The sequence below is a fragment of the Dermacentor andersoni genome, chromosome 10, assembly GCF_023375885.2.
Source record: "Dermacentor andersoni chromosome 10, qqDerAnde1_hic_scaffold, whole genome shotgun sequence".
Lineage (NCBI taxonomy): Eukaryota > Metazoa > Arthropoda > Arachnida > Ixodida > Ixodidae > Dermacentor > Dermacentor andersoni.
Genome location: NC_092823.1, coordinates 19,540,707 through 19,684,885, shown reverse-complemented (window position 1 = coordinate 19,684,885; position 144,179 = coordinate 19,540,707). Strand labels below are relative to the sequence as shown.

Below are 144,179 nucleotides of genomic sequence, written 5' to 3'. Positions count from 1 at the left end.
GTTCTTATCAACAAGGGACTGAGGCAGGGGTGCCCTGGTGAGGATAGAGAGGGCGCTAGGAGGAAGTAATATCGGCTTTAATCTCTCATACAGACAGGCGGGTATGATAGCAGAGCAGCAGCCTCAAGGTTTATTTTATGCGGACGACATTGTGTTGCTAGCTAACAAGCAAAGTGATTTGCAACGTCTGGCTGATATTTTTGGACAGGAAGGCAACAATTTAGGTTTGAAATTGAATGTTAGAAAATCTGGTGTTAGGGTATCCAATGAAAACAGTGGACAGACAGTGGCGATACAGGGCCAGGAAATACCTCGGGTAACAGAATATAAATACTTTGGTATATCGATAAACGAAGGCAATAGATATATGGAAATAAGAAAAAAGCAATAACAGTGAAGGGGAAGAAAAATGAAGCCATAATGAAACATAGAGTGCTATGGGGATACAATAGGTAGGAGGGGCTTTGTGGTATGTGGAAAGGTGTAATCGCTCCAAGACTTACTTCTGGAAATGCGGTTGTTAGCTTTAAATCAGGGGTACAATCAGGACTCGATGGGAACCAAAGGTCAGTGGTTCGCCTCGCATTGGGAGCTCACGGGAAGACTACAAATGAAGCTGTGCAGGGTGATATGGGCTGGACTAGTCTTGAAGTGAGGGAAGCTCGCAGTAAAATTGAGTGTGAAGGAAAAAAAATTAAATTATGGGGTTTTACGTGCCAAAACCACTTTCTGATTATGAGGCACGCCGTAGTGGAGGACTCCGGAAATTTCGACCACCTGGGGTTCTTTAACGTGCACCTAAATCTAAGTACACGGGTGTTTTCGCATTTCGCCTCCATCGAAATGCGGCCGCCGTGGCCGGGATTCGATCTCGCGACCTCGTGCTCAGCAGCCTAACACCATAGCCACTGAGCAACCACAGTGTGAAGGACGACTGAGGAATATGGAAGAAAGCAAATGGGCTGGGAGAGTGTTGAGGTATCTATATAGGAAAAACGTTGATTTATAGTGGAGGAAAAGAACTAGGAAGCTTACCAGCAAGTATGCGGCCTGTAGGGCGGGCCAAACGGCAACAAAGTACGTCTAGCGGAGAGTCAGAGAAGCTGAAATAATCTCATGGGTGGCGGGAATGGAAAAGAAACTTGCCATAAGTAACTAAAGCGGAAAAAACGAAATCAGGAAACAAACAATTTATGACAACTCAAAGGGAAGCTCCTTACTTTACGAAGCGAGAGCGGGATGCCTTAGAACACGCACCTATAAAGCAAGATATAAGAAGGAAGAAGAAGCATGCGCTTGCTGCGGTAAAGCAGGGGAAACTATGGAACATGTTTTATGAGGATGTGAAGACGTCTACCCAGCGGTCGATTTAGGCCCCACTGGCCTCTTTGAAGCCATTGGGTTCAGCGAGAGCAGTGGAAAAGTTAACATGTCCGCCGTAGGGATCAGTAAGAGGCGATTGGAGCATTGGCGGAAGAAAAGTAGGGAAACCACAAATTAACGGAGGCGTAAAGAAAGCGCAGATCGCAATAGGGGATCATAAAATTTGGTTGTGGGTGTTTACAGGGTTTTTTTCTTTTTTATTGTTTAACCTAGTTAGGACATTAGGCAGTATAATAGCAAGAGCTTGGTGGCGCAACCCACCGCCCTGTTCCAAAGGGGACGCTCATAACATCCATCCATCCATCCATCCATCCATCCCTCCATCCATCCATCCATCCATCCATCCGTCCGTCCATCCGTCCGTCCGTCCGTCCGTCCGTCCGTCCGTCCGTCCGTCGTCCGTCCATACATACATACATACATACATACATACATACATACATACATACATACATACATACATACATACATACATACATACATACATACATACATACATACATACATACATACATACATACACGAAGCTGGCCCTGACCGGCCGCGCACAGCATGGAGTTAATATAACCAGCTTTAGAGGAAAAGCTGGCCCGAAAAGGGGGAACCGCTAGGGCGACGCCCTGATGCTACTTGTCAATGTGGCCAGCGCAGTTACTCTTGAAAGGGCTGAAAAAAAGTACAGGTCGCCTTATGTATTATCATTAAAAAACGCATACCTGATCTCTCTGTGAAGATGATGTGGGAATGTTAAGTTCACAGAAAGAACTTGCTAAGTGCGTAATTTACGCAAATCACATGTACGCATTAATTGAATAAAGCATGGCACAAATTTCGGTTTCGGATATCTATGTTTTCGCATGCGCAGTAGTTTCGTACAGTTTAGGTATGACATGTGATCGCGCGACGATATCGGGCGCTATGACATATTCGTGCCTTTTGTGCCACCCAAGCCCCGAAGTGCTCTGGCATATACCTGCACATGTAAGTAAACGAATGTGTCCCCTTGTCCAGAACATCACGCGAGTAGACAACTCTTGTGATGCATCACAATCGCTTCAGAAGCTTCACAGTAGAGCAATTTTTACATGCGGAGCGATTTTTTTTTTATTTGCAGGTTTCCCTTCAGTAGGGAATCGCTGGAAAGGTGGAACAGCGTACCGGAATTGTACTGGTGAATATACAAGCAAGTCATAGAATCTGTTTAAGCATTGCACTTTGAACAATCATGCTTCTACAAAGGCCACAGCTGAAAAACAGCCTGATGCAGAGGATTTCTGTGCCAGGAAGCAATCAAACCCGAGTGCCTAATACCGATGAAATCGAGTGCATGAACCCGCATAATAATAGCGTAGGTGTTGTATTAACTGTGCAATATTTTCAACACTTCCTTGCATGCCATTTCATGTGGCATATCTTTTCTGGTCACAAATGTGTGCAGAGAATCTACTTGCATGATCGACTACGGGTCTGTGCGACCGTTCACTTGCACTTGATGCTGAATCTTCTACACGTATCGATAAACTGCAGATATGCACATCAGATCCCTACGAGAATTTTCACAATTCAATTATGTTAGACAACACGCACATATGCAATATTGACATAATGTCAAATACCACTAAGCAATCAAGGCAGAAAGCTGGGCTAGTTGGTGTGTCATCATTAATCATTAATTATCATTAATCATTAGTTATCATTATCATGAATTATCATTATCATTAATTATCATTAATGATGAATCATTAACCACTAAGCAGCTTGGACACTTTTGTTGAGTATACTCGCAGCTAAAATAAGTAGATCATGTGAACAGCTTCAGCTCCTTTTCTTTAAATCAGTGTCTACAAGGAGCATGCAAAAATAATTTTTTTTTCTCGCGCGCCGATTATTTTGCTGTATAAGCAAGAGAACCCACCACATTAGTGTAACATATGTTGTGTACGTTATAAAGTACGAGTTAAAATACACTCGTTTATTTACAGGTATCCATCTTGATCACTTCTTTCTCTTCCTCTTCCCCTCCTGTTCTTGTCTCTTCTGTCTTCTTTTTCTTCGCCTGAACATCATGTCCTCCCGGACTTCGGTTTTCATCCTTCCTGGGATGATAGGGTATGACATTTCCCACACGTGACAAGAAAAAGATCACACGGCCACCTTAATTAGTAAAAAACTAGCCGCCATAGCACACGATGAAATTCCGGACACGTGGATAGAACACATCGTGACAGAGATAATTGCAAAAAAAAGGGGAGACAAAAAAGCACTTTTACCATAAACATATACAGTCCACCGCGATAAAATGACGCGGATTTTCAGAAACATTTCATAGGAGTCAGCAAGCTAGAGAAATCCAGCACCCTGTTTATAATGGGCGACTTTAATGCCAGGGGATATGAAAAAGACACTAAGAAGGGAACGTAAGTTAGCGACGCAGCAGAAATCACAAGATGCACCCTCTAGGCAACAGCGTTAGTCCGGACACATGCCCAGGCCTGACATACGTCAGGGGAGCTAGGCAAGCCACGTGGGAGAACCTGCTGGAGAACCTGGGTAGCGACCATTACATTATAAGAGCGCAAGTGTCAGCAGAGAACATCAAGCGCAAGATAGGAACAGCCAAAATAACGGACTGGAACGCTTTTCGCAAACAATGCAAGCACACGGAGGGGGCGATAACCTCCATAGAGGAATGGTGCAAACAACTTAAGGAAATACAACAATACACCCAGGAGGTCGAAAGGTCAGAGCAAACACTGGAGGTGGACTCGCGACTCCTCAGGCTATGGGAGGCAAGGCGTGGACTAACAAAAAGGTGGAAGAAACAACGACTAAATAAGAAGCAAAAGAAGAAGATAGCAGAGGTTACCAAGGAGGCAGAGGAATACGCAGCCCAACTCACACGAGAAAGTTGGCAAAAGTTTAGTGGCTCGCTGAATAGAACCCTCAGCACCGCAAGGACCTGGCGTATCCTCAAGGCTCTAATGGACCCAACCAAGACCAAGTCAGAAAGTAACAAGGCCATCCAAAGACTGGTACACCAATTTGAAGGGACAGAAGAAGAGCTACTGGAAAAAGTCCGTGTAAAGTGCTACGGGCAAGATAAACCCTAAGCGTAAACGGAGAGATACTGAAGCGAAGAAAACCCCGACCTAGACAGACCCACCACCAGGGAGGAAATTTTCGCAGCAGTTAAGGCATCTACCCGGAACACAGCAGGAGGTGCGGACAAGATTAGGAACGCACTAATCCGCAACCTAAGTGATGAGGCGGTCACACAGCTGACGAACTTCCTCAACACACATTGGGAAGCGGGGACACTGCCAGAGGAATGGAAACATGCGGAAGTAGTTATGATCCCCAAGCCAGGGAAAAAGCTGCTAGTAGAAAACCTACGGCCGATATCACTCACTTCGTGGCTTGGCAAGTTGTACGCGCGAATCGTGACAAGGAGGCTACAACAATACGTGGAAGGCGAAGACCTGTATGCCCACAGTATGTTCGGCTTTCGCACCAAATTATCAACCCAGGACGTCCTACTACAAATTAAAGAGGGGGTTCTAAGCAACATCCCATACAACGGAGAAAACATAATAATGGCACTCGATGTCAAAGGAGCATTCGACAACGTCAGCCACGCGGCCATCCTCAAGGGACTGGACGATCTCAACAGCGGACGAAGAATCCACGGCTACGTGACAGCGTTCCTATCAAACAGAACAGCCACGGTGGGGTTAGGAGACCGGCGGACGGACAAGTTCCGCACGCCTAACAAAGGAACCCCGCAGGGATCCGTAATCTCACTGATCCTTTTCAACATTGCAATGATTGGGATAGCCCGGAAGCTGGAGGAGATCGACGGCATACATCACGCCATTTATGCCGACGATATCACCGTCTGGGCTAACCAAGGCTCGCTCAGCCAAAAAGAAGGACTACAAGCCGCAGCAACATGCGTGGAAGAATGTGTTAGGGAAAGAGGCCTCGCCTGCTCGACGGAGAAGTCAGAGCTCCTGCGAGTCAGAAGAGGAAAGCGCTCGGAAGAACAAATCAGCGTCACCCTAGGAGGACAAAAGATACCAGAAAGAGAAGCCGTCAGGATTCTGGGAATGTGGGTGCAGAGCAATCAACGCTGCACACACACCATGAACCTACTCAAGCAAGCGACGGCATAGGTGGCACGTATGATCACCCGCGTCTCGCACAAAAGAAGCGGCATGAAGGAGGAAGATACAGTCAAGTTCGTTAAGAGCCTTATAATCAGCCGGATTACGTACGCCCTCCCATATTACAACACAAACAAAGGCGAACGGGACCAGGCCGACGCCATCATAAGGAAAGCATTCAAAACAGCGCTTCACCTGCCGGCCAACACCTCGACAGAGAAGCTACTGGCTCTGGGAGTCCACAACACGTTCGAGGAGCTCAAAGAAGCACAATTAGGATCGCAGCTTCTCAGACTCCAGCAGACTACCACAGGCAGAAAGCTCCTAAAAAAACAGGGGCGCAAAGAAATTAAAAGGGAAGAACAAAGAATGGCAAACCTACCCGATGAGTATCGCAGTACCATCAAGGTAGGGTCCCTGCCACGAAACATGGACCCGAATTTACACACAGCCAGGCGGAACGCTAGGGCAAAATATGTAGAAAAATACCTAGAAACCAAGCCGAACACGGTATGCACGGACGCCGCGGTATATCCTCGAGAACGAAGGGAAACAGAACAAAGAGTCGTCGCGGCAGTAATAGACTCGGACTATAGGGAAATCGCTTGCGCGTCGGCACGGGATTGTACGGTAACCGAGGGAGAGGAAATGGTTGTTGCTCTAGCAGCTGTGGAGGGCTACCGCACAAATAGATCCCTTATAATTCTAACAGACTCCAAGGAAGCATGCCGAAACTACATTAACGGCAGAATCGGTCAAAAAGCGCTCCAAATCTTCCTCCGCGCTGGCCAACAGAATAAACGCATTAGACACACCATCTTTTGGGTACCGAGGCACACTGAGATTGAGGGCAATCAAAGGGTCGATAGGATCGCTCGCGAGCATACAAACCGAGCGGACCTAAACAGAGATCCTGAGGACTTCATGACAGTGATCTCAACGTACTCTGACATACTAAATTACCTTAGAGGGACGAGGATCAGATATCCCCCGCCTCACAAAACACTCACTCAAGAACAGGCAGTTTACTGGCGAAAGCTGCAGACAGGAACTTTCCCAAATTTAGATATACTATGCAAAATTCTCCTAAGTCAATACAGGGACACATGCCCGTGGTGTGGCGCAGTACCCACACTTTATCACATCACATGGGAGTGCAGTACGAATAAGGCATTCCACAAAACAGAAAATCCGAGTGCGGAGCAGTGGGAGAGCATGCTCTCCAGCGGCGACCCTAGCCTCCAACGGAGACTGGTGGATCATGCCCGACGAGCAGCCACGCTCAGTGGTGCCCTGGAATAGGGGCGCCAACCATGCAGGCCGGAGATCGTCATCAACCAATAGAAGATGAAGACATCCGGCCCGACCGCTGAATTACTCTTTCTAGAACAATAAAGTTTACTTCCTCATCCTCCTCCCACTGTTGCTATTTCAGTTTTTCTTTCCGGTCCCAAATGTAGCGATTTCAAGATTCCTTGTTGCTTGATGGTTTTTATCACTGTGTAGAGCCCAGAAAATCTGGACTTCGGTCCATCTAAACTCCTCCGGACCAAAACTGTATCTGCAGGCTCTACTACAGGCATCTTCGAGCTATGTCGCAGATCGAACCGTCTCTTCATGGTTGATCTGTAGCGTGCAAGCTCCTCTTCTGTCTTGCGCCTTTCCTGCAGATCTACTTTCCCAACGATTCCAAGGTCGTAGCCTGCCGGTAGCCAAGTTGCATCGCCTGATGCAGCAAAGTTAGGCGTGCATCCTAATCCCATGGTATGAGAATGATTGTGGTGCCTGGCTGCTGCTTCCAAGGCACACCATCCTCCACGGAAATCATGGTAAATTGCGATGAATGTTTTCAAGTCCCGAATGAGCCTCTCAGCTAGGCCGTTTCCTTCTGGATGGTAGGGTGTGGCAAATCTCGGCAATTCCTCTATCACGGGCCCATTCTTGAAGCTTCTTATTGCGGAAAACTGGCCCGTTGTCGGAGACCACTAATTTGGTGTTCTTGAACATATTCCGCTTCAGTAACGTCAAAACAGAATTTGCGTCTTCCTTTCCTGGCTTTGCAGCTGCCATGCGTGTGCATTCATCTATTGCGACAAGGAATGCTTGAGTCTTACTGACTCCCTCTCCTCGCTTTTTTATTTCGGCAAAATCTAGATAAATTGCTTCAAGTGGTACTTGGGAATGATTAGCGATGACCATTTGATTCCCTCTTGGACGATACTTGGCCTTGTTAATTTGGCACTGGTGACAGGTTTGCACGTAGTTCTAGGTATCTTCCTTCATATTTTTCCAGATGAATCGACTTTTTAGCTTCAAATAAGTTTTCCAGAATCCATCATGCCCTCCTGACTTTGGGCTGTCATGGTACAGCTTGAAAACCTTTTTCACGAAAGTTCCTGGCACGCAAAATTTGCCATTATTGCAAGTCAGGTCTTCGGTGCCTTCCCACAAGCTGTAAACGTGTTCTTGATCAGATGTTCTCAATTCTGTGATGTGAAGCCTGGAAAGAGCATGTGCGTCAGGAAGCTTATCACCAGGTCGATGGCTTACATCGAAAGTGAACTGTTGTATTTCCCTGATCCAACGCGCCACCCTGCCCTTAGGCTGGGTTAATCCCAAGAGGTAGGTTAACGCTCGCTTGTCAGTGAAAAGCCGGAAATGACGACCCTCTATGTAGCTTCTGGAATGCCGGAGTGCCTTCAGAACAGCCACAGCCTCTTTTTCTGTGGCCGTATAATGTTCTTGAGCTTTTGAGAACGTAGAAGAATAGTAGCCAATCACCTTTAGTTGGCGTCCTTGCTGTTCCTTTGTGTCTCGTTGATATAGAACGGCCCCTGTACCATATTGTGACGCATCCGTGCACGACTCGAAAGGCTTGTTGAAGTCAGGTAGCACAAGCACAGGATCCGACGATATAGATTCAACAAGGCACTCGTACGCTTTCTCGCACTCTTCACTCCACATAAATGGCACATCCTTTTGCGTCAGCTTGTGAGGCATCGTGTCTTTGCAGCGTAATCCTTACTGAACGCACGAAAATGACCGGCGAGTCCGAGGAAAACACGGAGTGAGTGTAGGTCATATGGCTTGACGAGCTTCTTCATCCTTTGTATAGACTCCTCTTTTGTTGTTTTTGTTTTGGCGTCAAAAACTCTTCCTAGAAAGACAATATTCACCTGAAAAAATTCACTCTTGTTCTTGTTAATCTTTAACTTTGACTTGCTGAGGGCTTCTAACACGCACGAAAGGTGTTTTTCATGTTCTTCTCTTGTACATGAGTATATGATGATGTCGTCAATGTATACGTTACAAAACTTTCCCAGGAATTCATCAAGAATGCCATTCATCATTTTCTGAAACCAGGCTCCAGAATTCTTCCAACCGAACGGTAAGCGGTTGTACTCGTACACATCGAAAGGTGTTACAAAAGCAGTGTACTGCTTGTAATCTTCTTGTAGTGGCACCTGCCAATATCCTTTACAGAGGTCGATCCGAGGGAAAAAATTTGATCCACCAGTTTCATTGATGATCTCGTCTATTCGGGGCATGGGAAAAGCAAACAAATCAGTCTGGCCGTTTATCTGCCAGTAAACTGTGCAAAGGCGAAATGAGCCATCGTCTTTCGGTACTATGGTGATTGGTGACGTGAAAGTGGATGTTGATGGCCTTATAATACCGGCATTTAGCATTTGCTGCAGTTCGGCCTTGAGCCAGGCCTTTTTCGCGTGGGAGAGACTGTACGGCTTTTTAGGCACTACTGTGACGTCACAAAGCTTAAACGGTACCTCGAAGACATCTGCTGCTGGCGGGTACGTCTCAACACAAATAAGTTCGGGAAAATTTGTCAGTATCTCATCAGCATTTCTAGCTCTTCGATGTGAATTTTCAATTCCACACAAATTAGGTTTAATGATCCGTCAATAGTCACTTCGTCTCTCCAAGAAATATTCATCTTCAATCGCTTCATATCAGGTCTAGATAAAATAAACAGGAAGTCAACACCCTGCATGACAAGGGCATCTATTTTCAGGTGATGTCCACCAAATTCAACTTCTACTTCTGCCCAGTGTTTCAACATTCTAGTTTTTCCATCATAGCTTTGAACACTAACTATTCTTCCTTCATACACCTTGCTCGTTTGGACAATTTCCTGATTTACCAGGCTTACGGATGCTCCAGTATCAACCAGGGAGTCCAGACTTTTTCCATTTACCATCATTTTAACAAATAAGAGATTTGACTTCAGAAGGTATACATTTTCCATCGTTTCAGATTGGTCGGACACGGTATTAAAATATTATACCGTTTCGCCATGTGCGTCGATGCTCAGTGGTAGAGTACTATGCCTTCTGATGGGACCATCAATCAGGAAATCGCTGGACACATACTTAAAGCAAGCAAGTAAGTCATCCGTGGAGGTAGGACGGTGTACACACACCTCTCTTTGCTATTGGTTAGTCATGCCTTGAATTATCAGGGGAAAGATTGCAGAGTCCGGTAGATTAGGGTCGGCTATGTAGAGTAAACGCCTCTCCTCGAAAAAATAATCCATGACAGTCCCTTCTTTGTGTCTGAAAGCTATTGCGTCGTCCCATCTGTCAACCAGATATCGCTCAAAAGCAGAAAGAAAACTATCTTTCCACTTGTGCCATGAATCACTATATTGACTTGCGATTCGCATGTTTCACCATTTTCTGGCATTGGCAGATAAAAAACGGCGCATGTTACACACTTTGTCGTCCAATGACGTCCAATGGTTTTGCGCACATGCGTATTCATAAAATCTGAGCCACAAGTTGGCGGCATTGGACACCCCATCAAAACTATCGCGCTTGAGCTCTTCTTTATGTGGTTTCTGTGCTCTTAGTGAGTCGCTAACTGCTTCGAAAATCAGTCGCTGTTGCTCATACTGCGTGGTCTGCTGCTGAAACAGCGCTTGCAACAAGGCGTTATTCGTGTGCTCAGTCTCGTTCTTGGAATCTATCCTTGAATGTCCCGGAAACATAACCTCAAATTCAGACATAGAAGCATCGATTCTTACCACACCTTTCTCGACGAGGGCCGCTTCGTTCAGTTGACTCTTCTCAGTGATGATGCGAAGCAGTTCCGATGAAGTCGCTGATTCCTGAAGACGCGCTGGATCTTCGCCATCAAGCTGGTAGGTCTTCACGGTCGTCTGTCCATCTGTTCTTCTTGCCAACGTCACTTCAAGCCACATGGTCGGCTGCACCAAATATAAAGTAAGAGTTAAAATACACTCATTTATTTACAGGTATCCATCTTGATCACTTCTTTCTCTTCCTCTTCCCCTCCTGTTCTTGTCTCTTCTGTCTTCTTCTTCTTGGCCGGAACATCATATATGTGCTTTAATTTACTAGGTAAGATGAGTTACTCTTATGGCTCATTCAGTTAAATCACACTGCAAGTTGCATTCATGAACCTTCTAATAGATATTGCAAATGTTCAATGAAACATGACTCCCTGCTAAGCAGATATGCAATGAGAAGTCTTTCCGCGTGTTACAAAGGTAACATTTAAGCTCTAAATTAAAGAATACATTTCCAGCGAGAAACAACAAGCAAAAATGGTGAATGCATAATATCAGAAGCCCACGGTACAGAAATTGAGAAGTGTCAAATAATTTTAAGGAAATAATGGTATTTGAAAATGCAAGACATTTTAGTGGAGGTCAAGTAAGTCAACATAGTTTGACTACTCGGCGAAATTATGCGAGTAATGGGATAGCAAACAATGAGTCAGGAAATGTGTTGTTTTTCTGCAAAACGAAAGCTGATGATAGTCATTACATGAGTCACCCTAGCATCACGAAACTGTTGCTGGATAAATACAGAAACAAATAAAAAAAAACAAGCCACAAAAATAAATAAAGAAACGATTTAATGATGCTGTTTCCACACTCGGGTCAATAAAAAAAGGATCACATCTAATGTGTAAATATCAGACACCTTGTGGAACAATAAAGGCAAAATTCAATTTAGAGCTATGGCACTCGCCGTATTGATGTGGGGGCCTTGCACCAATAGTGACAGTTACCACTGCATTTACAAATTGGAAGCACCCACGCAGACGAGCATGGTTGGTAATATTTTTGGCTACCACTTCAAATGCCTCCACCAAGTGTTAACAATGGTGCAAGCGGCCATACCAAGAATCTCACAGCGACACCTTTTACACAGGATCTCACAGCAAAATTTTAGGCAAGAACAGTGCAAGAAGCAGACATAAGAACTGCATTTATTTCCATAATTCCCTATTTGAATGGCCTTTTCTTCTCTCTTAGACAATGCCTACGCTTAGCCACAGCAGCTCCCTTAAGCAGACTCTACAAGTCAAGACGCCTTGGAGGCACATGCTGGCAAGAGGCAAGAAGCAATGGCACAGGCACTGATGTACTCCTCCTCTAGTTTTCTGCGTCTGGGAAAACGAGAGGAGAACAAAGGGAGCCGGCCAACGCCTCTAGTACGGCTTTTCACCGCCACGCGCCCCCGCCCTAGTAGGATCATCGTCGCTCATGGAAACGCAGGGCGCGACCGTATTCGCGTTGTTTCAAGTACAATCAAAACTTTTGTAAACGTGAACCCTAAAGCACTTGTGGCTCTGGGCAACCAGTCCATTCTAGATGCATGTGTCGTTCTCGGCTAGTGCTGTTCGATGCGCTCGCGCGTCGTCGGCTGCACCGATACGAGAGCGCGTGTCAGTTGGAAGCCAATGCGTGGAAATTTGTTCTGTCACCGTTGCACTCGCTTCAAATTTTGAAAGCAGTGTTTGCCAGCATATAACGGGGAAGCGCCTACTCGTGTAGCAGACTACATGCAAGCCAGAAATGCATGCGCTAAATTGCACGTAATGTCGTTGGACTGCCTCCAAACCGGTACGCGACGCCGCGTTCCCTTCGTAAAGGAAGTCACAGCTGGCGCCAGAAAATGCGGAGCTGTGCCATGTCGTTCCATCATTTAGGAATTCAAAGCAGATAAATCGTGATGGCGCAAAAACAAACAAAAACAGCGCGTTCTTCCGTGCGCTTCCTGCAACACATGAAGCTCTGCAGAACCTGCATGCCGCTTTTTCTCTTCTATTAAGTCTTCTGTTCCGAAATGGCAGCCGCAAACTCTAGTGTACTTCAAAGCTGTATTAGCCGACCAATTGCCCCGCCTAATCACTGCAAGCCACCTCTGTCGTACACCAGCGGCATCTGGTATTTCACGGAACGACAGCCTCGCAGTCTCTTTTCTTTACGTTCGATTTGCACGATGGTACACAACAATGCGACATACTGAGGCACGCGCAACAGGTGCTTGCAAGAGCCTGAAAAAAGAACAATATGAATTTAACGCTTCGCACTGTCAGCACGACCGGACAGACTGCATGAGCAACACGTCTGTGCTAAAGCCTGAGAAAAAAAAAAACGAGAACTAATAAATACAAATGCAAGTTTCGCACTGTCGGCGCGGTCGGACAGACTGCATGCGGAATGCGCACCTGCAAAAGCCTGAGAAAAATAGAAATGTCATCGAACACTGATGCAAACAAGAATTCGCGAGCTTCGTACAGCGCGCCATGGAGTTGCTATACTGACTCTATAGGACAAGCTACCCATAGGGCCCATGCATCATTGAAATCGGGAACCGCAAGAGCGCCGCCCTGTTGCTACCGCTGAGGTTGCCAGCTCCTCAGACGCTTGCTAGACTTGGCGACAACAGTCAGTTTTAACCTGGCAACCGTAGCAGCGTAGCAGCATGGCGTCTCGCTTGTAGTGATGCGATGCGGTGTGCGTGCAGCCGTGTATGTGGGCTTTATAAGTTCGTTTTTTATTCTATGGCTTTATTCTATGGTGTGGGTGTGGTCGATGTTGGCATGGATGTTGGCCGTGCAGGTGTCAGTTATGGAACCGATGGATGATCCTGTTAAATTTTCCGCCAGTCTGCGATTTTCAGCGGTCACACACTGTTTGCTGTTGCAAGTGTCACCCGACGAGGGGATGAGTTGAGAGCTCGAAGCTGCGGTCCTCAAATTCCTCGTTGGCGTCCCGTAATTTTTCTCGCACGGGCGAGGTATGTTGCAGAAACCGCGGGGCACTTTTTTTAGTTGCGGGGTGCTTTCCTCGTCGCGAAGATAGATTTTATTTACAAGTACTGATTTAGCCAGAGGGCACATGTTATCGAGAAACGGAGGTTTCAGGAGGGCACGTGACATTATTATAAAGCAGGCGGCGCAGGACCTCCAGGGTACCCAAGGGGCAGATCACAGCTCGAAGCAGGACGGTCTGTAAGTTGGGGCCACCGAGGCAGGTGTGTGCCAGGGAGTGTTCGCACAGACAGCTCCCTTGGCAGGCGCAGCGGTGTCTCACAAGGTCTAGATATTTTAAAGGAATCTGCGCCCATGATCTTTCTTGTCTCGCTGCAGTGAGCACGATTAACCAGAAGAATATGGAGGCCATCCGGTGCAGTCGCGAATGCGAGTGATGGCATATATAGCTCGCGTCGCCGGGGGCATGTAGTAATGCCAGAGTTTGTTGTATGAAGTGTGTGCATAATACCTTTGGTACGCTATGTTAAAGGAATTGGTGTAGAGGACGTTGTAGGTATGTACATTTGTTCACACCGCGTCTAATTTAGCGCCGGGAAAGTGACGTCATGACTTGGTCAGGTGTATTTTCTTGCCATCGGATGTTAACACCCGCCGCTCGCCGAATTTTGCGTTTCATGGGGCATATAAGGCTTTCGCCTTAATAAAAGTAACTACAGGCTGGACATTGCCTCAAAATGACAGAATGCCACAGGTAAGGAAGACAAAGGATTTATGTAAAATAAAAAATAGTGAAGAGAGCTTTACCTATGGAACATCAGAAAAAGAGCTGCCGCTTGACAAAAGGCTGCAGCTGCGACCAGGATACTGTGCTTCTAGAGAAGCGAAATTAACAAAATTGCAGCAACAGCTGCAATTGAGTCAGTCTATCAAGCCGAATAAATTTGAAATGGCAATAAATGTAATCAAGCATTGAAGCCGACATAAACAATGTAGATATTTGCGCAACTTTTGTTGCGCAAGTAATAAAGCAATGAAGCAAGCATAAGCAATGTACATAATTTCCAGTATTGTTGCGCACATATAGTCACCCATAAAATAAATTATGGTGGTCCGCGTTAAGCGCAAGATCCAACAGTTTATATTTTGCATGACGCTAGAGACAATATCACATTTCTATTGAAGTGGCTGCGCTGCCAGTGAAATCAACCAGAGGAATCGGGCCACCAACAAGTACGACGCAAAGGTAACGTCCTAAAAACAAGCGGAGTGTCTGTTAACCCTTTCAGCCCTGAATTATTTTTATGGCGCGGAAATTTTTTTTTTTTTTGCCTTAAGTACTCTAATCACCCAACAAAAAGCATGTTACAATCAAATATTACCTTTTGGACTCATTGGTGTTCGAGATTGGATCATGTCCTATATATAGGACATCAGGGCTTGGAGGTTGTCAGAAATCAAAACACAAAGTTGCAATCTGAAGTTTATTTTCAAACAGAAACAGTCTCGAGCGCTCTCTTTATCCGGCTCTTCCTCGTCAGACGAGTCAGATAGCTCCTGCTGGTTGTCCCAGTCGCCGTCCACTGCATCGTCTAGCTCACCTGCTTCGTCTACCTCTTCTTAGTCATCGTCGATGTCCAATATATTGCCGTTGCCCATTGCAGCAAAGATAATATCCGGATCTTCGAGACGTGGCCTTCTTGAGCGAGGCAATCTCCTTGCCGAGTAGAACAACGCAGTAGGTATTGTCGCACCTAGATAAAAAACAACGCGAAATTATTGCTCCCGTAAAAGTAAACACCGAACGCCCCGCAGTGAAACCTCCCGCTGATCGCTAACCCTTGAGCCCTGGTGTCCTTTATGTAGGACACGACATTCATGGCCTCTTGTGACCGACATACAGCCCAATGTAGAAGCTGCTCTATGATTTTAGCATCTCGAAGGTCTTAAAAAGAACGTATATAATTCTCAGGGGCAGCATGCAAATTAGTCGTTGAGTAAACCAATTGCAAAATCTCGCTTACCTTCACTGCCGTCGCCCGCGCCGTCCGCCATTTTCGTCGTCGTCTCCCGCCGTTGCAAACGCCACAACAACATCGGCATTGATGCCCATGTCAACAGCGATGTCCCAAGTTCTGTTTCGGTAGTTTTGGTTGGTTTCTAGCCTCATGTCGCGTGTTTTGCTATGTGTCCTATATTTAGGACACCAGGGCCGAAAGGGTTAAATCAGTTATGCGCAAATATCTGGAGAAGCATCTGGAGAGGAAAAAATTGTCCTCAACGCGAGACTAGAAGAGAGGTAAAAAGGAGTTAAGCAGAAAAGTCAGCCTCGTAACCGGCCCTGTTGTGGGGCGGTTGGTCTACATTTTGAGGTAACAGGAAGGTTGTTGAAGGCTAGCAGCCTGTTGCTGACTGAATACGACCTAAAATAAGTGGCTCACCATCCCGGCCTTGCAAAAGTGGATGTCCAGAGAGACTATTGCAAAACCGTCATTACAAGTGCTGAAGGGGGCATACACAGGTTTATGATGGTTCGGAATGCTTGTTTTGAGGTTCTCCTTTATCCTTTATTGAAACGTGTGCTGTTATATGTGTTGCATGGGTTACTTCAATTATTCTATGCACTGTTCGCTTCACTTTGCTGAGCGCTTGTAGCCTCTGGCTTAAGGGGATATGAGCCGTTGCATTTTTGATTGCTTACGGGGTATGAACCACTGCTGATGAATACAGATGCTTGTTTTGAGCTTGTTCTTCATTGGAGCGTACGCTCTTCTGTACGTTGCATGCGTGATTCTAATGAATGTATGCACTGTTTCTTTCACTTTGCTGAGTGCTTATGGCCTGTGAATTACGAGGGGGATGAGCCATCGCATTTTTGATTTCTTATAGCGGTAAGATCAAATGCTGCTGATGATAATTTTTTTCACGGTCGGACACGATAAATGCCGACCACCGCGTGGCTAAGAGCTTCGGTATAAAAACTCACAACCAGGGCACTAAAATACGTTTAGCACCACATTACCCTGAAGCTGCAACGTGGGCTGGAAGCTACGCTTTACTCTGAACACGTTTTTTTTTTTTTTACAGAGACACCACGTGAATACTGCTTGGTAGTATAGATGCTTATAGACTTATGCCAAAATTAATTACTGTTCGTCAAACTTACGCTGCAGAGAGTGCAGTGCTGCTTCTAGAAAAATGCTGTTTTACACAACGATTGCTTCAAGGCGTCTTTGGCCCATGCTGGGCTACAATTTTTTTGTGGATTACTCTTACGTACCTGACAGATACTGACTGGCTACCAGTATGCTGTCTGGCCACGACGCTGCTCCGTGGTCGACGTTGAACTTCTCCATGTAGAGGACGTACAGGTACCCCCTGCTGGACTCAACCAATGAGGCCGCAAATGTTACGCAAGCCGCTACAGCCGGTATGATCCAGCATCGATCTGTCAAGCAGCTTGAAGCTCGGCAGCCTGAAGACTCCATTGGTTCTCAACACGAGCCAGTGAGTTCCTGCGAATGTTGCTGTGGACAAATCACAAAGCTCTGAACCTTAATTTAAACGCAACTACTGAAAAGAATCGCGTTTACGCTACACTTCAAAAATATTTTATCTAGCCCTTTGACTATAGCTGCCACGTTGTTTCTATAGCGGTACAATGAAATGGACGATGAGAGAAAATGTGCCTATGCTTGCTGTGTTGAGCGTGGTAAAAAACATCCATAAAGAGAAGACTGTAAGAGCTGTGAACCTTGTCAATACAGGGCAGGAAACTTTTGCGTGCCGGTCCAGCTGTTGCTATCGGCGTCCGGTTTCCGTTTGACTGGCATTCTACTATGCCGGCACTGAGCCTCGCATGCCTAGTCTGAAGGCGAGCTTCATCCGGCACGCACCATTACGTTGAAGAGCCTCGGGCAACGAGAGTTCATCGGGAACGGATTTTGTGGTTGCAGAGATTACTGTGCATCCCGATACAAGCAGGTTTGTAATAAAATATATTTTGAGTGAGCATCTTTAAACCAACAATTTTCGAACAAACATAAACGTTCGCTGTCTTTATTTCCGTCCAAATGGTCACGCGATGCAGCAACAACCAGATAGCGTGATATGCATCTCTCTCTTCGATAGATAATAAAATCATTTCAGGTAGCAGATCAAAAGATTATTACGACAGCACTCATGTGGAAACACGGCGGGAATTTTCTTAATCGGAGCCATCGTCGCTTTGATATGTAACCTACATATGAATGTATATGTAAGCTATAGTTAGTGGATGCCTTATACGCAAGGTAGATTTATTATTCAACCACCAAAATTACTCCAACCAGTCCTTACCCTCTCGACTAAGCAATTCCTGAGAAATTTTGAGAATTGCTGCACGCAAACAAAACTAGCGAAACGCCTCATTCACAGCGCATGCCTTTTATATTAAATATCATCAGACTATTAAAAAATGCATGATGAAGTTTTACTGGCACCGCTCGTTACGTGTTGCGCAGGGGTGCCTGTGTGGAAAAGTATTGCCGGAAATTGCCAGACACTTTAATGCCATCTGTGCGTGTGTCAGCTCCGAGTATAGTCGCGCATGGCTATGTTTAGAAACAGCCTTCGAAGAGTACAAACGCAACGGTGAACCTTGCTATCTCTTGTCAGTGCTTCAGCGTTCCGGCGGAACTGCACATTTCTGCATGTGACACCCCAATTTAAATTACGCTCTGACAATGTCAAGCGGTCCATTTGATTTCAAGTGTAATTTATCCTTCTACAACATAAAAAAAATGCACGGCAAGTTAGAAATTTCTTCTTCAAAAAAAAAAAAAAGAAAAAGAAAAAAGGCTGTACTAGCTTGCTGCGCAAACCCTTCAGCTATACCTGCGCCACGGCACCAGGCAAGTGCCGCGGCGGTGTTCAAAAAAAGAGTGTTTCGCAGCTTTACGAAGAACAATAAGCAGTTCTTTTCCCGAGGTTACATTGACAGGGGGCGCAGCACCCGTTGCTAAGCTTACAGCTACAATTAGGAACATCAGCAACACTCAAAAATAGGAGAGGTAAACGGGCGCATATTGGCACAGCTGCTTGCACCCTAGTGCGCAGAACGGTGACTGTTAAGTCACGAAAGTAACGATGTCGCTTTGAAACAATGTCTACCAAGAAAAATCTGCTTCGTTTAAAGCATATGCATATTTGTGTATACGACAGGAAATTTATGTTTTACTGAGATTCTTTATACATGCCTCTAAGACAAGGCTCTTCCTCAATATTCTAGCAGAACGTTCTGGAACGTTCGCTCGATGATACAGCACTACAACTCGAGAAAGTAGACGGCAGCGTTGTCCCATCGACTGAAGCCATTACTGGGCCTAGATACGATTGACTCGTGAACGCAGCTGTTGTAACTAGTGGCGAAGAGAATGCGACTCTCGGTTGCGTTACTGCCTGAGCCAATTCTAAAGGCGGCGTATTGTCGCGCAGCCCCTGCGTAGTATTAGTTGCCACTAGGAAATGACGGCAGTACATGGCCAAGTCGCAAAAGCGATGAAGTGCCTCAAAGAGCTGTTGCAAAAGAAGAATGAGCGTAACTTACGTGTTGTGACTTTTTTAAAGAGATTCGTTGGTATTTGACATGACACACGTGAAAGTCAGCAGTAAGGTGGACCATTATATGCGCGTTTCATTTTTGCGTTGCCGCCACCGCCAGTGGCGCAAAAGAAAGTTGGTCGTGCTACAGTCGTAACGAGAGAACTGTGCCTAAAATGGGAAATTATACAGCCCACGCTCTTTTTGTTGGGCTGCTAACTAACGCCACTGGAAACTACCCAACGACTGAACGCTCTGTATATATTCTGCATTAAATGCAAAAACGGGTAATAGAAAAGATATTCTATTGGTTTGAACATCGGTATGCTGTGCAGGGATGCCAAGTTTCATCGTACACGTACATTTTTTATTCAAGATTACCTGCCGCACAATGCCTGGTTTAAGGGAAAGGTCACTTCGCTTTAGGAAGGCACAAAGAACAAATAGCATTTCGCGCGCGATCATTACAACCAACAGCAGCATTATTTACAATTACCTCTTGTGAGATCGGGCCTGTGCAGTCTTGGCCGATGGGATACGGAGTAAGAAAAACAAGAATAAAAGTCAGAAGGAAGGGAATGTTCTGGGGCCCACTAGTACGCTGTCAGATTTGTTGCGTTGTCTATCGCAAATCATGGATGATTTATTGACCATTTCGTTTTTAATAATACGGAGAAGGTGGCTACATCGTTCATTGACTGACAGCTCGTAATCTCAGCTTAAGGGTGCAAAAAAGAAAACATAGATGAGTTGATACACGTGTGAAAAGCTGCCATCATCTTATTAGTCTTTTTTCTGCTTTCTTTATGACAACATATGTTTAAATGTACGCCTTGTTCAGAAATTGTAGAATTCGTAGGACTCGCCACGGTTTAGGCTGTAGCTTTCGGTATACCTCCTGTATGGAGAAAGGGTAAATAACCACGGGCCATATTTAGCTTCTCTAACAGTGGATCGCAAGTTTTGTGTTCGTCGAGCCTGCGCGTCAATGCAAAAAAAAAAAAATGCCCTTTCACTCACATTAATTGGCGGGCAACCGATCGCTATTATTCGTCTATATAACCTTAGAACTACAAGACCTGCGACGAGTGTCTCGTTAGGTGTGCCACAGCGAAATGGGCCTGACTAACAACACTAGGAAGGAAAACGTTCTTTCTAAGCAATACACAGTATAGGAGGGAATGAAAAGTTATTGAGAAACCTCTGGCGTCGGTACAAGTACAATGTGCGCTAATGTGTAGCCCAGCAATCCAATATGAGCTGCCGTGTTTTTTTGCATTTAAGGCGCCGTCCTACGGTGAGCACCGTAGCCGAGAGCCTTGCAGGAACAACTCACGCAAGGGGGGCGTCGTCAGTGGATCTCGTGTTGTCTCCGAGCAGCTGTCTCATGTGGCGGAGAAGTGTGCTTGGGTGGCGCTCTCAGAGTTGTTCAGCTGACAACAGCTGCTAGATGCGACAACGCTGGGAAGCTTTTGTGCGCTACAGCAGAGTTTCTTTGATGTCGTCATAGACGATGGCGGAAAAGGCTGTGTTCAACAAATTCGCCACTTTATCTATGGCAATGGGTAGAGCGCTGAAACAGCGTTGTGAAACTTTTTTGGCATCAGAACGGACGCCAGCGGCCTAAGGACCCACGCTGACAGATGCTGGTCCTAGTACTGCGGGAGGCGGAAGGCAATAACCGAACATGAGTGCTTACTACGTTATTCGAGAGGGTTCTAGCTTGGAGAAATTGTAGCGTCTGTCAAATCCATGGTCGTTGGTGCCGTGGAAACGTATGGTCTGGATCACGTCCGGCTTCACTAAACTGTCGTGACAGACGACAATGTGCGCCCGTAGGCCTCGGCAGGCCTCCGAAGAGTGCTGACAGGACACGTCAGTGATTTTAAAGACTTGGTTTAATCTTTCTAACTCTATCCGCTGCTCGTGCGCGCCGAGCGCAGCAAGCGCGCTTGTCAAGATGCGAGCGTCTCCTTTTATGCGTTGCATATTGCAATCACTCAGTTCAGCCCTTGGGCGCGACCAGGCAGCCACCTTTGACCTTTAGCGCAACCACGTGACGTGACGTCCCGACAGCCGGAGGAAAAGCTGGGCCCCAACTCGCGCGGTCGCGCGCGGCCGCAGTCACCACCTGACTCCCGCTCCTCCCGCTAGGGGCGCTGCGCCGGCGCGTGACGTCACGGAGGAAAATCGGGGCCCCAACTCGCGCGGTCGCGCGCGGCTGCAGCCACCACCTGACTCCCGCTCCTCCCAACTCCCAAATATGCAGAGGAAAGCGGAATAGGATGGTTTAGCGGACCCATGAGGCGGAAAGCAGGAGGAGGAGGGTATGGCGAAAGCGCGAGAAGGAAAAAATCCGTGGGGCCGCAAGATATATAGGGGGACGGATTACCAGTGAAGCTGCTTAGGCTAAATACATGGGCTGCATACATTAAGAAATCATACATCATTCCGGCTATCGCTGGTTGTATTCGCGTTCCTGCTGTCGACGCCTCTCCGCTTGTTCCTTCGGCGTGAGCGCGCTGCGCCATCGCGCCGTCTTCAGCTTGTCGCAATGCTCTAACCCGCGCATCCCAATTTTATACATACCATGTATGACGTCACACTACAGCATCGCCGCCACACTGCGCCTACACAAACACCGCCACGCTCACCGTAAAGACCATAGATTTTTTTAAAAGGCAAAAATTATCTAGGGACTTTAGGTCCCCGCACCTCCCACGTATGTGGCGCAACCGCTGCTGCAGCAACGCCGGCACCTCCGACGCGGTTGACGTCATAACCACAGAAGCGCAGGCCCCTCGTACAGGCACAGTCGCCACACTTTTCCCCTCTCCTCCTACCCGTCCTAATTGCTGCAGCGCTGTCGCCACATTTTTCCCTCTCCCCCTACTGGTCTCGATTGCTGTCCAGGTGCCGTGTCCACGATACGGGCGCAAGCCGCCCAGGGTACCCTCGCTGGGAACGCATGCGGGGGATGCATACGGAGGCTAGAGGTAAACAGCTTCGCGGTAACAGTGTAATGCCGCGCAAGACGGGCTTTGTGGCGACGACTGCTACGTAATGGGGCGAAATAGTGCGGCGTCGTCTGTTTTTCGATGGCAAGCTGCGAGAGCGCCCACCGATACCATATATGGAAACAAAGCGCCGCATAAGCTGAGGTCTGTCTGCTGTGCATCGCACCAACGCATCACTCACACGCTGCCTTTCGCGATCTCCTCATTGGCGAGGCAGTCATGCCACACCTCCCTCCGTTTGCGATGTGCCGCACGAGAGAGATTGTCCGCGCCAGCGAATATATCGCGAAATGAAAATGCATATAGTGATTCGCTCAAAGTTTGCATTAAAGAAGTCTCGTAATCGGCAGTGAATTTTTTCCCTTTGACGCCAATGCTAAGGCGGCTACGAGAGTATGGACCACGGTGGAAGAAAGACAGGTGTCTGAACAGCGCCGTCTGTCTGCAGAGCGAGCTGACTACAACTCTGTTCGGGCTGCAACCCTTTGGCGACAGCAACGCTGAAGTGTTGAGGGCTCTAGTGTCCCTGTATGTGCTCCCGCAGGGAGCAGAGTTGCGCGTAGGGTCGGCCATTATGTTCCAACTATGCAGTGAAGCCACTCATCGCACACGCAGGAGGCAAATGCCGTGCGGTGTTTCATTTGCTTTTTTTCTGTTCTTGTGGTAAGCTACATGCGGCAATTGTTCGCAAGCGCCGACAAGATGACACTCTTTAATGCAGGCTACGCTCGAACCATTGGCGTAGACGGAGAGGGGTAGGGTCCCTATCCCTCCTCAATTTTTAGTTTCTTTGTACACGTATACACGCCGATATACAAACACACGCGCGAACGTTCTTATAGCGGTGTAGGACTCCCCTCCTCCGAAATCAAATCCTGATTACGCCCGTGGCTCGAACAGCTCAAAAGTTCGCGCGCAAAAGCGCAGAACCTTGCAACAAAAAGTGGTGCAATCTTTTTCAGCATGCATATGAGGTTGTCTCGCCGAAGTCGGAAGGCAGGAAATGCTTTTAAGAGTACGTGTTTAAAGAAAACTTGCCACACGTAAGGTGGACAATTATGTGAGGGCATTTTTGCTGCCGAAGCCATCCGATTAATGCTCGTCGCCAAGAGAACTATCATGCCGGCAGTTATGTCAGTGACCGTTAACAGAACGTCATTTATCAGTAACTGTGGCTCACAGCAGTTGCAGGTTATCGAGGTATGCGGTGCAGACACGTACATTTAAACGCATTTCAAATGTTCACATGGGGATGATTCATTTATACCGCAGACTATTCTGATCGTAGCAGCAAATCTGCAAGTAGAAAAATGCTCAACATGGAGCTTCAAGATCAAATTTATTTTGTTCAAGGGCATAGATGACCAATGACAGCTGGCAGCAGGGTAAGAGTGCTGGTTCTTGGAGTCTTGGGGGGGGGAAGCAGAATTCAAAGCAAGTGGAGAGGCCCAAGCTATGAATAGTTACGACATCTTATTTTTATTGCACTAATCACATGAACATGGTAAACTTCTAAACTAATTATTCACACATTGATGACTGTAATACGAGAACACATTTTTCTTGATCTCTTCATACTACTCAAAGCAGAAGAACCAGTAGTGGAAATACCGTATCAATCAATAAAATCATGAAAGCAGCCTTTGGCAACACAGCTAGGTTACAAAGATTTGCGACCTATTGCATGAGAGGCAAGGGACATTTACACCATTCAACAGCGCATCCAGCCCACTCTCGCGCGCCCACAGAAAACAACATTTAGGAAAGGATTACGCACATTTTGAGCTAGTTTAAGTGATCGACAAGTTTTTGTTCCACTAGCTGATACCTGAAGCTCACATGCTAGCATACGTACAGTTCATGCTTATCTTCTATGCGAGCAATTAGTCAACAAAATAAATAAACTGATGCAGTTCAATACAATAAATTAAGACTAGAATGAATTTTACACTTTTACGCGTGATTTACTTATAACACGTACAGCGCTTATTAAACATACAGGCAGAATTTTTACGCTCCTCATTTCGACTAAGGCATGTTAGATACGGACCATCAAATAGCATCGGTCAAGTTCTACGAAGGTAACCGCTCGATGTCGCATTCCAGTTATGGAGAGCAAGCGCCTGTCAACCATGCTCTCTGACCCGTCAGGCAGGTTGACTTGTCCAGCCCTCGTGTGCCGCACGTGGAGCTTTTGTCTCCCCCTGCGCGACGTTTCCCGAAATAGCAACTAGAAGCCGGCACGGTTCGAGGTCTTGCACGGCACTCGAATGCCGTTCAAGACGACGCGTCTCCTACAGCTTAGCGCCCTCCAGGCAGGGAGCCAACACCTGTCGGAGGCAGCCATCGGAGAATAGAGCCCACGGAGTGTCCCCATTGGCCCAACATAAGGTACCTTGAACCGGCACGACAATTGGCTGAAAATGACGTGACCCTGACGGACTGAAGGGGCTATAAGGTCGATAAATATTCGGAAGAGAGACACGTTCATCTTGCTTGCAGGCCGCAGAGTACGATTATTTTCTGCCGGCCTTCGATTACATTTTACTTTTATTTTGCTTTCAGGTATGGTTCCCTAAATCCCCCTCAAGGTTGACCAACTCCCGCACTCTGCGATCCTTCGATCAAAGGTGTCCGGAGAAACTTGCGATAGGCATGAGCGTTCGATCAATAGAGTCCGGAGAAGCTAGCGGCAGGGATGAACCTTGGATCAAAGGGGTGCGGAGAAATTGGGAACAGGGAAGGAGAATGAGTCTTCAACCCAAAGAAGCCTGAGTAACTGGGAACAGCGACAGGGATGAGCCTTCGGTCAAAGGCGTCCTGATTAACTGGAAACAGCGAAGAATGAGCCTTCGACCCAACGAGTCCTGAGCAGCCTAGAACAGTGGACATATGAACCAGATGACGTGGTGCGGCGTTCATGGGTAAGCGCGTGGCTTTTTCTTTTTATTCGCCAGATTTACAATATTGTGCGTTTATTTTGATGCTACTGGGAATCGGGCATTTGTAGCACGCTCTGCGTTTGCACAAATAATTTAAGGAACTGTTCTAACGGCCGGTCGGGGCAGCTGCAATGGATCTTAGAAGGTTTAAAGTTCAGACTTTTGTGGTGCGATGATTTGAGACTTGAGGCGGACGAAAAAATGAAAAGGTCAGCTATCGAAAAGGAAATAAAAGATAGTGACAATGACAAGGAGAGAATTGAGACTGCATGTGAGGTGGCTCAGGAAACAACTGAAGCGCGAGCGAGAATGTCAAGCGTGCCAGCAAGAACGTCAAGGTCATGAACGAGAAGGTGAAGTGCGCGACAGTAAAGGTCTGCGAGAACGGCAAAACCAAAAAAAAAAGGTAATGGCAGCATTGAACTGGAATGGAAGACTGTATTATGGTCCTGCAGGACGCGCTTAGCGCCTAGCGGGCGGCTGAAGAAACAGATTGCACATTTCAACAAACAAGCAGCCTGAAAAAATCTGTAGGTAGTGTGCAGCGAAAGTGGGAGCAAATCGCTGGCAGATTTTCGCCGACAGGCGAAGAGGCTAGTACCTGCGTTTGGCAACACATTTAAAGGTAAAATCAAAGTATTATCTGCTAATGATGCAGCAGAACTGATAGTTGGGCGAGTTGGTACGAATTCATAGTAAAATATTTAGCGCGCACAATTGATCCGGTATATTTTAGCACTGACATTTTGTTTTCAGATAAAAACAAACTAACAAGTGAAGTCACAGAAGCATTTCATATCAAAAAGTGCGCTGAAGAATGGATAAGCCAACCATCGGTTGCAATCACTGAAAATGAATTTGATTATTTAAATACTGGATGACCCTTCTTAATCTGTTTTTAATCTGTTTCTGTCTTACTAACCACCCTTGTTGCACATGCTCAGCGCTGATAGCTGGGGTATATATGTTCTGTATCTTTCCGAAAATAACATAGTTGTGAGTACTTCCCTGTGTCCTTGTTAATTGTGCGCGCTAAATATTTTACTATGAATGCTAATGATGTCCTAGTGGTCACAGAGGCCGTTGAAGACCATAGTAAGCGTGACGAGGTGCTTGCTACGGCGATAGTAGTCGTAGGAAACATATAGTCATGCATTACCCACTCATTAAGCGCAAAACTACTAATCGCAGTAACATCGCCAATGACCGCCAAATGAATGGGCTAATTTTTTACCGTGAGACTGTTATGGGCTAGTTTCCCCACTATCGTGTCCGCGTGTATAAAGTAATCCCGAAGATAGTGCAATGCTGCGCCGACCCACGGCAGAAGTGAAGCAGGCTCTAAGCACTCCCCATACGTGAGCCTATCCCTAAGATAGTGCAATGCTGCGCCGACCCATGGCGGAGGTGAAGCAGGCGTTAAGCATTCCCCATACGTCTGCCGATCCCGAAGGTAGTGCAATGCCGGGCAGACCCACATCGGAAGTGAAGCAGCCTCTAAGCACTCCCCATACGTGTGTCGATCCCGAAGATAGTGCAATGCCAGGCCGACGCGCGGCGGAAGTGAAGCAGGCGTCAAACATTCCTCATACATGAGCTGATTCCGAAGATAGTGCAATGCTGGGCCGACCCACGGCGGAGGTGAAGCAGGCGTTAAGCACTCCCCATACGTCTGCCGATCCCGAAGATAGTGCAATGCCGGGCAGACCCACAGCGGAAGTGAAGTAGCCTCTAAGCACTCCCCATACGTGTGTCGATTCCGAAGTTAGTGCAATGCCAGGCCGACACGCGGCAGAAGTGAAGCAGGCGTCAAACATTCCCCATACATGAGCTGATTCCGAAGATAGTGCAATGCTGGGCCGACCCACGGCGGAGGTGAAGCAGGCTCTAAGCACTCCCCATACGTCTGCCGATCCTGAAGATAGTGCAATGCCGGGCAGACCCACAGCGGAAGTGAAGTAGCCTCTAAGCACTCCCCATACGTGTGTCGATACCGAAGATAGTGCAATGCCAGGCCGACGCGCGGCGGAAGTGAAGCAGGCGTTAAACACTCCCCATGCATGAGCTGATCCCGAACATAGTGCAACGCCAGGCCGACCAGCGGCGGAGGTGCAGTTTGCCATTAAGCGCCCCTTAATGACAAACTGCATCACCGTCGCAGATAGACAGCTTCGCTGGTCATCCTTCTCCCCAGTGGGGAAGGGCACTGAGTAATTTTTTTTTGCGTACCGTTATCGCGCAGGCCTTCTCATTACAGACAAGATTCTTTCGCTACAGGAACGACGACAACATTCGAGAAAGTTTTGACACTGGAAGCGCGCCCTGCGTCGAGGGATAATATAAACAGTTAATAGCAGGTGGAAAAACGGCCTGAGGAAAAGAATAGCTCACGACCCGGCCCTGCGAAAGTGTACGTCCAGCGAAGCTGTTTAAATCCACCCCTACAACTGCTGAGGAGTGTATGAAATGAATTATAGATACTTACGGTAGTAGTTCTATTTTAGAGTAATGTTTAGGAATGGGAGTAATGGTAATATTTAGAGCACGCCGCCGCTCATAGCGGTGAGTGGTTAGATTCCCACCAGACATAAATATACCAAATTTTCTTCTCAGAGCCCATTATTTAGTTTCTTTGCAAGAACCTAGCTGAGAAATGTGGCTTTTCCTTTTTTTTTTTGCCGTCGACATTTTTTTTTGGTACCATCTTTAGGTGAACCCGACGGATTTTCGCGTAATGCTTTCGCATAAAAATCCGTTTCTACCTATTCGATCTGATTCACACAAAGGATAGCGGTGTTTGTGTGGTTCGTTCCGCAATCTTGCGTCGATGGCCGAAAGAAAAGTGTCGCGCGCGCGCACGTTATCTCGGTCGTGTGATGGCGCGCGTGACGCATGTGCCAACCGTGTGTGGCCGGCGTTGGCACAATGAAAGTATGCACAACTTTTAAGATATTTCCATATTGTGAGCACAGGCAGATAAGGAAGACAAAAGGAAAGTATGACCTATTGATTGGTGTATCATACTGCGGAGATATAATACAGACGCTTGATCGTCCACGAATGTCGGGGCTAATTGTCTCGTTTGGTTACTGCGCCGCTTTTTGCCAGTCTGTTTGACTTTCACAGCAGATACGATTGCGGTGATGCAAAGGATACATGCTCTCGCATGGACGAGTTGAAAGACAATTCGTTCACGTGTAGGATGCCCGTACAACTGTATAGTACGTATCAGCCCAAGTGCAGGCAATTACTACAATGTATGCTGCGTGCAGTGCTCCATATAATGCAGCTAAGCAGACTAAATAAGCAGAACTGTGACGATTTTGTTCAGCAACGCGCGTTCGTTGCTAACTACTAGCACTGTTTCAGACGCGCGTTGAGTCAGCTTATAGTAAAGCTACAGGTATGCTAGTTAACGGGTGTGTTCTCCACGAAATTACGCAATGAAGCGTTAAAGTCGTATAAATGTTCTCCAACAATAAAGTGAACGTCTTTCAAACGTCTGCCTATTGGAGTGCATTCACGATCATTGTCGATGGTTTATGCCTGGTGTTTCTTTTATTATTATTATTGAAGTTTGACGAAACGGGACCAAGGCAGAAACCTGCCTATCTTCCACAAGGTGCATGGTGTGAGGCAAAGAATGCATCGGACTAAAAACGCGCAATAAATGAAATTTATTTATAAGGCGATTAGGACAACCACGCACATTCCGTGTGCTCATACCTCTCGACAGTGTGCGCCGGTGTACTCTTGGCAGAAGAAGAAGCAGAAGAAGAAGGACGCTGCGGTGCCCGCTGTTACATTGTCAGCTCTGTGGTACCCAGGAGTCATGGGTGAGTTATTAACTTTGTTTTGTTGCTGATGATGCACATAAAATGGATACTTCGCGCGGTGACTGAGAACGCAGAAGCTTTCGAGCATGAGGGCACAAAAGGGGCGCTTAAGAAGGTGGCGCAAGGACACGGAACGGCCGCTGCCAAAGTGGCCATTAGACTCGAAGGGCGAACGGATCCTGCTGTTTTTCTTCTTCTTCCTGTTTTTTTTTTTTTATTTTGCTGTCCCCGAGTTCAGCGTTGGTGTTTCGACGAGTAGACGTTTTCATAAGCCGCGTTTGCATGAATGCGACAGAATGCAACAGCAGCGTATCACATTTCCTTGCACATCAAGAGTGATGCGCTGCCCCAGCGTTTTACCCGTGGTGCGCGATGGTGGCGGCGTACGGCGTCGCGCATCGTAGCCATAGCAGCGCCTCCGGCGTCGCCTTCGGGGCCGCCGTTTTCTCGGCGACCTTGCTGTGCCGCAGCTGGGCGAGCGCGCTGCAGAATGGCAGCAAGTTCCCTTCCCATAATTCATAATGCGATGCGATCTCGTTTACACGAATCCCAAAAGTCGACTTGCTCGTCTGAATCCATCCCTGTCCGGCGCATTAATGTGACGTGCTTTCATAGCGCATCAGCCCCGTTTACGTGGATGCGATGCGCTAGAAAGTTGATGTGATGCGATGCGCCAGTTGTACGCTATACGCAGCTATACCAGTTGGTTCGGAGCCGAGTGCCGAGACACACTTGCATCGCTGCGAGCTCTGAGAGAGTGGTTGAGTAGAGTTCAATATATCTTGAGCATTTTTCGGTGTTTCATGAGACATTTTTATACTTTCACAACACTCAATGAATTTGCGTATACGACAGCTTTGATAAGTTTTGATGCATTAATATGCCTACCGGTCCAGGGGCCTGATACGCTACAGTTTTGAAAAGGATGTCTCAATGTGAGCGCCGCCTCAAGCGTGGTATCGAGGCACTCTAGTTTTGAACACACCGTTCTGCGACCTGGCGGCAAGCAATGAAATTAGCTGGGTAGTACAAGGCGCATACCTCCGCACTGTGTTACGCTGTCACCGGTGTGTGCAGCCGATCCGGCTTGTTTTGTTTGTGTGTTCATGCTTTAATTCTTCCTTAATCTGAGCGTTCAGTTACCGTTTAGGGAATCGGAGTTCGCTCAGGGTAGCCTTAGTAGATTCATGTCATCGAGAGTGTGCCTGGTTCTTAGCTTAGCCATTGAGAAATACCTGAGTGAAAACCCAACTGCGCCTCTAGAACACCGCGTGGTGAGGCTCTTCTTTTTCTCTGAAAACTTCCATGCAGAGGAATTTACAGGACTTAAGGAAATTTCTGACGGTGAAGTGGCACGGGTAATTTGAAGAAAAGTCAAAGAACGGAACAAAGCGGAGAAGAGCATCTAAATGAAAGGAAAAGCAAAACAAAACGACTGACGTACTACAGAGTCGGTTGCAGAATGAAGTTAGGAGAATTGACATAAACAGTGCTATATAAACATTCGTTGTCTCCTTATACAATGATATTAAACAAACTTACTGCAAACAAACGAAAGAATTGCAGCCTGGACATTCTCTCTCCATGAGCGAAATACCCGCGAGCGAAATACCTGCATGCGAACGCAAAAGCTGGGGAGACACAATCGCGCCTTCTACTGATGACCATTATCGGGGAATGTGTATTCGCCGCCATATCTCGCTCGTGGCCGGCAGTGCGATGGCAGCCGGCGTCAACACACACCAGAACCGGTCAGAATCAGTCACGGTGCTAACGCTAGAAGCCTATCCATTACTTTGTTAGATTTATTAGTTGATTAGATGATTGTTCAGAGTCTACGTTTCTGACTTGATGCGCATTAAGCCGAGTATGGAGACATTGCAACAGCTTGTCATTGCAGGTTGACCTCGTGTGACTCCGGCGGTAGACATTCGTAGGCGCTAGCGCAGGGAAACTGCGTTTACGACTTCTTGCACGCACGGTACGCATTTGACGCAGCACTTTACGTCTTTCGCGACATCCTACAGAGCCTGCGATGTACGAAACTTTCCAAACTTTTTGCCGCAGCACAACACAGACGACCAGATATACAGAGGCGCTGTGCACCCAACAGCAGGGCATCGCATTTTGTACTACGCGAAACCGATAAATACGGCACACAGAGCGTTGTTGGACGGCATTTCCAGTCTCAACTGAGCGGCGCGTCAGGCCCACAGGGATGCATACGCGTCTGCACTGAAGACAAGAGCGCAACATTGACGCTATTCTTTTGAAACGTCGAATGCCTTACTTTGTTTAATCGCGTTTATTTCTAGTGCAGGTAACTACTAGTTGTTTATGCAGTGGAGTCGCTGCTTGTGGTCCAATGCACCACTATGTCTTGAAAGCACCCCTCAAGGTCCAACAGACCAGAAAAACAGGTCTTCTCCGATGTTACTAACAAGTATACACTTTGCTGGATCCATATCAGCGATACGGCTTAAGTTGTGGCTACAGGTATACCTTATACGAGGGAGTGGCAATAGGCAACCAACATTTATTCACTTCTAAAGCATTGGAACACAAGTTTTCCGTTCGCCTAGACTGCTTGCCCGAGCATTAGATATTAGGCCATTCATCCCCATTCAAAGACAGACTGCTGACAGAGACAAGCGTTTACCTTCAGGTCTGATGTTGCAACGACCTTCTTGGTAGACGTGTATCCCTGACCTCTACGAGACAAACGGCCCAAGAAAAAAACTACTGCTCTCTGCATACTTAAAATAGGCGAGGACTGAAGACCAATTGGAAAAGACGCGGCACTTTTACGAACAGAATTTGCCCTCACGCGTGGCACAGTGATTCAGCATAGATGCCAAATTTTTTTCAAGGTTAGACGCTGTTCCGTAGCAGGCTCGGCTGGCGCAGCCATTCCCGCTAAAACAATACAACCATGTGCTTTCACAAGAGTGTCCCACTTTTTAAAGGAAGTTGGGAAAAGGCTCAACTCGCGCCGATTGTACTTAATGCTTATTAGAGGCGCTATACGGTGACATGCGGGCATTTTTTCAAACTTTCTCTAAAGAACTCCGCTATCCCGACCATGTGTGCCTGTTATATTTTTTTGATGCAGGCGAGTCTACGTTTTCAAGCATGGACATCGGTTACTCTACCCTTTCAAGCACGGACATAGGTGAGTGCATTCATTTCTGGCTTTTAATTGCGTCATGCTACGCGAACCGGGGACTTTCAACGAAATGGTAATTAATTTCAGTCCTGTAAAAACTTTTCGCTTGGAAGCTGCGCGAGAGTGCGTATCTGTAAAAGAAGTCAGCAATATGCCGACATATACTATGCAGAGTAATTTAAGATTTAAGCAGACACCACTGAACAAGAAAATCAAGCAGGTTTACATTGGAGTAATTGACGCAGACGTTGTAGAAGGCGTTGCTGCGCACGTACACCCTATGGCACATGCGTAAAAAAAATAAACTTTTTTTGTTCAGATTGATGCTGCTCAGCCATTTAGGAGGGCGTCTTTCAACGTTGCTATTGGCTATTGGCAGTAATAGTGGTCCAAGGGCTCTTTTTCGCTTTTCAATAGCAATGGAATAATTTGTGTACAGCGATAAATGTAACAATCATTTCAGTCAATTATATTCTTCAACATAAGTTTGGTGCAAACTACTTAACGGCACGATATTCGTGTCTACTAAATGTAGAGCTGATGAAGCTTTTGAATTCATTACTTTGTGCCTGCGTCGCCACATTTGTGTTGCCTCGGACGGCCAGTGCCCACGTAAAAACTAATTAGTTGGAATCCTAAGTGTGGCACCAATATCGACGTATTCAACCGAAAAAAACACTTACGGAATATACTGATCTTCTGCGTAAATTGGACACTACAGCGTAATGTTGTTTCATTGCGAATTTATTTGATTCTCCTAACGTCAAATTTACGTACACCCCACCACCGCATGCATGAGCCGTCTTGTTTCAAGACTTAATTCAACCCTAAGTAAAAGGAGCCCAAGTATTACTTAGAGGTAAATTCACTTTGCTCACACGACAAACAAACAAGCAAGCAAGCAAGCAAGCAAACAAACAAACAAACAAAGAGGCAGCCCAATCAAACAATCTCGAGCTGCTTTGTTGCAGAGCACGTAGGGTAGTTTTGTTGAGGGAACAGGGTTGAAAACCAACAATTAAACCAACTTGGGTCATTACGTATGGGTTATGTGTACATACGTGTCGCCGGTTGCATAGGAACTGGTTTCAGGTCACCTTGCATCACTGTAGATGCAGGATTGGGTAGGTACCACTGTTCGAAGAAACTCTTTCACGTGAATTTAGAGTAATAGATATGTACCTCTCGGTCTGTGTTGGTCTTCAACGAAACTCTTTGGCTCGCTGGATATGTGCCAGTAGTTAGTAGGTGTCTACCACTCTTCAGTGAACGTCTTTGGCACCCACATGAAAGATAGGTATTTGCCAACCTACAATGGCAAAAGAGATGCTTTAAATTTATTCTGTGCGTAGCGGTATTCAACCCACGTCACAAGCTTCCTCAAAGAGAGCAACCCGACGCATTAGCAGGCTGCGCCACAAATGCAGTCGGCATGTGCCGCCTTTCAGCGAACTACTTCGACGCCAACGCTTTAGCGAGCTGCGCTATGAATTCACTGGGTATACGGACGGGCGGGCGGGCGGGCGGACGGACGGACGGGCGGACGGCAGACGGACATTGGCCTACGGAAAGTGCTTGAAGGACCGCAAAGATGCTAACGCATTAATATGTATCTCGCTCTCACCAAGAATATTAGTGCCCCTACAATGTTGTGGACGTGTAGCTGGCTAAGGCTGTGGCACATGACACTAATAGCACGCACATCAGTCATGTTGTTCAGCCATTGCATTCATATTAGTTGAGGCCTTTCAGACTGCGGCGGACGCACTTGGCCACGGATCGAAGTGGTCACACATCGAAAAAAAAAATGCAAAAGGGGGATCAATAAACAAACAATAGATATCTCACCTTTGCATGCGCTTGTCGAGCTTTTCTTTATCGAGCAGCGAGCTAAGATTGTCCAAAGGCTGTGCTGAAATACCTGTAAGTGTGAAGGTGCTTCTTTCTGATAGCCTGCTCGCTCACGTGGTTGAAGAATCATGTGTTCGCCATGTCGTTTAAGTAAAACGCAATGCTGTGTATCTCGCGGGCATTATATCCTCTTGAACGGAACAGCTGAAAAGCTTGCAACCCCAGAGGCAATATTTCACGCATGTAAACCACAGCGGTGGCTTACAATCTATGCGAAGCTCTATGTTGTGCACACCGGGCGTGCACGAATTTGTTAACCGGCAGCAGTGGCACAGTCTATGGCGTCCTGCTACTGTGTGCGAGACGATGCATGGTTTCGATTACGATTCGCGGCGGGTTTATTCTGAGGAAGACGTGGAACAAACCCTCCCGAGAGACTGGATTATCGCGCTGCAAGGAGCCTGCCTGCACCCCCTCCAATAATTGTGCTCGTTCCTTAAGAAGTCATTGATACACCGGCCAGTTTGACCGATGTAGCAGTGACCACAAAATGCGAATAAGCGTTCACCAGGTTGCGGCAGCACGAGGACATTTTAGCTGGTGTTTCTTGCTCTATTTGCAATGGGAGCTGTCCCCGCCAATTCCGCTGCGGCACAGGTTTGATTATTGGGGAACTCTTGGCGAATATGCTATGACTAATTATTGACAGTAAAAGCAGTGCTTTTTGTGTCAATCTAGCGTAAGTATACGAACTTTATTAGAGTGAAGCATATTGATTCCTTGTCCCCCCGCCCCTTTGTTTTACTTCACCAGGGACAACAACCGAGCTGTAAGTGCATGAACTGGTATCTCCCAAATTTTTTCTTGTCTGTTATTAGCCGAATTTTTCATTTCTCTACCGGCCAGACATATTTATATATAAATAAAAGGCACTAACTCCCGTGTTTTCAGCATTTATTGTACAAATAGATACATCATGCTTATGGAGCTGCCCTGTGCTCTTTACTCGCTCGTCCTGCGTTGCACTGTTCCTGTTTTTATTGTTAAAGCATAGATACAGATCACCAAGCAGTTCTCGTTTCAACTGAGTGTTCTCTGAGGGCGTAATTGAAGGCGAGCTGCTCGTGGAGATGTGTCCCCTTTGAATAGCCCACGCTCTGCAGTAGTAGTTCAGCCACGGATTTCAGTTGGTTTTCCTGCAACGATAACATATGCTGCCTAGTGTTCTCATACAGACGTCTCTAGGCCACAACAGACGCGGGAAATTTGAAAGCGAGTCATTCACTCTACTCGCATCTTTGCGTGGTGCAGGCAAGAAAGGGACGATGACAACTGGAGGTTCACTCTCTTCATCTGTTCCTTAGGCATTTTTGGCTTCCTTGCCACCATCCTTATCATTTCTCTGTTCCTTGTCCTGAGTAAGTTGACGAGCTTTTTCATACGTCTTGCGTTGTAAGTTCAGATTACGAAATTGGGTCGAACGTGGCAGATGTAGTGCATGCCGGATATCTCAAGGGCATTTTTGGAGACGACAGTCAAGTTTCTCACGCATTCATTTCTTGATGTATAAGTGTAAAAATTAGTTAAGGGGCCCCAACGGCAACTCACCCATAGTAGCGAAGCCAGAAGGTTAAGGAGACTAGAGCTCGAGGGGATGGGTTTTTTTAATTAGTCACAACCTTACGAAGAAACAGACAATGATGCAAGATAAAGCATAGGGGAAAAGCAACTGTTTACCTGAAGCGATAAAAAATATTACTTGCAGCAGTCTTGAGCGGAGTACACATTGTCCAACTGCAGGCGGGTGGTGGGTGCTTTACCAAAAAAGATATCGCAGCTGCCTATTTCCCGTCAAGCTTTTTACTTATGTCAGTAGACGATTTGCATGCTAGTGTTAGCCAGTGTCATTTGCCACCAGGGCGGCCGAATGTGCAACATTCTTTTAGAGTTATTTGGTTCTACCTTTCCACATGCATAGCCAGTGAGCGGTAGGATGGTAGCAGCGTTAACCTGTATGCTGAAGAACGAAGCATGACGAATAAATAATCATGCATTGAAAAGTAAAAAAAAATAATGAGTGCTAACAAGGCATTCAGCCGGATTCCATAGAAAATTAATTTTTTTTTAGCTTCACCTTCCTCTAACTTGTTACTTTTATCTCAACATAAAAGCTAAAGTCGTTATGCCTCCATTGTCTAATTATGCGCAAAATAGCGGATTGATGCTCGCGGTCCTCGTCAAGCCTGCACTCGCAATCTTCCGCAGTAATAAGTAAAAGTATTTTGACTTGAAAGTGCCATAACATTTACTTGCCGTGAAAGAGAACTGAAATTTCTAAAGTCGTTTTCTTTAACATGAGATTGAGCAAGCTGAATGTCCCGGAAAGTAGCGCACGCTTTCCGTGATAAATTGAGTGCTGGAGACCCCTTCTTTAACATGCGCAAGTTATGGCATATCCCGCCCGGATATAGTGAAGCGGTCCCTGATGTCGCGTTCTTTGTGTAAGTAGTCAGGCCACCTGATTAAAGCCCAGTTGGTACGCTTAGAGTTCTGCATCAAAGCTCCGCAGCAATATCAAAATTGCGATGTCAAAATACCTACAGCCTTCTTGCCGAAGTCGCTCGCGATAACAAATTAACATTGGCAGCATCGCTGTCAGCAACATTGGGCGACTGTATTTTCTGTGATGTTGTAGAAAAGAATATTTTTGGGTCCCGCTTGAAGTAGAATATTGTTTGGATATGTGTAATCGAATGATGGACGCGAGATAATATCTTAAATGACCATATCTTTCTTTCTTTAAGCAGACCTTCATCGTTTAAGAAACAGAATAGGAGTTTTAATGTTGGTGTGCTGCTACAATGCGCTGATGCAATGATTCAATTTCGTTCCGCTGTAAGAAAGCACATGCAATATGTTGTGGTTACGAACAAGCAGGATTGCTTGCAGTACCCGCAGAGGACATCACCACTCTCGCCTCGCTTGATGAGCGCTATCGCTCAAGCTCCAGTCAACGCAGTGGAGGAGTGCCCAAATCTGCACACGGGACTCCAGCTCCCGCTACCAACACGGAGAAAAGCTTCACGTCCCCAACATCAGGCATTACTGGTACACCTAAAATCACCACAAGTAAGTCGATTTCAGAGTTGACATCCCCTGACAACAGCCCCGAATGCTTAACCTCAAGAGCCATTTGTATACGCAATAACTTACCACATTATGTTTAAAAACCTGGTCGTTCTTTTAACTAGGTCAACGCTCTGATTTATCGTAAATTAATTTTATTGCAGTTGTTTTCTTGCAGTGTTCTGCAAGGAAGACCATTATACGTATATTAGAAGTAGCGCTAAACAATGCAGGTAGCACGACATTAGACTCGATTTTATGTCAGAGAGTATCGCATTTCATTATTACAGAATACCTACAATGTGATCAACAGAATTCATTGCTGACAAAAGCACAAATGTCGAATTGTTAACAATGACAATCAGCATAACCACAATAGCTGTTGTTCATGCGATACATAGACATCATGCTGCGAAAAGATGTGGTAGTTTCGGCCGAGAGGTGAAGCATCGATTGCGATACCAAATTAGTATACAGCTGCAAGAAGTAAGGATAGTAGTTTTATCGGCAATGCATACATAGAAATATTCGCTAAGTGAATTAACAAGCATGGTGTCAGCGCGCACAAGCAAACATCAACACATCACACACTATGAGCGCAGACATTCGCTATAAAAACGCTGTTATGAACAAGCGGAGCAGCAGCAGCGAGCGAAGTGGCCTTCGTGCTGTCTGTCGCTTCAACGCAAGAACGGCGAGAACACAGCGAGCACAGAGGTACGAGCCGTCTGCAGGCCCCTTTGCAGATACGGCACGCGCAACCGCTCGCGCCCTTTCGCGCATCGCAAGACAGCGTGTCTGCTCTGCCCTTCTTTGCTTCGCGCTGTAAGAGTTGTAGGACGATCTTACCGCTGGCATCCAGTTGTAAGATTTCTAGTCGGGCAAGAACTATGTGGTAGCTGGCCCATGCCGTCCTCCATCTCACCCACGCTTGGGACGTGGTTGTAGGGAGGAACTTGCTCTCATCGACAACTAAGAGTACGGGATTTATTTACATATTTGCGTTAAAAGATGAGATACATTTCAACAGTCAAGCGTGACTGCAGAAAGGAGCACGAAGCTCCCACCACGAAGCGCACAGCACACTGCGCACGAGCACGAAGCTCCAAGCACACCGACAGCAGCCGACAACCTGCTGCTTAAAAAGCCTCTGTCCTCCCTAGATTCCTAGGGGAGGGAAAACTGCTGTCCAACCTTCGTCCAATCGGACCGTCCACAGTCGTTCCGCCGTAGTCGACCCGCCTTTGAGGGGGAGGGCTCACACACACACGTACGCACTTTGGATTCCCAGAACCCGAGTTGAGCGGGTCCTCGTAGCCAGATTGTGAAGCTTCACCCCAGCGGGCGCCACTTAATCGCACAGCTGACTTTCTCCGGTAGTCGCCACGAGTGTCAGCACACTGTGACGAATCCTGGTGCGCGAGGAACACACCGCAAAAGTCCCTTTGTTAGAGAAGCTCTCTTGCTGCAAATAGACCTATGTAGGCCACGGCAAATCCACCAACAAAAACTGAGGATGCTTAAGCTTCGCCTTCAAGAGTGGAACGCGATAGCCTTATCGCACTCCGTTCGCACCGCCCACTCATTCGCTCGGCATACTCTTGAGTCACACAAAGACGAAACGTGCGCCTTAGCAAGGGGAACGACATCTTACGCTCACGGCCAACGCTCACGACACACCGGCTTTTCTGCGACACGAGCTCCTTAACGCTGTCGCGTTAATACACGGTCCGCCAAACGTGGCCCGCCCTGCTGCCGTTGCCGACTCTCCGAAGAAGGCGCATGGTGGATTAACGGTGCCGTAGTCTCCAGTTCTCCGAAGGAAGTTCATGGTTGGTCAACTTTTCCTGCCGTCGCCGGTTCTCTAAAAGACGCCACCCCGCAGAACGATCGAAACTACTGCAGCGGGCTGAGATAGCTTTGCAGAGCAGTACCCCTGCAGGCCGATCGTAACAGCGCGCGCCAGTTTGAGCCGCGATCGCTGGCTTCGCTCTCGCGCTTTCACTCGCACATACAGTACACGACGCGTGGCGACAGTGTTATCCCACTTGGACTTCATACTGAACATCACAGCGAAGGCGACGGCACAAATGCGCCTGGAGTGTCTACTATCGCAATAAAAATGGTTTCTCCTGTCAACTCTATTAGTTGTGTCTATAAATGACAAGGAATTAATGTTTTAGCGCTGTTTGCGAGTGTGCGTTGTACGTAATGCTGTTTTATAACACCTTCGAATGAAGCTGGGTTTGTGCGTGCGAATATTTATTAAGAAAATTGCCTACGGCTTGCCTCAGCTATCCCTGGATATACAAAGCGAAAGCTTGGTTTAGCCTGGTTAAGTCTTGGTTTCAGTCGGTTAACCTTTGATTTAGCTGTAATTATTATATTAGGTATACAATCATCATCACGCCAGGTATGACGGCTATGCCGCGATCGATAGCTAGCCATGACTGTGATTAGGCTTGGGTAGACACGCATCGTTCGATGGTCGGACGCCAGTTGTGCCACAGTGAGAGCGCAAGTGCTAGACATGCAAAGACACGCCGCGAACATTTGCAGGCTTGAAGTACAAGCAGAACAGGGCGCGAACGCGGTCGCTACATTGATCTCGACGGTGCGACGCCTGTTGCGTTCCGGGCCCTCTCCAGTGAAGCAGCTCGCCAGGCGATGTCCGCGGGGTGGTCAGACGCCGCTTGGCGACGACGGCTTAAAGCCTCCCGTTTCCGCTCAGCGTTCAGAGAAGACCGCCTTGCCTCGCTCTCATCCATAACCAAGCTCGTGCTGACTAGGCGAGCGCGGCGCTGCTCTTAGCTAGGCGCGCGGCGAGTCACGTGGTCAGGCGGCGATCCAGCTACGGAGAGCACATGCGCCAAGCCGGCGACGCGGTGGAGCTCGGTGCGGCGAGTCACGTGATGTTTTGCCAAAGCTACGGCTCAGCTGCGGTCAAATGAAGGCCAAATTGCTGGCGACGGCGAAACTCGGCTCGACGCGGTTAGTGAAGCTTTCGCTTTAAAGCCACAACTAACAGAAGTGCCTCAAGTGTTTACAATATATTACCACAGATAGAAAGTGTTGACACATAAAAAACAAGTGCAAATTATGAAAACTTTTGTTGCACAAGTTTTACCTCAAAGGGCCTCGCTCGCACCCACAAGGCCTCAATGTACAACTGAGAACCCCTCCGAGGTGGTTCGAGTAATTGAACAGGTTCAAAACGGTGGTTTCCTTCTGCAGTCTCCCATGGCGATGCACCAAGAGAGGAAATAAAAGCGAATGCTTCCTGATAACTGTAAAGAAAATTGAGTGAGCCTGCTTAAACAAATACTTCCTGTTTAAACAAACGCTGTATCATAAAATCAAGTTTGGTATAAATACCTTGTCCTAGAGTCGGCTGAGTACAATCGCAAAGCGCTTACACTGAGGCATAGTCACGTGGACGCGGCGCCCGGCCTAGTGGGGCATGTTTTACAACTTGGAAGTTTTTGCTACCAAGACTAACATCTATGGGTCGTTTGCAGGAAGCCCTCAGCCTATGCGGTTTGTGTGCACTGTGGGTCCGGCATTCGCAGCAGGGATGCCTCTGCCCAAGGACGGCCTGTGCACGCTGGTTTTCTTCGACTCGGTCTACGCTGGTGGCAGCAGCGGTCTGGGCCCCACCGGCCTCGCTGGGAATGTCATGGCGTTCCTCGAGTGGGCGATGAGCAGTGCAGGAGGAACCACGCAGTTCGGCGTTTCCTTGGCCATAGAGTGAGCGTTTACCTTTTGAAGCGAAGCTTTCTTTGCCTCTTTGATTTTCGCGCTGCTGGCAGCTGTCTCACGAAATTGTTTTTGAGCAATACGTGGGTTATACTCAAAGTAGTGCCGTCATCACGCCATCGTCTTCGTATCATCATTATCATCCTCTCTGGCTCCTGGCTAGTCTTGAACAATTGGCCGATACCGGACATAGAGCAAATAAACACCGGATATTGGCGGCGAGGAGTTACGGAGTCGCCATCTATCGGAAGCGCCTCGCTGGCGTATTATGAGGGATCACGTGGCGCGCTCCTCAGAGGTTTTGCTGTCAGCGCTCACTGAAAACACCACGCGCGAGCTGTCCCGGACATTTCTGTAAGTACTTTCGAAACGAGAGAAGTTTATTACTGTCTAAATAATAATCTTGGACAAACTGAAAGCACACAATCGCTTACAGACGCTATCTCTTTACCGAATACGTACAGTGAACGCCACTGCGCGCGGTCGCCGCGATGGAGTCTCCCGAACCGGCTTCTTGCGTGAAAAGTAGGTAAACGCTGAGAGCAAACTATGTGAAATATGTTCTTATAGTGTTTGTATATCTAAAAGGAGTGTAATAGAACGAAGCCTCAATGCAGCGATCGCGCAGATTCGCAGCGACCGACTGCGCGTCTGCATGCTTGTCCGCGCACTGTTTCGTTTTCATCGCGCGCGCGTTTTCGCACCGTGCCATGAGCTTTAGGCCGCAGAATATGAGCATTTGACAGTATACAAGCAACCATTGTTGCGTGGGCGCTATGACAGCTGTTCAAAAATAATTTCATTGTAGAGACTTCGACGCCTACGGGGACTGTGATGTGCCGTCGCGACGATTCAATCTTTTTTTTTTCTTCTAAATTCTTTGACCTTTCAATACTATTTCTCGAGTTGCGTCGCATTTTATGTTTATCGGTGTTCTCAGCGTGCAATTTCCCGCTGCTCCTTTTTTGTAATTTAGCGCATTAATTCATAACACAAACATGACCATATGCCATGCTTTCTTTAAATGTGCTTCTTACCGCTGCCTTTCCACCGACAAGTTCATAGACCAAACCGTCACGACATTAGTCGGGCAGCGGACTCGGGCGAGCGTCTCAGTGCGCGTTTTCAGAACATCGCAGACCGGGCGCCGTAGCAGAAATCTTCCTCGCGTCTGTGCTTGCTGCATACCCGAGTTGTAGCCGATGACTGTTTGCCGGTTTTATGTTTCGCGAGCCAAGCATTACGCAGCTTCTTGTCCTGCGGCTACGTGTGAATAAGGCTGACACCGGCCTCCGTTACGTGCGTCCGGCCCTGCGGCACCGAGCAGTAGCCTACCATGTTGCGCGCCTTCAAAGGCAGCCACTACCTATTGTAGTGCTTTCAAGCGTTGTAAAGGAGACACTTGAAGCGGGAAAATTTCGCCACTAAATGAGGACCGCAGCGTACGAGAGAATTTAAACTCGTTTTCAGCTCGCTTCGGCGCACCCGAAGCAGCCGACGCGGCCGCTATGTCCACGTGATCCCTCCTAGCACGTCACGCCGACAGTGGCGCCAGCTTTTCCAGTGGTGGAGCTCGAGGCCAATAGTGCGAATCGCAGCGGCTCTTGCGGAATGCGTGGGTCATGCCATCGTTGCCATTCGGTTGTCGTCACGCCATTGTCGCCACTGCGTCGCCGTTACAGAGCCATCGTCAAGCTTTCATGGTTGTTCCGTCGGTGCCATCACACCGTCGTCGTCGTACCGTGATCATCCCTGCTGCCTCCTTGGACATGGGCGATTGGGTTCTGGTGGACAGCGCAAAAACCGGATATAGTGTAAATCGAGGCACATGTTGCCGAATGCGTGCGTAATACTGATGAGGATAATGATAACGATGATGATTTATTGGCATCCCCCTTGAAACGGGACGGTGGCAAATACTCACCTAGCCTGCTTGATATAATCATGTGTGCTGTAGCTGTCTTTCGTTCTATCATTTTTGCGTACATCTCCTTAATCTTTTTCTTCCTCGAAACTTCTCTGTATACCTTTTACCGCACCTATGGATGTAACGGATCTAGTCATATCAATCTCTTACCTGTGATTTTTTCCCTCCAATGCTGTAAACGTCTCTTAATCATGTCGACTTTTAACAGGTTGACGCTTCCGTGCACTTTAAATCCAAGTACGTCTGAAAAGTGTACGTTACCTACGGATCTCACTGGGTAAATCCTCTCGCATTCTATTTGGTTATTCTGAGTGGACTCCGAAATTTCGCTGCAGCATACACATGCCTCATCTTGATGCGAATATTTAGTGCGGTACGTTTTTGCCCTTAGCAATATTACTGAAAGTGCTGTCGTCAGCGCGCCCTTGTGGCACCGGCCATCCCTGCTGGCTTCTGCGGTGGACGGTTGGCCGGTACCGGGCATAGTGCAAACAAACGCCGGACAAAGTTCGAATGGAGCTGGCAGGTGGTGGCTAGTGATGCACGGAAGTTCATAAGTGATACCACACTTGTTAATTTAGTTTATATGGCGGATAAAACTGCTATCCTTACTTCGTTTATCTGTCTACTAGTTTGCTATGGCCATTGATGCTTCCTCCAGAAACACTGCGACTTTTTTGTCACGCCGTCGTCTTCATTTCAGCCCGCCATTACCTTCGTCACACCGTCCTTGTCATGCCGTCGTTTTCATACAATCAATATCATTATACCAGCGTCATCGCATTGTTGCAACGTCGTTGTCCGCATACCTTCATCGTCACTCCAACGTCATTATCCAATTGTCGTTATGCTGTCATCACATCATCATCGTCATGCAGCTGTCACTCTTCTGTTGTCTTTATTTTGTAGCAGACATTCTGACTGTCGTCATGCTGTCGTCGCCATACAGTCGTCGTTCTATTATCATCGTCATACATCAAAGTAATAATTTATTATGGTCATCATATTTTCGTCATGCCATCGTCATCGGTAAAACTACATAATTCTCTTCAACACACCGTAGTTGTTAAACCCTGTGCACTACTCCAGCAACCGCATCACATTATCATCACGCCACTGTCTCTCTCCAGCGTTGTCATACTGTGGTCGTCTTGCCATTATCCTTATAATGTCGCTGTCATTTAATCCTCATCAAAGCAATGTAGTCTCTACATTGTTTTCATGCAGTCGTGGTCATTCGTTTACCATCATTTTGTTCGTTGTCATGCCGTAGTCGCCTTCTCATCGTTCTTGCTGCGTCGTCATTATATAGCCATCTTCATGCAATTGTGGTGGTTCCATCATCGTCATTTTCTTCTTGTCATGCGTCGCATGAAGCAAGCCATGAAGGTGGACTAGGTGATTTCCATTGGAAAATGTGTCTGACTAGGTCGTGTATTCTCTACCACAATGACCGCTAAGCAGCAACAGCGTTTCATAAACGCCAATGAAAGGTTTGAAAAAGCGGATTCCCACAGCGCGTGGGATCCGCAGATTTTTTCCAATAGTTCCGAATGCTGCAAGTGCTGCAGGGACATTACAGTATCGAGAAAGGGGAGACATAAACGAGGCGACTTGAAACCTTCTCTTAATTCACGAAACTCGCTATAACAAATCAACCACCGTGAACATCGAAATCATATTGCGCATATTAAATGCGCAATGGCATTGCATTTAAAAACTAAGCATCATATAAACTATCGCGATCTAATTACGGTCATTTATCGTGACATAATTATGATCAAATGATATATTTTCATTTTAAAGCAAGGCCTTCGCCTATGGAAGGATTAGTCATTCAATTTCTGTACCAGTGGTTTCTAGCAATATCTATCAGTCTGACTTGCTTCGCATCCGCGAGAATAGTTACAGGTTAATTCGAGAATACGTTACCTAAGATGTTCCAAAACAGGCACCGCTCTCGATAGTCTTGAGAGGTCTTTTGGGTATTTAGCCTTAAACCTTGTAAAACTAAAGCGTCATCATCCAGAATTTTTGCTTCTTAACTGTAAAGTCAGTAAAAGGTAAAATAAACGCATTACATTAGACATTTGTCGGTGCTGGTAATGAAGCTTCCATTGTAGGGTGTAGTGTATCGTGGCCATTTCAACTCATGTGAAAGAACAAGGAAAAAAAGTCACCGATGATTACCCTACTCCATATTTCGAAATTTGAGCGCAGCTGCATATGTCTTTTTACTTCGCGACATGTTGGCTGGTGCTGGCAATCTGTCTCGTGCGGCACATTAGAAACGGAGCGAAGTGTGGCACGACTGCCTCGCGAATTGGGAGATCGCGAGAGGCAGCGCGTATGGAATGCATGGGCGCGATTCACAGCTGTCGCCGCAGACAGACCTCTCCTCATGCAGCGCTTTGTTTCCATATATGGCATCGGTGGATTCGCTCGCCGCGTGCCTTATCGATGGCGCCATGAGTGAGTACACGACGAGCGCTACTCTGGCGCCATCTCGTAGCGATCGTCGCTGCAGAACACGTCTTGGGCGGCACTACGCATTCCGCCTCATGGTTCCGTTGCACCCTCCTCCTCTTACGCTTTTCTGCTCCCGCTCTCTTCGCTACTGCCGACTTTGAGCCCACGATGCGCTCCACGTTCGCTATTTCATCCTTCGCTGTACTCCTTCGCTCGGTTACGGCGAGGGGCGCAAAGGGATGTCTGCGTTCAACGCAGGAACCGGCCCCCTAGAGCTGCATTCTAAAACAGAAGCAAAGACGCTCACCAGAAAGACTTCCGGTTGCCTACTCTGCACGGAAGAAACGGGGGATGAGTAATATCTTAGTGAGGGTTTGCTGGTTCATCTTCACAACTACACTTAAACAGCGCGACGGATACAAGAGCACACAGGGGCACGCATACCCCAGAAAACATCGCGGACGCGGGTTACGCGCAAGCGTATTGGCGCCGCGAGCATACACGATGGCGTCGAAGCGCAAACGGAGAGGGCGCGAACGCGGTCGCGGGCGCTACATTGATCTAGGCTGTGCGACGCTTTGTGGTGGCGGTGCTTGTGTAACGCTGGCAACAGCTTAGCTGTACATACACTTTCCAGGGTAGAATGCAGGCGGAATATTTTTGTTAGTTGTTCCTACTTATTTATTAATAATTACCTGACCTTGATTAAAAATATTTTTTACAGAGTTAAAGTTATGTCTTCATTCTTTTCGTGTTCCCTTTTCAGTGACCAAAACCTTGAACATGAGGCCAAGACGAAACGTTTTGAAAGCGGTATCAGCTGGATCTCGGGGCAAGGAATCGCTCACTTCGGCTTCCTCAATGCCTATCTAAGCTATAGTTCTCCGGCGCATATCACCGTGGCCCTCAATGTACTCAAGGTGCGTCAGCAACAGTTACCAATAGCAATGCGTGTTTAAGGGACTATTGCCCTATAAGCTAGTGGTCAGGCATAGCGCAGCACGAATATTTTGAGCAGTTTAGGTCAGAGGACCCAAATGCAAAATATTGTATCTTTTGTTCCCTACTGTATATGTGGAATCTCGCAGCAACGCCTGCGGCGGAAGTTCGCCTTGTATGCCTCTATAATTGCTACTGTAGTAAACGGAACAACAGCATAATGGCAAATGCCCACCGTGGAACTTTTGAGACACGTTCCTTATGTTATACATGGTGCTTGATCCTGATATTTATTTTGCGAGTTCCCGTTGAATGAGGTGTTCGGTCATGAAAAAAAGAATGCAGTTTGGAGAAAAGTGCGTGTCCCGTAAGTTCGCTGCTTTGGCGTGGTGTTGTCGCGCCAATGAAACAAACTATGAGCCACTAATCTTTCTGGAGCAGAATTCACAAAGCTTGTTTTTTTAGTTCGTAAGTACTGCTTGGCACTGGGCTGCGGCCTTTTGCATACTGGCCCTTTGCGTCAAAAAGGAACCTTATAGCTGCATTAGCACAGCTTGTGTTGTGTCACACAGCAGGAACTGGAGTACTCAAGTGAAAAGATAGAAAGAAAGGCACGAATGCGCAGTAAAATTGCTGTACGTTGTATAGCTTTCTAGCTTTGCGTAGAGTAAATGTCAACTTTAGTCAAGGTGCTTGTTCTGTATGCACCTCCTGTTCGTGTCGAGTTTCTTTAGCTCTGGTAACACTAACGAAGAATTTTGCTGACAAATATGCCGTTTAACAGCACTACTTCTAACCTTCCACATTTGAGTCCACCGTCAATGCCGGGACTGTACGGTGGTGGTGCGAGCACGCCTACACTGCCCATATAATTGCTATCGTGATATATTTGTAGGCATGAGAAAAAAAACGCAGGTGAGCAGAAAAGATATACACTTTACATCAGTGATGAACAGCTACGTGCGGAACCAGTTTGCGCATCCAACACGAACATCAGCTACCCAATGAACCTATGAGGAGCACAGCTTTAAACCTCCTTGACCGCTATAAGCTATCTCAAGTTTACATTTCTATCGTTCGCGTGATGTTCTTAATGCTATGAACAATTGCGAGAGCGTTGAATTTCTAACGAAACACCTTTCTCTCCAGCGTATACTTTTAAACTTTCTCTTTTCTTTTTACAAGGACCGCAAGCAACAGAAGAGGTTATTACTATTATAAAAACAGAATGGCGTTGCGGTAGTTTTGGGAAATCGTTTGTCCACGCCGCTGGTGTGAAAGGGCGAGATTCGTAGTTGTACGAAACCTTGCCTTTCGGCAAATGCGAAAAGTGCGAGGTGCCTGTTTCTAAAGATACAAGGTTGTCTGGAAAGCACCGGCGATTGTTGTCATGGTAAGCAAATAGTGGAGCGCTTCAAGAAGGCTACTCGCTTTAATGAAGGATTCAAGCTCCAAAAGTTGTATATATGTTGTAGTGAAGAAACTGTTTAGGTGGCATTTCCCATTTGATTGCCTAATTCCGCAAAGAACAGAGTAATTGACTAGCACATCTGTAGCGAAAGTGTAGGTGGTTATAGACATAAGCGGATTTTGACAGAAGTGCTAGCGCCACTGTAGAAGGCGACTGGCATGCTCTTGTCCCACAGCACTCGAAGGCGGAGAGAAAGTGCCGATGTTGTGAGGATTCCGGTCTTCCGGGTGCCTGACTGTATAAATACGTCCATGCAGACTCGGCGACCGCGCCAACGCCGGGTGGTCTGACATGCTGTGTACTTGTCGTAAGAGCCCCCCAGAGTCCTCCTGCGGGAGAAGAAAAGAGAGCTGTGCTTTCGCGAGAGTAGCAACGCAACACATGAACCTTAAGGCGCCGCAAAATTCTCTCACGACAGAATGTTCGTCTCAAAGCGCTCTTCTGGCGACGAAACCGCCCCGCGATTCATTGGCACCAGAGCACAGGCGGTTTCCATCGATGGTGAAAAGCCTAGGCCCACCAACTACGAAAAATGGGCTAAAGAGCAGCCGAAATATATTCGCTTCAAAAGTACGAAATCCTCCACTGCGTCGCAACTACAAGTTCCCCTTTGCTGAATTTGGTAAACACTATTTCTCAAGCGGCTTCTGCCCGTCTGCTATTAGAAAATTAATGCAGACAGCGTTTTAAGTTTTTACATTTTCGCCCGGCGACAATGCGACCATCTGCCTCACAAGTCCGCTTTACTTGTCCTGGTTGTTGCCCGAGCGAATGCTCATTCTGCAATTTACACAGTATGCCGTTTGTCCTCTATTGGTCATTCCACGCCAACTGTTTTAGACCTGCCGCTCAACCATCTCAGGAAATCACCTTTTCCAACCAAAGTAGCCATATGACACCATTAAATACCAACAAAAAAAAACCTCAGCCCGCGAAGTTGTTCAGCATCACTCACAAAGAAAACATTTAAAATAATCTTCTTGCGGAAGCACATTCCACGTACTTGAGCAAACTTTGGAAGCATGCCAAGTGACATTTCTTTGAGTAGGAATATATTAGGAAATGACAGTGAGCAATGTAGTAAATGTGAATGTTCTTATTTTTAAAATCTGATAGTATCGAGGGACACACCTAGGACACTTCGCGTGAAATGACCCCTATCCAAAGCCTGCAAGAAAAGAAAATACACGTGAAATTGGCAAGCACCGCCTCAGTCGCCCAAATTGTGCTTGTAATGAAATCATAAATCTCAGTAGCGGATTGAGGAGCACATTGAAAATTTGATGTACCTTTCTCTTTGGCTAGTGTTCGAACGTTGTTGTATATTATAGTCATCAGATTAACAACGGGATGGCCACCGACACGCTTCTCACGTGAAAAACCTTTGTGAATACGGGTTGTAATTTTGCGATACGAAACTAGAAGCGCGTTAGTTGTCGTTAAAATATTTTGCCCAGCCACACCTCTTCAGAGTAGCCAAAGAGAAGAAAGCGGAATAGATTCGTAGTCCTGCTGTTGACAGAAATTCCACTCTTGATGGTAAAACTCGCAAAAAAGAAAGTCGCACATTTTTAGCTATGAGTCTGTAATTGAAATATCAGTGATGGCATCTAAGAAGTGGACCCCTTGTAAAATGTTTCCGACACAAGCAAAAAAAAGAAAAAAAACTTGAATCAGCAAACGGAAGTTGTTTGGCGCAGGTTGATGCTACCACTTTTAATTTTCCTGAGTAAACTTGTTGAAATTTGTGCATTCCCCAATGCAGGGGTTGTACTGAGTTAAACAGGCTTTTCTACTCATACGAGGTCTGTTAGAAAAGTATCCGACCTTTGGACCAACAAAAAAAAAACTGGCACAACTGCAGCGTTGGAAACCTAATTACCCTAACTTAATCAAGTCGGGATCACTGTTTGTAGAATCCAGCATGTCCTGTGAGACTTCAACACAAAGTTGCTTTTGCTCTACCGTGAGAAGTTTCGGCACGAATTTCGCCGCAACTCTCTTCATGGCCAAATCTTCGGTCACAATGGAATTTGCCGAAAAAGTGCTGATGCCCATCTCTTTCGCAATTTCTCGGATAGTCACACGACGGTGCCGCATCACCACAGCCTTCACTTCGGCAATGACCTGGTCATTTCGGCATGTTGATGGCCGACCGGAGCGTTGCTCGCTCCCCACCGATGTGCGGCCGTCTTTAAACAGGTTGTACCACTGCTCAATCTGTGTGCTCCTCATAGTATCATCACCGAAAGCCGTCTGAATCTTCCAAATGGTTTCCACTTGGCTGTCGCCCAGTTTCTGGCAAAACTTGATGCAGTAGCGCTGCTCCAGTCGCTCCACCATTTTCGTTGCAATAAAAAACCTACGAGAGCACTGAGCACTACCTGACTCAATCGCTGCGTCCCAGCGGCTGACGCTATCGGCAGGCGGGAAAAAATTCGCGCATGCGCACGAAGGTTCAAGGTCGGCTGATGCAAGCGCGCTTGTTTCATATCCATCAGGAGTTCACAAAAAAATAAGGTCGGATACTTCTCTAACAGACCTCGTATGTTTTTTTTACACTGCAGACAATCGACGACTACCTCAAGCTGAGGAACATCCGTATCAGTAGTACAGTGATGGCTCTGGGCGTGGCCCCTGTTTACCCAAAAGAGTTCAGTTCCTACGTTGAACTCATGAAGTGAGTAAGCCTGTTGAGTCAGTAAATAATCAAGGAAATTTACAATTAGGTCTGTGAAAGAGGCGTGTGGCTAGATCGAGTAGCAGTAGCACAAGGACTATCCGAGAAAGTAATGTTTAATTGTATTCCAAACACACGCCCAAGAAATGAATAGTTCGGTTTGCTTCGACTGTAACGTTCACTTTTTGTTGACTGCAGCAAAATATATAACTTTAAGAGAATAGATTTGTATTTTTGATAAACATTGCGTAAACCAAACGTACTGAGCGCACTGCGTCCTTGGCGCAGCTCGCATAAAAACGGTTCGTTAATTGCCGAATAAGAAGTATTTCAATATTACTTCTTTCAATTCGTGGTCGAGGCCAGCTATACAGCCACATATATGAAATTTTCATTATGGTTGTACGATAAAGATGAAACTGTTACTGCATATGCCGCCTTTGTGTCAGGAGACAACTTCGCCGATCATTACAATGCTAAGGCAGGCGTGTAAACGAAGATGCTTAGGCATCATATGAGAGTGCTCCAAAAGTGGCTTTTGGGGCCTTACACACGGATGTCCATGAGGAATAAGCATTCATTAAGCAGACGGTTGTTCCTGTCCTATGGTGGGATGCCTGCCTTAGTCCAGGAAGCCTTGGCACCGAGCGGTCCTCTTCACTCTGTGCGCAAGCTTGGGCTGGCCATCCAGTAAATTCGCAGCCTGCTAGCCGCATAAAGGGAACACCCTTTATAAGAAAGAGGGAGTCCCAGCTGACCAGCATCCTTACATTTGCGACATTACAGATAACAGCGCTAGAAATTTAATGAAGCTCGTTTTCTTTTACTTTGACAAACTGTCATTTAAATTATAGGGCAGTCAATTTTTCATAATTTTATAGGGATGTCATTTCTGTAAGTCTGTGACCACGTTATGCTCAGACGACGCTGCAATGGAGAAGCCAAACTGGTCGTAATACCTAGCACGCAGGGTCGAGCACGCAGCCACGATCTTTTCAATGGTGAACAGGTGTTAGCAGTCCGTGTCTATCTCGTTCAACTTCCGCGTTCTCATGTGAAGTGCCGTGAGAAAGCTGAGAATTGTGCGGCTGGATGCACGCGTGGCAGTGCTTCTTGTTGGCTTACTTATCATGTGTAAGTCAGATAGTGACGCGGTTGAGGAATACTGAAACACTACCACGGAGGTCGAGAATTGAAGGCAGAGAATCAAGTCTAAGGTTTAAAACCGCACCTAAAGAATCGTCTGAGATACGCAGTTGGAAGGTCATTGACAATTCACGGGGTGCAGTAGAGGTGCAGGAAAATTGAGGTGGTGTGAATTTTTGGAGCGAAATGCAGTGGATGCAGTAGTCATATGACGTATGTGCTTGAAGTCTGGCATCAGATTGGGAATTCGTGGTTCATCCAGGTGCTGTTTGAACAACTTTTACAATCTAATGACACCTGTATAGTAGTGCAATACTGTTTGAATAGTCATCACAAGGAAGATTAAATAGCTTCTTCCACTCATTGCTTCTAGAGGCTACAGCTTTCACAGTGCTTGAAAACCGTTTTGGAAAATGGATCACATGGAACGAGTAACGCGCGAATTAGTAGAACTATGTGAGAGTTGTAGCTCTTCAATTTTTTACGCTTGTGGCGTGTCTAGCTATTCAAAGGCTGTGGTTTGTCCTTCATGTACTCTCGGTCTTCGCATCACAAGCTGTTCGCACAAGAAGGGAGTAATAGCGTATCCATAAAGTAACTCACAAAGTTTTTGTTTGCTGAACTTTCGCCCAGGCATGATATTTATGTTATTATGGTAGCAATTATATGCACACCCCAGGGGCATTTCTGCCGTCACCGTGGGATTGCGGTAAATGTCCAAGGGCAATAAAATTGTCGCCACGCGCTCTGTGCTGTATGTGCGAGTGAAAGAGTGCGACAGTGAGCCGGCGATCACGGCTCAATATGCGCACGCAAGCGAGGGAAGCGGGGAAGAAGCCCGCCGTCTTCTGTCGCGTGCAAGAATCACGGGGGAGGCTAGGAAGGGGGGGGGGAGCGTCCTACTCCGGGTGGCCCGGGCTGGCGCGCGCGGCTGCCCGCGTCGCTGTATCTTGAAAGCCATCTGCGACGGAGAGAGAGTCCGGCCGCGCACTACGTTTTCGCGGTTTACTGTGAATTTCAATGGCAGATTAGGAGTGGCTGACGAAATCTACGGCGGAGCACTGCACTACGGTGGAGGGTAACTAAATAAAATCTGTGATTGAAACACAGGCATTCCCGCCAGAGCAATTGGCAGGGGGCTCTCCGGAAACGCCCAGTATTCCTCGCGTTTTTCGTCGTTTTCGGCCTTCTCGGCTTGAACTCGCGCACGTGTTGTGTTTAGAAGTTCCGCCTTTCTTTTGAGCCTGCCGTGCTCTAATGGAAAGAACGTGCCATGTAAGTCTGTTTCTCTTGTACGCCGTGATTGTGTGTCGGAAACATCGGAGACACAGCGAAGTTCGATGGCAGCGCATCGAGAGAGCCTGAAGTGCCTTCGAAACTGCATTTCATCAAGAAAAGTAAAGGCTGTGAAAATCAGAACTTCCGAAAAGGTGCCATTGTTATGTCTTCGTCTGAATACCGGCGAGCGACGTCGTCGACGAAACGAGCAACTTTCGGCCTCTTGGCCGGCGGCCGAAACATGACGTAGAAAGCTTGCTTCAATACATTAGCTTCAGAAGTTTCTGCTTTACTTGATTCCCACTGGTCGATTCAAAATTTGAGCTAGACTATTCATCGCTCTCTGCAAGCAGTGAAAACACTAGTTCACGATGCGAAGCACCACTCATTGCCTCCGAGAGACCACGATTCGCGTTCATGGGCTCGCACACATATAGCGGTACATTGCCTGTGGGTGGCCTACACCAAGTGACTGCCGGTCGACTGCGTCAACTTTTGCGGAGTAGAGAGCGCTGCCCCGTGGAGTCGATCTGGCGGCGGAGCTGCTTCCTAATCCGCCAATGAGAGATAGGGGACGCTCTCCCAATCTCCCAACGGAATAGCCTTGCTCCGCAAGGAGCAGAAATAACTACTACAGGAAGTGCTCGGAACCTGCCCTTGGAATTTACGATTAGTTCGCGTCGATGCGAGACGCAACATGACGGTAAACTAGTTCGCTGCTGCTGCCGTGCTTCCTCGCTCCAGATTTTTGACGGTGAGTTCCCGCGGTGACCGAGGGAGATGCGCTGATATTTGCTTGTGCGCGAGTGACCCAATGATTGTTAATTCAGTTAGTATGTCTATGTTGACAAGTTTATACGGTCAATAAAACTACTATCATTACTTCGTATAGGTAGCTGTCCACTAATTTCCTATTGAAATCGAAGCTTCGCCTTAAGAGACTGCGGCATTTTGTTTTTTACATTACGCGCAAGTACAATTTTCTTAAGCGTTCAGTCTCTTCAACGCAGGCAGGTGTTCACACCAGACCTCTTCATTGCCATCGGGCACATTTCGTACTCGGATGATGGCAGACCAGACTGCATCATCTTGCCTCCGAGCGTGTACTCATTTCCACACTCTTTCGCTGCTCCTTATGGTCACACTCTGGTGAGTACATGACTACACTTTAGGTACGACGGCTACAGTGCCAGTAGTATGCTAATAATTTGTGATGCAGCCTTTGCAGCGCAGCATAACATAGAACTATTGCAGCGGTAATAAACAAGAAATTCACCTGTTTTTTATTGCCAAAGTCACAGATAGACTGCGAGGTAGGACGTACACGGCTAGGGAATGTGGAGAGGATGAAGAAGCTACGAAATATCGTTGACCACATGGAGTTCTTTCAAATCGACCCAAGGATCGGCACACATGCCCTCTTGCACGCTGTCCCCATCGGAACGCGACCCACAGGAATCAAACTGACAATATTGACACGTGTACTTGTATATTTTTCGGTTGACCGCGTTTCACCGTTTAAAAATGATATCGCTAAGCGCGGAAGTTTCTGGAATATTATCGACGGTTCTTGCTCCGATCTGTTGTCACCCAAGCTTCTGCAATCTGATTGCATGGGCGACGCGAATTGCGCAGAACTTTCTAGTAAACACGCGGGCACCAGCGATTACTCTGGAACCTTCGATGAATCATGTATAAGAGCTGAGGCGCTTGACCCGCAGATCAGATTTTGGACGACCACTGACTGTGTTCGCAGCTGTCGCCATTCTTTGAGTGTAGCCTGTTTTTGAGGCCACAAGTTTGCCCAATAAAACTAGCGTTTTATCTGAGGACAAGCTGCACCACGTGTACTTCTCCTTAGAAGATGCCGCGAGGATATGGTTCGAGAAACGGGAGTCTGCCCTTACAACGTGGGAGCCGTTCCGAAGTAACTTCCTGAGGACCTTCACGAGCATCGTCTGGAAAGAAAGAGCCGAAGTTCTATTGGAAGCCGGAGTGCAGTTAACGAACGAAAACGTTGCCATATTTACGGAAGAATTGAAACGTCAATTCGGCCTCGCCGACCCAAGAATGTCCGAGGAGAAGAAGGCCCGCCTAATCATGCGTGGTGTGAAGGAAGAACTTTTCGGCGGAATGCAGTCCACCAAAGACCGTCGAAGAGTTTCTTCGCGAGGTACCCAACATCGAGAAAACCCTGGAAATGCGGAACCGACAGTTCACCCGCCGCACGAACTCAACAAACTGCGCCGGAGTTCAGTCACTGGTCACCGACGACCTGCGCGAGACTATCAGCGCAGTCGTGCGGGAGGAGCTTCAGAAGTTTTTCCCTCCATCACAGCATCAAGTGGCTTCGATTGCCGGTGTCGTACGCGAGGAGCTCCAACAATCACTCAGACTAGGCCCTGAATCGCCACAGCCTCAGCCGAAAGCGACGACGTACGCCTCTGTAGCCCGCCGTCGCGTTCCCCCGCCGCGCTCACGGCAGAGCCCAGGGAAGCCACAGTTCCCTCGTCCACCACCGTCGCCGCCAGCACGCCAACCCATTGCCGCGGGCAGCGTTCAAAGGAAGACTGACGTTTGGCGCGCCCCCGAGCACCGTCCGCTTTGCTATCACTGCGGAGAAGCCGGGCACATCTAGCGCTGGTGCCCTTACCGTGTTATCGGACGGCGAGGGTTCGCTATCTCACGCACTGCGCCCGCAGCAAGGTGAGCACCCACGTGACATCGACGACTATCTTGCTGCCACACAGTGGAGCCCTCGACGACCGTCCCGTTCACCGTCACCTGGCCGCTACCTGCCCCAGCAACACCAACCATACGCTGGCCAAGCCCTGGGCCGGTCTACAAGCCCATATCCGGAAAACTAAAAGCAGCATTCGATGGAGGTGCGGTTGCTGTTCGCCAAAATGACGAAGATCCTCCGCCGTCGACGAAGACGCCGAAGGGACTACCTCAACGACAAAACAACGATACCCTGCCATCCCGACGAAGCCTGGAAGCAAAGAACGCACCGACCAAGGACCTCATGGCACGACGTACCAGCCACACATCAACGCGACGCAGCCACGATCCGACGCCGATACCTAACTGCGACGCAAGACAAAGAACCACCGACATTGACATGCTTCTCGATGGCCATGCGGTCACCGCCTTAGTGGACACAGGAGCCGACTACGCCGTGATGAGTGGACCTCTTGCCACAGAGTTGAAGAAAGCTAAGACTGCATGGGAAGGCCCTAAAATTCGGACAGCTGGAGGACACCTACTAATGCAGACTGGAATCTGCACAGCAAGGATTACCGCTTATGACCGGACTTACCCTGGCACCTTCGTTATCATCCAATAATTTTCACGAGGCGTCATTTTTGGCTTGGACTTGCTGAACCAACACGGCGCAATCATCGACCTAAACGCGAAATTCATAACGCTGTTGGAAGATCAAGTGATACCGCCGGAAGGCTCTGGTATTAACCACGCCTTGAGTGCGCTCGAAGATCAAGTGAGCATCCCGTCCCACCCCAGCATTGTTTCCGTCAGCCCCGAAACACCCGCAGACTTAAAAGGCGTCATCGAGGGTGACCAACGTCTATTGCTCAACAGTGAAATGTGCGTCGCAAGACGGATCGCTCGCCTGCACGGAGGGAAAGCGTCGCAAAGCATCGCATAATAACCGAAGAGTGCGCTTGACCACTCCACCAGAGCCCTTACCGAGTTCTGACGCGAGAACGCGAACCTTTAAGAGGACAAGTCGACAAAATGCTGCCCGAAGACATGATCCAGCCGTCGAAAAGCCCGTGGGCTTCTCCTGTTGTCTTGGTGAAGAAAAAGGACGGAAAGCTACATATCTGCGTCGATTATCGTCGACTAAACAAGATCACGATGAAGACGTATACCCCATTTCACGGATAGACGACGCATTGGATCGGCTCTGCAACGCAAAATGCTTCTCGTCGATGGATCTCAAGAATGGCTACTGGCAAACAGAAGTCAACGAGAGAGGTCGCGAAAAGACCGCCTTCGTCACGCCAGACGGCCTCTATGAGTTCAAGGTCATGCCATTCGGACTGTGTTCGGCGCCTGCGACGTTCAAGCGCGTGATGGACACAGTGTTAGTAGGATTGAAGTGGCATACCTGCCTTGTTTACTTGGATGACGTCGTCATTATCGCCGGAAATTTTGACGATCACCTCAGGTGGCTTACGACAACACTAGAGGCCATAAAGTCATCAGGGCTTACTCTGAAGCCGGAAAAGTGCCCCTTCGCTTACGATGAGCTACTGTTTCTAGGTCACTTCATCAGCAAATCTGGAGTCCACCCCGCCCCGTAGAAGACAGCTGCCATCGCAAAGTTCCCGCAGCCCATTGACAAGAAGGCAGTGCGTAGATTCCTTGATGTTGAGGTCAAGTGGGAAACGCCGCAGGGCGACGCATTTCAAGAACTCAAACGACGCATGCAGTCGCCACTGGTGCTCGCTCACTTCGACGAGGACGCCCACACCGATATCCACACTGACGCCAGTAGCCTAGGCCTCGGTGCCGTGCTAGTCCAGAGAGAAAGCCTACATGAACGGGTGGTAGCTTACGCTAGCTGGTTGCTGTCAAAATTGGAAGGCAATTATTCTACGACCAAAAAGGAATGCCTCGCCACCATTTGGGCTGCGGTAAAATTCAGCCCTTACCTATAAGGCAGGCCATTCAAAGTCGTCAGTGACCATCACTCGTTATGTTGGCTAGCGAATTTAAAGGACCCTTCAGGACGGCTGCGTGGTGAAGCGTCAGATTGCAGCAAGTCCGATACTGTCGGCGACGCAAGACACCATCGACAAAGCCAGCGGGATTACGACAGCCGATCGAGCCTCCTTGCCGACCATTTCAGTAGATCGCGAAATACTTGTTGGAACCCGTTTCGACGTCAACATACAGAAAATGGATCGTCGTGGCGACCTACTACCTCACCCGCTTCGCTGAAACGAACACTCTGCCGAAAGGTAGCGCAGCCGAAGTGGCAAAATTCTTCGTCAAGAAAATTCTGCTGCCACATGGCACTCCAGAAGTCCTCATAACGGATAGATGAATGGCCTTTACAGCGGAGTTCATCTGAGCATTTCCACAATAAAGCCAGACGTGCCACAGGAGGACAACTACCTACCACCCACAGACGAATGGTCTTACGGAGCGCCTGAATAAGGCCCTCGCCGACATGCTAGCCATGTACGTCGACGTCGAACACAAGACATGGCATGCCTTTCTGCCATACGTAACCGTTGCCTGCAACACGGCGGTGCAAGAAACTACACAGATCACGCAGTTGAAGCTGGTTTACGGCAGGAACCCGACGACGACGCCCGACGCCATGCTGCCGCACGTCACCGGCGAAGAGAATCTTGACGTCGCAACCTATCTCCAGCACGCCGAAGAAGCCCGACAGCTGGCCCGCCTGCGGATCAAGAATCAGCAGAGGACCGACAGCTGACACTACAACGTTCGACGATGCTATGTCGAGTACCAGCCCGGCGGCCGCGTTTGGGTTTGGACCCCAATACGCCGACGAGGACTTAGCGAGAAGCCGTTACGCCGCTCTTGCGGACCTTATAAGATCATCCGACGCATTGGAGCACCCAGTTTCCCTCTTTTCTTCCCCGTCACTACTATGTGACAATATCAGGCGCAAAAGCAAAATAACTTAGTCCATTAGCAGCTGCGGCAAATGAGAAATTCAGACAGCGTAGACAAATGCTGTACTGTCAGAATGAGGTTATTTTATGTATAAATGGATTTTGCGCTGTGATTTACTGTGATTAAGTTTCTTGTAGTCTTTTTAGAGTACATTTCACTTTTCCACTTTACTGTGGATTTACCTGATAGTCCGCTTTGTGCCCGGCGCATCATAGCCTTAGTTGCTTTTGCGCCATGAAACCTTGCATAACTAACTACCTTTATAACCTTCATGGTCGAGTCGAATCCCACTGCACAGTTTTAGAGCTCGTGTTGTTGCGCCGTTTCTTGAAATTGTTGTGCGGCACATTCGCTCTCTCGTGCACTGTGTAATATTATTGCTTACTACTTTGTGGGTATCGCAAGTGGGTAATATTGTGGGCATTACACAGACGGACAGGCGCGAGCTCAAACACACGCATGCGCAGACACAGAGCAAGACGCACGCGCACACAGTACTGGCACTTACGCGCACATCAGCTCTAATTCGCCCAGCGACGAGCCCCTGCGTGAGGTCTCATCACAATTTTTTTTTTCCTTTTTGAGACATGTCCTAACCGGGTTGAAGTGGAACTGTCTTTATAAAGAACTGGTTTGCATCTGAAACTTCGTTAGTAAACCCTAAAATGACAACGGAACACCTTTAGCTCTACACGTCATACACGGATATCTACAGCGTGATGCCTCCTGCAGGAGGACTCTGTGGAGCTCTTACGACAAGTACAGAGCATGCCAGACCACCCGGCGTTGGGGCTGTCGCTGAGTCTGCATGGACGTATTTACATAGTCAGGCACCCGGAAGACCGGAATCCTCAGAACATCGGCAGTTTCTCCGTTTTCAACAGGTGCAACGTTAGCGAAATCGTCGCTCCCACTGAGGTATTGAAACGATTGTCTAACCACGCCCATATTGTTGATAAATAGAGTACTCGTCAACTTTACTAAAATAACATCTCAATAAAAGGTAACACGTAGGTGCTGTGATAAGCTTCTTTGCAGCGTAGAAAAGTGCGTTCCACGTTGCGAATCCATTACCTGCCGGAAGTCTGATTCCGCTTGTTTCTCAGCATAGCTATGGCTGGAGTAGCTACTGCATGAATATATACTTAGATACCCTTAGTTTGAAGATGTTAAGTAGATTATATTGTGTCCATATAAACTTGTGCTTGTCTACAGAAAGTATGCGGAACAGTCAAAGGTGTGGTGTTTTTAGGGCATGCGCACTTGATGTGGTAAATTTCAGCGACAGGGATATTGCATCATCAACCTCAAGAAGAGTTGTCGATGGTTCAGTATCCCTGCAGCAGATACTTAGCATACCATGTGGGCATGCCCTTAATACCCTACTACACCCGTTAGCACACCAAATAAAATGGATTGGGGCCCGTCGTGGTGGTGTAGTCGCCACGGCGTTGCGCTGCGAAGCCCAAAGACGCGGGATTGAATCCCGGCCGCGCGGCCGCATTTCGACGAGGGCGAAATGCAAAACGCCTGTGTACCGTGCATTGGATGCTCGTTAAAGAACCCTAGACGGTCGGAATTATTCCGGAGTCCCCTCTCTACAGCGTGCTTCATAATAATACCGTGGGTTTGCCGCGTAATACCCCAGAATTATTTAATAAAACGGACTGAGAGACCACGTTAACCAGCCTAATACCAAAACCCAGCACATCGAGGATGCCAGAGGGGTCGAGGCCGCGAGAGCCCAGTGGTTCCTGGCACACTGCCCGCTAGCGACGTAACGCATTTTAAATTAAATAAATGTTCTCTCACGCCCGCAATAAATGTTCGCACGCCCGCGAGGCAGCGGCGAGGCAAGCCCTCGACGTCCCTTCGTGGGAGGCTTAGGCCCGGCCATCATAAAGTGCTGGTTCTACAATAGAAGTTTATTCCTCCTCCTCCTTCTCTCTCTCTCTTACAAGAAGCGTAATTGGAAATTCTATTTTATTTATTCTACTGGAGCATACACACTGGCCAGCATAAAGTACCAATAGCTTCACGGGCACTTTGTGCACGCTCTGTCAATTTAACGTAAAGAATGCGTTGGCTTTAGTTACATCGTACAAGTCAATTAGGTGATGATGGTATTGTTAGCCTAAACAGCCTAATGCTTCCATAAATATCGTGATAAAATGCCATGCCGCTTGGCAACGGAAACTTAATCAATTTACAAACGCATCTCACTCCAGGAGGCCGCTGCTAAACGGCATCTTGTAAAATTGAATGTGAATTCTGCGTGCATTTCAGTGCGAGGGTCTGCTAACCTATCCAACAATGTCACAATGTTTTTTTTTACGTGCTCGTGCTGAGTAGAGCCATAATATCGACGGCGGCTTCAGCTACAGCACTGCCCGGCCAGACTCATTGCTTGAGCAGTAATTCAAAACATTTCGCAGTGATACGGTAACGCGAGAAGAGTAAGATAACACTCAATTACCTGCGGTCCCTCTGTCACCGAAATGTTCTTACGCTGCTTACAGACTTGCGTCAGCCATCCCGCGGGCAATATGCCTGCCCGTATCTTTTATTTGATACGATCGCTTATTTATTGGGTTTTATTTAATAATGCGTAATCAGTTTTTGGCAAATACTCCAGCAAAATGTGTCGGACCCTCGGCGCCTTACATCTGCAAAATGAATGCATAATTGGCCAAGCTTACACTGGTAATCGTTGTAATAGTGTAATAGTAGTTGATTGGTATCGTTACAAAAACAAACAAAAAATGAATGGGAAACTGGTGACATCACCGCCGCTGCCTCAAGGTTGTAACCAAAAAAACAAAAAAAGAGAAAATAAAAAAGAAAGCTGTGGTGTGGCAAGAAAAAAAGCGGTTGTGGCGGCGTTTCTACTAAGTTGATACGATATATCTGCAAAATAAATGCATAATTGGCCACGCCTGAACATGTAGTCATTACAATAGTGCAATAGTAGATGATTGATAGCGATGGGTAGAGATGCGTAAGCAAGCTAAACAAGTAAGCAAAAACAAAATAGCAGCAGAGCCAAAGTGTGCTTACGCATTAGTAAACAATTCTCAGAATTTCCGTAGCATTTCTAAAATATCAAATAGGACCTGAACACATGAAAATCCGTTGTCGTCGAGAATGTACAATAACTCTACTTCAAATGAGGTCGTCTCAACCTCCCTTTTGGCTTAAAATATCAGTACTCTGAGGAGTACTAGAATTCGGCCCACATTTAAAGTATACTTCTTTTTATGCTTCAGTTGAGGTCAGATGACGTCACTTTCGACATTTGTAAAAGTAACCTGACTAATCTTTTTAAAGTATGTCTTCACTCATTTCGGAAACTTGCAGCGACTCGTGTTTATACATAGGTTAGGCATCACCGTTCCCAGACTAGATACACAGTTACGACACACCTCCGTCCTTGTGGATGAATAAAAACAGGGAAGAAAGAAACGTTAGGAGATCCGCTGAAAATATCTGCCGTACTCGAGAGGACAGGGCTGTTTGCGTGTCCTTGTACTACGGCGAATAGCGGAGCTGTAGGTTGCAGCCTTGGGCGGTGAGCTGGGGGGTCCAGGCGCCGCGCTGGATTCCTGGTGAAAACCAGAACGACTGGTCAGCTTCCATTGTACGTTGCAATAAACCTGGAGAAGCCGGCATTGGTTCTGGTTTAGCGCATGCTCTGCTTCGGAGTTGCAGCTGCTCGGTTGCCTCTCGTCTTGCATTGTATTGGGGATCGGAGCTTGTCTCCCGGCTGTGCTGCTATGGCATCGACCTACTCTTCATGAGTTCTCTGACCTGGGTTGAAATCCTCATGTGTCTTTACCAGGTGTTTATTTCGGAGGAAGTGGTAATACCTCGCACCGCGGACTTGATAAGACCGCGGTGGGAGAAGCAGATGGAGACGCGCATGGTTCACGCGCGTTCCATCTGAGGCATCAAAGATGGTATTCGTTGCCATCTGAAACACCTCGCTCGCAGTGCGAATTCCGAAAGGCCGCCCAAAAAAACGGCACCGGCCGAATGTACAGATTTTCGATGGTGCCTTGTCGAGCGGAATATGGTGAAATATACAATTTGCATTTAGTTTGCTCAACGTCTTAGCACTCGACAGCTCGGCCTCTTCATCACGAGACGGGACCTGACAGTGTTCCCCTTTCGAGCATGGATCAACGTGTCTAGGGCTGAAGCAAATGCGTAGACGGCGGTTCTCCTTTAGGACAGTGACAACAGTATTACCCGATCAGAGGGCGCATGTGTCGTTTCGATGATTTTGTGCTCTTACGTTCGCGCAAGCTGAGTCCGCATTGCCTCTCGAATGGCGTGCGGAATTCGGCGCGCCGGCAGCCCCACTGGTGTTGACTCTTCGAGACGAATGCTGTAGGCTTCCTTTAAGTAGGCCAGACCGGTGAAGAGCTGTGGTAACTCGCTGAGGACCTGGTACTTCAAGAACATTTCAACCTGCAGACAATGGACTCTTGAGACCAGACCAAAGCGTACGCAAGCCTTCAGTACTAAAAGCACTTGCATGCCTTTTTAGACAACAAAAAAGTGCGCTGGCTCCTCGAATTTGCCAATCCTGAGAGGTAGCTTGACGACTCCAAAGAGCTTGGTTATTCACCACTTTATCGTCTCAATACATTTGCCGAAGCTTGTGTTATCACTTTTTGTCAAGCTTGACAAAAATACTGTGCGGAAGAAGGTTGGTCTGTGTTCTCGTGTCAACATTTAGCTGTGCCTCGTGATTAGCCAGCTTTACAGCGACTACCCAGTCCGAGTTTCTTGACGCGTCATTGACGCTAATCGCTAGAATTGGGAACTCGTCGCAGATTCCTCATTTTCTTCCTGTGCCTTTCCGGCACAGTGAACTTGCTGAACGTTGTTTCTTGTTCTGCAGCAAGACCTGCGAAGTGATTGTTTTTATTGCAGATGCCCCATGTTTTTCCCCTCTGGTAGACACGTCCTTGCTTTATGCTCTCGCACGCAGTACAGGCATTTCTTTTCGGGCCGCTCTTAAGGCCTTAAGTGTGCCTGGGTTTCTTCCCAAGCATGGCTTTCACTGGCGGCACTTTGTGCTGTTTTGCAGTATTCAATTGCTTTTCAAAACATGAAGTCTCACTCTTGAAGTAGTCTGGCCCTCAGCTTGCTGTCTTTCGAGCCGCAGTGCCGCATACGAGCTGCTCTAACATCAGTGAATCTTTCAGATCTCCGAAATTGCAGTTTGGGAAGTTCAGCTAAACAGCTCTCGAAAATTGCTCTAATGGTCCGTCCTCGGATTGGTGGGGCGCTATAAAGACGTAGCGTTCGTACGTCTTGTACCGACTCGGGTTACAGTACTCTTCGAACTTCGGTACAATTATCTCGGATCATCGCGGTGCACAGTCGTCAGCTAAAAGCTGTAGAAAATATCGATTGCTTTATGGCCTCCCACGTGAAGGAATATCACTGCCTTCTGTGCCCTTGTCCGCTGCAGCATCCTAGTGGTGGCGTCGAAGTAGAGGTCCATCTGTTGAGGAAATCTCATACGGTTTTCAGGAGCAGACCAAGACAGCAGCAGACGCTCCGGCGGCGGCAACACTTAAAGGTGCTGGCTCATGGGCTTGAATCGGCTCTTCAAACAACATGCGTCGGCATGTAGAAAACACCAGGCTTGGAACGAAAGCGCCCTATATTGCAACGGCTGGCGTTTTAGACATAGGTTAGGCCTCACTGTTGCCAGACTGACCGCACAATTCCGATGCACACAACATGTCTCAATGCAAGAGATGCGTTACCATCACATCGATATTGGGAGTCTCACGCAGCCTTGTTAATATTCTGTGCTTCGAATTTCTATGATTCACTCGCCACGTACTTATCTTGCTTTCGGTTACAGTGTGAATTTCTTGGTGCTCGTAATATTTGGTGCAGCTAACTTACATCTAATGGAAAAACTCTTTAGTTCTTGCGACTGTATTTTATTTAAACTCATGCTTATTCCAAGTAAGCACACAGCTGAGATTTTTGCGCACACCTGAGCATCACACCAGGAGTGGGGAGGGATCGCAGAGAGCCAGCAGCCCTTTGGTCGTTGATGCCTTCATTTTTGCACAATTTCCTGCAGATATGCAACTCACAATCGCCACAAGGACTGCAGTTCAACTACGTGTACAACAAGTTTTTATATGTGGCCCAGTCTTACGATAAGGCGTCAAGAAAAACGTCCACATTCGAAAGCGAAGAGGCGCTCATCGCCAAGGTTCGTGCTCGCATGGCTCATTGCCACTTTTATCCGCCATGAGCTGACCATGCCAGTGGTCAGTATGCTGTAGCGTAGTAGTAGTTAGCAGGCATCTGACATCTGACTTTGTTTCAGTATTTCTCAAAAGACATGTTGTACTGAAAAAAGCCTTCAACCGCAAAACAGGCGCCCGCCATGTTCGTTTGTTCATCATGCTCTAGACCACGCACCGGAGCATAACATGAAATAATGTCTGCGCCTGTATCCCTGGTATTGAAGAAGTCACCTTGCGTTTTCGAGCCCAGCAATATAAATATTGCCCACGTTGCTTTCAGAAGGAAGCAGATTCGAGCACTTAGCCCAGGTGCTGAGAAACATTGATGGCTTTTGGTCACGATAGTCTCGTGCGCCACGCCCCACCTTTTACTCAGACACCCTGCCTGCCACGTTCGTGCACGTGCGATGCGTAGCACCCTTTCATCGTTCAACATGCGTATGCTTTCCGCTGACTGACTATCTTTCAGATTGGTGGGCTCATGAAGGAAATCCGCAGGCAGCAAAGGACACCAGGAATTAAGCTGAGCGCAGAAAAGGCCACCTCGAGCAAGACTCGCTAACCGGGACATGTGATGCGTCAAGCTTCACCTTAAGAACAGCGCAACAAAATTACCGACAGCTAAGACGACGACAGGACGGGCGCTGACTCGCCACTCGGAAGTCTGCTGAAATGGACACACCTTTTATGCACGTTCACGTCAGGAGCACCCCAAAGATGTTATGCAAAAACAAGCGTGATATGCGATAAGGAGCATGCTCACACAGCCCAGACGTAAACATTACAAGCGCATGATTATGCCTAATGTATGTCAGTCTTTTGAAGAAAATTCAATCCTCTCTAAGGTAATGATACTTAAGGATGACTGATGCATACATCCTTTGCTCTACAAATATGAAACAGTTCTGCTATTTCCCATATGAGTTCATTACTATCACACCGAATGATAGGGTATAGCTTAAAACTGGGTTTGCGGCCACTAGCGCCACAATGTGCTCCGATGTGTGACAGTCTATCATTCTTACTGGCCATTTCGTGCTCTTTCAGGCGTTACTTGATGCAGCACCCCGTTCGCCTTATGTAGACACTTCTGCATGATAATGCCAACTCGCACACCACACCCGTTCTGCAGGGAACGCATGCTTAACGCCTTACTTGTGCAAAAGGTAAATCCTATTCTCAGGTTTTCGCTCAACAGCGGTGCAAATGCAGCTCATGTCCTTTGGTGGCGCAAAAAGCACGTCAACCCGGTACCTCTTTGCCTCGCTTTTAGGCCACGTGACATACGATGCACACATGGAATGACGGACACCTTGCATTTTTTGTGCGTTCAAATGATTTGCCGCGTTTTTTTTTTAGCCAACAAATATTTTCGCAAGAACGGGTGAACAAATCTGCCGGCTAGCCAGCGTGTTCGAGGTTTCCCACTTGCTGATCGAAGTTCACTTGAGTGGTCTCTGTGCGCGGCTTACACAATTCTGTCTTTAGGTACGGGACTACGATGCCCCTTTTAATTAGCTTAGAGTGCGCTGAAGTGTGGTCTTGAGTGGTTTTACCATGCGAGGGGCCTACCTCCAACAAAGCCGGCCTAATTTGAACTTCCAGAGACTGTATAACACCCTCTTCTGCCGTCTCACGAGCGAACTTCAAGCCTTCTCCAGTATCCTTGAAAATTTCCAGACACCGTTCTTCCTACGAACGGCTTTGACCTTTTCCATTAACACAAGCTAATCGTCCACATATCGAATCACTCGTAAGATGAATGATAATCTGAATATTTTCATACAAACTGGACAAGGCTGGAAATTCGTTTGTGAAACGCAAAAAGATGGTATTATAGAGTTTCCAGATTTGAAGTTGGAATTATATCATCTTTGCTGAGCGTCGCCCCTCGATTAGTAAAACCACTCCTAGACTACATTTCAGCCTACTGTAAGCTCACTAGAGGAGGTATAGCAGTCTCGAGCCTAAAGGTGGTTTGTGTAAGCTGTACCCAGCGACCACTCAGGCGAGCATCGACCATCAAGTGCGTAGCCTCAAATACGCCGGCTACATGGCACATTTGCTCACCCGTCCTTGCGAGAGGCTTATTTGTTAGCTAAAAGAAGGCGGCAAATCCCTTAGCGCACATAGAAATGCAAGGTGGCGAATATGCTATAGGTGTATCGTATGTCACCTGCCATTAAAAAGCGTGACGAAAAGGTAAGGGCTAGACGTGTTTCCTTTTTTTTGTTTGGCACCAAGGAAAATGAGCGCCATTTCCGCCGCTATTCAGTGAAAACCCGCGAAAAGGATTTGTCTTTACGACAAGTGCGGCGTTAAGCATAAGTCCACATTTGTTCCCTGCGCAACGGGCATTGTGCACCAGTTGCCATTATCATGCGGGCACGTATATAGCGCAGATGGGGCGCTACATCAACGTGCGCTTAAAAGATAATGGAAGGGCTGGGAAGAACGGTAATCTGTCGCAAATTGGAGCGCATGCGTGGTTGCAAACAATGTTTGCAGCGATGCACTATCATTCACCTTCATAGCAATCAACTCATCAGGGAAACAGTGGAATTGTTTCGTATTTGTAAAGCAAAAGATGTATGAATCAGTCATACTTAATTATCATTATCAGAGAGCGAATTGAGTATTCTTCGAAAAACCGCCATAGATTAGGCCTAATCATGCAGGCATAATGTTGACACCTGGGTTTTATGAGCATGCTCCTGATTACCCACCGCGCTTGTCCTTGTACAACATTCTTGTGGGACGTGATGTGATCGCGTATAAGGAGGGTGGTGTTTCACCCTAAAGGCGAAGCATTGATTGCGATAACAAATTAGATAGTTATACGAAATAATGATACTGGTTATATCGGCCTTATAACCTTGGAAACATTCGCTTACTAATTGAGTTACTAAGCATGCTGTCAGCGCGCACAGACAAACATGAACACATCATACTCGATGACCGCCCACACTCGCCGTCAAAACGCTCGCGTGAGCAAGCGCGGTAGCAGCAGCGAGCGAAGTGACCTTCGTGCTGTCTATCGCTTCAACACAAACAGAGGTGAGAAAACAGCACGTACAAAGGTATGATCCGTCTGCAGATCTCTTTCAAGATAAGACGCGCAGCGAGCGCCCACCACCGAGCAAAGTTCGCAGTTGGTGGTGGAGTACTAGCCGCCCCCTTCCTTCCACGCCTCCTCACTTTCCTCCGTTTCCTGCGCGAGATTGAGCCGCGATCGTCAGTTCCACTTGCGCCCAGTAGCAAAAGACACAGAGCTGCCGGAGCCCAGCGCCGCCCCTTCCTCCCATCCTTCCATCCTCAACGACCTTTCGCGCGACGGAAGATGGCGCGTTTGCTCTCCGCCTTCCTCCTTCGCGCGCGCCAGATCCAGCCGCGATCGTCGGTTCCTCTCGTGTGCTTTCACTCGCACATACAGCATGTGGTGTGGAGCGACGGTGTTACTGCCCTTGGATTTTATAGGGAACATAACGGTGGACGGCGACGGCGGCACCAAAAAAGTTCCTTGAGCGTCGATATAGTTAGCGGAATACCATGTATTTATTCCCATAAATTTCTCAGTTTCGAGTCAGTGCCACTCCTGTCCTGTTCTGCAGTACGTTTTGTTTTTTGCGCTGTTCTTAACATGAAGCTTAACCAACTTGGCCATATGTCTTTTCTCCTAAAATTTGGTGCTGCGTCAAGGCTGTAAGCGTATTCCACCTGAGGTAAAAATGTAAATGATTTAATGTAAAAAATCATGAAAGACGCGTACAAAAAAACGAGAAGACAACGAAACTTCCCATCATATCATCGCCATCAGCCTGGCTACCCCTAATGCACGGCAAAGGCCTCTCCCATACTTCCCACTCGTAGCTAAACATTTTATTTTAGAAAGAAATATCCCTATGAAAAGGACTGCATCAACGTACAAAAAATAAGGAACCATCAAACAAGCGTAACTAGGAAGAGTGACGTAGAGTGCGAACAAGTAACAAAATGCTGACAAACTCCAAATCCAGAACACTTCCAGACCAATATTTGATTACAGGGGCTTATGACATATTTGTAGTATGTTTCAGGTTCGATGCTCCTTAATTAACTGTATGTAAGTTGTCGCTTGTTTGCACCGAACGCCACTGGTTGGTGATGTTGTGTGTTAGATGCATCGCTCTAATTTGAAGGCCGTATTGTTGTAAGTTTTCCCATTTTCTCTACACTTATACTTCTCATAAATGATAACAGTGAGCACTACTGTCGTCGTCTAGTGGTTCCTTAATAGCGTATTTTGGGCTGTTTTATCTTTCATAACATTGTTGCATTGTATAGAAGCATGCTTGTTTTCACTATACGCATTAAGAACACTAGTTATGGCAGTGTGTCCAAATGTACAATTACTCAAGGACAATTAATCAACAGCACAACTATATACGCACTTTTCAGTGTGGAAACTATATAGCCCAGAAAGGCATGTTGATTTCACAACTATATATTTTCTCGTCTCTTACGGAATGGTACCGTGCTATAGAGAAAGCCGGCGAAATATGAAAACAGCCCACGTGAGTACAGGCTTCCGCGCTTCTAACTCGGCCCTTTCGATGGTGCCACACGTGAACAGGCAGCAAAACTTCTTTGGTTGTTAACCTATTCTGGAACTTGTCTCCCTAGAGTACTTGTGCACCTTTCTATGTATTAGTAATCACAAACTGTGATTCCGACGACGTCTATATTCAGTGCAAAAAACATCTGTATACAATATATTCCACTGAGGACCGCTGAAGAAGGTACTTCTACAGTTGAATACCGCAGCGTCCACGGGAAAATAAATGCTATACACATTTAAGCACTTTTCCCGTCTGTCTAGCCCTTACTTTACCTCATCTATCACGCTTCACCGTTCTCAAGTATGCTTCGCCAACTAGCCAGAAATTCTACTCTTCTTCAGGTCAGTTGTCCTTCTCAGGGCCCTCTGCGTCAAAAATACATTGTTTTAAAGGTCATATTTTGGAGGACCTGTCTGTAAATACACACAGATTAAACTTAAGCTGGCGGATTCTGGAATCATCAGAATGTTTTTGGCTGAAAATGACATTGAATTTCTGTAAACTCCCTAGCACGCTTATATTTCGTTTTTACAATGATTAGCAGGAAAGTACTATACTGACACAGATATTCCTATTTTATTTTGTGCCCTTGTGAGAATATTTTTTGCTCTGGATTATGAGGAGCAAATTAGAAATTTTTAAGTACATGTGGCATAGCGCAAATCTAGTACTGTAAAAGTATGTGTACCTGTATGTGGTGTCGCAAGCGTATGCATTTAATAAATATCATATTTTGGAAATGTGTGAAAATTAACTTTTTTCTTCTGAAAATACGTTTTGTATTGCGATGTGCTAATTGTAATTTTGTTACAAACACAGTAGAGGCTGGCCAGCGTGCTGCATTGCATTTGGAGAAACGGGCTTTGTCAGGCCACTAAGCCTTTTGTTTTCTCTCCGGTTTCTCTTTACGTACAGAAAGAAATGAAATTCAAATGAATCTTCACCTACTTCCTAAGCAGAGCTACCGTGGAACTAACCATCAGAGGGATGACGTGAAAGATCTTGAGTTCCCATCCATCACCTTCATATTATTTTACGAGGATTCAGCTTTACTTTGAGTTAATAAACATAGTCGTGCATCATGAGGTCCGGAATAAATGGGGCACTAAACGCTTACAGCGGCGCGATAACGAAATGGTTAAAATCGACACATAGAAGATGTAGAACGAAATCTCAATGCTTGTTCCGTAAGGTGTATCGCGCATGATGCCGCTTTATTTGAAGGCGAGGTTAGTACTAAGGCCCTGACACAATATTTTTAAATGCCCGTGCGTATGTATGGCATCTGTTAGGTCTGACTGTGGTAGCGGCCATTTTAAGAAGGCTAGAGAACCTCAATGAATGAGGTCGTCAGGGTTATCCGATAAACGCAGTATCCGCCCGCTCATACTACAGAGTGGATGACACCTTTTCCCATTCGTGGAGCACCTTCTACCTTTCGAGGTTCCATTGAACTGTTTTGTCACGTTCATATACTTAGTGGAACCTTAAAATTTTTAGATTGCGATCACTGTCAGCGCTACCACTGCGCCACTTTTGCAATACTAGCGTTCCTGGGCTGCTGATGAAAAATAAATTAAAAGTAGGGTTGGTAATTTTCATTTCTTTACTAATTCGTTTTTTTCATTTCAGGTCTGTACCATCAAGAAGACAGCCCTGGCACTGGACTTCAACATCGCGGCGTATGACATAGAAAGGGACTCGCCAGAACCCGTGTGCAATGCCCTTACACTGAAAGGAAGCTATGCGCGTGTCTCGGTGTTGGAGAAACTTAATAGGTTCGTCGCTGTCAACTACAAGACGGCAATGCACAAAACAGAATGCTTTACATATGCGAAATCCTCAACATTCTAATGCTTCTATCGCTTTCACCATATTTTCTTTGGGCCAATAGTGATTTGCTGTAGACTAGCCTAATGCGCAGCATTCCGTCGCTATAATATGCATAATGGTTTTCCGCTTTAGGAAGCGGCTTGGAATAGAATTCAAATAAAGTAACACACATCAGTGTGAGTGCATTTTTGGTTTATTCAGGTTCATTTACAGAAATCTGAATATTGCATTCATTGCGTATTCGAAAAGCAAGATATCAAAGCGCAGCTCCTAACGACACCTGCGAAAAACTGGATGCATCAAAAACACTGCATAATGCAAAGTGCACGGGGCAAAATATAATGTTACGATTGTGTTCCTAATTTTACTTTATATTTAACTTTCTGTCAGTTGTGGGGGCTCGCTTCGTTTTTGTACAAGAATAGATAGCCGCTGATAAATTATGACGAAGCATAAGGAACTCTTGCATTACACATCGGTCCAGGCTAACTGTTAAATAGAAATTTGACGCACTGGCCTAATGAAGAACGCGAATGGTGATGCTTTAACATGGAGATTCCGTCCGATGCTCCACTCGCGCCCGCTAAACAAATATTGATGTCAACCAAAGTGCATTTCTTGTACAACGTTAGCGAAAAGAAAATAATTCCACGAAGTTATAGCTTGTGTGGTTTACGTTGCCGGAGTATTCACGGTATTATTGTTTACTACTTCTAAAAAAATGAAAACGCATCTTTATTCAACAGTCGCAAATATGTACTGTAAACACAAGAACACAGGGAAACACAACGTAATATTTGCTTCGAAAAATAAATCGCTCGATTCCATGGAGATCCAAATCTGATCCTGACAAACATCAGTCAGGAATATATACGCATCAACCAGCGCTCAGCGATCGCATGCATTAAAGAAATTCTGGGCGCAAGCAGAATGTTTGTCCTGTCGGATTCTGCCACATCAACCACGACGTTACTTGTTTCCGAATAAAATTTCGCCATTAATTTGTCTTCCTATGGGTAAAACGGAAAAGTCCAAAGTTTTCTATGACAATACAAACGCTGCTTTTTCGGCCTCGTCGGATGTGCGGCAAAGGCCAATTTCTAAGCACCGTATAAATCGCCGAAGAAGCCGCGCGGCCGTTTTATCAAAGCCCGTACGAAGTGTCTGCGCAAGAATGAGAGGCAATAAATGAAGAACTGAATGAACAGCAGTACGTCGAAATTATCCAACCCTCCGAGAGTTCATGGGCGTCACCAGTAATGTTAGCGAAGAAGGATCGAATACTGTGTTTCTGCGTCGATTATCATCGCCAGAACAACGTTAAGAAGAAAGACGCATACCCCTCCCGCTCATAAACGACGCTCTGAACATGCTTTGGAATGCTAAGTATTTTTGTTGGGCGATCTCAAGATTGGTAACTGGTAAATACAACTCGATAGAGCAGTCGAGCGAAGACCATGTTTATCACACCGGATGGCCTCTGGGAAGTTCAAGGTTACGCAACATTCGGTCTTTGCGCGGAATCGCCAACTTTCCTCTGCTTAATGGACAAGGTATTCGTGGGCTTAAATTGACAAACCTGTTTAGTCTGCACCGAGGAATTCGTTTGTGCCGCGAATTTCGACGATCACCTTAGGCAGCTTACACAGCTTGGGATAGTGGGAGTTCATCAAGCCATGCTGCTTAACCCTGAAGCCAAAAAAGGGCCGCATCGCTTATGCAAAGCTTCTAGTCCAGGGCCACGTCATCCGCAACTAGCTCATCTCGCGAGACCAGATTTGGAGTTCAAGCGAGAAACACGGCAAATCTAAGCGTTCCAAGAGTTCGAACCGCGCGCGCCTTTTAACATGACCTCGGGTGGCACATTTCGACGACGACGCCAGCACCGAAATACACAACGACGCATGTCGCGTAGGCCTCGGCGCCACGCTAGTCTAAAGAAAAGAGAATTCATAGCCTAGGCTTGTCGGTAAATATCAAAAGCCGAAGCCAATTGTCCTACGCCAAAAAAAACTATTTTGTCATTGTCTTTGTCATTGTCATTGGCAAAATTCTGACCTTAGCTATACAGGAGGCCCTTGAAAGTCAATAGTCAGTATCACGCTTTGCGAACTATGGCATATGCAAATGCCAGTGCAGGCCACCTCGCATGCTGAAATCTCAGACTGGAAGAGCTCGACATCACGCTGATTATGATCATAGAGTTTCTCCCCATATTGCAGTGAGAAATTTAAGCCCTGATTGGGAAGCATGGATGGAAACAGTAGGATGCTGACTGCCACCATAATAAAAGGATGATGACACCTTACGGAAAATACGCTCAGACTCAAACAGACCTGTAGCTGAGATGCCTTGTCCAGTACTTGGAGGGTAAGAGCGACTTTGTCCTTAAGGTAATTATGAATAGATGGTCTTCATAGTAGTTGCGAAACGACGTCGTCGTAAAAAACTTATCAGTGCCTGCCAACTATCTGCGCGCTGTGCTTTCTGCACTGCAGCCAGATTTTCTGTTCGCCCTTCATGATGTCCTAACGGCAGGACGCCTCAGTTTCTCTCGTATACTGGCTAGGTATCAGGAAAAGTATTACTGGCGGTGTCTGAGCACGGACGCTGCCCAATCACATCAAAACATATTTACCAGCGATGCAAGGCACCACTGACAATATCAGCGTTGATCTTGTCACGGACAAGTTAAAAATCACTACAGCCAGTGAAGTTTCGTTCTAATCACTCCAGCAGATCTGGATGGTGTGGCTAACGATCCTACCCGCTACCTCACCTCACCTACCGACTACGCCAAAACGAAAGCCCTGCCCAAGTGTAGTTCAGCCAAAGTGGCGAAATGCTTCGTCGAGCACATCCTGCTGTGACACGTTGGCCCAGCATTACTCGACACAGTTAGATGAACTGATTTTACAGTGGACCGGAGGACAATCGCCTACCAACCGCAGACGAGTAGCTTTACGGAGCGCTTAAACAGGACTCTCGCGGATATGTGTGATGCACAATTGGGGACAAAGCCGTTGGTTTCGAAAACACACATAAACTTTTAACGAAACTAGAAAGAGGCTTAAAATAAGTAGGAGAAAATAGAAAGCATAAAACACTCAGACATGACGGCAGTAAGAAAGACACTTGGGGCTAGTATGACGTTAACTAGTGCGCGTGTCCGGGCTTGCCACGACGACGGGGACGCATAACAGTCTGGACGCGGAGACGCGGCGACAAGTTGAAGAAAGGAGTTTCGCCGGTCTCACCAAAGGTCGAGGTATAGGATGGTTGACCGGGCGACCGGAGCGCACCAGCTCTGGCTTCGAGAGGTAAGGCAGGCGGCGTTCTGGCCGGGAAGCCTTTTTCTTGTTTCTTGGATTCTTGTTTTCTTTTCTTGTGCCGCGCGTTCACGTGCCGTGCCGGACGCTCTTCGGCGTCGTCGTTTTCCTCCAGCCCGGAATTCGCCTCGGCGCGCGCACTCCTCGTCGTCTGCTTCTGTCCGTCCCGACAACCGCGCCATGTCGCGCACCACACACATCACGATATGTTAGCAATGTACGCGGCGTACGAAAATTCGGCGATGCGCACGCGCCGCATCTGGGGCACGTCAGTTGGGGGTGTGGCCCATACACGGTTATATATGGCATAGTGCGTTTCCGGTACATGCCGAGCTGTTGCAGATATATCCCACTTCTAAGCACCAAAGTGAGGTTAGTCGAGTATGACTTTCGAAAAAAATACACGCACTGGAGAAAAATAAGCACCACCAAGTACTCCGTGCAGATGCGAAGCTGATATGTGCGGCCCCGGTGTCCATCACTGGGTTAATCCCGACGGTTCTTTAAATGACGGCTTTGTAGGCTGCCGCATCTTCGGTACGCAGTTGATGCTTGCACTCGCCTGCACGAGCATGTTATTGCGTCCGGGCTGCCGCATCGACACGGCGTAGACGAGGTCGTTTCGGTTTCTGCTCGCGCCGTTGCTGATCGAAAGCTGCCTGCTTCTCGGGAGTACATATGACGCGTGGCCTACCCATTTAGGAGCCGGAGAAAGACTGCTGCGCACGCTCGACTGCGACGGAGAGTAATGACGTTACTACTGGCGCAGCCCATCACACGCCTCTGTGTCTTCTTTTTTTATGTGCCTCAACTTGCATTGATCTTGGTTGTGCGAATGTACAAACCGAGTTCCGGCAGAAGGCTTCTCGCGACGACTGTCGAAGCTGATGCGATTAGGAATCGGGCAGAGTAGTGCCACAGTATTTTTTTAGCGCATGCGCATGGGGTTGTGCCGGAGGAGCTTTCGGCGCTCAGGCAGGGTGCGGAAACTCCCTATACCTCCCATGGGACCATGCCGATACGCGGCGGCAGCGCCGCTTCCACCACTGGCGGTTGCCGGATATCCAACTGGAAGTAATTCGGAGACAAACCGATGTCTCGATGACGTCACTGATGAGGTCAAAAGGTAGAGAGAGAGGGCGCGCCGCGGGAGGAGGAAGCTTGCCACGAAGCTCTCCTTTCCCACTTTGCATGCTAGCGGGCTGTGTTCGTGTTCTCTTGCAGCTCCGCTGGCCACACGGCAACATTGGCGAAATTGCGGAGCAGAATCTGCTCAAGTGTGCCGTGTTTACGAAGCGCTTTTCTTCTGCCGCGTTTACCTTGGAAGTTTCTGTTCTTCTTTGAATGCACTGGGACAGCACACACCAGTGCCAAGCAATTATAATGAAAAATATTTATGTAGCAAGACGTCATTAATTGCCAGCGCTCGTACACACCAGCGCCAAGCAATTATAACGGAACATATTTATAGAGGAAAACGTCGTTAATTGCCAATATTTGTAGGTAATATATAACATTTCGCCATTTCGTGAAAGCAGTCGCTTTGAAATTCCTAACTTACCAGCCGTGGTTGCTCAGTGGCTATGGTGTTAGGCTGCTGAGCACGAGGTCGCGGGATCGAATCCCGGCCACGGCGGCCGCATTTCGATGGGGGCGAAATGCGAAAACACCCGTGTACTTAGATTTAGGTGCATGTTAAAGAACCCCAAGTGGTCAAAATTTCCGGAGTCCTCCACTACGGCGTGCCTCATAATTAGAAAGTGGTTTTGGCACGTAAAAATCCCATAATTTAAATTAGTAAATTCCTAACTTGTGCTTAAGTTTAGGGCTACAGTTCAACTAGCCCACGCATATAGTAGGGTGTAGTATAAAGAAAACTTCCTGGCACCACGAATCGTAAGTTTTGTTCGTGTTCTCTGAAGTGAACCAACTAAGTAGAGTGAATTGCTGGCTTAGTAGGTTATCCGACATAATAAACGAGTTTTGCGCCAGAACCACACACGCAACAAAGGAGCCAACACGGGCGCTTTGCTTCAACTGTTTAATGAGCGTAAAAGCATCCTGCATATATAGCCCTCCCAGACCCCGAGTGCCTGCGCACGCGTACAAGGCATCAAGTACATTGGGGTCAAAAACACGTTATCGGAGTAAGTGTGAAAAATTTCTGCTCGGCCTCATACAAGAATTGTATTCTACGGTTCCGAGATGTGAGAGAGAGAGTCAAACATCTATATTAATAACATTTGAATTGCGAGAGCAGTGTGGGAGGAACCCTCAGTCCAGGGTCCCTAAGATGATTCCAGCGATGTTTCGAGCCCGTTGTATCACAGCTCGGAGGAACTCGGGAGGTCCGTCGCGGAGGGCACCGTCCCACAGGTCTTTGTTGCGTAGGGGGTAAAGGAGAGTTGGCAAGAGAGGAAAGAGGTTTGCAGTGCACTCAATCGTGACGTGGAAGATTGCGGGCGAGCTGCCACAGCCAGGGCAACAATCTGCATAACAGTGTGGGTAGAATTTATTGAGAGAGACAAGATTAGGAAAACTTGCGGTTTGTAACTGGCGTAATGCCACTGCTTCCTCCCGCGAGAAGGACGGCGGTGGTGAGGCGTGGGTGCGACGTATGCGTGTATAGGATTTCGGGAAGAGGCAGGCCACGAACGGCACGTTGAAAATTGGAAGCCTTTTCCGTTAGAAAAGCTGGTCCGAATTGGGTCAGTGACATATTTGTTTTCCTGTACGAGGCCGAGCATAAATTTCTTTCACGTGTACTCAGATAACGTGTTTTTTTTTTACCCGAATCTACTTGATGCCTCGTGCGCGTGCGCATGCACCCGGGGTCTGGGAAGGGTGTATATGCAGGATGCTTTTACGCTCATTAAACAGTTGAAGTAAAGCGCCCGTGTTGTCTCCTTTGTTGTGTGTGTGGTTGTGGCACAAAACTCGTTTAACATGTTTGATAAATTAAATCTGGCCAATTTCTTAGTCAGCCAAAACTCAACACAAGTAATAGTTTAACGTTTTCGTCTTTATTCACACATTCCGTACTGGAAAAAGAATGAGCTCCACGCAGTGCGAAAGTGTCAAACTGCAGAAGCAATTTTAATTCACAACTGAAATTTGTACATAAAGAGCGAACACTGATTCCAGAAGACCCAAACCAATGCGAAAATTAACTGTCACGGGCTGGTCACATGGAACTTGACTATCACGTATGTTATGACGGCGACGTATATTGTGACTTACAGAAAGAAGGTACAGTACAATACCTGTATTTCATTGATAGTACGAAAAGTAAGGACCCACAGCATTTTAAACTGGCCACATGCTTCTGCATGAAGCGGAATTGCTCTCATAATCTGAACTACATGCCGAATGAGGGAACATATTTCTATAGCGCTTACAATTAGCCGCATATAATCTACCTCTCGTCAGACTTGGCGTGATATTCATACATAGAGGAAAGAACGGTGAGTATTAGTGCTCTATTTTGACACAACAGCAACGCGAAAAACCAACCATTCATAAAAAACCTTAATAGCACTGTTCATTGCAAGGGGGATTACTAGTTTGTGCATAATTAGAATTAAACAGTCTGTACTTGTCTTCCTGGTAATATTAAATACATTTTGGCGGCAAAACAAATAATATTGAGCCTCGCCAATAATACAGGTGCTCAAAAACTTGCACACATCGAAGATGAGTTTAAAGCAAGGTAATTCAGCGATAAAAACAAACACGAACTTAAGTCCTTCAGTAGAAGTATTTCACCGACAGCCGATGGGCTGCCGTCAGGACGAATGCATCGAGCGACACTCTCCTATGTCAGCCCGCCCAGTCTTGCATGGAACTGGTTTACTCGTGCAAAATGAATACCTGCTCAGAAAATAAAGTGACACACTTGTGCTTACCTGCCGTCATTGTGAATGCTGAAAAACTTCGCGTTACCAAAATTGCCGGCGTTAAAACACCACAGAACTGCGAAACACATGTGATGCCAGGATTTAGCCATTTCCGTCTAATGCTTGGTTGACCTGATTTCCCGCGTCTCGCGTTCGTTGCACGCCTGATAAAGCTTCTCTGTGTTATCTTTCTCGTCTTCATACCTGGGACGACAAACGAAGCAGATGACCAAGCGCGAGCCGACTTGTGATATCGCTGAGCGAATGGCAAGGGTGAGTGGAGCTAAGCTCGACGGGCGCACGAAGACAGCCACCTCCCGCGCTTCACCCGATTTAAAATTCACAACAAGAGAAATAAAAAAAAGACAAGTTAGCATGTCCGGCAACCGCTTGGAGCGCGCGTGTTCCTTGAAACCGAAACTAGCAATCGCCTTCGTGGGGTTGGTGCAGGCGACGGACGGACAGACGGACTGATTGGCTGGCCATGTACACCTTCGCTATAATAAATCGGCGCCAGCATGCACTTTGCCCCTCGTAGACCATCAGTCAAGATTTCCAGATCAGTAAAGGATCTCATAGCAGCGCAACAGTATTTTTTTTTCGTCGCCATATCTAAGCCGCGGCCACATGTAACCGAGCGCCCCAAAGCCTCCCAGACGCATGAAAAGCCTTAAGCATAACCCACGCGTACTCGCGTAAGCTCGCGTCCGCGCGCTACGCAGCGCAGACGGCGCGTCACGGCTCTTCCACGTCGAAACACGGCGCGATCGACGTCAACAGCTCCTGTCTGCTATCGCGCGCTTAAGCTGCCTCGTGTCGGCGCGCCTGGCTACTCAGCTACGGTGCGGTACATTCAACCCTCAGTGAAGCAGATTTATATCATGCAAGAATATGCTTCTTCGTTTCATTCTGGGCGAATCTAACAGCTTTAAAAATATAAAAGTTACGTTTATAGATATCGAAGTGTTTTGAAACTCTCTCAGTGACAAAGTACGCAGTGGCGACTGCCAAGTCGTCTATGAGTGAGCCCTGTGAGCACGCGCTGTCGCACGTCTTTGTGGATGCAAACAGCCGTTCCTCGCGACAGGCGCGTGGACGTGAGCATGCGAGCGACCGCAAGCGTACGCGTGGTCTGGGCTTTAGGTTGCGAGCGCCGCAACCACTGAACTGACATTCTCTCTTTGGAAATAGCACGTCCGGAGCAAAACATGTGAGCGCGCGCAATCTCGGAGGCCATGGGTACTCTGCGACATATAGTGTCCTACAATAATTACTAGAGGGAACTCTGACGCTGGGACCCTGCACAAACCACGGGAATTACGGTTAGTATATGAGTCTGGTGCTCCTGCATGTGGGTTCAGACGTCCTTATGACTTTGTTAATCACGATTTGTCTGCCCACATCAGCCTGAATTTCACAGCAATTCATACTTCTTTTTAAACTGCAGAAGCCAATAAGATTCCGCAAGGACGCGTACGTAATATCGCAGATTATTGCAGTGCTTCATTTTGTTCATGCACCCCTGCGTAATGGTTTCAATATGGAGTTTCTGTGCTATAGGCAGGTTGCGCACGTAGTTCCCGCGCCTACTAGGGCGCCCCTCGCGGCGGCGAGCGCGGAACCGGCAGGATACGACCGGCTCGCTTGCGTTCGGAAAGCCTGTATGTGCACTGTTTCGCGCGTAGCTGTTGCTTTTTCTGAGCAATGCCGAAGTGCAGCCCGAGCTGTTGAGTAGTGGGCTGCAACAGCACGTACACCAACTCACGAGGAACAAAGTTTTACAGGTTTCCAAGCCGACCATATGAACCAGAACGGCGTCAACACTGGATAGCGCTCGTCCGACGGCATAAGCTGATTTATGTTCCGGCGTTATGCCAAGTGCGTTATAACGCCGAATTCTTTGCTTTTAAAGCAATGATGGCAGCAACGGGACACCTGCAGTCAGTGGCGTGGCTAGGTCGTCTGGCACCCGGGGCCCATAGGTCTTCTGTCCCCCCCCCCTCCCCCGGGTTTATTCGAGGAAGGCGAGGATATCAACAATTTCCGCGTGTCTCCAGACGTATATGACACCCCCCCCCCTGGCCCCTTGCACCCGGAGCCCACGCCCCCCCCCCCCCCCCCCCCCCAGCCACGTCACTGCCTGCAGTGCGTACCGGGATATGCAGCAAACAAAGTAGTTTGTTCCCACACTATACCGCAGTAAAGCTGTGGAACTCTTTCCCAATCCTCTCCCATTGAAACAGCGCTAGGGCTTGCTGAGAGATTTAAGGAGGGGTTGCAGCCGGCTGAGCTGGCATACACCCTTCTGCGCCCAGCATATCAACGAAGGGGCAGATGAGATCACCAAAATTTTTGACAATGTGGTTTATTGGAACCTCCTTTGCACGCACTGAAAAATCGCAACATAAAAGTATCGCACTTCCAGTAACTTGGGCGAAAATATTTTCCCAGCGTAGTCTAACAACTGGTAAGTTCATCCCCTTTATTTGTGTTTGGGGAGAGCAACGTTAGAATACCTGTGGTAGGTCTTACGAGTCGTTCGTAGACCCCACGTTCTTGGATGAGATGTTTTGGATTCGCATTTGCCGTCCTGTATGTACAGGGAAACTACCGCGGCGTCCTTGCACTTCCCTGCGATACCAGCACGGCAATCGCAGCTCCCCGCTAGGATTTGTCTGCTGTCGCCGATCTTCAAGAATCAATGTCGCCTATAATTTCATGCGTCAACACCATAGATAACGAAGTAACTTAAGCTGAGCTTCACGCGTCTCGCTGGTGCATTATTTTTCGTTTGCGGAAAAAACCTAGCAGTCACTTCCGATCAGTGCGATTTCAGCACTTCGCTCACGCCGTAAACGTGCCCCACTTCAAATAGACGACTTCCTTTCTCTAAATTCTTTTCCCTAAAAAAGCTATGAAGATCTTGTAATTCCCGAAACCCGGTTAAAATTAATATCTGCACGCTGTTTCGCGCCATCGCTGCCGTTTGACAGGACGCCAAACACGCAGCGCGGGCTGCTGACGCCGTGAGTAATCCTACCACATTCGCGCAACTATTCGTCAGATGGCGCTAGGGGTCGGAAAGACAGGGCGCCGCCTAGCACTTGCAACGTGCCCATAGGCTCTATGTTCGAATACTGCCGTCGAACAATTTACATATTTTTTAATTATTTAAAATGCAGTACATTCTTGAAGATAATCAGTTTTCAAAGTCACGAAGTCATATAAAGCTAGAAGGGTGATGTTTAGGCAAATCCTTGTGCTATCCGTCACTCCCATGCTGGCTGAACCGCCCTGCTTGCAGTTCCCGTAGACACTAGAGCCTCAGGTAGCACCTCTAGTAGCTTTTTTTAAATTGTACCCGCTATGGTTGCTTAGTGGCTATGGTGTTGGGCTGCTAAGCACGAGGTCGCGGGACTGAATCGCGGCCATGGAGGCCGCATTTGTATGGGGGCGAAAGGTGAAAACACCCGTATACATAGATTTAGGGGCACGTTAAAGAACTCCAGGTGGCCCAAATTTCTGTAGTCCCACACTACGGCGTGCCTCATAATAAGAAAGTTGTTTTCGCACGTAAAACCCCACATTTTAACTTAATGTATTAAATTGTATGCTCTCCGTATCATTTGTCTATCCACCATTTGGTCGAGCTTGTTTTTAATACGATAAATCTTAACGAATAAATTGTATGAGCACTTCATTTAAACAAATAAATTTTGGTTATTGTCTAATGCAGTAAACATTTGATGAAAAGAAAAAGCCTGAACGAATCACCGAAAATATGACTTTCCGCCGCGGGTGCCGATAGAAGCCGATGGCTTGCCGGGTGTCCACCTGAGTAAGGTGGACTAATGTGGCGGCTCAAAAGGCCGAACACATATGGTAGCTCCTGCGTTGAGCAGCCGCCAGTTGCGTAGTTGAATTGTTCACGGTAATTGCGATCATTAATGAGTAGAAAAGCAATGGGCCAAAGGGATCACAGCGATCACAGCTAGACAGATTCGAGCCAAGAGCGCATGTCTCACGTGCTTGCAGCAGTAGCAAGGGCACCGGCAGTAGTGGCCACGTCAGTGCTGACGCTTTCTGTCATCGGCGGAAGCTTGGGCACGTTTTTAGCGCGAACGTAGATCTTGTTAGAAATTAGGAAGAGGTACGCGAGCGCTAACTTACAACTTACAACCCAACAAAAACCTTTAGACCCTGCTGACCGCAGAAGGCATTGGAGATTCGCGTGTGTATCGGCCGGGATAGGCGCGTAGCCGAGTGACATTATTTTTGCAACTCTTGTTTAGCATACAAAGAGGACTGGGATACATGTTCCTTGATGTCATTATTAGAAAAAGAAAATGAACTAGTGCTAATGAATATAAGAAATGTTTTATGGTTAGATAGAGGCAAGATGCACAAGAACATTGAGATCATTATTTTTTTAAGTGTTTCTTTATCTCTTCATCTGGTATAACAGGCAAGAATAACACCAAGAAGAAGCCATGTGCTTACAGATGAGGAAATTGAAGCGATAATCTTGCTCCAATACTGAAGAATATTGGAAGAAAATATTGGCAGTGGCTTAGCTTGGCTATGCCAGGATATACGCAGCGAAAGCTAAGGCTGTCGTCTTAGCCTTGGTAAATCTTGATTGGAAATCCTGGTTAGTCTGGTTGTCTGTCTATGTTGCGGCGTTTAGCCAGTCGTTCGGCGCGCTGTTCGCCTGTTTCCTGGGCGATTGGTTTCCTCTTCATCTCGTTCCGATGTCGATTCCAGGCCTCCTCTTGCTTATCAGAATTGTCGCCGTCCATACTGCCACCTAAACTGTGGTTGCAGCGCCCACGAGCTCTTCTTTTCAATCCTTCGACATGTTATCAGGCATGCGACGCAGTTGGCGAAGGGAGCGGACGTGAACGCAACGACGAGGAACGTGGTGTGTCGTCATACCAAACGGCGGCGGCGGAAAGACGCGGTGCTGCGCAGCGGCGGAATACCTGTGACTCGTTGCTACTAGCGACACATGCGCATTAGTGACTAGGGAGCGAGGGAGAGACAAACATCCGCGGCGAGGGGCGCGTTGTGACGTCATGTGTCTCCTCGGAGCACTGCCACGGCGAAATCGCAAGTTCTCGGCTAGTAAAGCTTTCGCTTTAAAGCTCTAGTGCGACACAAAGGACGCAAAACATCCGACAATGTAGCCGGTTCCGGAGGCATTTCCATTCTGTGGTCATTCTGTGGTCCCGAGGCAGTCTGTACGTGCGGTGATGCGAGCCACTCACCATAATTCACCCGAATCAAGACCAGATCTAATGTACTGCAGATTCGGAGACACGCTTGTCCACTGCGCCAAACTTAAGCTGCGTTTGCGTGGACGCCAAAACTGATTCGGGGCATTCGACTAGTAGTAGGGCCGAAAGTGCCTAGCGTTGCTACACCTTGCTTTATCACGTCCTAAATACAGGTATTCTTTACTCGGACCATGCATGTAAATTTCTTCATGTTCTAAGGAAATCCCAGTGTTTAGATTTATTTATCCAATTTAGTGAAATTTTGTGTACCAACGGGCTAAAGCAAGTTTATTTTCTTCGATTTTCCTACAATGTGCTTTTCTCGACAAATAGTCTAGATTTGTTGTTCACTGCAGCTGATTGCGCATACAAAGACAGGAACGTCTGTGCAAAGAACTGTTCCGGAATGAAGCAGTTCGTCGCGTACTCTCTTGAACTTCACAAACGAAAGTGAGCGAAATTGTTGAAAGCTGCACTGTAAACAGAAAAACACCCAGATGGGCATTTTTGGCTTGTCCTCTAGCGCATTCCCTATTGTACATGTTTCTACTCTCATTGAAGGGAGTGCAATAATACTCCCATTTAATGAGAGTGTTTGCAGGGTACATCAGGAGCAATTAGCAGTACCATTTTACTCCTGCTTGCAAAAATTCGAAGAGGTACAATGGGAGTTTTATTATTTCCATTTGGGAGCATTTGCGGTGGAATGAAGGAGTTTTTTTTATGTTAATTTAAGAGTAAATAGGTGGAAATAAAGGCATTGTAGTTTGCTCCCCCTCTACACCCCCCCCCGTTTTTTGGGCAGTAAATGGGAGCAATTTTTACATCCGAAATAAACCCCTCCAAAGCTTTTACTCACTGCTGGAAGCTCAAAATGCAGTCCCGAAAATGCAAGCCATTGGCTTGCATTCCCACGAGACTGCTTTTTGAGCACTTAAAAGTGGTTAAAAGCTTTGGAGGCCTTTGTTTCGGGCTGTTCAGACGCCAGGGTAGAAACCTCTTGGAGTTCTTCTTGTGCACTATGCAAGATTACATGCAAAGCAAGCACTCACAAAATATTTTATTAGAAATATCACATTTTATATATTGCAGTCCTGCGGTTCCTTCCAACAATGAGTACAAATGGTGACTAGACAGTTTGCACATGTTTAGAACAGTATTTTTAAAGATTCAGGTAATGTACAAAAACTCCAGTGGCCAGGAGACGGTCTCGCACAATAAAATATGACAAACCTATGGCACAAACATAAGAAGCCTGAACTTATCACATATTCAGCATTTACCACAAATATATACTTCGACCTAGTGACTAGAAAGCTTGCACAACGGCTAAAACAAAGAAATCCAGGCACTGTACAATGGTGCCAGTGGCCAGCAAAGAATGAAAAGGCACAAATTTAAGGAACTTATCACACACTTAAAATATATCAACATACGAAGCTTTAACCAGCTTATTAAACAATCCCTTTTCACCAGACCATGCCCAACACTTTTGCATATGACTAGATTTGTGAAGCTGCCAAATTTAAGCCTTGTCAAATTGAAAGTATTGACCATTTTTGTGCCATTTTTTTACTTCACTTGATAGACCTCAACCGAATAAATAAATTATGGCATCTCAATTCCCCAAGTATGCAATAATTAATTAAATTACTTTTTATTAAGACTCAAAATGCATGCCAAGAGCAGTGCTGCTTCAGAGGTGTAGAAGGTTACGCATGTAGCGACGAAACCAATTGCAATTTCATGGTACCGGATACTGCCAACATGTATGCACACCACGGTCGTCGTGTTTAAAGCCCAGCCCATTTAACACTCCACTGGACAAGAGGGAAGGGAGTGTCTCCCTGTATTTCCAAGAGAAGTGAACAATCAGAGGGGACAGTTTGGCAGCTTTCGGCGACACAATCAGTTCATGCCCTTAACTTCAATTCAATTCAACTACTACACCCTGCCAACTCAACTTTCGGTGAAGCGACAAATAACCTTTTTCATGTCCGAAGCCTCACTCTGCCAGAAGAGTGTTTCGGACAAGCCGTACAAAGATATTTTAATTATTAATTTGTAGCACTCTCACGGAACTGAGGCTTCGCACCGTAAATATGGAGTCAGCAGCTACTCAAGAAATCGGGACACCGAATTTTCGTGTCAGTACTCCTTTAACAATCTAGCACTGATGCCAGTCAGTGGTAGTCTGTGCGACTTAGTACAACAGAAATAAAAGTGAAAAACCTTAGCACTATGTTGAGAGGTCAACTCATCCCACTTATTGAGCTGAAAGCTGAAACACAGCACAGGTGACCAACATTCCTGAGGGCTTTCTTGCACACCTGTGCTCATTACAAACATTTTGGTGTGCAAAAATAAATTGCCTATAATGTGACTGAATATAACATTTATCTACCTAAATAAATAATAAAAATTGAAGGCACTTTTTGAAACTCCTAAAGTCATATATAAAAAAAGGTTTCACTAGGCCACTTGACCAAACATTCTTGAAGCCTGTTCATACTGAATCAAATTTGAATGGTGCATAACATAGGAGCCAGTACGTTAAAATTAGCTCACAGCATATCTGCTACTGTTGCTTTTGTGTATCAAGCTCAGCACCTTTACAACATAAAACACATGAGCTGTGCACTACTAGTCTCTTTGATGCACTGGCCACTATATCTTGAACAAATGCACATTGCAGAAAAAAGCCGGTACATATTTTTAAAGTAAACTGTGGCAAACAGCACAAAAAGAACTAGGAAAACCATTGTGTGCAAGGCAACAATATTACAAAACACAAGCAATAACTTAACACTTAAGCTTGACTACCACATTATGATTGAAGTATTACAGTATTGAGGCAGTTTAACGTCCACTGTCTTTATTGCAACCCCTACTTGCCGAGAAGGCCCCGGTTTTCGCTTCGCAGCTGAACCACAACTTCATATGCAGCAACAGCTGGCTGGCGAAATTTAAAGTGAGGTACGGCATAAACATGACCACTTCAGGAGAAGATGCCGTTGGCAACACAGAGGATGCAGAAACATGGCAAAATGGTCAGCCGAGGCACATCTTGATAGACTGCGCACCCAACAATATCTTTAACACGAATGAGTCTGCGCTCTTCAAGCTGCTACTAGACAGAATGCCTGCATTCAATGACGAGACATGCACTGGCGGTAAGCATGCCAATGACAGGATTTCAGCTGCATTCGAAGTGAACCATTTCTTGTGATTGGGAAGTCAGCCATGCCAAGATGTTTCAAAAGCACCCAACTGCCGTTAGAGTTGTCTACTGCAGCAATACAAAAGCATGGACTGCAAAGCTTTCTGAGGAGTACATGCGCCTCACTGACCACTATGTTGCAGCGAAGAACAGAATTGCAGTTATCCTAAATGCATCGGCGCACATCGCACTGGATAACTTTGCAGCTGCGAAGTTGGCATTTCTGCTTCCTAACACATCAGATTGCCCAGCCCTTGGACCAAATCATCATTTGGGCTGTGAAACTCTACACAAGAATCGGCTGCAAAGAAGTTTTTTAGGCCTTGAGTGTGGCCACTGGTTAGTAGCCTATGGCTCTTCCAGGGAGTCTGCATGGCCTCTGAAAAAATTGATTAGTTGAAGAGCTTTGACACGCGGCTTTGTGTGCGTTAAGTTCAGAAATGCATGTTCTATGAATGTTAACATTTTGTGCGCCTTTCGTGGGTATTCCACATGAAACACCCAAAGGGATGCAAAGAGGCAGGCTACTCCCGAAAGCAGCGAGGAGACTTGAAACACTAGTTGCTTGTGGATGTGCAGTGCAAATCCTTCATCCTGCACCAGACACGGGGTCAGCGGGGCTTCTTCCTAAGGTTAAAAAAACGAATGCTATTGTGTAAAGTCTTTTAGAGTCAATAACGGTGAACCAACTACAAAAAAAAACTCATTTTCACTTTAGACCCACACACGAGTAGTGAGTGTTTAGGAGTAAGCCGGACATGTCCAGTGACTATTGTTATCCTGATAAAAAAGACTTTCTTTCTTTCCTTTGTTTTTGCTGCCCAAGTGCTGAGGACAACAAAATTAGTTTTCAAGAAAAATTTGGCTTCACAAAAAAAAATATAAGCACCTAATGAGTTAAAGTACTTGTTGCAGATCTTTTTGAATTCACATTTTGGTTGGCTCCCAAAGCAAAGGATAGCGGGTACTGCTCTAAGAATACTTAGCAATAGACTACAGGTCAAAAGGATTCCGTTTTGCGCCGTAAAGTAAAGGAACCTGCGACAAGCACATACAGACCACATGTGTCTCAATGGTGGAACCATGTATTCAGCCACATTTCTCATTTTCCAATTCCAAAACTAATATAATGCGACTTGTTTTTTAAGATTGCTTTAGTAAAGCCAATAAACTTATTTTAGGAAAGTCAGACTGCTTTTTTGAAGAGTATTTTATCATAAAGCTCATTTACTGATCTGGCCAAACTTGACCACCTCTCGTGGGACATTTAGTGCTGTTGAGGGAAGAGATACTTGCTCGAAATTCAAACTTCCATGGCAACAGGTTGGCAAAATTTTGAAACCGTGCACTACATAAATTCAAATAAGAATAAAGAAAAATCTCTAATATGCAACACTTCGTTCTTGCTTTTGATATTGTAGCAGTGATATTCTGCGGTAATCAGTTGCAATTGAGGCAATTGACATGTAGTCTGTCGCTAAATGTTCTTAGAGCTATAGCTACAATACTTTTCTATTAGTACTTAACCAAATGTGGATTCATAAAAGTTTGCACAAGGCAGTTCTGGCTCACCAGGCAGTTCCATACTTTTGCATAGAAAACAATGGTTTCATTGTACATGACACTCAGGCAACAGATTACAACTTTTTCAGTAAAATTAGGATAGCCACCTACATGCCCCCGACAAACATGCGGTACTTGAAGGGACACTAGAGGCAAATACTAAGTCAATGTAGATTGTCAAAATATCATTCCAGAAACCTCACAGCACTTGTTTCGGGCCAAGAAAAGATAAAATCACGTTTGAAGGGTCCGGATGCCTTTGGCGCAATTCATATAACCAGCCCGCAAGTGGCGACACTGCATACGCAGTCACCGCCCTTTACTGCCATCGGCGAGTAAAACTGTGCCCAACAGACATCACGGTTTTCTGCAGAAAGCGCAAGCACGCAGCCAAGAAGCAACAGAGCAAAGAGAGAGTGTTGGATTTGCTGCTGCAGCTGCTCTTGGTCAAGTGGTGTGAACTGTTCAGGAATACGAAAATATCACATGGATGTGGCATTCTCTGCTATTCGCAGTACGCGAGTTTCTTGAGCCAGCAAAACCAGCTCAGCACTACACGATAACTACTGGAATGTGAAAATACAGGCGATAGAGTGGAGAAAATGAAACCTTTCAACCACCCGCGTGGTTGTCAGGGCTTCCTTTTTCTAAATATGAAATAAAACTGGACATCTTTTTCATCTTAGATTGCAATACAATTATCTATTACAAGTGGTTGATAACTAGTGACAGTTATAATGAGTGCCTTTGTCATCAGGCTAGTACTTGAATGTCCTGGGTGAGTCTGATTGTCTCTTGCCCTTACGTAAATTTCTCGATTAATAAAGCTTTGTTCAAGGTAATATTGAGGCCTTAAATGTTCTTGAGCTCTAATTTATCACTTCAGCTTGACTTAATATTTGCCTTTAGTGTCCTTTAAAAGCATGATGCCTATTGGCAAAAGTATCCTGTGGCAGTTAGAGGAAATAAACAAAGGCATTAGGTTTTGGCCGAGTTGGTTGTACATGGTTCTTATTAGCGTTTTGCACGCACAAAGACAGGACGTCAAACAAAAAAGGGACACACAATATGCGCAAACTCAACTGGCTTTTATTGTGACAGCAACATATATAAACGCTTCCACAATCAGAAAAAAAAAAGAGATGGCAAGAAAACAAACAAAACCACGTTTGCTGCAAAACTGCATAGCCACATGTGCCGGCGAAACCAAACGTTGTCACTGTCATACCTTTTCACCGCCCAGAAACCTCACTACCTTATCCCTTAATGCTACAGATGGGGCACTAACACAACTCTGATCATGCCGAAGAATTTCTCTGGCTTCAACTATCTCCCTGGTTAAGCAATTTATGTGAGAAAATAATATTGTGCATCTGTTAAAGATAGGATAACACCCATTGCATGACTTGCAGTGTTCTGCCATGTGACCTTCAATGCCTTGCTTTACCTTGCGGTGATGTTCTGCTAGCCTCTCGTTTATGCATCAGCTGGTTTGACCGATATAATGCCCGATATAACACCGCACGAGTTCGTTGCATGCAAAGAAAGTGTAGTATATCGGGTTCCCTTGTCGTACGGCAAGTGTTATATCGGTCAAACCAGCCGATACGTAAACGAGGCTAGCAGAACATCGCCGCAAGGTAAAGCAAGGTATCGAAGGCCACATGGCAGAACACTGCAAGTCATGCAATGGGTGTTATTCTATCTTTAAGAGATGCACAATATTATTTTCTCACATATATCGCTTATATCATATATATCACATATATTGCTTCTGGGCAGTGAAAAGGTATGACAATGACGTTTGGTTTCACTAGTGGCTATGCAGTTTTGCACATGGTTTTGTTTGTTTTCTTGCCATCCTGTTTTTTTTTCCCGATTGTGGAAGCGTATATATATGTCGCTGTCACAACAAAAACCAGCTGAAGTTGTGCATGTTGTGTGTCCCTTCTTCGTACGACGTCCCGTCCTTGCATGCAAGTCTAATAAGAAATAAACAATCTGCTTTTAACACCTGTGTGCTCATTTTAATAGCCAAATGTAGCACACTGAAACACAAAGTGAACAGAAAGCCAATCAGAATGATAAACGCAACAGAAGCATCTTGGTAGTCAGAATCCTACAGGCACTCACCTGCGTAATGATGCTATCTATGGGCTCCTTGCAGCGCTTTGCTACAAACTGCAGAGCTGCCAGAACAGCATCCTCTGTTAAAAAAGAAATCAGATATTGTAGAATGCTTAGGAAACCTTTCACGCCAAACAGCTTACAGCTTTTATATAGTGCCTCAGAGCCCTGCATGGGTAATTCATCTACTGTGATAAACACTTGAGGTACACATAACTAGTGAAATAACTTGTGCTTTAATCTTCCAAAGGATGATTACCACCAGTAGCAATGACTGTGGGTCTAGTTTCGTCTGCTCGCTGCTCAATTAAACGGGAAGAAATGGTATGTGCTGAAAACTCGCGCGCTTGCTCCACCCTTAGAACTATGGCATATTTTAACATTTCTTTTAGATGCTTTCCCTCATGTTTCATGGTTTCATAACATACTGCCAAGTATTCCACAAATCGAAACATACATACATCCTATTTTTTAACTGTAGAGAAAACTATGGTTACAACACTTCAGAACAAGATCACAAAGAATTCAGAACATCACATTAGACAACCACTAAACCACTCAAAAATGTTAAAGTGGCAGCGGTGTTCACAATGAACATACAACCAGAATTTTTCCAATGGTTCCGTATTAGCAAAGTTACAGGCCTTTGCTACCCTCCTCACTGTACTCTGTTCTCTCTGCATATTCCCACCAACTCCATGCAGGGCAGCGAAAAGTAAGGGTTGCGACAACACCCTGCGTGCATTACAGCACGCAAAGGAGGCAGCAGAAAAGCCGGGAGAAGAGCACAAGATTCTTTTAAAAATTTTTGGGTTCTTCGCAGAGCATAGCATTGCTACATTCACAAAGATGGTCATTACAGAATGACTTATGCGATGCGCATGTTTATACAATGTGCAAAAAAAGCCAGAGGTGATTTAAGAGCTTATTTAGGTTAACTCAGCTCTCCATTGGAGAACTGAGAAAGCACATAATAATTGCCCATTACTGGCTTAGGTAAGCAGCACAAATATAGTTGAGTAAGGTATACAAAAAACAACTTACTTTATAACTTTTTGCAAGAACAAGTAAAAAAGAAATTCAAGGTTTCAATTCAACCAGCATTGCCGACTTTCTGATACCCGATACTGACCCCACCACCACCGTAGTTGCCATCACCCCACAAAAAACAATTCCTGAACTCCCTTTAAGGGCAACACCGGCGATTTTTCTATGTCCACTGATTTTAATAAAATTTGGAATATGTGTTCTCTTTTGCACTCTGAGTATCTGTACCAAACTATACGGCTGAAGATGAATTTTAAAGATTGGTTGCATTCTTGATTCGAGACTTTCTACTGGCCACCCTGTGTATGTGACATCAGAGACAACACCGCCACTGTTGCTGGAATCCTCACTTAAATTGCCACTGCCTAGTTTGGAAACTCTGTAAGAGCTCTTTGTGTCAGGAGAAATGATCCGCTTGGCTTCTTTGGCGTTAGCACCACATGTACTGCATGTTTACATTATGGTGGTGTAGGATCTATTGTCACACGAAGCAGCTACCTATTTCGGTATCTCATTTATTGGTTATCTAATATTACTGGTGAACTTCTAAGCAAACTAAATCACCCTACGGGTGACAGAACTGCCAATGCCATTTGAATATGACAATGTTACAATATGGTTAAAAAAATGCCAGTTGCCCTTTAAGAGCGTCATCATAGAAACATATTTACCGGATCCCACTTCGGAAAATGCCACAACCTCTTCTGCTTCTCCAAAGCTCAGAATAGTGTAACCAAGCTGCTTGCAGCCATTCTCCATTGCCTCCATCACGTTTCTTTGGAAAAGTAGGTCAAACTCCACGAGAAGCTGGAAAGAAAAGAATGTTCAAGAATTCTTTGCTCTGCTAGCAAACTAATGCAATAGTGAAAACCAATTGTGCAAGGACAGCCAAGGCAGCAGATGTCAAACATCTCTTAGAGCAGGCATCACATAGTAGTACATAAGCTTAGGAGCAAGCAACCAGCCAATAAACCTTCGTACGGCATCAGCATATTGTCGGAGTTAAGATTGCTTGTTGTTACTACATAAGAAAACAGTCAACAAATCCAGAAAGCCAGGTAAATTATGGTCGATTTAAACGTAGAAGCGATAAGAAAAAGGGAAATGAAAGTGGACAAATAAACATGTAGCAATTGGTCTTTTAGTCCACTTTTTTTTCTAATTGCCTTATGAGTGGTATGTTTAAATAAGAAATAATTATTCATGCATAGTTCATCTAGATTCATTGAGTGTTTTCTTTTATAGCAGTTACTCACAATCAAGCACCTTGGGTCACTTCATTCTTCTCACTCATTGCATAGAAGAGTTCTCGACAGGCAGAATTAATGCCAAAGAAGGACTTATCACCGCATTATGTGCGTGGTGGACCAAAAAAGTGAATGGTAGAATAGTCACTATTGTAGTCTTGAAGAAACGCACACATAACTTGGCTCCTTACTGTATCTGTTTTCCTTCGCTCCTTTCATTTGCCTTTTTATGCATTGCATATTGCAATCACTCAGTTCAGCCCTTGGGCACGGCCGGGCAGCCACCATTGACCTTTAGCGCAACCACGTGACGTGACATCACGACAGCCGGAGGAAAATCTGGGCCCCAACTCGCGCAATATGCAACGCATTCTTGGCTTAACCAAGCTAAGCCTGGCCATTTTTTTTATACTTCCACATTTCAATCAAGCAATTAGTTTCCACTATGCTTTCTCTGCCTTCCCTGTTTTCTTCTTACACAACCAACAGCAATAAAGGCACCTTTCAATTAAGTCAACCGGTGAGTTGCAAGACATCTAAAACATTGCCTCTCCATATAAATTATGCCTATGGGGCGAATGGCAGTACCTTGAAGCTGTATGAACATGTATAAATCATTGGTATGTGACTGTACCACATCTTTGAAGACAAATGTGACTGGTGGAACACTGTATTAAAATTTTTTAAACCTTGGTTATAGCACTATGCTGATGCATATATTCTACACACTTCCAATGCTGAGCATCTTATGGTTGTGCTCTTGTCATTACTTTATCATTACATAAGAGTTTGCTAAGCTTACTCATACCAAAATACAACTCAGTTTTGTTATCCTATGTTATTTTGTCACTGCAATACACACACTTGTTTGCTTTGTCCTGAAAGAAAAATGCCAAAATTACTGACTGAAACACTTAAGCCACTGCCTTAACTTAAAGCTAAGAACCCAGTAAAACAAAAACAAAAAAGATGACAAAAGCTCTTGCTAGAGCATACCGATGCCTCAGTTGCCAGAAAGGGGAACAGCAACAGAGCATCTGACAGCGTAAGGCTGCGAAGTTGTTCATGCCTGTCTTTTGCTGTTGCAAGCAGCCTCGGCCTTACTGCCTCTTCATCTTGGCAGCCAGCATTGTCTTGAAGCCATTCGTTGTGCAGCCTCAATGACTCGGCAGTTTCTCCATATGCTACAAGATGACTGCAATCCTGAAACACAAGGAAAATCAAGCCCTTCTTACAAGTTGTGAATGCGAAATCATTAATGTCCAACTGAACGCCACTGAGTAGTCCTTCGAATTATGAGCTATTGATGGGCAAGCGAGCGTGTTTATACGATGTTTTCAATTGGCTTTACTGAGATGCAGTAACTGAAATGATGCAGCAAAACCACAAGAATGCAGAGGTAAATATTTCTGAAGAGCAAGTCTGCAGCATTACATCGCATTATATACGTGTAATCTTGCCTTGCTTAACCCTTTTAATGCCCCCTTCCCCTTTTTTTCTGACTGCTCCTCCATCCCTTTGGGTCTTTTTAATGTATGTTACAGCAGACATTGCATGCTACAGCTTACTTTGTCGTCACTTTCTCCCAATTCAGAACTTTGAAAAAGTTCCCTAATTCCAATACCTGTCAAAGTGCAGATTCCACACTGGCTTGGCATGGTTTCCCTGTCAATACTCAGCTCATGTCAATTTTTTTTCTTTGCATATAGGTTCAGCAAACAATTCATGCCACATAGCTGGTTCTTCGTTGTCCCTTTATCTGATTATTCAACAGTTTATATGTAGATTCTTTAGCCTGTCAATGTGCAAATGGACCTGCTATATTCACTCACCCTGGCTTCCCTGCCGAGACACAGCACCAGAACACAGGCCACAGGCACATGCCCCACCTACTGTCAGAAGTCTAACTTACAAATTTCGTGTGTTTAAATTAACTCTCTACAGATGGAACAGTGGGTATGCTTTGTTTTGAATACAAGCTAAGCAACCAATGGTGCATATGCTGCATTTATCAGTGCCCCGCAGCCTCTGCTTTAGTGTCGTACTGCAAAATGACATAAGTGTTTTAAACCCAAGCATGAGTGATGTGTATGTCAATGGTAAATTTGATGAAAATTGTATTTAGGTTTCATTATTGCTTCCATATGTTCCATGGACTAAGAAGCAACGTGCAGCAATACAGAAGAAACCCGAATGCTTTTCAATATATGCAGCTAATAGTTGCTAATCTTTCACTCAAAAGTCAAAGAACAGCAGCTGACTAGAGATGCATGAAATCTGTTTTGGTCATCATGTGAACCAAACTGACACTAAAACAAAAGGCTCCAACTCAAACTTAATTTTCATTTCTGTGGTGTGTACATATAAGAAAACACCTGCAGTCCTTGAGCATCACTGAAGATTGCTTTTTAGTTCATGGAACAAATGGAAGCCATCATGACGTGACATGCAACTTTCTAAGAGATGCCAATGGTCACCATAGCCTATACATTATTCATGGCTTTCTTTTGCACTCGGAACAAGATAAGGCACTATGCTTTTGCATATAACATAACTGATCGCAGTAGATAACCTTGGGGAAATGCGAATGACAATGAACATGATTGATGTTTTTTTAATTTGCATGCACAAACTCACTTTCGAAGTTTCCGATTTTTTCAAATTTTGCCACTAACATAGAGAATAAATGCATGTGAGACAAAATACACTTGGCTGCCTGTTTAGCATGTAGCAAAGTATGCACAGGCTGAATTCGTAAAGAAGCTTACTGTTACGAGACATACTGAAGGATAACCAAAAATGTCCTTTCTTGCCCCTCTCGTTGAAAAGCTAGGTTTACCCTTTCTTGTTCATGCTATAGGCTTGTGCGTACAACTAAATTTATTTTATTTCATTGAACAACGTTCTGCAAATAAAGTACAACAATTATGAAATCATAAATATATTTTTTGCCCTCTCTAAGTTGGAACATTACGCAATTTGTAAGCTGCGTTTTCTTTGTGTCAATTACAATTTTCAGGATTCCCGTGTGAAAGGTCTTTCAGTTCGGTCAGCAAAAGTGGTCACTTGCTAAACCACCTGCAACATAAAGATGTTGCACTATTACCGCTTAGATCTTTGCAATTGCACTTCCTTTACTTTGGTATCATTGTGTAGAGAGAAGCCATTACTCTATCATGCATGTGTTCCGTGCAAGCCCCCTCCCTCATTTCCCTGTGACCTCCGGTTTTATACACTGCCTGGAAATACTGGTTGCATGATACTACAGTCGCCGACTGATTTCTCGGACTTGCACTCCAAAAATTCGGACATGCTCGATTATTCGGTCTGCTTCGCGGCAAGGCCATTCTCCCGATAGACCATAATGTATAATTATACAACTGCCAAAAGTTCAGACACCTTGCAACCTCTCGTCCGATTTTTCGGACACTCCTTGAGCCAAGTCGATTGAGAGCACCATGCACAGACTCTGACTAGTGCATGGTTCGACTTGCTGAATGCCATATTTGTTTTGAACGGAGCTTCCTTGCTGCCCCACGAAGTGGCTACTGCAAATCCCCGCTCATCATCATAGTTTCTGCCTGCTTCGATAGAGTGGCTACAGCAGTTCCGGTCTCAGCTTAGTAAGCCACGTCAAGATAATCCAGCAGCTGATTTGTTTCTTCTTTGTGCACGAGGGTGCGAATAGGTTACGTTTTTCGTTTGTGCAACTGGTGTCAGCACGGTGGTGTTTGCTTTGTATGCTGTGTAGAAGTGATGATCCAACGCGGCATACGGAAACATCACATTAAGCGTCTGATGGCGCCGACAGTGCCCGCGCAGACTGCGCTGGGGAATGCCAGCAAGCGGGTGCCGGGAGGCCTAGGACTTGTCGCCTTCCGATGTGCTCCCTACTGACACCGAAAATCTTCTGCCCAGACCTGAGCAATAGTTGCATTGCGATTCCGCACACCATCTCATTTCGCAGTTTCACAGGTGCTAACACTGCTGTACTGACATGTCCAGAGCTCGACGACTGCAAGATCATTCGTCAGGTTTCTGCTGCACCGCCGGACGACTCCGAGTACAAGCAGCGACTGTGCTTTCAGCTGCCTATAGTGACCGTACGACCCTCTCAGATTTAGGCACATCTGATTGCGTGTACATGGAACAGCATGCAATGGCGCATTCACAATTTCTTCAAGCCTACTGCCAAGCCTGAATAAGTGCGTGGAAATAAAGAACTTCTTTTTTTCTTAATCTGCTTTTTCGGACATTTCTGCAGTCCCCGTGAGGTCCGAATAAACGGTCGGCGACTGTATACTGTCCTAGGTCTGTCACTTTCAGTTTGCAGTTTTCAGCTCCACAAAATGGCAGTGCACTTGCTTGACCATAGTACTGTTGGAAAATGTCGGAAAGCTTTTCAGCTGCAACTCACAAAAAGGCGGCATAACTTCTTGTTTGTAGCTTCACCAGAAGCCATCTGTTCTTTCCGCTTGACCAGGAAGTGCCTTTTTTTTGCCAACATTTCTTCAGAGCAATTCACCGCCTTCTTACGCATGTTCTTGAATTTGTTTCTCAATGCCATGACCCACGAGTCCTGTGAAGAATTGGAAACATATCACTACTGTTAAAAGCACTTAGAAGTTTATTGGTATTGCCTGTATACACATAGAAGTATGACCATAATTGCAGTTTGTTTTATGCATCGAACATAATTGCTTATTAACAGAAGGTCCGGCCATGAAGTTCACAACATCCACGCCATAAACTTGGAATAGGCATAACGACAAACATAAAAGTTAGCGTACATCTCTAGTTCCGGCGGAATATATGTATATATATATATATATAATGCTGCAGAACACCCCTAGGGCATCAAAACAAAGATGGCAGCATGCATCATAAAGCTGGTAGAAGCCCAAACAGTGATCCACTTTTTGCATTTAAACGGACCTAATGCCATGAAAACATGCCAACCTGGCTGCAGTGTACAATAACAATGCTGCAGCCTGACGTGAAATGGTGCAGGTGATTTCAATGCAGTCAAACAGGCCACAACGGCAAAAAATGAAGTGACCAACCGTTGCTACTTGATGAATCATAAGTTGATGCCGTATCGCTTGCTGATAGGCAGATAGCTGCTGAACAAATGGTGCAACAGTTTAATTTGATGCTGGGCTCAGATTAAACTCCCAGATGAGTCCCATCACTTATCTCTTTTCCTTCATGACCATACTCCATCACAAACTATGAACACTGTTTGTAAAAGCTTATCTGTAGCAAAGGAGAAGTTCTGGATGAACAGAAACATACGTGCCATTATTAGCACAAAGCAAAACACCAGACAACACAAAGTTTATCCCTTTGATCATCTCTACATGACCACGAGAATCAACAGCCATAATATAACATGGCAGCTCAGAAGTGCAGATACATGGTGCAATTGAATTGTCCATATGAGGTAGAAATGATATTTCTTTCTTAGAAATGTAAGTATGGCGACAGTATGGGATGTATGAAACTTACCAGGCCATTTCCGCTGCCAACTCTGTCAGCAAAGTGTGGGTATGCACTGACAAGCCTCTCGGCAGCTACGCGGTACAACTGTCTAGAAGGGTACCTGTACATAAAGTGAAATAATCATAGAATTAATAAATGGGCAATTTTGTATTCTTTTTCCCAAGAAAAACCAGTGCAAAATAATATTTGCCAGTTTTAATTAAATTGCTAATCTTAAGTATAATAAATGCAATATACACATGGAAGTGATCTCAAAGACTAAAAACATTTTTTTTTGTCTTTGTACTTCTGTCTACACACGAGTTTTGTGGAGCTGCGTCTGCTGTGCACTGTGGGAGATCACACCAGAGCTATGTAGCAGCGTGGCATAGATACTACAGCCACCACAGGGTGCTGCAACGTGTCCTCTCACCAGTGCAATGCTCTGACAACTGTGTTCCGATTAGCCTCTGTGAATGACATAGCTCAAGCACAAGTGCCCATCTCGCATTGAGAGTGCGTCATGCACGGCTGAACCAAAAGTAGCATCACAAAAAATATTTTTAAATTCCCAAATTTTTGCGTGAGGCCTTGTTAGCCCCCTGTGTAGCTTCTGGCATGCTAGTGGACATGAAAGGAGAGAAAACTGCATCAGTGCAATAATACCTCTAACTCTACTTATGCTTGAAGTACACAACAAATTTTGTGGCACAAGATTTGCTAGGCAACATTCTTTACAGCAGTGGGCAGGACATGTAATGAGGGAAGATAACCGATGGTCATTAAGGGTTACGGACTGGATTCCAAGGTAGGGAAGCGTAGCAGGGGGCAGCAGAAAATTAGGTGGGCGGATGAGATTAAGAAGTTTGCAGGCACAACATGGCCACAATTAGTACATGACCGGGGTAGTTGGAGAAGTATGGGTGAGGCCTTTGCCCTGCAGTAGGCGTAACCAGGCTGATGATACTTTACAGTGACGTCATTCTACAATTAGAAGTGTTTTAGGGCCCCTTGAGCACCAATTCGGAATTTTATCCACTCTGAAATCTGCACTTGATGCTGAGTTACAAGCACTTTAAAAAACTGAGTGCCAATTGGTGTTGACACAATCTGGACCAGGTGAAGTGGGTGCCATCGCAGCATTGTCATGTTGCTACATCGATGCCCCCCTCCTCTTTGTGGCCTGCTGGTTGCCAGTGTCCACTCAGGATGTAGCAGGGGTCATAGGGCGATGTTATCTCGTAAAGGAGGGCAGTTACCTCAAGGAGGGAAAGCAAGCTGGAACATTTCCCAGACTTAAGACCGAATTCTAGGCTCATCATAACAGAAGCAAGGTTTGGGTACGGGCTAGCTGGCATTCCATGGTATCAATCGTCACTTACAGCGCATACATAGACGAGGGACAAAAACGAGGGACAGCGCTTGTATTCGTCGCCCTTTTTGTCCCTCGTCTATGTATGCACTGTTCGTGACAATTGATATAATCATAACAGTGTTAAATGGTGCACTAATACTTTTAGACAGATTCTGCTTGCTTTGGAAGCAATTCTGTGTTCTGGCACTACAGCAAGCAGAAAAAGTTATCACACAGGTAGTGTATTCTGTGCAACTATTTCATTACCAACATCTTATGGCAACGCTGAACACTTATGATGAAAGGTTGAGTCATTGATTAGTCAAAATACCGAATTAAAGCTGAAAGCAATAGAAGCATAATGGAGCGCTCACCAAGCTATCTTGAAGCAAGCTGCAAACAGCTTGTTGATAATAGCACGTCGCACTGCACAATTTATCGGGACTTTTCTACGAAGCACTTCCTCGTAATGGTCAAAAGAGGGTAGCACAAAATCTAAGTAGTCCTTCTCCTTCTCCAACGGCACAGACTGTACATGCTGCACCTCCTCTGCACATTCTGTAACAGCACTGCAAGGCAATATACAGATTGCTTTATATATCTAAGTAACCAAAAAAAATAGTAATAAGAAACACTAATATCCCAAAATGTGTGGTTTTTCCCTTTCGGTACTAATAATTTACCTAGACTGAGTCATTTCCGTGTTGCCTCCACCTCGAACAGCAAACGCAGGGCCTGCACGCTGCGAGATGCACATATATTTAACTTTTCAAACGGAAAACATGAGGCAGAGCAATGTAGCTTAATGAATGAATTGTCAAGACAGTAAAGTAATTGTTTAAACTGTGCACACCCCACCACTTCCAAGTCAAGGTCTTCATAGTGGGTGTTCATTACGCATATACCCATTAAACATACTTCCACTTCAAACCTATATTTACAGCTCAAGTGAGCTATTTATAGAACAAGGCTGAGCTTATATAGCAAGGCATATAGAATATTGCGAGCTACGCACATAGTCAATATATGGAATCACATTGCACAAGTCTGGAGGCACTGTAACTGCTCTTGTTTGTTCACGCCACATGTAAGTATTCATAAGGTGAATGCTCTGTTAATACTGCAGTTAAAACAGAATACAATTTTCTGATAACCTATTATTTCTCATTACTATATTATACTATATTATTTCAATTAACATGCCTTAATTGCAAACCATTGAAACTGCTATGATGTATAATTTCCTTTCCATTCTTGGACTTTTCATGCGGTTTGCTAACACTATTTATTTTTATTTTTTTAACAATCTTTTTCACTGGACGCCGGCACACCGGTGTAACAGCCAGATAACAGTCCTAAAATTTGTGTAAATTTTTTCAATATCTTTATACTGTAATCATGCTATGAAGCCTGGATTTTTTCAGTAAAAGTAAATTCATGTTACACATTCATGCAACCAGTTGAAAGTATGCATGGCTTCAGATACGAAACTGTCTGCAAGTGAAAGGATCGTAAGCAGATATGCTGGTTCCATTTAAAAGAAACTATGCAGATCCCACGTACAGTGGGAATCGAAGTCATGCGATGCATTTTGTAGGTAGCTGGCTATAGCGTCGACCCTGCGGTGGTGTGCCTCCACCAGCTCTGACTCTCTCAATTACTTTAAGCGGACGCTCATTGTGGAGTTCAGACAAGCTGAGGGTCAGAACAAATGTGGGCTTGTCTCGTTGCTCAATCATGGCAAACACATCCCCTTTTCTCTGCACCAAGTAGTACCTCTGTGGTACACGATCCTAGAGCTGCTCAAGTAAATTTCCAAAGAATGCAATGTACAAGTTCATGCATTTCTTGACGAAGCTGCAGTTTTCCAAGAGCTTCTTTGTGTGCAGCAGCAGCTGATAGCGTGCATGAGGGGGAAAACTTGCTATCAATTTGCTGTTCGTGCAAAGGCAGCAACCATCCGCTGTTCTGCAGCCGACATACCAGTATCTTGCGCAGGCCGTCTGGTTCAGCGCAGGTAGTAAATGATATCAGATGCGAGAGTCGGATAATGCAGCTCGACTGACAGTAATGTCGTGACCACACGGCAGCGAGACCATGAGCACATACCCAGCAGCTCAAGTTGGTTGACACCACCAGCCCCACCGAAATAGAAGCTAGATAGCTAGATAGACACACTCAATGTGCCCAAAGTTCGCAAAGAATGCTTCACATTGAAAAAAAAAAAGAATGGCGTACCACAGAAACCCTATGTAGTGAAACCCACTCATCATTCTGCATTCCCAATTTACAAGGCAGGTTATCGGCATCGCTCTTACTCTTCAGTGTTGCTAGCATGGGGGCAATGTGTTTTAGTGTTGCTCAGATAAAAAAAATTGCTTATTAAATTTCCCTGCACCTTCGGAAGCAACTGCTGGAGGTATAAACACTTCCGAGGACGAGTTTATTGTTGTATCATAAAAATCTCGGTCCTTAAAAATCACCTGTCAGTCCCTTGAAAAATTAATTGTGCCTAAACAGCTTTCTGTTGTGCAAAACTGCAATGTAGAAAGCCTGGCATATACCAATGCCTGATACAGCTTTAAGGTGTCCAGGCAGCAAGCGAGGCAGAAAACTGAGTGAAGAGGGCACAGGATTCTTTGAAGTATTTCTTTGCCTATTTGCAAAACATAGCTATTAGAAGAGAACTGCAAATTGAGACAAATACACAGAGAAAGGCAAGACAAGTGCCATGTTTTGCATGTCCTTCTCTGTGTATGCGCACCATTTTGCACCCTTCATGTAATAGATACAAAATGCTGGCAAACAAGACATTGTCATCTACTAAAAAATGTGATTTTCTATACAACCTCAACAACATGTTTATTTTTTAACCTTCTTACATGTACCTCACAAACAACTGCTGATATGTGCGCAAGTTTTATCAGTTTCAGTGTGCTGCAATCCCTGCTGCCTCTTACTAGCGCACTCTAGCCTTCTTTAATGGTTCTCCATCCTAGGTTGCTGGCTGCTCTCCTGAAAGTTATGTACCAACTATGAAACCATTAAACAATTATGACCCTTTTCACTTGATGCGAACTACGTCAACCTGTAACCGTACTCACATCCATTTGAGGGGCTATCCTCCGTGCCAGTCTTATTTTGGCCTTGTTTAGGATGTTGCTGTGCATATCCAAGTCAACGTAATCTTCAACCTCCTCGTCGTACATCTGGATCTGGCAGATAAATTTAACATTATAATGAAGAAACGAGCCTTCCGAGGTGAATGGTCCATGTTCACAAACAGTCTAATATGATCAAGGGGGAATGTATACAATACCGCAGCGAAAATTCAAGAGCTCCAAAATTAGACACAAGTGCAAGATCAAATGTGGGACAAAGTTATCTGTATAAAGTTTGTGCTGCTAACATGTGCCAGAAATCATGCAACCAAAGCCCATCCAACAACACAATAATTTGGATAATGCTGGAGTTGAAATTCAAGTAAAGAATGCTCTGTTTACACACTCGTAAACACATTCCTATATTGCTGCAAGCTTATGAAAGAGCAAAATGAAAATACGTAATACGAAAGTTTGCTACTGTAAAAACTATCCTAAGCCGCAACAAGACTTCGCGCGCCTGAGTAATAAGTTACTAAGCGTAATTACGCATATAACTGCGCAGGTTACTCCTTATAGTTGTCATTCAAAATAAGAGGAATATTGTAAGAAACGCCACAAGTTAGAAAAGCTCAAGGAATGAAGGAGAATAAAATGAAGTCCGCATAAATCAGGTGTTCCGCTTTACACAACAAAAAGCTTAACTTTGAAAGATAATTTCGCTTTGGCAGCACATACTGTCTTCCAAGTATATTAGGTATATCGTGGTGCTTTGAAATAGTCAGCCCTAGAAATAATTCAACTGGGACACAACGACCCGCAAAGCGCGCCAACAGTTTGCCAGCAAGCGCGAACCGCGCTTGTGAGTACCGCGCCTTCACGACGAACTTCTCCGCCAGTTTGGAGCCGCAAGTAATTCAACAAAAAGCCTCTTAAAGCTACAATTTCGAGTTGGATTATGTAGCAAGCGGGTCTGGAATTAACGTTTCGCGGGCCACACTGGAAAAGCGCGCCAACACAGTTATGCCAACATTGCAGCAATTTTAACAGAACCGGCGTCTAGCAATACACAAAAGTTAAATTAAGATTACTTCGATGATCTGTCAGCGCAACGAACTATACAGGCAAAGTTCTTGCGGTGATAGATCAGGAACATATTCCAACTCGCCCAGTTCTCGCTACTTGTATAGTACATTAAAATTACTTACCAGAGTGGTGTCATCGATGTCGGTCAGAGAGCGTAAAGCACGTAGCAATTCACCGTAGGCGCCGTTTGGCAGCGAAATCTTCTTTCTTTGGCCATCCTCCAGGACTGCGAGGCAAACTGTGCCTGCCATAACTGTACGACCGCACTGAAAAGTACGCGAGGAAGTGGCGGGCACCAGCGCGTACCGAAAGAGGCGCCTAAAGTTCTTATATCTAAAGCGCGCCAAACCGCGAAATGACGCTACCACAGCGCCGCCTGCAAGAAGTATCGCAATCCGAAATTGGTGTTTTGGTTTCGATTGTCGTTTTTATAATTTCGAGTGTCGTCTGCCATTGAACTTATGGGTCAAGTTATTTGTTGAAATTGTCGATGATGGCCTCTTTCCGTAATTCTTCCCTTTGTTAGTTCGGGTCAAACTCTGATTCCGCATGTTTAAATGCATGTAAAACGCAGAAATGCTTTTCTGCAATAATCACCGGGCCGATCTTAATGAAATTTGTTAATTTTGAGAGAAAAAGTTAGATTCTAGTGACTATTGGAAGCAAAATTTTAATGTAGAGCCTGATATTTATTTTTTTATTTTCAGAAATTGGTCAATGTGAAAATTTTACAAATGTAATTAATCGATTAAGCAATTAATGATCCCGTCACTTAATCAACGAACCGGTCATTTGATTCGTTAATTATGGTCAATGATTAGTTAATTAAGTCATTAATTAAAATTAACTTTGTTACCCAGGCGGCCAGTTGAGCTGACGTTAATTCTTGCTGCGTTCAGTTCGGACAAAAAGCACGACGTATGTACTACATGATGTAGAATCTATTGCTACAGCAGCGTTTCGAAATTTCTGTTGTTACAGCACGCAGTAACGATCGACGGCATCGTATATCGATGTGATTCTGTGCTGCGTGATTGCCGAGTTCTCGCACGCAAATGTGAGGGATGGAGGGTAAGTTAGATGCAGTGGTTCATAAACAATTTCATTGGTTTCTTGTGGGGCTCTCTGCATGTGCAGTGCAGCACCTGTCGTTCGGCATAAGAGAAAGAGGGGGGGGGGTCGTCTTGATCTTTTTTTGATACTAAAAATAACCTTCTTGTTTGTCATTCTCTTTATCCGACTCTTGGCGTTGAAATGACTCCAATAGTCAGTTTTTTTATATGTATATCAAGTTCTACATCTGCAAATGGCATCCCAGTAATAAAAAGCAAGAATTGCTCGAACCAATTGGAAATTTCCATTTGGAACTAATTGGATATTTGCAATTTTGCTTTAGGAAGCCAATTGGAAAAATACAACAAGAACAATTGGACCAATTTCTTTAATTTTTTTTTTAACACAGTCGAACCCAATTGGTCTCTGAATTGGACTCTTTGGGACCATCACGAAAAAAAAAAAAGTTGGAAAAGAAATGAAACCCAGATGGGCCCTCACATCAACATAACACCGATATACTCGAAACTCTTTTTCGAGAAGCATGCTCATGCATGAACACACACTGTGACAATTCTCTTCGCTGACAACCAATATTCACCATTTCACTATATGAGAGAGACGTCACTATGAGAGAGAGGTGCCGGCAATTTTCCACCGGATTAAAAAAAAAAAAAAAAATCCGCGTGTTGATAAAATTGCACAAACAGGCCTGGAGTGTGGCCTGATCCCGGTGACCAGAACCGGTAACGCACTCCCTCACCAGAGCAGGATTGGCCACCCTGGTGCAGTACTTGGCCACAACCTCCTATATGAACACAACAATCAAACCCCGGCCCTCAGTCCCCAGCAGCTGCGAAGCTACTGACCACGGCGGCGGTCAGACCTGCGACGCTGCAGAGGGTGCTAAGAATCACTGGCTCCGGACAGGCCGCCATTGGAATATGAACCTGGCAACGTTTAACGCTAGAACGTTATCTAGTGAGGCGAGTCTAGCAGTGCTATTGGAGGAATTAGAGGGCAGTAAATGGGATATAATAGGGCTCAGTGAAGTTAGGAGGCCAAAAGAAGCATATACAGTGCTAAAAAGCGGGCACGTCCTGTGCTACCGCGGCCTAGAGGAAAGAAGAGAAGTAGGAGTCGGATTCCTGATTAATAAGAATATAGCTGGTAACATACAGGAATTCTATAGCATTAACGAGAGGGTGGCAGGTCTTGTTGTTAAACTTAATAAGAGGTACAAAATGAAGATTGTACAGGTCTACGCCCCTACATCCAGTCATGATGACCAGGAAGTCGAATGCTTCTATGAAGACGTGGAATCGGCGATGGGTAGAGTGAAAACCAAATACACTATACTAATGGGCGACTTTAATGCCAAGGTAGGCAAGAAGCAGGCTGGAGACAAGGCAGTGGGGGAATATGGCATAGGCACTAGGAATAGCAGGGGGGAGTTATTAGTCGAGTTTGCGGAACAGAATAATATGAGGATAATGAATACTTTCTTCCGCAAGCGGGATAGCCGAAAGTGGACGTGGAGGAGCCCGAACGGCGAGACTAGAAATGAAATAGACCTCATACTCTGCGCTAACCCTGGCATCATACAAGATGTGGACGTGCTCGGCAAGGTGCGCTGCAGTGACCACAGGATGGTAAGAACTCGAATTAGCCTAGACCTGAGGAGGGAACGGAAGAAACTGGTACATAAGAAGCCGATCAATGAGTTAGCGGTAAGAGGGAAAATAGAGGAATTCCAGATCAAGCTACAGAACAGGTATTCGGCTTTAACTCAGGAAGAGGACCTTAGTGTTGAAGCAATGAACGACAATCTTGTGGGCATCATTAAGAAGTGTGCAATGGAAGTCGGTGGTAACTCGATTAGGCAGGATACCAGTAAACTATCGCAGGCGACGAAAGATCTGATCAAGAAACGCCAATGTATGAAAGCCTCTAACCCTACAGCTAGAATAGAACTGGCAGAACTTTCGAAGTTAATCAACAAGCGTAAGACAGCTGACATAAGGAAGTATAATATGGATAGAATTGAACATGCTCTCAGGAACGGCGGAAGCCTAAAAACAGTGAAGAAGAAACTAGGAATTGGCAAGAATCAGATGTATGCGTTAAGAGACAAAGCCGGCAATATCATTACTAATATGGATGAGATAGTTCAAGTGGCTGAGGAGTTCTATAGAGATTTATACAGTACCAGTGGCACCCACGACGATAATGGAAGAGAAAATAGTGTAGAGGAATTCGGAGTCCCAAAGGTAACGCCGGAAGAAGTAAAGAAAGCCTTGGGAGAAATGCAAAGGGGGAAGGCAGCTGGGGAGGATCAGGTAACAGCAGATTTGTTGAAGGATGGTGGGCAGATTGTTCTAGAGAAACTGGCCACCCTGTATACGCAATGCCTCATGACGTCGAGCGTACCGGAATCTTGGAAGAACGCTAACATAATCCTAATCCATAAGAAAGGGGACGCCAAAGACTTGAAAAATTATAGACCGATCAGCTTACTGTCCGTTGCCTACAAAATATTTACTAAGGTAATCGCAAATAGAATCAGGAACACCTTAGACTTCTGTCAAGCACAGGACCAGGCAGGATTCCGTAAAGGCTACTCAACAATAGATCATATTCACACTATCAATCAGGTGATAGAGAAATGTGCGGAATATAACCAACCCTTATATATAGCTTTCATTGATTATGAGAAAGCGTTTGATTCTGTCGAAACCTCAGCAGTCATGGAGGCATTAAGGAATCAGGGTGTAGACGAGCCGTATGTAAAAATACTGAAAAATATCTATAGCGGCTCCACAGCCACCGTAGTCCTCCATAAAGAAAGCAACAAAATCCCAATAAAGAAAGGCGTCAGGCAGGGAGATACGATCTCTCCAATGCTATTCACAGCGTGTTTACAGGAGGTATTCAGAGACCTGGATTGGGAAGAATTGGGGATAAAAATTAATGGAGAATACCTTAGTAACTTGCGATTCGCTGATGATATTGCCTTGCTTAGTAACTCAGGGGACCAATTGCAATGCATGCTCACTGACCTGGAGAGGCAAAGCAGAAGAGTGGGTCTAAAAATTAATCTGCTGAAAACTAAAGTAATGTTTAACAGTCTCGGAAGGGAACAGCAGTTTACGATAGGTAGCGAGGCACTGGAAGTGGTAAGAGAATACATCTACTTAGGACAGGTAGTGACTGCTGATCCAGATCATGAGAGTGAAATAATCAGAAGAATAAGAATGGGCTGGGGTGCGTTTGGCAGGCATTCGCAGATCATGAACAGCAGGTTGCCATTATCCCTCAAGAGAAAAGTGTATAATAGCTGTGTCTTACCAGTACTCACGTACGGGGCAGAAACCTGGAGGCTTACGAAAAGGGTTCTACTCAAATTGAGGACGACGCAACGAGCTATGGAAAGAAGAATGATAGGTGTAACGTTAAGGGATAAGAAAAGAGCAGATTGGGTGAGGGAACAAACGCGAGTTAATGACATCTTAGTTGAAATCAAGAAAAAGAAATGGGCATGGGCAGGACATGTAATGAGGAGGGAAGATAACCGATGTTTATTAAGGGTTACGGACTGGATCCCAAGGGAAGGGAAGCGTAGCAGGGGGCGGCAGAAAGTTAGGTGGGCGGATGAGATTAAGAAGTTTGCAGGGACGGCATGGCCGCAATTAGTACATGACCGGGGTTGTTGGAGAAGTATGGGAGAGGCCTTTGCCCTGCAGTGGGCGTAACCAGGCTGATGATGATGATGATGATGATGAGAGACGTCAGGTGCCATATGTGTAAGCAATATTTAATTGACAAAGTGATGCCAGTGGTTCATGAGAAATAGGTAAAAATTTCAAGAGAGATTTTTATCTTGATAGAAAGCTAAATTGTTCTATCCAATGATCACACCAAAATACAAAGATCTTCTACTTGAAAACTAACATTATAATTCTGCTATTACTGGTACAAACTATTTTGCTGTTTCACAATATTACTCATCAATTGTGTCCACTTGGGACCAATTGTCATACTATGCAACCACCAGTGATGTCCAACTGGAACCAACTGAACTTTTCATGATGCCCAATTTGAACTAATTGGACTTTGCATGAAGCCAAATTGGAACTTGGCCCTCCTATGATGTCCAATTGGAACCAGTTGGATCCCATTCAAAAATCCGAAAGGCCTCAACAACAGGCCTTTTTTATTGGGATTGCTGCAGCTGCTGCCTGATCATTTTATGGCTTTTGTAGTTACGTAAGAGGGGAAGTTACGCTTATTCAGTAATCTTGTGTTGCAGCCAGTACATCACGCATGGACACATATGCTTGCAACCGGTGCCACCAGAGGACCCACTCCTTGTCATCTCTTTTTCGTCATTTCTGCACCTGGCATGGCACGGAGGACAACTGGAAATGTGACTTGGAAGGCTGTGAAAAAACTTATAGGCTTTATAGCTCCTTCCGTAAACATGTCAGCCGTCATCACAATCATCTGTTCCTCCAGACAACCACAGCTGATGCATCCTTGGCACCCCGTGCTGACAACCTCGAAGAAACACTACAAACTTATCCCACCCAGCCTGTTGGGCAAGCAGCTGAACAGGCGTGCTTGGATGTTGATATTTTTAACACCAGTGGTCAGTGTGTTGATGTTGGCACTCCTGACAGCAGTGTTCAGTGTCTTATGGTTCTGTCTTCGTTGTTGCTAAAGTGGCAAGAAGGCAGGCAGTTACCTGAGAGCAGCTTGAATGAAGTTACGAATGATATGATAAACTTCATTTCAGAATTTAGAGCAGACTTCAATGCAACCACTATTACAAAACTTGAGCAGCTCAGAACAAAAACAGGCCGAGAAAACTGGTGGAAAACTTCACATACGTTTGTTCCTCCGCGGACAGTATACCTTAAAGATCAAGGTACTTCTGACAGCTATGAATACATTCCAATTTTGGAAACATTAAAGGTTGTCTCAAGTGCCCATGACATTTTCCAAACAAATCGCAAACCTTCTTCAACTCTTCTACAGGATGTGCCTGATGGCATGTACTTCAAGGAGCACTGCTTGTTCAAGAATGCCAGCAATCAGAAACTTTTTGCTCTACAGCTGTACTTTGATGAATTTGAAGTCTGCAATCCCATAGGAAGCAAGCGTGGCAAACACAAAGTCTTGGCTGGATATCTAACAATTCTAAACTTGCCACCCCGATTTCGCTCGAAAGTTGACAGCAAGCACCTTGTTCTTCTTGTGAAAAATTCCACTGTAGCCAGATTCACATTGCACAGAATTGTCCAACCATTACTTGAGGACATACAGCAGCTAGAATCCCAAGGAGTTGCGATTGATGGAGAACTCATTAAAGGCTCTCTTCTTTATGTCTGTGGAGATAACTTGTCTAGCCATCAAATTGGCGGTTTCCGAGAATGCTTTTCATCGGGGCCAATCTGCCGTTTCTGCTTGGCAAAGAAAGAGGACATCAGTGAGAAGTGGAATGAAGAAGAGTTTATCGTTCGAACACAGAAAACGCATACTCAACATATTAATCTGTTGAAGACTGATTCAAGCCTCAGCAATGTTTATGGGATCAGTGGTGAAAGCTGTCTAAGTTCACTTCAGTCATTTGATGTGACGAAAGGCCTTCCGCCTGATGTTATGCATGACCTGTTCGAAGGAGTCATTCCATTTGCCATGAAACACGTCTTGCGCCACATTATGTCATGCCGTGTGTTCACTCTTGATCAGCTAAATGAGAGGCTTAGCTCATTTCCCTTGCAAGGAGGGGAGAAAAAATCACGACTACCTCCTCTGTCCCATCACTCAGTGTTTGGCACATCAGCCATAAAAGGTTCTGCTGCTGAAAAGCTTTGTTTTTTTCGGTTCTTTTCACTGCTTGTGGGCGATGTAGTTGCAAAGGGAAATGCTGCATATGATGTGTACCTTGCATTGCGTGCAATCGTTGACATTGTACTTGCACCACAACTGTGCTGTGGTGCAGCTGCGCAATTGCAAGTCCTCATTGATGATTTTTACATTGCATTTAGAGAAACTTTTCCAAATGTAAAAATCATTCCGAAAATGCACTATATGATCCATTACCCCAGGCTTATTCTTTTGTATGGTCCTCTGTGCAAGTTGTCCTGCATGCGTTTTGAGGCAAAACATCAATTTTTCAAAACAGTTGCAAGGAAACCTCGTAACTTTAAGAACATTTGTGGAACCCTGAGCCGTCGGCATCAGATGCAGTTTATGTACTCATTAACCCAACCACTAGAATCTGTGGCTACTACAGGTAGTGCAAGAATGGACATAAACTCATTACCAGACCTTTCGAAGGACAGACTGCATGAGCTTGACATGCATATGGCAGATGTGCATAGTTTGACTTCTGTCAAAGTGTGCGAAAGAAAAATCAGTGTGGGTTGTATGCTGCCACTCTTTGTACCAGATGATGACCTTCCACACTTTGCCCAGGTTGTGTTGATTGTGTCCTGTGACCAGAAATATTTTCTTTTCAGTTCAATTTTTGAAACAAAGTATTTTGACGACCACATGCATGCTTTTGTCGTGGAAAACACTGCTCACAATGTCATAGTTGAAGACACTGCACATGTGTTTTATGACCCACTGTACCTTTACAAGGTAAAGAACACAAACTATGTCAACCCTCGCTATGCTTTCTTCACTAGTGCAGACTGACGACTTCTAACAAGAGAATAAAATAGGCAGCTCAGGTCTTGTAACCAAGTACCAGTGACAAACGAACATACAGAGCGGTGTTGCAAGTGGCTTGAACTAGCGAAGAACACTCCTCTTTGCCACATGTTTTTTTAATTTCAAATATTTTGTTGGGCCAACCAGCTTGGATTCAGATGTCACTTAATTTGGTTTGCAGTAAATCACACAATGCATAAACAAATGCAATTAGTTCAATTCAAGCAGAATGACGAAGTATACTTATTACAAGGATGACTACGCATTTTGGACAACCTTAAATCAATTTAGCTATGCTATATTTTTCAAGCAGACGAAATGAAGACAACAAAGTTAGTGTCAACTGTACCCAGTCAGACTTCAAAGAGATGCGATAGGGGTAAGTGCCCTGAAAGTGCGCATTACAGATGAAGTTCACATTGAGAATGTACATATAAACATTACACAGCTTTGAGCAACTCTGCATGTTTTAAAGTATTTTCTTATGTTAGACTTTTGTGGTGACTTGTGCAGTTGATGAAATGGTGCTTCTACTCGTTAATCTCATTAATGCATTGAAATGGAAGTACAATGCATTGTATTGCATTTTACAGCAAAAAAGGTGCCAAATAAAAGGCATTACTGAAGTGCAACATGAGCATATTTGGTTGCTTTCATTTGTCAACTATGTTCTGTAATTGCAGTGCTTTTACTCAGCAGGATGCATTGAAGAACAAGTTCATGCGTATTCATAACAATGCTTAGTGCAAACAGGAAGACACAAAGAGAAAGGACAAAGCAATACTCTCAACCAACATCTTCAGTACATCACACTTCTATACTTACTTGTAAAAGTTTTTATAAGCTTCCTTAATCTTTGTAAGTAGGTATAGAAGTGTGCTAGACATAAAAATACATTCCAGACATAAAAAGCATGAGTGGAGAAACTGCCATTACATCACAAAGATCAAGGGAGTGATATCAAATAGAAGTTTCTAGTAAACAAAATGCAATGTTGTGCAGAACAACAGCAGCAATAAATCATAGTTTTAACTGGCACCTTTATTACGTCACGGTTCTAGTTACAGGAACACAGACATAAGAAGCGCAAGAATATTCTGATCAAAGTAATCTACGAAAAACGCTACAGATAATTATTGGGCAGGAGTACCCTGGATCCATATTGATGTACCTTTGAGTCGAGCTTGCCAGGTGCACATCTTGCAATGCCCTGTTAGGTGCCAGGTCGTTTGTGTCAGTAACGACTGCTCAGATGCTCCTCCAGGTGCTCATTAATGCAGCGGCCAGTCTGGCCAAAGTATATGTTGCGACATGATGAGGGAATTTTATAATCTACTCCAACAGCACAGTCTACAAACTCGGCATGTTACTTTTTGCAATGCAGTTTCTTAATCCTTCGTGACACACAGCTACAGAACCTCGACAGCTTGAGAGGTGAAGAGAAATTAAGTGCTACATGGTGCCTGATTGCCATGTTCTTCCACTTATAAACTATCCAATAATGGTGCTGTTGCTCAGCACATTTATGTCCTATTCTTTGTGTTTATTAGAATATACCATATAGGGTTTTCAAGCGGTGCTTTGTTACCATGGGCATATACCAGCTGTAAAAGCCAAATTTCACAGTGGAGCTGTTTACTAAGAGTTACACAAAGGTTTTCGTATGGTGGCATGCAGTCACATTGCCAATATCAACTTGTAAGTGCAACAGAACATGGTGTGGAACCCTCAATTTGCTTTGAAATGGAATGATCAATTGCTATGAAGAAAAGTTACCATGCGTATAGCTCATTCAAAAAGAAAACAAATTATATGCTCATATATTTAACTAGTGTTTCATAATTTTTGTTCTTCGCATTGTGTAATTTTGGCTTTGTGGTTGATGACACCAAGAAGTTTGTAATAAGAAAGTAAAAAGCTGTTAATGCAATGCAGGCTACATGACTAACAACAACTAGGCAAAGCCTTTTTCTGTTGAAGCCTCAATTGAGACTGTCATTAACAAAAGCCAGCCAAGACTCCACTTATAGGCGGCAGCAACTGCTCTTGCATTCAAGCATAGTTGTGGCTGGCTGTACTTAATGATCGCTTTCACGCAAGCTGTGTGTGAGTGAGCCCATGGCTGACCGTTCCTAATGACGGCTCCCATGCAAGAACTGCGGTGTTGCTGTAATGCAGGCTGCATGGAATCCATCACTAACAACAACGAGCCACAGCCTCTCTCTATCACAACCTGAATTGAGATTGTCATTAACAAAAGCCAGCCAAGACGGCACTTATAGGTGGAAGCAACTGCTCTTGCATTCGAGCATAGTTGTGGCTGGCTGTACTTAATGATCGCTTTCACGCAAGCTGTGTGTGAGTGAGCCCATGGCTGACCATTCCTAATGACGGCTCCCATGCAAGAACTGCTGTGTTGCTGTAACGCAGGCTGCATGGGAGCCATCACTAACAACAACGAGCCACAGCCTCTCTCTATCACAACCTGAATTGAGACTGTCATTAACAAAAGCCAGCCAAGACTGCAATTATAGGCGGAAGCAACTGCTCTTGCATTCGAGCATAGTTGTGGCTGGCTGCTCTTAATGATGGCTTTCACGCAAGCTGTCTGCGAGTGAGCCCATGGCTGACCGTTGTTAGTGGCTGCTCCCGTTCAAGAAGTGCTGTTTTGCTGTAATGCAGGCTGTGTGGAAGCCATCACTAACAACAACGAGCCACAGTCTCTCTCTATCACAACCTGAATTTAGACTGTCATTAACAAAAGCCAGCCAAGACTGCAATTATAGACGGAAGCAACTGCTCTTGCATTCGAGCATAGTTGTGGCTGGCTGCTCTTAATGATGGCTTTCACGCAAGCTGTCTGCAAGTGAGCCCATGGCTGACCGTTGTTAGTGGCTGCTCCCATTCAAGAAGTGCTGTGTTGCTGCAATGCAGGCTGCATGGGAGCCATAACTAACAACAATGAGCTACAGCCTCTCTCTATCACAACCTGAATTGAGACTGTCATTAACAAAAGCCAGCCAAGACTGCACTTATAGGCAGAAGCAACTGCTCTTGCATTCGAGCATAGTTGTGGCTGGCTGTTCTTAATGATGGATTTTACGCAGGCTGTGTTTGAATGAGCCCGTGGCTGACCGTTGTTAGTGGCTGCTCCCATTCAAGAAGTGCTGTGTTGCTGTAATGCAGGCTGCATGGGAGCCATCACTAACAACAACGAGCCACAGCCTCTCTCTATCACAACCTGAATTGAGACTGTCATTAACAAAAGCCAGCCAAGACTGCACTTATAGGCGGAAGCAACTGCTCTTGCATTCGAGCATAGTTGTGGCTGGCTGTTCTTAATGATGGCTTTTACGCAGGCTGTGTTTGAGTGAGCCCGTGGCTGACCGTTGTTAGTGGCTGCTCCCGTTCAAGAAGTGCTGTGTTGCTGTAATGCAGGCCGCATGGGAGCCATCACTAACAACAACGAGCCACAGCCTCTCTCTATCGCAACGTTAATTGAGACTGTCATTAACCAAAGCCAGCCAAGACTGCACTTATAGGCGGAAGCAACTGCTCTTGCATTCGAGCATAGTTGTGGCTGGCTGTTCTTAATGATGGCTTTCACGCAAGCTGTGTGCGAGTGAGCCTATGGCTGACCGTTGTTAGTGATGGCTCCCATGCAAGAAGTGCTGTGTTGCTGTAATGCAGGCTGCATGGAAGCCATCACTAACAACAACGAGCCACAGCCTCTTTCTATCACAACCTGAATTGAGACTGTCATTAACAAAAGTCTGCCACGACTGCACTTATAGGCAGAAGCAACTGCTCTTCCATTCGAGCATAGTTGTGGCTGGCTGTTCTTAATGATGGCTTTTACGCAGGCTGTGTTTGAGTGAGCCCGTGGCTGACCGATGTTTGTGGCTGCTCCCATTCAAGTAGTCCTGTGTTGGTGTAATGCAGGCTGCATGGGAGCCATCACTCACAACAACGAGCCACAGCCTCTTTCTGATGATGATGATGATTTGGAATTTTTATGGCGCAGCAGCCGTGCAGACTATAATGCGCCAAGAACATGATTTTCGTATTAGCTTATTTGTTTAAATGCTGTAAAATGGTGTAAATGGCCAAGTAAAAATATAAAACATGAAATGTGCTACAGTTCTTGTAGGATTCCTGTGGCTTTTAAAAAGTTAAAAGTATCTTCATATGGGACCAGTGGTTCATCGCTCAATAACAACATAGGATGGATAGGGATTCTTTTTTCGTAAAAAATCTTAAAATATCTTTGCCTCCATTTTTCTAAACCAGGACATGTTATTAAAATATGTAGCACGGTTAAAATTTCACCGCAGTGTTGGCATGTTGGTTGTGGTTTGTTATTAAGTAACTATGTGTCAGCCTTGTGTGACCAATTCTTAAGCGACATAAAATAACCTCGTAAAATCTTTGTCTGTGGCGACAACTCTGCCATTCTCGTAGAATAGGTTTTATGCAATGAAGCTTGTTAAGTTTTTCTTGATCCCACACTTTCTGCCGGTGTTTCTTAACTGCTATTTTTAAAGTGGCTTTATAATCTTGCCAAGGTAGGCCAACATCATGTAGCTCCAAATCTTTGGTACTGACTGCCATAAAATCTGCTCTTTCATTACCGGGAATTCCTGCATGACTAGGAATCCAGCAGAAAGTGACATTTAACGCTCTCTTGTGACATGTTGTGTATTGGTTTTTTATTTTCTTCAATAGATTATTTCTAGATGGTAACCTAGATGCGAGAGCTTGAAGAGAGCTCAAGGAGTCGCTAAATATAACACATTGGTTATTTCTTCTTTTCAGGATGTCTTCAAGAGCTAACGAAATGGCATGAAGTTCTGCAGTAAAGACAGTAGCCTGACTTGGAAGTCTCATTTGTCTTTCAAATTGATTTGATGTCACTGCAGCGCCTACATTGCCATTGCTTTTTGATCCATCTGTAAAGTATTTCACGCAAAAATTATATTCTGATTCTATTTCTAAATATTCGCTTAGTAACGCCTCTCTTGGTGAAAATTGTTTTCTGTTTTTTGTTAACCTAAAGTCGCATTGCGCATGTTTCATCTCCCAAGGAGCAAAAGAAGGTTCATCTTGCAAGAATTTATTTCTTACGTCGAAACATAGGTCCGCATTCAGCTTTTGGTACCTGATGAAAAAGGAAGGAATGATTGCCGGTTTGTTGCTAAAATGTGTTTCAAAGCGCGGCCTTGTAAATAGTCGTCTACAAGGATGCGTTGAACAGGACAGTACTCTCATTATGTACATGTTTCCAAGAAATAGTCTTCTGTGTTCCAAAGACAGCTGGTTGGTTTCTGCATACAAGCTTTGTACAGGAGACGTACGAAACGCGCCGGAGCACAGACGTAGTCCGAGGTGATGCACCGGATCAAGAACCTCTAATGCTGACTTTCGAGCTGAGCCGTACACAAAACATCCGTAGTCTAATTGTGATCGGACAACTGCATTGTATATGCGAAGGAGACATATTCTATCTGAACCCCATGATCGGTGGGATAGGAGCTTTATTAAATTTATGGATTTCAGAGATTTCTGTTTTACATAAGCGATGTGCGCTTTGAAGTTGAGTTTTTTGTCAAAGATCATACCAAGAAATTTGTGTTCGTTCTTTACTGTGATTTGCTGTCCTTTAATATGTAATGTTGGGTCCGGTGTGAGCCTTCGGTATTGACTGAAAGGTACGCATATTGTTTTTTCTGCGCAAAATTTAAAACCATTTTCGTTTGCCCATCGCACTATAGAGTTTACACCCAACTGGAGTTGGCGTTCGCAAGTAGCCATATTACAAGAGGAGAAACAAAGTTGAATGTCATCGACATATAAAGAATACATTAAGGAAGAAGGAATAACTGTAGTTATCGAATTCAGCTTCACTAAAAATAGTGTAACGCTCAATACTCCACCTTGCGGCACTCCATTCTTCTGTATAAAACAGTTGGAGAAAGTTGGTCCAAACATTACCTGAAAAGTTCGGTCCTCCAGATAGCTTTTGATTATACAAAGCATGTGCCCTTTTATTCCGTGTCTGTGCAAGTCCATTAAAATGCCATGTCTCCACGTCGTATCATACGCTGAAAACGGAGACGCAATGCTGCCTTTGGACGAAAGATTCACGGATTTTTGTTTCTAACCGAACTAATTGGTCGATTGTGCTGCGATTGGCTCTAAAGCCACACTGGTACTGATCAAGTAACCCGTTACTTTCCAAAAGGTGTACAAGCCGTTTGTTAACCATTCTTTCGAATGTTTTTCCTAAACAACTCGTTAAGGCAATGGGGCGATAACTGTTAGGATCAGAGCGTGCCTTTCCAGGTTTTAGAAGTGGTAGAACTATCGCCTTCTTCCATGCTTTTGGAAAATAGCCTTCTGCCCACAACCTGTTGAAGAGGTGAAGGATTGTGTCGTACGTGTTCATGTGTAGGTGTCGCAGCATTTCGTAGTGTATGTTGTCCGGGCCTGCTGAATGGCTCTTCCCTAAATATATTGCATCGAAGAGTTCAGTTTTTGTAAAAGGACAGTTATATGGCTCAGTACTATTCAGAGATATCCGAAGATCTTTCTTTTCTGCCGTGGCCTTTATCTTAAGAAACTCGGGCGTGTAGTGAGCGTCACTCGAAATTCCAGCAAAGTGCTCGCCAAGTATATTTGCTTGCCCTTTAAGATCCGTTTCCTCGTCGAATATAGGGAGTGTGTATTCTGTATGAACACCGTCTATTTTTCTCACTTTCTCCCAGACTAATTTACTTGTTGTTTGACTGTTTATAGAGCTCACATATTTCACCCATGATGTTCTTTTTGCTATCCGTCTTTCTCTTCTAGCCTCACTGCGGTTTTGTTTAAAAAGCAATAAATTTTCGAAATTTGGGTACCTGTTAAGTCGAGACCATGCACAGTTTTGTTTCCTACGAGCTTTATCACATGCTTCATTCCACCACGGTTTTGGTCTACGTGGAAGTTTTCCTTGTGAAAGTGGTATGGAGTGTTCAGCTGCATCTAAAATTTGTTTCGTTATCGCATCACATAAGTCGTCAATATTGAGTGCGATGACATCATCAATCCTTATTTCGGAGCTTTCCAAAAAAACTGACCAGTCTGCTTTACCCAGCTTCCATCTCTGTCTTCGTACTGGCGTTGTTGGAGGCGCGTCGATCGGCTTGAGTATTATAGGGTAGTGGTCGCTGCCACGTGGGTTTTCCCTCACGTCCCAAATAAAAAATCCAGCAAGTGACGGCGTGCCACAGGAGAGGTCAATGCTTGAAGTAGATTGTGATTTAGCAATAAAATATGTTGGCTTTCCATCATTAAAAAGGTACAGATTACAGTTGTCTAAAAATTCTTCTACCATTTTCCCCCTTGCGTCAGTGTGGTTACTGCCCCAGATGTTATTACGAGCATTAAAATCACCCAATAAAAGGAAAGGTTCTGGAAGTTCTTTCACGAGATTTTCTAATTCTTTTATTGTGATATTCTTACCTGGTGGTAAGTACAGGGAGCATACTGTTATTGTTTTCCCTATCTGAACCTTAACTGCAACAGCTTCTAAGTTGGTGTTAAGCTTCACTTCGCGTACTGGGACTCCTTGAGCAACCACTATAGCGACTCCTCCAGATGCGACTGACGCCTCTTCCCTATCTTTGCGAAAGATGCTATATCGACGCAGAGGTTGTTTATGGCAACCTTTCAAATGAGTTTCTTGCAAACACATAACAGAAGCCTCAGCATCCTCGAAAAGTTCGTAAATGTCATCAATATTGGTTCTTAGACCACGGCAGTTCCACTGCACAATAGTAGCCATATTTGATGATGTGGATTATCAAGTACTTCACGAAGAGATTCTATGTAAGAGGTCACAAAGATGACTTATGTGAATGAGCAAGAAACTTGCTAAAATGTTTTGTAGGTCACTTCTCCTTAGCAGGAGGAATGACCGGAAGTCTACCCCCTTTGTGTTTTCCAGGGGGAATACCCGACTTTTTGGTTTGCCTACCAGATGTAGGCTCTTTTGTTTGATTCGTGTCCGGCGGACACACTTCCATCATATCATCGCCCTTTGGGCGTTCATCGTTGATGGTGCTTGGAGAAGGTGCCGTCTTCTTGGAAAGAAAGCGGTCCTTCAGCACCGGCGTTGACACCTTCGTGGCCTCTACCACGTGCTGACTGCCGTCAGCCTCAGCAGAAGCCTCTGGGCCTCTTGGGAGAGGGTTGCGACGAGCGTCTGTTATTTCACTGGGTGAGGAGGGCCGGAGAGCTGAAACCTTGTCCAGCAGCTCCACCTGGGTTCCAATTGACACCATCGGCGGCGCACGCCCTCTGTGCACAGCCTGTGCGTAAGTACCTCTATCGGCAAAAGCGACTCTCTTTTTGGCTTCAATGTATGATATGTTCTCCCGTACCTTCAATGCAATCACTTCTTTTTCTTTTTTCCACTGAGGACAAGATCTGGAAAATGCCGCGTGCTGACCCGCGCAATTTGCGCAGCACAGCTCGTTTGTGCACGTTTCATCACCGTGGTCTGGTTGACCGCATTTAGCACAGGTTGCTCTTCCGCGACATGACTGGGAGCCGTGCCCATATTTCTGACACCGAAAGCACCGGCGGGGATTGGGCAAATATGGTCTTACTCTAAGGTACAGGTAAGCAGCCTTAACGGCACTTGGGAGTGTTAAGGAGTTGAAGGTCAGCACAATGTGTTTGGTCGGAGTTTCAATGTTATTTTTTCTAAATTTAATTCGTCTTGCACATAGAACACCCTGATCTCTCAAGGCTTCTTCGATTTCCTCGTCTCTGCACTTAAGGAGTTCTGTATCTGAAATCACACCCTTCGCGTAGTTCAGTGTCCGATGTGGTGAGACAGACACACTGTTCTCACCGATCTTCTCAAGTTTCTTAATCTGCCTGCTATGCTCAGCCGTCATAACTTCGAGCAAGAGGTCTCCAGAATTCATTTTCTTGGCTTTGTAGGTCTCACCAATACACTCGTTAAGTGCTTTGGCGATGAGGAAGGGGGACATGTCTTGAATTTTTTGTTCAGTTTCAGACGTGATGACAAAAAATTTTGTGAAGCAATCACTAGGTTTGTTGAAATTCATTACCTCGGTCCGGTGCCTTTTCGGCCTCCGATCAGGTTTTGTTGTAGAGGGGGTTCTGTCCATGAAATTACATATAAGTTCGGCAGCTAAGCTGGCCGCCCACCATGGAGCCCAACACGGGAGTGTTTTAAAACCACTAGCCATACATAACTGCTATAACCATATAACCATGACCAAGGAAGGCCACGCCCACATGATTAACCCTAGCCGCCCGGAAACTTGGAAATGAAATGAAGTAAATAGGAGACAGGAAAGGTGAAAAGTGAAAGAGAAAGACAAAGATTTGAGTAGAGAGAGACAGGAAAAGGCGACTGCCGATTTCCCCCGGGTGGGTCAGTCCGGGGGTGCCGTCTACGTGAAGCCGAGGCCAAAGAGGTGTGTTGCCGCCGCCGGGGGGCCGTAAAGGTCCAAACACCCGGCATTGGCTCAACCCCCAGGATCCCCTTTTCCCCGGACACGGCTAAGCCGCGCACGGCTACACGCGGGAGGGTCCAACCCTCGTGTGCTCGGGTCCGTGGTGTCGCAACACACCAAACGCCTGCTGACGCAGACGCCCCTGCGGGGACAGCCTCTTTCTATCACAACCTGAATTGAGACTGTCATTAACAAAAGCCAGCCAAGACTGCACTCATAGGCGGAAGCAACTGCTCTTGCATTCGAGCATAGTTGTGGCTGGCTGTTCTTAATGATGGCTTTCACGCAAGCTGTGTGCGAGTGAGCCCGTGGCTGACCGTTGTTAGTGAGAGCTCCTACGGGGTCTGTTGTGAAAGTAGTAGGACTCAGTTTTTTTTGTTTATTCATGAGAATAGTACAAACGATTAGAATTTTTAAACGTAACACGCTTCCGCATCTACACACTGCTGCCAACGAGGTTTCCTGTTTTCGTACGCCTTGAGGAACGCCTGGACTGGAATGCTGTTTAGCTTCGCCGCCACAGCCTGTTGAACCGCCACTATCGATTCGTGATGCTTCACCTTGAGCGTCGATATTATCCTCGGGAATAGAAGAAAAGCCTGGCGGGGCCAAGTAGAGGATGTAGGGCCGCTGAGGCAGCGTTGCCACCTTGTGCTGGGCAAGATACTCCACTACGCGGAACGCTGTGTGTGTCTTGGCGCGTTGTCATGGTGCAGCCGCCAATTGTTGGCGATGGCTGGGCGGGCACGAACAATGCTTTTTTACAGTCTTTTGAGGACTTCCACGTAAAAAAACTGCATTAACTGTTGGTCCGGGGTGGTACTAACTCTTTGTGGATGACTGCATGCATGTCGATCAAAAAGGCAAATGAGCATGGACTTTTGCTTGGATTTGCTCATGCATGCTTTCTTGGGGTGTGGGGAAGAAGGGGAGTGCCATTCTGAGCTCTGCCACTTGCTCTCCGGGGCGTAATCAAACACCGAGGTCACATCACCAGTCACTACATTGTCCAAAAAGTCGGGGTCGTCATTCACATGGTGAAAAAGATCCTGGCAGATCGCTCTCCAGTTGCCTTTTGCTCCTCTGACAACACGATCGCGGCATGAACTTCGTGTACACTTTCCTCACTGTCACGACCTCATAATCTTGGGTTTGAGGAACGCTCAAGTCATCAGCAATCATTGTGATACTCTTCCTACGATCACTGTTCAGTAAATTTTTCACTCGCGACACATTTTCATTCGTCTTGCTGGTCGAAGTGCGTCCGGAGCGGTCGTCGTCTTCCATTCTTTCCCTACCTTCTCAGAACAGCTTGTGCCACTGAAAAACGCCTGATCTAGCAATGGCAGCATCACCACAGGCCTCCTTAATTATGTTGTGAGTCCCTTCGCCCATTTTACCAAGCTTTACACAAAACTTGATCGCGTATCGCTGATCAAGTAAAGGCTCCATGATTCTCGATCCGTAACGAGGCGTTTCGACAAAGGTCTGCAACGGCCGAGAGCCGACTGCCGATTTTTCCCAGCGTGCCCAATATCCCCCTTTACCGATCCTGCGCGCGCAGACCGCCTCACGTCCGCCCGTTCGCCAAGGAAAAAGCCAGTCCTACTACTTTCAGAACAGATCCTGTATGCAAAATGTGCTGTGTTGCTGTAATACAGGCTGCATGGGAGCCATCACTAACAACAATGAGCTACAGCCTCTCTCTATCACAACCTGAATTGAGACTGCCATTAACAAAAGCCAGCCAAGACTGCACTTATAGGCGGATGCAACTGCTCTTGCATTCGAGCATAGTTGTGGCTGGCTTTTCTTAATTATGGCTTTTACACAGGCTGTGTTTGAGTGAGCCTGTGGCTGACCGTTGTTAGTGGCTGCTCCCATTCAAGAAGTGCTGTGTTGCTGTAATACAGGCTGCATGGGAGCCATCACTAACAACAATGAGCTACAGCCTCTCTCTATCACAACCTGAATTGAGACTGCCATTAACAAAAGCCAGCCAAGACTGCACTCATAGGCGGAAGCAACTGCTCTTGCATTCGAGCATAGTTGTGGCTGGCTTTTCTTAATTATGGCTTTTACACAGGCTGTGTTTGAGTGAGCCTGTGGCTGACCGTTGTTAGTGGCTGCTCCCATTCAAGAAGTGCTGTGTTGCTGTAATGCAGGCTGCGTGCGAGCCATCACTAACAACAACGAGCCACAGCCTCTCTCTATCGCTGCCTCCATTGAGACTGTCATTAACAAAAGCCAGACAGGAGTGCACTTATTGGCGGATGCAACTGCTCTTGCATTCGAGCATAGTTGTGGCTGGCTGTTCTTAATGATGGCTTTCACGCAAGCTGTGTGCGAGTGAGCCTATGGCTGACCGTTGTTAGTGATGGCTCCCATGCAAGAAGTGCTGTGTTGCTGTAATGCAGGCTGCATGGAAGCCATCACTAACAACAACGAGCCACAGCCTCTTTCTATCACAACCTGAATTGAGACTGTCATTAACAAAAGTCTGCCACGACTGCACTTATAGGCAGAAGCAACTGCTCTTGCATTCGAGCATAGTTGTGGCTGGCTGTTCTTAATGATGGCTTTTACGCAGGCTGTGTTTGAGTGAGCCCGTGGCTGACCGAAGTTTGTGGCTGCTCCCATTCAAGTAGTCCTGTGTTGGTGTAATGCAGGCTGCATGGGAGCCATCACTCACAACAACGAGCCACAGCCTCTTTCTATCACAACCTGAATTGAGACTGTCATTAACAAAAGCCAGCCAAGACTGCACTCATAGGCGGAAGCAACTGCTCTTGCATTCGAGCATAGTTGTGGCTGGCTGTTCTTAATGATGGCTTTCACGCAAGCTGTGTGCGAGTGAGCCCGTGGCTGACCGTTGTTAGTGAGAGCTCCTACGGGGTCTGTTGTGAAAGTAGTAGGACTCAGTTTTTTTTGTTTATTCATGAGAATAGTACAAACGATTAGAATTTTTAAACGTAACACGCTTCCGCATCTACACACTGCTGCCAACGAGGTTTCCTGTTTTCGTACGCCTTGAGGAACGCCTGGACTGGAATGCTGTTTAGCTTCGTCGCCACAGCCTGTTGAACCGCCACTATCGATTCGTGATGCTTCACCTTGAGCGTCGATATTATCCTCGGGAATAGAAGAAAAGCCTGGCGGGGCCAAGTAGAGGATGTAGGGCCACTGAGGCAGCGTTGCCACCTTGTGCTGGGCAAGATACTCCACTACGCGGAACGCTGTGTGTGTCTTGGCGCGTTGTCATGGTGCAGCCGCCAATTGTTGGCGATGGCTGGGCGGGCACGAACAATGCTTTTTCACAGTCTTTTGAGGACTTCCACGTAAAAAAACTGCATTAACTGTTGGTCCGGGGTGGTACTAACTCTTTGTGGATGACTGCATGCATGTCGATCAAAAAGGCAAATGAGCATGGACTTTTGCTTGGATTTGCTCATGCATGCTTTCTTGGGGTGTGGGGAAGAAGGGGAGTGCCATTCTGAGCTCTGCCACTTGCTCTCCGGGGCGTAATCAAACACCGAGGTCACATCACCAGTCACTACATTGTCCAAAAAGTCGGGGTCGTCATTCACATGGTGAAAAAGATCCTGGCAGATCGCTCTCCAGTTGCCTTTTGCTCCTCTGACAACACGATCGCGGCATGAACTTCGTGTACACTTTCCTCACTGTCACGATCTCATAATCTTGGGTTTGAGGAACGCTCAAGTCATCAGCAATCATTGTGATACTCATCCTACGATCACTGTTCAGTAAATTTTTCACTCGCGACACATTTTCATTCGTCTTGCTGGTCGAAGTGCGTCCGGAGCGGTCGTCGTCTTCCATTCTTTCCCTACCTTCTCAGAACAGCTTGTGCCACTGAAAAACGCCTGATCTAGCAATGGCAGCATAACCACAGGCCTCCTTAATTATGTTGTGAGTCCCTTCGCCCATTTTACCAAGCTTTACACAAAACTTGATCGCGTATCGCTGATCAAGTAAAGGCTCCATGATTCTCGATCCGTAACGAGGCGTTTCGACAAAGGTCTGCAACGGCCGAGAGCCGACTGCCGATTTTTCCCAGCGTGCCCAATATCCCGCTTCACCGATCCTGCGCGCGCAGACCGCCTCACGTCCGCCCGTTCGCCAAGGAAAAAGCCAGTCCTACTACTTTCAGAACAGATCCTGTATGCAAAATGTGCTGTGTTGCTGTAATACAGGCTGCATGGGAGCCATCACTAACAACAATGAGCTACAGCCTCTCTCTATCACAACCTGAATTGAGACTGCCATTAACAAAAGCCAGCCAAGACTGCACTTATAGGCGGATGCAACTGCTCTTGCATTCGAGCATAGTTGTGGCTGGCTTTTCTTAATTATGGCTTTTACACAGGCTGTGTTTGAGTGAGCCTGTGGCTGACCGTTGTTAGTGGCTGCTCCCATTCAAGAAGTGCTGTGTTGCTGTAATACAGGCTGCATGGGAGCCATCACTAACAACAATGAGCTACAGCCTCTCTCTATCACAACCTGAATTGAGACTGCCATTAACAAAAGCCAGCCAAGACTGCACTCATAGGCGGAAGCAACTGCTCTTGCATTCGAGCATAGTTGTGGCTGGCTTTTCTTAATTATGGCTTTTACACAGGCTGTGTTTGAGTGAGCCTGTGGCTGACCGTTGTTAGTGGCTGCTCCCATTCAAGAAGTGCTGTGTTGCTGTAATGCAGGCTGCGTGCGAGCCATCACTAACAACAACGAGCCACAGCCTCTCTCTATCGCTGCCTCCATTGAGACTGTCATTAACAAAAGCCAGACAGGAGTGCACTTATTGGCGGATGCAACTGCTCTTGCATTCGAGCATAGTTGTGGCTGGCTGTTCTTAATGATGGCTTTCACGCAGGCTGTGTTCGAGTGAGCCCGTGGTTGACCGTTGGGAGTGACAGCTTCCATGCAGGATGTGCTCTGTTGCTGTAACGCAGGCTGTATGGGAGCCATCAATAACAACAACGAGCCACAGCCTCTCTCTATTGCAGCCTGCATTGAGATAGTCATTAACAAAAGCCAGCGAAGACTGCACTTATAGGCGGATGCAACTGCTCTTGCATTCGAGCATAGTTGTGGCGGGCTTTTCTTAATTATGGCTTTTACACAGGCTGTGTTTGAGTGAGCCTGTGGCTGACCGTTGTTAGTGGCTGCTCCCATTCAAGAAGTGCTGTGTTGCTGTAATGCAGGCTGCGTGCGAGCCATCACTAACAACAACGACCCACAACCTCTCTCTATCGCTGCCTCCATTGAGACTGTCATTAACAAAAGCCAGACAGGAGTGCACTTATAGGCGGATGCAACTGCTCTTGCATTCGAGCATAGTTGTGGCTGGTTGTTCTTAATGATGGCTTTCATGCAAGCTGTCTGCGAGTGAGCCCATGGCTGACCGTTATTGTGGCTGCTCCCGTTCAAGAAGTGCTGTTTTCCTGTAATGCAGGCTGTGTGGAAGCCATCACTAACAACAACGAGCCACAGCCTCTCTCTATCACAACCTGAATTGAGACTGTCATTAACAAAAGCCAGCGAAGACTGCACTCATAGGTGGCAGCAACTGCTCTTGCATTCGAGCATAGTTGTGGCTGGCTGTTCTTAATGATGGCTGTCATGCAGGCTGTGTTCGAGTGAGGCCGTGGTTGACCGCTGGTAGCGACAGCTTCCATGCAGGATGTGCTCTGTTGCTGTAACGCAGGCTGCATGGGAGCCATCAATAACAACAACGAGCCACAGCCTCACTCTATTGTAGCCTGCATTGAGATTGTCATTAACAAAAGCCAGCGAAGACTGCACTTATAGGTGGCAGCAACTGCTCTTGCATTCGAGCATAGTTGTGGCTGGCTGTTCTTAATGATGGCTTTCACGGAGGCTGTGTTTGAGCGAGCCTATGGCTGACAGGAATCTTGGAAGAACGCTAACATAATCCTAATCCATAAGAAAGGGGACGCCAAAGACTTGAAAAATTATAGACCGATCAGCTTACTGTCCGTTGCCTACAAAGTATTTACTAAGGTAATCGCAAATAGAATCAGGAACACCTTAGACTTCTGTCAACCAAAGGACCAAGGCAGGATTCCGTAAAGGCTACTCAACAATAGACCATATTCACACTATCAATCAAGTGATAGAGAAATGTGCAGAATATAACCAACCCTTATATATAGCTTTCATTGATTACGAGAAAGCGTTTGATTCAGTCGAAACCTCAGCAGTCATGGAGGCATTACGGAATCAGGGTGTAGATGAGCCATATGTAAAAATACTGGAAGATATCTATAGCGGCTCCACAGCCACCGTAGTCCTCCACAAAGAAAGCAACAAAATCCCTATAAAGAAAGGCGTCAGACAGGGAGATACGATATCTCCAATGCTATTCACAGCATGTTTACAGGAGGTATTCAGAGGCCTGGAGTGGGAAGAATTGGGGATAAAAGTTGATGGAGAATACCTTAGCAACTTGCGATTCGCTGATGATATTGCCTTGCTTAGTAACTCAGGAGACCAATTGCAATGCATGCTCACTGACCTGGAGAGGCAAAGCAGAAGGGTGGGTCTGAAAATTAATCTGCAGAAAACTAAAGTACTGTTTAACAGTCTCGGAAGAGAACAGCAGTTTACGATAGGTAGCGAAACACTGGAAGTGGTAAGGGAATACATCTACTTAGGGCAGGTAGTGACCACGGATCCGGATCATGAGACTGAAATAACCAGAAGAATAAGAATGGGTTGGGGTGCGTTTGGCAGGCATTCTCAAATCATGAACAGTAGGTTGCCACTATCCCTCAAAAGGAAAGTGTACAACAGCTGTGTGTTACCAGTACTCACATATGGGGCAGAAACCTGGAGGCTTACGAAAAGGGTTCTGCTGAAATTGAGAACGACGCAACGAGCTATGGAAAGAAGAATGATGGGTGTAACGTTAAGGGATAAGAAAAGAGCAGATTGGGTGAGGCAACAAACGCGGGTAAACGACATCTTCGTTGAAATCAAGAAAAAGAAATGGGCATGGGCCGGACATGTAATGAGGAGGGAAGATAACCGATGGTCACTAAGAGCTACGGACTGGATTCCAAGAGAAGGGAAGCGTAGCAGGGGGCGGCAGAAAGTTAGGTGGGCAGATGACATTAAGACGTTTGCAGGGACAACATGGCCACAATTAGTACATGACCAGGGTAGTTGGAGAAGTATGGGAGAGGCCTTTGCCCTGCAGTGGGCGTAACTAGGCTGATGATGATGATGATGATGATGATGGCTGACAGTTGTTAGTGACAGCTCCCATTCAAGATGTGCTGTGTTGCTGTAATGCAGGCTGCATGGGAGCCATCACTCACAACAACGAGCCACAGCCTCTCTCAATCGCAACCTGAATTGATACTGTCGCTAACAAAAGCCAGCGAAGACTGCACTTATAGGTGGCAGCAACTGCTCTTGCATTCGAGCATAGTTGTGGCTGGCTGTTCTTAATGATGGCTGTCACGCAGGCTGTGTTCGAGTGAGGCTGTGGTTGACCGTTGGTAGCGACAGCTTCCATGCAGGATGTGCTCTGTTGCTGTAACGCAGGCTGCATTGGAGCCATCAACAACAACAACGAGCGACAGGCTCTCTCTATTGTAGCCTGCATTGAGATTGTCATTAACAAAAGCCAGCGAAGACTGCACTTATAGGTGGCAGCAACTGCGCTTGCATTCGAGCATAGTTGTGGCTGGCTGTTCTTAATGATGGCTTTCACGGAGGCTGTGTTCGAGCGAGCCTATGGCTGACCGTTGTTAGTGACAGCTCCTATGCAAGATGTACTGTGTTGCTGCAATGCAGGCTGCATGGGAACCACCACTAACAACGAGCCACAGCCTCTCTCTATCGCAACCTGAATTGAGACTTTCATTAACAAAAGCCAGTCAAGACTGCAATTATAGGCGGAAGCAACTGCTCTTGCATTCGAGCATAGTTGTGGCTGGCTGTTCCTAATGATGGCTTTCACGTAGGCTGTGTTCGAGCAAGCCTATGGCTGACAGTTGTTAGTGACAGCTCCCATTCAAGATGAGCTGTGTTGCTGTAGTGGAGGCTACGTGGGAACCATCACTAACAATAACGAGCCACAGCCTCTCTCAATCACAACCTGAATTGAGACTGTCATTAACAAAAGCCAGCCAAGACTCCACTTATATGCGGCAGCAACTGCTCTTGCATTCGAGCATTGTTCTGGCTGGCTGTTCTTAATGATGGCTGTCACGCAGGCTGTGTTCGAGTGAGCCCGTGGTTGACCGTTGGTAGTGACAGCTTCCATACAAGATGTGCTCTGTTGCTGTAATGCAGGCTGCATAGGAGCCATCAATAACAACAACGAGCCACAGCGTTTCTCTATTGCAGCCTGCATTGAGATTGTCATTAACAAAAGCCAGCGAGGACTGCACTTATAGGTGGCAGCAACTGCTCTTGCATTCGAGCATAGTTGTGGTTGGCTGTTTTTAATGATGGATTTCATGCAGGCTGTGTTCGAGTGAGCCCATGGCTGACCATTGTTAGTGACTGCTCCCACGCAAGATGTGTTTCTTGCAAAGCAGCTTCTAATAACGTATACTGCAATGTTACTCTACAAAAAGACCTGCTTACAGTGACTGGTGATTACTTGCATACAGGTACACTTTATACAGTTTCCGTGGGGAGAAGTTTATTGATGTTTGGCATATTATACCGAAAAAACGAAGTCTATTATTAGAATATGTAAAATGCAAATGTATTTCTGCAATTTTGGCAACAAATATTATGGCGCTTATGACTTGCATGCGTGCACAACGAATAGCAGTCATCAATTAAAACAGTTAGTAGTACATCCTTGTTATTTAGGCGAACGTCGAGTACTCTGAAATACGCGATCTAGCTTGTAAGCTGTGCAGGCGCAACGGCGACCCCAGTTAGCGTTGTTTTCGTATGCGCGACAAGGTTCGCGTATTAGAAATTCAAGTTTAGCGCACCGCCGCATTTTCGCCGCGCCCACATTCAGAATGCGGTGAATAACGTGCCTTAGGGTAACGTGAAAAGCTATCGTCGCTCCGACATTACGGCAAACTTCATACCACTTGACCACGAACGCGTATGTTTGAGGATTATTGGGCGAAACAAGTTTCTCAAAAAATTTGTTGAACAAGTCACTCTATTTATGCAATGTAGTACATTCTTTATTCGGCAACACGTAGGTCAAGAAAGGGAAGAAAAAGAAAGCATATCGGCCATGCGAGTATTGATGCGATAGTCCAAAAGTTATCACTCATTTGCTCTTATCAAGTTGTTGAGCAGGCTCACGAAGGTAGCAATTGTAGTTACCTGCACACGAACGAATCCTTATATGCGAGTCACGGCCACGGCATCTGCCAGATGCGCTTCGTTCTACAAAAGACTGCACTACACACCACTCATCGCCACGTCTTTCCGCCACAATATCCACTTCCATGGAGAAATTCACTTGCAGATACTCCAGGTGGCTTCACACTTGGTTGAAAATTTTATACCGAGTGCCTTAACAAGTCTGTAATTCGACGATAATAATAACAAATGGGCTAAGTCGCTCAGCAAGCTGACCCGCATGTTGACAGTGCAGACTATGCATGGTGCAGACGGCTGGGGATGATTCTCTCCGCTCATTGGTCCACGCATTGGTTCGCACGCTGGCACATGACAGAAATTATCCGTTCAAGGTGGTCCGGGCAATTAAATTACGGATGACGGCCGTCGGACGTAGAGCCTGACACCGGTTCTTCGCCGAGTATACAATTGCCGCTTACGTGCAACACCTGCGTGGAAGACCGCCGCAGAAGGTTGAATGGGCATATTCTTAAGCTCCCATTATAATCTGCGTGCGGTCCCTTCTTAGAAACGCCCGTTTCACCATTACGATACTCCGATTCCTGGGGACCCGAGAAAAATGAAGGTTTCAGCCCATTTTACTACCTTTCGTGGAGGTACGCATTTTCGGCTCGGGAGGTAAAAGGGGATGTCAGCTGCTAAAACGCTCATATAGGCTAATTTGTGTTTACAGTGTGTGCGCTACTTTCCGACAGGTGCGCAATGACCGATGAGCAACAATAGTCGGTGAGTCTTTGGCTTGAAATTTCTCGCTCAGAATAAGAAGTTGATGACACCCAATTATAATTATCGGCATGAATAACGCGAAACCTGACACTTGTAGAAAATTAAGCAATATGAACAGAGTAAGATTGTTTTCGAGTTTCCAATCCCTTAGGGGTAAAGCTTTATAAGGGTGTTACTAAATCCTAGTTAGCTATAGATTTGAGGAATATATTTTTCCACACACAATGCATCCGCAGGTAACGCTAAATAATTTGTAGAAGTGATATTTGCGTAGTTTGCCTGGCGACGCAAACGCAATTAGCCAAAAAGTTTGGTTAGTTCAAATTTAAACCACAGTATTGTGTTTTTTGCAGACACCTAAGCTATTGCAGAAATGAAACACAAACTTTCTTACTTTCTTAAAAGCTTTATTCTTTGTGCTGCCAGGATAATCACACTAAACAACACCTTCCTTGAAAACCGTAATGCACGCCTAAGATGTCGACTGAGGATTCCGGGCTGGCATCATATGTTATTGCATGCAGTTTTCTTTGTAGTATTCATATAAGGGTTCGCGCCCGCAAATTGTTGAGAATTGCTGCTGGCAACTCAAAACTTCTGTATCATTCGAAGGAAGTTTTCCCAGGACATCGAGTTCGCATTGCGTATGATCTGCGTTAAAAGAAAAGAATGATAAACATTTACCGCTTGTAAGAAAAGTGATACGAATAAGTATTTGTTACGATAAGAATTATATGGACACTCCAAGCGAACTTTTGCCAGCAATACCGCCGTCGCTGTCACTGCGGTGTTATGCGCAAAGTCAAAGTGCGATATGATCATATCGCACCCTGCAAGCTGTATGCGATGCGCGCGAACGAAAGCTTGCAAGGGGGAGCCGAGAAGGATGACAGATAGATGAGCACCGTCTTCACCTGCGCGCAATGCTGGAGATGACGTGTCTGTACGCGTGGTATGTTGGGGAGAGAAGTGTGGAGGAGAGTACGTAGTAACGTGCTGAAGCACGCGCTAAGGGGCGGGTGAGGGGCTGGTGACAACCTCGTTATTGTGAATGCACGGCCTAAGGGAGACGGGCAGACCACGTCGAAAGTAGGAAAGCTATGGTGAACCCTTCATTAGTTTCTGGAAAAAGGAGAAATTTATGATAAGTTGAGAGAAATGGTCACTGACGAGGAAGGATAAAGCAGCATAGGGAGTGACCATAAAGGCATCCCTTTGATAATGGGATATGTACTAGAGAAAGAGAGCAAGGAAGGAAGAATGGCCACTCCAAATGTGAACGCTCAACAGATGACAAATATAGTCACAAGAGTCGAGGAAGAACTTGGCAAATAGCGAAGCAAAGAGTGGGAATATAGTGAGCACCTAAGTGGAATCACGAGAGAAACATGGAAAGAGATGGATTAGGCTCATCAGAAAGGAGAAAAAAGAAAGGAACCGAAAAGCAGGCGGCACAGGGAGGTACGAGAAGCGATCGCAGAACGACAGAAAGCATCCCGAGAACGCAGGCAGGCAACAAATAGCGTAGTTGCCGCAGGATTAAGTAGCCAGAAAATGGGAAATATACCGGCAGAAATAATCTCTGGTTCAAATAGTGTTTCAAATAAAGATATAAGGTGAAAATGAACGTTGGTTACAAAAAATACTTAGGAAAAAGAAGGTCGCACGTAGAATATTTTGGAACCACATAAAATTATTAGGCAGGAAGCCTAGAACCATACAACATATCCTAGACGAAGATCGAAACAAATTGGAAGGGGACGTGGAATCAAATTACATCCGAAAAACAACAGCCGAATCTTTCCAAAACAATGACGATGTTGTATTTGAAGAAAAAAAAGCACGAAAGAGAACGAGATGGAAAAGGAGTTGGGGCTGACAAATTTCAACTTGAAGAAAGCTAAAGAGAAAATGTCTAAGCGCACAGCCACAGGTCTAGACAAGGTAGCCGTTGGCCTGAGTAATAAACTGGGACCAAAAAGTAACGTAGCCTTGTTGAAAGCACTAGGAAAAACCTTAAAGGATAGATGAAAATCAATCAGTCGGCGACAAAGTAGAATGACTTTAATTTGTAAAGATAAGTGGAAAACGATATAATTCACTCATATAGACCGTTGACCATTAAATCAGTAATATACAGGTTAGCAATGCATGTCATTAAATTAAAGGTGGAAGCATGGGCAGTGAATAATGGCATATTGGGAGAACTTCAGAAATGCTTGAGAATTGGTAGGCGTCTGTATGATAATTATTCGTCCTTACTAAGTGCATTTATATCTCCAGAAATAAAGAAGACCGCTGTATGCCACTTTTTTGTACACTACCGGAGCGTTTGACAACGTAAACCGCCACATATTGGGCGATATCCTGAAAGGGTTAGGCATAGGCAACGACTGTACACAGCTTTTGAAAGAGATTTACCAAGAAAATACCGTTTCTGTTGAATGGGAAGGGTTGAGGAGCGAGGAGAAAGTTGCTATCAACAAGGGACTGAGGCATGGGTGCCCTTTATGCCCCTTGCTGTTTATGATTTACATGGTGAGGGCGATTGAAGGAAGTAATATCTGGTTTATTCTTTCATACAAACACGCGCGTACAGTAGTAGGGCAGCTGCTTCCAGGTTTATTTTATGCGGACGGCACTGTGTTGCTAGCTAACAAGCAAAGTGATTTGCAACGTCTGGCTAATGTCTGCTGACAGGAAGGCGAGAATTTAGGTTTGAAATTGAGTGTCAGAAGATCAGGTGTTAGGTTGTTCAATAAAAACAGTGAACAGACCGTGACAATACAGGACCAGGAAATACTTCGGGTAAAAGAATATAAATACCTTGGTATCAGGACAAACGAAGGCGGAGAATGCAACAAAGATCGGCGCTGAGCTCACGGTCGCGAGGAGGGCTCTAAGAATAAGAAACGACGGGGCAGTCCCTTCCTCCACTCTGTCTGGATGCGTCTCACGCCGCTCCGGAAGCCACAGAAACCGACGCCCACAACGGCGCGTCCCATTTGACACCCAATGGCTCGGGATGAACTAGGAAGACGATGATTCCTTTGTTATGGGGAGACGTCGGTCACTACGCGCTCCTTTCGTCAAACCACTGACTTCAGGGCAGCGTTGCCTCTGTACACCCAACATGGCGACCACCCAGTGTTCCATCGATGTGTTCGGACAGCTGGATGACGCCACCCGGCTGGAAACGTACAGGGCAGCTGTGTTCGAGGCAGGTGCCCTAAGGACCGAAGTTGATCAGCTCCGGCGTGAATTGGAAAGACTGAAACTAATGATTTTGGTGGGACACGACGCCACCGCAGAAGTCGATGCACCAAAGCCTCCCCTTGACCCGCAGTTGCAGGCAAGTCCCGATTTATTTTGCAATTTACTCGCTTCGATTGTGGAGTGCACCGAGAGCTTGGCGTCGAAGACACGTGAGGACTCGGATGCCGAATGCTACATGCGTACGGCAATGAACGTTGCGTCGATAAATTTTAAACGTGGCTCGAGAAACTGACGCAGTAGAGCTAAAAACGAAGCAACTTCATGGATGTCTAACGGCTCGGGTGAAGACACTCGCGACCGACTTTCAAGTTTCGCGGCTAGCTCCTTACCGTAGCTTGGGACAGGTGTCGCCACCCAGTCAAGAAATATTGATAAGAAAAACTGTTTATGTAAAAATGCATCATGAATGTATCCTTCAATGCGTACAAGATGATCTGTTGTCGACCTGCCTTCTCTGAAGCCACACTGATAAGGATCAAGTATATTGTTGAATTCAAGGAAATGTATGAGTATGCAATTAATCATTTTTTTCAAAAAGCTTGCACAGGCAGCTTGTAAGAGCCATCGGGCGATAGCTTGCCGCCAGGGATGGGTCAGTGAGGGTGAGTCGAGGTGAGTGCGAGTGTGAGTGAGTGCCAGTTAGTGTGACCGGAGGTGAGTACGAGTGCGAGTTAGTGCATGTGAATGTGAGTGGAAGTGAGTGCGAGTGTGTGTGAGTGCCAGTGGGTGTGAGCGAAGGTGAGTGCGAGTGAGTGCCAGAGAGTCTTAGCGGAGGTGAGTACGAATGTGAGAGAGTGCCAGGGAATGTCAGCAGAGGTGAGTGCGAGTGTAAGTGCCAGTGAGTGCCAGTGAGTGTAAGCGGAGGTGAATGCGAGTGCGAGTGAGTGCCAGAAATTTAGTACGATTGTTTATGAGTGCCAATGAGTCTGAGCGGAGGAGAGTTCGAGTGCAACTGAGTACTAGTGACTCTGAGTGGAGGTGAGTGAGTGCCAGTGAGTGTGAGCGGAGGTGAGTGTGAGTGAGTACCACTGAGTGTGAGTGGAGGTTCGAGCTACGAGTGAGTGCCAGAAAGTGTGAGCGGACGTGAATATGATTGTGAGAGAGTGCCAATGTGTGTGAGCGGAGGAGAGTACGAGTACGAAGTAGTTCTAGTGACTGTGAGTGGAGGTGGGTGTGAGTGCCAGTGCAGGTGAGCGGAGGTGAGTGTGAGTGAGTGCCAGCAAGTGTGAGCGGAGGCGAGTGCGAGTGAGTACCGGAGTTTGTGAGTGGAGGTGTGTTCAACTGCGAATGAGTGCTAGTGACGGTGAGTGGGGGTGAGTGCGAGTGTGTGCCACTGAGTGCGAGTGTGAGTGAATGCCAGTGGGTGTAAGTGGGGTTGAGTGCGAGATAGTGCCAGTGAGTTTGAGTGGAATCAATATCTTGAAGCGGCGGCGCAAAACGACGAAGACAGGAGGCAGGAATACACAGGACAGCTCTGAACTCACAACTAATTTTGTTCGAAGGCATACACAAACTTATGTACAACAACCCATACTCACCTTCTCTTCCATCGAAGGCGTCAGTATCAGTGCACATGCGAAATCGCAAAATCCTGTCATCTAATGTTACACTGTTAGGTGTTTTAAAATTTCACATTCATTGTCATACTAATTTAATGGTAGCAAGCTTACACAAGGCGATCGTTTTTTCTTGATACAGTAGGCCTCAATTGTCCCTTGTAGTCTGATTTCTAGGCGCCGAAAGTATTGTGGTGTCCTCATAGATTGGAGTGCACTGTAGAATGGGAGTTGTTTACGAGCTTACATTTTCTGGCGGTCACGTCTATATCGGCCGAACAGGTCGATGCCTGAACATTAGACTGTCTGAGCATAGGCGCTCAGTAACGGGTAATGGGTGCACTCCACTCTATGAGGACACCACAATATTTTCCACGCATAGCAATCAGACTACGAAGGAGATTATTGAAGCCTTCTATATCAGAAAATGTGATCGCGTTGTGTAAGCATGTCATCATTAAACTTGTATGACAATGAATTTGAATTTTTAAACCGCCTCACATTGTAGCATTAGATTACAGGATTTTGCGTTTTGCTTGTGCACTGATAATGACGCCATCGATGGAAGAGCACGTGGCTATGGTTTGTAGTACATACGTTTTTACATACATACATACGTACATAAGCGGCATTTTCTTTCTACTACCTGTTCCAGTGTCTGGCTTTGCCTTAAACAGGAATTGGCATTACCTGTTCCGCCAAGTGATTCCACAGTGCGGCTTGCCACATGGTGATTGAGGAAAGGGAGACAGGGGACTGTTGGTGCTGCATGTTCATGGTCGTATCCAATTAAACTCGATGTCTGAGTGAGCACAACAGAACATTGGCAATATATCTGCGAACTTACTTTGTTCATGGAAGGTCATAATAAAGCATCCATCTGTCTTATTCCAGTAATTCACCGTGTAGTTGATCACCTTGCGATCTGAAATAAAGTATTTTTCCTAAATTTTATCATGTGGGTGTGCCTAACCATAATCTAGATTTAATAAATTATGAACGGTTATTTTTATTCTCGCTATCTCGTCGCACAGTCCTTAGCTTCCGCTGGAGCACTTTTGTTAAATTCCAATTTTATTCTCCCTGCCTTTAACGGTAGCATGCACTGAGTATACAGTTCTCAAGGACAGCGGTGAACTTACGTCGACCTTACGTGTTGCGTGCTTGTAAGGAAGGACCGGTGTCTGAACACGGAGCATGTCGAATCAATGAATACAGCCCCTGAACAGGCGTTGGCATTGCCGGTGCACTGCTCAACAAGTAGGTGTGACCGTTTTGAAGCGCTACTTTATTTAGCTTGTTGCCTAGCTTCACGCCGCTGGCGCCGTCGTGAGCGAAAGATGAGAGAGACGAGATTGATGCTAGGTGGGTACTTCCAATGATTAAAGCACGCGCGTTTCCATTATTGAGAGGCAATGTTTGGTGACGGGACACGAAGCTCGGTTATCTGTGGCACCACAGGATGGCGTTGCGCTCCACATAACGCGGTGGCAAGGCGTACCGATTGCGCCCGCAGCACCGCGGATGTTTTCCTGCATCATAGTCAGACCTGTTTCCATTCTTGATTCGGTGTCGGCATGAGCATCTGCCACCGAGCGTTTGCCATCGCATGAAAGCCAACTATTTTGCACGGGTATCGTGGAATATTTGCCGCATCGTGCGGACGCCTCGCCTATCCACTCGTGAGTGGGTGGCGACCTGAACGTTGCGCTGAACAGAGGATGTTTTAACGCGACAGCGTTAAGGAGCTCGTGTTACAGAAAAGCCGGTGTCGTCGGTGTCGGCGTCGGCGTCCGCGGCGTTGGCCGTGAGCGAAAAATCCCAGCAGGCAATTCATAAATAAAAACAACTTGCAACATGGGCTGCGTGAGAATCGAACCAAGGTCTCCGGAGTGTGAGGCGGAGACGCTACCAGTCAGCCACGAGTTCGATGCTTCGAAGCGGTACAAAAGGGCCTCTAGTAAATGCGGTGTTGTCTTAGAAACGTGCCGTAAAAAGTTATACTGCGGTGTATATCGGTAATTATGAGCATGTAACTTACAGAAGTTGCAGTTACACGAGTAGCGAAGTACGTTTCCGCTACATTTCTTCGGCGCTTTCCGCACACGCAGAGCCATCTTGCGGCAAACACAGAAGACCCCCTCCTCTCAATGTACGGCGGTGCCCCGAAAGGCGGCGCGCCACGCGCGCAATGGGGCTGTACGGGGACCGGTGCGAGCGCGTCGCGGCCCCGACTCCCTCTCCCCTGACGACGCTTCGCCGTGCTCCCTCACGGGTTACAGAATCAAGCGTCCTTCCTTTCTTTAGATCACTATCTATGTATCTCTCTGCCCGTACCGATCACGACGTTTGGCTGGCGTATATCGTTTCCCCCTCCGAGACACCGAGTTCTTTGGTTCGTTCCGCTTGCTCAGGCGTACGTTTCGTTGCCGCGCCGAACGCTGCGTTGCTCGACGCTCACCGCGTCATTGGTGGGTTCAAAGTCCGATGCGGGGCGCCTCGTAAGTGATCGCTGCGCCGTAGCGCATTGTCTTACACCCCTTGGCTGGTCGACGGGAACGCTGTCGCGTTTCACTCTTGAAGGCGAAGCTTAAGCGTCCTCCAATTTTTACATCGAAGGCATCGGGAGCGCCGGCAGCAGTGTCTAGCTCGACTGACCGCTGTGCGTCCGAGTGCACTAGTGTACACTCGATGATTGTAGCCTCTTCACTTTTTTCAATATTCTCACTGACAGAAACAAGGAAAAGGATGACCCACCCTTCCCCTACTGGAAAATGGGGGTGAGCGAAGCTTGTCCTGCGTGCACCTTACCTTCATGAGGGTTAAGTAACCCACAGGTAAATTGCCGTATTGCTTCGGCCTGCCACTCCCTCAGCTCGAGATCTTCTCGTTGCTGTCGCATTCCCTGGGCTCGGACGGCTCTAAAGACTGGATCGGTGCACCGACGGCGAGCCCTTTCACGCGCGTGTTCTCGCCGGCACTTGTCGAACGCTGCCCGTTCCTCGGGGGAAAGCAAAACGCGTGGCCGTCCCATCGGCTTTTCGAGATTGAACTGAGGGGAAACGAAACCATTACAGCGCGCGCGAAACCCTTTCCTGCCCTTTGCCCCCCCGTGGAATTGAAATGGCTCGGATTGGTTGTGCGCATGGCGCGAACGAGCGCCTATGCAGCTAGAATCCTTGCTAATGACTCGGGCTCCGGCGCCAGCGCAACTGCCATATCGTCAACCTACACTTTCCAGCAACTGCTCTGCTCTGGGAGCAACCGGGTTTTCCTGCCGCGCGGGCCCTTGCCGCGTGCAGCGTGTCGTGCGCGTTTTGTCGCTAGTGTGGATGTATCCCTAGCCTAATAAAGAGTTAAATTTAAACCTCACAGTTTTAACGCGAAAGCGTTAAAACTGTGAGGACGGCGCAGCAAATCCGGTGTCGGCGTCCCGCATCCCACATGAACCGTCGCGTCGGCAAACATGATTCCGGCTCATGCAAACCTAACCACGCCTACCCAACCATGCACGAGAAGTTCCTGAACTAATTGAATTCATCGAAGTAAAAATACGTCAGAAAAATAGGAAAGTACGACTTACACACAAGCAGCAGGAATTGTAGCTTCGGATTGTAATTTGCCTATACGAGAAAGCATAATTCTGTTACGCGGAAACTCCAAATGCAAGCCCGTTTTCCAACGATTCTACCATTCATAGGCCGGACACGGCGTCCGAGATTTGCGCACCCCGGCGTGCGCAAACCTCGGGGGCCACGGAGCGGCGCTCCTGGTTCCTTGTAACTAGTGTTCCGGTATATGCTCCCGCAGGGAGCAGAGTTGCGCATAGGTCCGCCGCCGTGATCCAGCTCTGCAGCGAAGCCACCCCTCGCGCGCGCAGGAGCCAAATGCCGCGCGGTGTTCCGCCTTTTTCTCTAGTGGTCGCGAGCTACAAGCGCCAATTGTTCGCAGGCGCTTAGCAAAGGGCACTTCTTAATACAGGCTACGCTCGAACGAGTCATTCGTGCAGCCGGAGGTGGTAGGCTTCCAACCTACCGAAACTTTGTATGTACCTATGTAAACACGCATATACAAACACCCACACGAACGTACAAATAGGGGGTAGTGCCGCCTTCGATTCCCCAAAATAAAATACTCCCGTGGCTCGAACAGCTCCAAAGTTCGCTCGCAAACGCGCAGTACGTTGCCACAAAAAGCGGTGCATTGATTTTCAGCACGCAAATGAAGTTGTGTTATCATGGTCAGAAAGCAAGAAATCTTTTAAAGAGTGTTTAAAACTTCACACACGTAAGGTGGACACTTAGCGTATTTTGGCTGCCGAAACCAGCCGATTAATGACCGTCGCCAAGAGAGCTATCGTGCCTGCAGTTATGTCAGTGACCGTTGACAGAGCGCCATTTATCACTAAGCATCGTTCACAACAGCTGCACGTTTTCGATACGTGCGGTGCAGACACAGATTTAAGCGCATTTCAAATGTTGACATGCGCACATTTTAAGCAAAGCTTACTTTTATTTACTATTACTATTTAGTAATACTTACTATTTAGTAGTGCTTACTATTTAGTAGCAGCAAATGCAAGTGTGCAAGTAGAAAAAGATTCAAGATGCAGGAGCTTCTAGCTGCTCCTCTGAAGGCACGATCGATGGTCCACTGATTGCAATGGCGATGGTACTGACGGAAACGACGAGTTCGCATGAGTCGGCGATGCGCCCGTAAAGTTGGCTTCGCAGCGGCGCGGATCATTTGACGTCATTTTTCGCGCTCGGCCAATAGCGGTGCGAGCGGCACCGGAAAAGTTATGCGCAACTCTGCTCCCTGCGGGAGCATATACAGGAACACTACTTGTAACACCTCCATATGACGCTGGCGTCCGCCGCATCGTGGCCCACGCAAGAGGCCGCGTTGCTACCAGAAATGTCGCCTTCGTGCATAGCCTTCGCCGCCAGCGTTTCCTGGTAAACAGTACTGTTACATAAGCTGCAGTTGCCGGGAAGCGTGAAAAGAGGTCAGGAATCTTTGAATGCTATCAAGGGGGGGGGGGGGGGGGGCTTCCACTATTAAAGGTGAAGCTCAAGCGTTCTCCAAATTTTTGACAGTCTGTCGTACCGCACCGTCGCTGCAACATGACATTATATGAAAAGCTGATACTCTTGGAAGCAAGCAGCCTTGGCTGGACTTCCCCGCCAAGCACGTTGTTATTCATGGTATGTTCGATGTAATTGCTGTTGGCATGCTAACTGGGCAGCCGATAGAACTTATATCCCAGACTTTCATCCAGAAGGCCGCGAAGTTGTAGTATACTGCAAGTCGGCGTTTGGCTGGTACTTCACCGGAGCTATGAGCACAAACCACTAGTTCCCATGCCGCGCGGGAACTGTCCCTGTGGGCGCTATGCGCCTGACCTTAGACGGTCCAAGAAACGGTTTAGACAAATTTTCTAGACGCGTAGAGTACAGCAAACAAAGCAAAGCATTCGTGTCATAATTTAAATGAAGCGGCTAATATTAGGAGAGCTACACACGGTTACAAGTTACCCTCCTCCATAGCCATGCTTTTTCTCCTCATCTCGCTCGTCGAGTGATACGGGCTGGCTAAGCTCTGTGTTCACTGGCTCTGCTTCATGATGTGATCTCGTGTCGTGTACTCGTGTACTTCCCGTTGTCCTTTTAGCAAGCGCGCGACGCCACTCCAACCTCTCTGCCAGCCGCCTGGCCGTGGATCCCAAGTGAAAGCTATCCAAGCAGCGGGCGTTGCGAACATTCTGTCGCAGCGAGCGTGTCTGGTATTCCGGTAACCACAGGCGAGCTGGGCATTTTGACGGATGGTCGGCGGCGTCAACTAAAGCCCCTCCATATTACACTTAAGCCTCACTTGAGTGAACGTCAAGCAACCCAAGGGAATAGTTCACCTAATTTAAGGTGCACTTAAACTGAATAGTCACCAGAACGTAGAACAGCATAGCGTATAGGAGACATCGAGACAAAAGTGTGAAATGCAATTTATGAAGTCATGTAAGTCAATATATACGAACGCGAAATAGTTACGTTGCTACGTATCTCATTTAGGAATATATATATATATATATATATATATATATATATATATATATATATATATATACGGGCGCGCTTCAAGCGCATGAAGTAACAAAGCTGTCCAGAGAGTCTATGCTTTTGTGTACTTCCTCTGGCACAGCTTGCTGCTGATACATGGAAGTCTCACAGCTGTACAAGGCACCCTACAGTCTCGGCTACAGTTACAGAATTTGAATCTGTCTCTGCCGCTGCGCCTTCCTCGTCGCACTCTTCTCTTTGGGACGAAAACTGGAAACAATTTCCAGACGTGATAGTTTAGCACAGGCAACGAGCTCACTGTCACACTGCACATAGTCTTCAAACGAAGTGTTGCTGTCAACATCCAGCTGGTTACAGACGGTTGTCCACATCACGGGGTCGATCACCTCACTGCGCTTTTCCTCTTGCTCCCTTTCACCGCACCGGAGGGAAAGACAGGATTTATGCCAGCAGTTTATAATTCTAGCCGCTGTTACTGTTACGCAGCTGAAAGATAGATTTTGGGGCTGCGGGCGTCGGCTACGCCAGCGCTGCAGACAGCAAAACTTCGTTGAACTGATTTCAAAAATCAGCCTGGTTCCACTAATCAAGTTTGTTCAGCTGAAATATTCGCTATACAGAAATTCGTGTAACTGAAATATTTTTGCATGTAATACGTACGAAAACCGCCGGGGATTTTCTTAAAGTTCTTTATGCTCAAATTTTCATTAAACAAACGTTGGTACAACTTAGAGTTTCCTGCACCACCGCTGCGATGACCGAGCTTCAGCGTAGACGTACATGGCTGGCCTAATGAGTCTGCAAGGGCCAGCCACCTGGTGATGTAGAGCTTGTCCAGCCAAACACAGATTTTATATTGCTGTGTGTCGCGAAACATTTTGTATCGCGTGTCACTGATTTCGGGGCCCTGTGGATATTAGGAGAGATTAAGTAGGGAAACGCAGGAGCAGCACAGCAAACAGATCTTAATTTACCCAAACTCAAAGCAAAATTCATGTAATAAAACAGCATGAAGAGACGCCAGCCCTAAGCCACCCACTCAGCAGTGACTAAACATGTCCTTATTGCCAGCCACGTCAGTCCTTAGTACGCTCTACTTGAAAGTCCGGCAACCCTAGCCTATGGCTGCGAACTAGCAAAAAGCAGCGTCCTTACCGCCTTTTGTCGTCGCCTGTATCCTCTGAGTCCGATGACCGTCGGATCTTCCTCATCGCTGGCGCCGTAGACGTCACTGCCTTGATGTTTCCCAGTCCACCTATCCGTCTTTTGATGCCGGTGTCCCGAACTCCGTTGGTGACGTGCACTCCGGCCTCACTGACTAGGCCTAACGCCGGGTTCCGCCGCTTCGAGTGCCGACAAGACGCATCGGGGACTATCGTACGTGCTGGTCTGCCTCTGAAGGGGGATCCTTTCTGGAGTGCCCGGCACTGCTGTGAGAGGCTGCAGCAGGTCCAAGGCGCCTCGCTTGAACGTCGCCGAGGTCGACGGCCGCATCCTGGATCGCCAGCGTCACGGGATCGACCGAACCTCCATGGCTCCCGTCACCAGTACGATGCTGACGCTCCAAACTTCTTTGCCCAGAGCCACGTCGATAATCCCACTTCAACGCCGCTTCTCTCCCGATCACAGCTCGGGTCACGCGCCTCCAGGGCTCGTGCCGTTCGGACCGATCTGCGCACATCGTCCTCTTCCTTTCCTTTTACGACGCATGCCTCTTACATATGACACTGTGCGCCAGTGCAAAACATTAAACACATTTAGGAAGACAACGTGTTCAAGTTTACGCGCCTGCCGAAAGTACACACAAGCAGCAAAGTAGAATACACTTGGTTGCTGCTATACTAGCTCTGTGTTTGGTTGACCTCTGTGCCACCAGGTGGCTGTACCGTGCATGTGTTTGTCCCTCCACTCATGCTGCAAAACGCCCAGGCCCAGTCGGCTCGCGCTTGCGTTT

The 144,179-nt window shown here is 46.2% G+C and overlaps 2 protein-coding genes and 1 long non-coding RNA gene across 3 annotated transcripts; 1 reads left to right on the top strand and 2 right to left on the bottom strand.

The window, feature by feature from the left end:
• Positions 1-15,057: 15,057 nt before the first annotated feature.
• LOC140213649 (uncharacterized) lies at positions 15,058-15,789 on the bottom strand. The gene is made up of 2 exons (XR_011890566.1): positions 15,617-15,789; positions 15,058-15,346 (listed from the first exon to the last, which is right to left on the bottom strand). It is a non-coding gene; the product is annotated as an uncharacterized lncRNA (long non-coding RNA).
• A 24,895-nt stretch (positions 15,790-40,684) lies between these two features.
• Positions 40,685-71,267, top strand: LOC126519219 (uncharacterized). The gene is made up of 5 exons (XM_050168839.3): positions 40,685-40,857; positions 46,029-46,182; positions 50,240-50,352; positions 64,565-64,699; positions 70,967-71,267. Exons 1-5 carry the CDS (start codon positions 40,685-40,687, stop codon positions 71,025-71,027), a joined length of 636 nt encoding a protein of 211 aa, XP_050024796.3. The 3' UTR covers positions 71,028-71,267.
• Positions 71,268-86,555: 15,288 nt separating this feature from the next.
• Positions 86,556-103,119, bottom strand: LOC129382836 (uncharacterized). Its single transcript, XM_072284641.1, has 10 exons — positions 102,812-103,119; positions 100,391-100,449; positions 100,082-100,276; positions 98,381-98,474; positions 97,290-97,451; positions 93,869-94,075; positions 92,297-92,432; positions 90,585-90,658; positions 87,390-87,515; positions 86,556-86,624 (listed from the first exon to the last, which is right to left on the bottom strand). Exons 1-10 carry the CDS (start codon positions 102,914-102,916, stop codon positions 86,556-86,558), a joined length of 1,227 nt encoding a protein of 408 aa, XP_072140742.1. The 5' UTR covers positions 102,917-103,119.
• Between the last annotated feature and the right edge of the window lie 41,060 nt (positions 103,120-144,179).

Bases quoted from the DNA above. Each gene is read 5' to 3' on its own strand.
- LOC126519219 (XM_050168839.3), top strand. From the start codon at position 40,685: ATGCCTCTGCCCAAGGACGGCCTGTGCACGCTGGTTTTCTTCGACTCG. The intron at 40,858-46,028 runs GTGAGCGTTTAC...TTCCCTTTTCAG, and splicing joins GGCGTTTCCTTGGCCATAGA to TGACCAAAACCTTGAACATG. The intron at 64,700-70,966 runs GTTCGTGCTCGC...TTTTCATTTCAG, and splicing joins AAGAGGCGCTCATCGCCAAG to GTCTGTACCATCAAGAAGAC.
- LOC129382836 (XM_072284641.1), bottom strand. From the start codon at position 102,916: ATGTACGACGAGGAGGTTGAAGATTACGTTGACTTGGATATGCACAGC. The intron at 100,450-102,811 runs GTGAGTACGGTT...TGCATCTCGCAG, and splicing joins GGATAGCCCCTCAAATGGAT to CGTGCAGGCCCTGCGTTTGC. The intron at 98,475-100,081 runs GTGAGCGCTCCA...CTTTATGTACAG, and splicing joins GCTTGCTTCAAGATAGCTTG to GTACCCTTCTAGACAGTTGT.